The sequence below is a fragment of the Leptodactylus fuscus genome, chromosome 5 (genome assembly GCF_031893055.1).
Source record: "Leptodactylus fuscus isolate aLepFus1 chromosome 5, aLepFus1.hap2, whole genome shotgun sequence".
In the NCBI taxonomy this organism is placed as follows: Eukaryota; Metazoa; Chordata; class Amphibia; order Anura; family Leptodactylidae; genus Leptodactylus; species Leptodactylus fuscus.
The window spans coordinates 97,773,184-97,895,079 of record NC_134269.1 but is presented as its reverse complement, the minus strand read 5'-3'; the positions used below and the strand labels follow the sequence as shown (position 1 = coordinate 97,895,079).

Genomic DNA, 121,896 nt, shown 5'->3' with positions numbered 1-121,896 from the left:
TCTGCATATCAATGTTGCATTCTTGCACTTTGACCACACGAAGACGTTCAATTTTGCTAAACACTACTTCCCTACTGCTTACTCTGTCTCTCGTGATCACTGCAGGACGGAGATGGCTATCCTCTTCTCCTGGTAGAGCCCAATCTCCAATTCTTTCCATATAGTTTCCGCCATCAATGCTGTACTCCCTTATCATCTTAGGACCTAAACCAGGGAAAGACCCGCAGGACAGTGCCAACTATTGCTCCATCTTGAATGCTTGGCTTCCCTCCCTTGTTCATAAGGACCAAGTGGGCTTTGTCCCCGGTCAACACTAAAAGGACTGTGGACCTGGTAAGGGTAGTCAATCAATCTTCTGCTCTGGCCCTTTTCTTGAGTATAGACGCCGAGAAGGTTTTTGAGCACCTGGATTGGTCTTTTATATCAGGCACACTAGAGGCCTTTGGGTTCTCAGGAGCTTTCCTCACGGTGATGCAGGCTCTTTATTCCTGTTCCACAGCTGCATTCAAGCTTCCACACTCTTCCTCAGCCTCTTTCCTGATTCATAATGAGACTAGACAGGGTTGCCCTCTCATTTTTGCTCTCTGTATTAAACCCTTGGTAGCCAAGATCCGCCAAGACCCAGATGTCCGAAAGGGTAGGGTAGGGGATAGAGAATTCAAGGTTTCCCTCTGTGTGGATCATATGCTTCTGAACCTCACTGCCCCACATACTACCCTACCTAACCTCTTACGTTTGCTTGGAACCTATAACGCCTTCTTGGGCTACAAGATTAACTCTTCTAAAACCGAATCACTCTTCAATGTTCCCCATGACCTCCTGGCCCTCCTTTGCAGTAATTACAACTCCCAGTGGCGGTCCACATCTACTCGCTACCTTGGGGTTCCTTTACCTCCTATCTCATTTATCTGTGACCATTTATCTATCTGTCATTGTTCGACAAGCTTAGATTCCACCTGGACAAATGGCAGCCCCTACCTATCCCACCAGGGTGGGAATGTTTCACCTTGCATATAGGATTTAACCCCCAACATTGGAGTTTAGGTCCTTCGACTACCTCACCTCTGCCATGAATCTCCTGGCCACAGAGTGGCTCCAGTACCACGGGTGGTCCACTTTGTCCACTTACTCTATGGGTCCTTAACTGTCAAAATCCCTTCCACTTTTGAGAAGATCAGTCGCACAGGGACAGCAGAGGTCTTATCTACCCCGTCCTATCCAGCCAACTATCAACCCAACACACTGCTCTCATATACCTCAAAACTGCTTGAGCAACACATCCACTCCAAACTAGCCTCTTATCTCTCATCTAACCTGCTCTTTGACAGACTTCAGTCAGGCTTCAGACCCCATCACTCCACTGAAACTGCCCTAACAAAAGTCACTAATGATCTAACTGCCAAAGCCAAGCCTCACTCTTAACTCCTTCAACACAGACCACTCCCTCTTTTAAAAACTCTCTCATCCCTTGGTATCGCATATCTGGATCTCCTCATACCTCACAAACCGCACATTCAAAGGTCTCCCACTCGCACACCACCTCCTCAGCATGCTCTTTTTCTGTAGGTGTTCCCCAAGGCTCTGTACTAGGACCTCTCCTGTTCTCCATCAACACCCTCGGCCTGGGCCAACTCATAGACTCTCGTGGTTTTCAATACCATTGCTATGCTGATGACACACAAATATATCTCTCTGGACCAGACATTACCTGTCTGTTGGCTAGAGTTCCAGAGTGTTTAGCGGCCGTAGCCTCCTTCCACTTTCTCTCAACATGGAGAAAACGGAGTTCATAATCTTTGCCCCACCTTGTACGGCCCCTCTACTTGACCAATCTATCAAAGTTAATGGAACCATGCTTAGCCCTAACCCACGGGTCCGTTGCCTTGGGATACCCCTGGACTCTGACTTATCCTTCAAGTCACACGTTCCAACCCTCAACACCACCTGCCGCCTCCAACTCAAGAACATCCATCAAATATGCTACTTCCTGCAAAGATGCTAATCCATGCCCTTATAATCTCCTGCTTAATTACTGTAGCACCCTTCTCCATGGCCTCCCAGCAAATACTCTTGCCCCCCTCCAGTCTACCTTAAATGGGTTTTCCCACCTCGCCTGCTCACCAACTTGCAGGCTGTTTGCTCTGCTCACTTCCTGGTTTTCTCTGTAAATTGGTGGGCAGGGTCTCACTTTCTCTGCTAGCTCTCTTCATAGCAGTACGTGTTTTCAGTCAGTAATGAGGGATGGTTGTAAATAAATTAGCACAGTATCATTGGAAGATGCACAATATGAAGCTGATGTAGCAGAGCTGGATTTGATAGGTGATGAGAATCCCAAACTTACATGCTACAGGACCAAGAGTCAGCTTGCAATAAACTCAGTTTTAGGTCTGTGTACAGACTCCCTGTTTCAGCCCTTATCAGCAAAATTCAATTAGCAGACCTGATAACTGGAAGCTCTCAGCACTCAGCTCCCCCTCCGCTCCTGAGAGCAGGGAGCTACGTCACTTGTCCTGGGCAGAGAGATAAGATCATCCCCAGGTCCGTGGTTATGGAAACACAGTGTAAACAATGAAGTGAATAATCTCAGATAGCAGCCAAACAAAGCAGTTTTGCTGAAGCAATCCATTTAGGAAAAGTCTTAAATCCACATAAGCTAGCAGTATAGATAGGATCCTTGAGATGGGACAACCCCTTTAAATTGTGCTGCTTGCTTAATACACCTTTTTTCCCGTTCTTCATCAGCCACTCCCCTTTGCTAATCCCTTCACTGGCTACCACGAATAGAGGTCAAGTTACTAACACGAACATTCAAAGCCAACTACAATCTGTCCCCTTCATATATCTCTGACCTAATCTCCCGCTACCTGCCTACACGTATCCTCAGATCCTCCGAAGACCTCCTACTCCGCTCTACTCTTATCTCCTCTTCATACAACCATCTCCAAGATTTCTCCCGGGCATCCCCCATATTCTGGAAATCATTACCAAGACACATAAGACTGACCTCCTCAATCACAAGCTTCAAGAAGACCCTGAAGACTCACATATTCAGGAAGGACTATAACCTCCAATAACACTACTGTAACCACACCACCTTCTGTCTCTATCTCTCTTCCCTCATAGACTGTAAGCCCTTGCAGGCAGGGCCCTCTATCCTTCCATACATAGTTATATATCTCGGTGGGAGGAGTGGGTGGGCAAACTTATCTCCTCAGGACAGTGGCAGATTGTGTGGTCCTAGGCAACAAAGTTCTCCAAGCTTGTGACCCAACAGGAAACCCAGTACAAGTTGCTGATACAGTGTTGGCCAAAAGTATTGGCATCCCTGCAATTCTGTCAAATAATGCTCCTTTTCTTCCAGAAAATTATTGCAATCACAAATTCTTTGGTATTATTATCTTCATTTAATTTGTCTTCAATGGAAAACCACAAAAAGGATTGTGAAAAAGCCAAATTGGATATAATTCCACACCAAACATAAAAAAGGGGGTGGACAAAAGTATTGGCACCGTTTCAAAAATCATGTGATGCTTCTCTAATTTGTGTAATTAACAACACCTGTTACTTACCTGAGACACCTAACAGGTGGTGGCAATAACTAAATCACACTTGCAGCCATTTGAAATGGATTAAAGTTGACTCAACCTCTGTCCTGTGTCCTTGTGTGTACCACTTTGAGCATGGAGAAAAGACCAAAGAACTGTCTGAGGACTTGAGAAGCAAAATTGTGAGGAAGCAAGAGCAATCCTCAAGGCTACAAGTCCATCTTCAAAGACCTGTTCCTGTGTCTACCGTGCGCAGTGTCATCAAGAAGTTTAAAGACCATGGCACTGTGGCTAACCTCCCTAGATGTGGACGGAAAAGAAAAATTGACAAGAGATTTCAACGCAAGATTGTGCGGATGGTGGATAAAGAACCTCGATTAACATCCAAACAAGTTCAAGCTGCCCTGCAGTCCGAGGATACAACAGTGTCAACCCTTACTATCCGTCGGCGTCTGAATGAAAAGGGACTGTATAGTAGGATACCCAGGACAACCCCACTTCTTACCCAGAGACATAAAATACCCAGGCTGGAGTTTGCCAAAACTTACCTGAGAAAGCCAAAAACATTTTGGAAGAAGGTTCTCTGGTCAGATGAGACAAAAGTAGAGCTTTTTGGGAAAAGGCATCAACATAGAGTTTACAGGGAACAAAAAGAGGCCTTCAAAGAAAAGAACACGGTCCCTACAGTCAAACATGGCAGAGGTTCCCTGATGTTTTGGGGTTGCTTTGCTGCCACTGGCGCTGGAATGCTTGACTGTGTGCTTGGCATTATGAAGTCTGAAGACTACTAACAAATTTTGCAGCATAATGTAGGGCCCAGTGTGAGAAAGCTGGGTCTCCCTCAGAGGTCATGGGTCTTCCAGCAGGACAATGACCCAAACACACTTCAAAAAGCACTAGAAAATGGTTTGAGAGAAAGCACTGGAGACTTCTTAAGTGGGCAGCAATGAGTCCAGACCTGAATCCCATAGAACACCTGTGGAGAGATCTCAAAATGGCAGTTTGGAGAAGGCACCCTTCACATCTCAGGGACCTGGAGCAGTTTGCCAAAGAAGAATGGTCTAAAATTCCAGCAGAGCATTGTAAGAAACTCATTGATGGTTACCGGAAGCGGTTGTTCGCAGTTATTTTGTCTAAAGGTTGTGCTACCAAGTATTAGGCTGAGGGTGCCAATACTTTTGTCCGGCCTATTTTTGGAGTTTTGTGTAAATTGATCAATGATTTGACTTTTTTTTTTCTCATTCTCTTTTGTGTTTTTTCATTGCAAGCAAAATAAATGAAGATATTAATACCAGAGAGTTTGTGCTTGCAATCATTTTCTGGAAGAAAATGAGTATTATCTGACAGAATTGCAGGGGTGCCAATACTTTTGGCCAACACTGTACATTGGTACCATACTCCTGCTCTTTTGCATACTCTACAACCGGCTATCCAGTCAGGCTGATGGCGCTGTCAAAATGCAACAGGCACGTTCTATTATATCTTTTGGAAATGCCTTCTGATCCTGGGTTTCTGGGGGAGTTTAGGGCACTGACAGAAACTCTTCCTTCTGGGAGTTCCTCTAGACGCACTTATTTTCCTCTTGAACCTCCCTGTCCCCACCCCAGGCACCTGGGTGAAAAAAAATATATATATAGCTCTTTCTGTACCTTTGTACAGCAGCTAAGACCCTTATTCACAAGAACTGGAAGAGTGTGGCACCTCCCTCACTCTGAGTTGCCTGCTAGAATAAAGGTTGTTTGTAGCCTTGAGTTTTTGACTGCAAGCCTTACCAGTGTGGACACTTTCAAAGCCATTTGGACTCCCTACGACACGTATTGTAGCCTTAATGGCAATTGAATTATCTATAAATTAAGCACAATGGATCAGATTTATTATGTCTTGTACGTCACTTTTCTGGTTTACAAGGTATAAAAAGACACAATTTTTTGATGGCAAGACCATCAACCCCACCAGATTTATCTTAATATACTCCAGAAATCTGTCAAAAATGACATGGGAAATATAAGGCCCTACTCAGCTGCTGTCATGAAGACTGGTGTTAGCATCTCCAATCTTCATGGATGTTCCCCAATGTTACTGCATCATACCTTGCCTGCAATGTGTTCTTGCACCCTTAAAAAATAGTTTTAACGCAAGTAATTTCTAATCAATTATTTCCTATAATTGATAAAACATTGATGGATTTTTACACCATTTCTATCATCAACATATTTATCTGCTGGCTGCACATGTCCATGCCCAGAACGTCTAGACAAAAAAAAAAAAAAATGATAGGAGTGTTATATCAATTCCTCAAGGTACTTCTTACATCTTGGAGATGGACACCAGTACACAGCTTGTTTCAAGCCACTGCTGTGATTACTGTATTATAACTATCCGTTCACCTACGTGATGATCACATGACCGGGACACGTAATCTTCTAGAAATACAGATTCTCATTGAAAGGCAGGAAGCAGAAAAACAGTGAGGCATTGACACAAAGTATACAGTAAAAATGGATAACTTTCCCTCACAACATAATTTTTTTTTGTGCTAAATGTGGAATACCCATCTAAATAATATACTTTTATGTTTCAGTACACAATTACGTCACCACAATAGTTGTTAGTTTCATTTATTTATCTGGATATATTCCTGTTTCCATATATCTAGGCACAACCCAATGACTGTATGTTTGACACAATGTACAAGAACTGACGTATTCTACAAAAACAGGAAACTTCAGCCTGAGAATTGTATTATGTACAAAGAGCATCCATCAATTAAAATGGCCACCTCCATGGAGCAGTTTAAGCTTTTTTTCTTTTTTTACCCAGGAACATAAAGGAATGTGATGCTCTTTAACCCCTTCACTGCAAAAGCAGACAAAAAACAAGCATTTGGTAATTTTCATAAATGTTATAGTTTAACATACACAAGTAATACTGGCACTTACTGCTTGATCTGTAATGAAAGTGATCATAATACACTATAATATAATACTCATCAGTGATGAAGCCTTCTTGCATGACAGATAATTAATGGCTATCAATTATAGCTGTTACAGTAACAATAGGGAATTGCCATTTTGCATACAATCTTCCATAGAAGTCCTGGACTGAATATGTATAGGTATTTACATTGTACTATGAAATATTTCACTGGTCATACCTGGCTTAACACACAGATGTATGCAAAGCCAATGTACGATTGTGCTGTGTGTGATAAACTTTACATACTGGAACATCCATTGGGAGAGATTGCCTTAAACATATTAATAATGTAACCAATGATCATATCAGTGCACAGACACATAACTAGGAAAACTAAAACTGGAGCAGTAACAGGGCAGGTTACTTATGTGGCTCCAAAGCAACAGAATGCTGCACAAGAACATACGGTGGCTTTAAGATGATAAGGCCTGAGAGTTTTAAAAAGCATGTACTAAAGGAGTTATCCCATCATAGTCAACATCTTTCAGAATGCATCTCCTGGCTCATAAGATGTGCTGAATCCCACTTCTTCCAGCTGTTTTTGCCAGGGAAAACCACTTCAGCTAGGAATTTCTACTACAAGGTTGCTGTATATGAAATGTAGTATTACATGGCAGCCTTTCAAATGAAGGTCTTGGATCTGATCAGAAGTCCTTATATGATGTTCATATACCCTAATAAGGCATATGAACAAAGACTGATGAGATAACCCCTTCAAGGAACAAGCACATATATATTCTTTCCAACTATACAACCAAAGTGGAAACGCAGTGTAATATGTATTACAGTATATTGGATGTATACAGCTCTGTAGTTTTTTTCCAGTGTATTTTCTTCTGTGTGAAAAGAAGAGGCTTCTGATTTTTGTCCCCCAACTTCTATAGGAAGAATAATTGCTAAAAATGCAGGCAACACTATTAAATTGTGATGTACAAATACCATGTAAATAGCAGCATATTCAGGAAATAACTCCATATTTGGGACATTGCCAATGTAGAGCAAGTATGGGCGCGCATGTTATTGAGAGGCTAACAGCAAACTCCATGTAAGGGCTAGTTCACACGTGAGTAATAGGGGAGGTTTTTGACAGCGGATTTCGCGTCCAAAACCTCCCCTTATAATGGTGGTCTATGGAGACCGCCGGGCTTCTGTTCTCCGCTAGCGGCGAGCTGCTGCTAGCGGAGAAAAGAAAGGACATGTCCTTTCTTCAGGCGGAAGCCGCACTGTCTCAGTCGCGCGGCTTCCGCCCCCCGCAGCTCCCTCCTATGTCGGCTCATTCATTTGAGCCGACAGCAGAGGGTTAAGCCGCGACAGCGATGGTCGCGGCGGGCGGGTTTTGACAAGAGAGAGACGCGGCTCGCCGCGTCTCTCTCTGTGTCAAAACCCGCGCGGGCAGTTCACGTGTGAACTAGCCCTAACAAGCACACAAGGGAATTACCAAAGGAGATCCCCATTTCATTGCTGGAATTAACACTCCTGAGAGCTTTGACTTACTGTCACTGGATATGGGCATTTGGTAAACCGTGTATTAACTGTGTGTAAGTGACATTTTAGATACGCATTCAGACCAATTTAATGAGATTCAGAGCTGACAGTGCGGTACAAGTATAGAAACGCCATTTCAGGCACAGACCTAGCAAATGCTGTCCTGCAGTGTAAGGGTTAAACAATATCATCTTTCCTTATCTTCCCTTTTGCATATCTTCCAAGTCTCATGCTGGACATTCTTCTATATACAATATTATACAATAATAATAATTAAGTGGAGTACAATAACCACAGAGTTAAAATACCGTTAGCAATTTTAACACATTTTCCTCTTACTCCGGAAGGTACACACAACGAGCAGAAGGCGCCCCCAGACCAAATCAGTGGATGAAGCCAATTGTCGCCTCTTTTCACAGGTCATGTGGTTAACAGTTGTGGTCCAGAATTCCTTGTGGCTCATTTCCATATATTTGTAAAGCTGTAGATTTATATTACTCAGGAACAATGTTTTTTTATACAAGGGTCTTCTCCCTTCTCATTACAGTATATACATTGGAGTGTTAAACAATCCTATGACACTGTAGTAGTAGAATCCATAGTGGTTTTTACCTGTTCTCCTAAAGTACAGATGCATCATCACCTTCTACAGCCAGAGCTTGCGGTCTGGACAAACACCATTGTGCAAAAGTCCATTCCACAGTACAGCCCACATACCGTGAGTATGAGAAAATTGTTGTGTTTTATGTAAAAACAGGACAAAATATTTAATGTGAACTATAGATCAGATGTGAATAATGTTGAAGTTTTCGTCAAGCAATGAGTCTTGTAAATTTCCTCATTCACATGTTACTAGGAAACACAGGTCCCACCGCCAAGCTCCTCACCTTTATAAAATAATTTAAAAATGACAACTCAACCAAATGAAACCCACAAGTAAGCATTTAAAATACTAAACCGATGAAAATCCTTCCCGGGATATCAGATCAGTTTAGCAGAGCCTCATGAATGACTTGAAGTCACACAAAAACCTAACTGCAACTCACAATGCTGGGTCCATAGCTTCCCAAAATGCCAACCATAGTCTTATGCACTTGGAAAAGAACTTCTGCTTGCAGGTTGCAGCTTCTGAAAGTCCACAACCGGTTGTTCTCATCTTCGTTGGTTCCCAGTGAGCAACATGCAGTCATACTCGCAGACCAGAATTGCTATATTGATGTTACTGAGCATTACTAAACAAATAAGAACAAAAAAAGCTAAGGTGCTTTAGCTTCCAGAAAAGTCTGGACAGAAACAGCTTGTTGTGGGTTTATAGGACTTAGCTGTAGGCTGTTATGTGGTACCCCAATGTTAGAATTTGTCAGTGGCGTCCTGCATTTTTGATGATGCTATCCCTGAAGTTTCATGCATCGGACAGGCAGCTCTGGATGCGGTCAATCCACTGCTGAGCCTGCGCAGGATCTTGGGCACAGAAATTATATACTCGCCGGGTTGTCTTCAGCTGAAATGAGGGGGGGGGGGGAGGAAAGGTGAATAAAGTATAATGAAAAGAACAAAAACATATTTAATATTTTAAGCTAAAAGTAACAGCATTTACAGATTCACTTTAGAGCAACTACACAGGCCATATACACCATAATGTAGAGATTCATGAGGTATATGGGAACATTATCTAGAGCTGCTTTGTGACCTGTGGTGAGGCCAATGAGCACTGAAGGGCTTCAATCATCCCCTATCGTTAACTAAACGTCAATTATTAGGCTTAGTGGCCAGGGTAAAAAAAAACAAACCTGGAGGTTTTTAGGATAGATTTCTTTATTTTGTTTAAATATATTACATATTAATATACATTTATATATATATATATATATATATATATATATATATATATATATATATATAATGTATGTATAAAATATTAACAAGAGTTGGAAAGAAAAAAAAATAGGTAATTTTCTCCTGACACATTCCCTTTAAGAGATTAAAATGATATCACATTGACTACTATCAGATGGCTAAAGGGGACACACATCTAACTGGTTCGTAAATCCCTCATGTAACTCTATAAATGGTTCTTTAGTAAGATTCCCCCACAAGTAACGTCAAGCAGCCAATAGTTATCTAGTCACCAATTTTACTGTATCATCAAAAGTAGAAATGATAAAATTCTACATCAGAAAAATGAAGCGTCGACCTTATCAAACGTAGTTGAAAAATAATCATAGAACAGTCAACCTAAAAGAAAATGGCGTTTATAATGGACATTCACTTACTACTTGTGACGGAAAAGGAATAAGTGAAGACTTACATCAAAAAATGCTCTTTCATCCACATTCTTGGGAGCACCCATTGTTGGTGTACCAGCAGATATTGCCTCTACCTCTGCAAGATCTATTACTCCTTTACATTCAGTGTCTGTACGGCTCTCATAATATCTTAGCTAAATGAGAGAAAAATAAGGTTAGAAGTAACAACAAACCATATACATTACTCACAAATAGAGGTGAGCGAGTAATATTCAAAACGGCCGTTTCGAAAAGTATGGACCCATAGTCATGAATGGAAGTGGCTGGCAACGCCGACTTTGCCGGCCGCTTAACCCCCTGCGTGCCGGCCACGTCCATTCATTCCTATGGGTGAATGCTATTCGAAACTGGAGTTTTGAATAGTACTTGCTCATCTCTACTCACAAATACGAATAGATTTTCTGTCAAGATTCAGTCCTCAGATACCCCAGGAAATGTCTGTTTGTATACCAAGTCTACTCAGTAAGAATGGCAGATCCACACAGCTGCATATATATAGGCTAGTGGCAAGTAACCTATCCCCTTATGAGTGGAGAATAGCTGCCAGGGACATTAAAGGGGTTTCTGGGACTTTTATATGGATGGCCTCATGCTCACTCCTCTCCATAAACGTGTGAAGAGATGTGCCACCTGAATGCTGTGACCTCAAGTCAGTCTTGAGAAGGATAGAAATGTGAAAGTCATTTTAGCAGAGGGAGGGGAACAGGGAAAGAGACTGGTAAGAGCAGAGAGAGGAACATCTATGACAAGATATATTACAAAGTTTATTATAATTGCTTCAAACACAATTATCAATACCTGGTGCTTTGTCTTGTCCAACACAAACCAGCGAGGTCTCCAGGGTTTCATAAATGCACCTTTTTTACACAAAATTCCCTCATATGACCTAAAATAATATAGAAAAATATTTTTTCTTCACAGACAATCCAGACTGCTTTATGTGAAAATTTCAATTCCATCTCAAGGATCCTATCTATACTGGTAGGTTATGTAAATTGAACACTTTTCCTAAATATATTGCTTTAGATATTCTGCTTTCTTAGCCTGCAATGTGACCTTATTCCTCCCATTATTTACACTGCGTTGCTATAACCACGGACCTGAGAGATAGTGCCCGCAGGATAATCCATCCAGCTAATTGCAGATTCCTGATAAAGCCGACTCTGTCATGTCTCTATGTAAACACTCAGATAACACTGAGCCCATTCTGTACAAGCATCTGCATACTATCTGATCTGCAGAAGGATTGTGTGTCCCGTTCAGTAGGGAGAAGGGGCCAGCCTTTAATTCATTTGAAGGCTGTTACCTTTATTAATTTAGTTTATGGCAGATCAAGACACTTGGAATTCCTGCAGCTCTGCTGAAATGGAGCTAAAATTACTTTGAAACTAATAAAATTGTGTAAGGGGCCGTTCACATGTAGGAATGTGATGCTGATTCCTTCAAGATTCTGCTTCACATAGTTTTCAATGTGAGGCAGAGATCACAGCAGGATGCTGTAAAAGTGATCTTGATCTGCTGCGGCACCAGACTCCCCGCTCATTAGGCTCATTGAACACTGCATTCTGCCCCGGGTAGCCAGCGGCTGGAAAATGAAGAGGAATTCCTATTTGTTTTCCATGTACAGCTGCAGTGATTCAAGTGGACAGCCTCTCTCCCTCTCTCTGCAGTGTGACAGGATAATATGGAGAGGGAGCAGTTATATCCCCACAGGGACTGGGTTATAATCTCCCTACATCTATAACAAGGCAGACAATGATCCCAAATTCCAGTTATAGGATTAAGATGAACATAATGTCTGTAGCAAAAATAGTTGACATTTGTAGGGAAAGCCTCAACAAAGGCATTGTACACGAAGATCTAAGAGCACTGTAAGGTTTTACATTTTTTTGGTGGTGTATTTTAAGCATAATGGACATGAAGGTGGATATAGTGCTATTTTCTTCTTTCTATCAATTGACAGGATCCCTACTGATGCTGTATTCTGACATGTCCATCTCATTGAGCGATTAAATAAATAAATAAATAAATAGTAAAGCAAAGTATTTGCAGTCCTTACGCAGCATTTTATGGAGGCTGCACTATGGAATACTGTTAGGAGTAGAGTTGTCCTGTTAAATTCTTGAGATTATAACAGATTACACAATTGTATACTGTTACCGGTTCTCTCTTTCTGCAGTGTTGAACTGATTGTATAAGGTACTAGTGCTGTTTCGTGCTCCCAGTTTCCCTGCACCAGTGGGAGTGCTTGTTGTGCTTGGACCACTCTCCAAACTCAAATTTAGCGTAGATCCTACACCACTCTCCTGCAGATATATGCCCAGAGATTGCCGCTGTGAGGACACACTTGATGACATCAGCAAAGCACTGGATTTCTGGGAGATAAGAAAAAAAATTCCTTTAGGTGAATAGAATTTTATTCATACAAGTATTAAACTGAATTATAATAGCCAGAACTGTAAAATACACATAAAATCCCCCTATCCACAGAATACGTCAGAACATACATAATATACCCCTAAATATGACTCACCCTGCTCTCATGGCGGACTTCTGATCTATGGGCAGCTTTTACTTTATCCCACGTTTCCTTCCACCTTTCAGGAACAGGACGCAAATCCATCTCAAGATTTTGCAGCTCCTATTAAAACAACAGTATTTTTTTTTTGGTCTTGAGCAGTGAGATCATGGAAAATATAACACAAAAGTTGACAATGAGTAAAGATAAAATAGAACATTATGGTTAAATTATGAACGCATGAAAACCGTACCCATCCATATGCTCTGCTGTATTATCGTCCGATTGGCTTGGGAGCCAAATTCTGACTGGAAATGTCTTTGAGGGAACCTCTTTAATTCCTTCAGCAAACAGCCAAAAATCACTTTAAAGACACAGCTCCATTGTTCAAGTCTTACTTGTGTCACTGGATGTTGTAATAACTTTGAAAGACCTTAACTTACCCAAGTGATTTTGAGACTGTTTTGTGACCCATTGTATTTCATTGTGTCAACGTTAGTTGATATTTTTTTCATTTAACTTATATATAAAAAATGGGTATTTTGGGGGAAAATGTGAAATGTTCAAAATTTTAAAAACTCTGCTTTTTAGACAATCCAGATTTAGTTAAATATTGTCCATCATATCTATGCTTTATATCGGCATCAGTTTTGAAACATTCTTTACTTTTATGGGATGTTAATATGCTTACAATTCTAACAGCAATTTTCTAAAGTTTCAATAAAATTTCTAAATTCCATTTTTAGGGACCACTTCCATTCCAAAGAAGCTTTTGAAGGCCTGTATATTAGAAAATTCCCTAAAATGACCAGATTTTCAAAACAGCACTTAAGAAGTTTGTTAATCCAAAAGCTACATGTATAGAGAAATTTCAATTTCTTTAGCACTATACTTCACATATTCACAAGGAGTTAAAGGAAAATATGCATCCTAAAATTTGTTGTTCAAGTCCTCCCTGTGTGGGCACATGGCAGGGTGATGAAGGAAGGGGAGACACCGCTAAATTATACAGCCTCACTGATCCCTGTGCAGATCTGATTCTGACACTTCCCTGATCCCACAGGTCTTTACTTCCTGGTCTCTCTTGGCACACAGGAAATGCCTGTACATTGGATTATTTACCTCTAACAAGCAAGTGATGGCATCTGGCTGGAGGCGATGTGGTGCATCATAGGATGGCCACACGATCTTGCGCTTGGTCTGGGGAGCAGAACTGTCCGTTTTCTCGGGTTCTTCACGACGATTTGCCTGAACAAGTTCCCAGTCATAAGAAGGACCTTCACTCAGAGCTTCGTGGGTATAATAATCCCATACACGAAGACCCCATACAGAACTGTATGGGCGGAGCACCTACAGAGCAGTAATGGAAGAAACGTAGCCAACATTATACTCCATAATAAAATACACTTTTACTACAGTGACATTGCAAATACATTACGCCAAACTGCTTAATAACGTACCTCTCCATCCTCTGGGCAGAACATATAGTTGTAGAACATTGGATTCTTCTTGTGTATTCGCTCCATATACTCCCATACAGAGCGGCAGATCTGAGGGCTACGTCGATCTCCCTTTTCATCATACAAAACCCCTGCAATGAAAAGATGATCAATTAAATGACAAAGATAGAATAAACATGCTCAGGTGACTGCTCAGCCATTGTCTGTCCCCAAAAGTTTTTTTTTATACCATAAAATCCCTTTCTTGTATTCATTGTGGGACACAGTACCATTGGTATAGGCCCAGCATCTAGAAGGCTGGTACTAGGAAATAAAGCATTGGCTCAGTCCAAGTGGACCACACTCACAGACAGGAACTTAGTCAATTTTGTACCAACAGCAGTAGTAGAAGACAAAGCATGTCAGGATCATGCAGAAACAAACAGCTATATTTCATATCTATTTTAACTTTCAATTCTAGATTTAGTGTTCCTTTAAAGGTTTAAGGACTCACCTTTCTCAATCCTCTCATAATCCGAGTCAAGTAAGAAAGTGCGGAATCGGTTTGACACATAGTGGTACGCCACAAACTTCAGGTAATACTGGCTGAATTCAAACTCAGATGGGAACTGCAGATGGATCTGCATTTAAGAGGTAAAAAGAAAAGTTATTTTTAAATAATATCTTGGAATTTTTCCTTTTACTTCACCACACACAAGTCACTAGGTTCATTGTTTATTATCACTAGAAATATCTATAAAAAAAATTAAGGTTGTTTGTTAGAAAAAATAAGCTGTGATGCTGACAATACATACTAGAATAACATTTATTTCACATTACATAGTTTTATAACATAAAGGTAGAATTACACTGACCTGATGCACACAGTCCAGAAACTGTAAGAAAATAGGCGTGAAACCATTACTCTGACTGGCCGCTGTGTGCGTGCCACGATGGCTAAACCTATGACCAAATGAAAGCCATTCTTTTTCTATGAGTAGTCGAAATCCCTCAATGGTTCGATAATACGGGTCAGACAACAGCTGAACCAGAGACACCACCTGATTGTAAGAAAATGTTAGATTATTAAGGCACCACATATATGAATAATTTCACTTTATGTTGTTCTCAATATGATCAAATGAGTGCAAACGTGAAGATGAGACATTTTAGTACCTGCGTGGTAAGATCCCATCCATCCTCAAGACCAACTAGGACAGATGAACCGCTGTCCAGTAATTCTACAACCAGTGCAGAGACTTGGAGTAACTTGTGTAGCTAAAAATATATAAAGCATTACAATTTGTCAAAGATGAAATGAAAAATGCAATCTGTCTCTGTTGCGTAGAGTGTGTGCAAGAAAGTACAACACTAAGAAAAGAGAGTTAGATGGCTATATATTAGTTATTGGAAAATAAATTAATGATGTAAGTGCATCAGGCTTACCTGCAAGAGCCACTCAGAGTCTTCAAGGGTGCGCAGGTACGAAAGGCTAGGGTCTGTGGAGGGGGCACTTGGCACACAGGCTTTCATCAGCTTTTTGAAACTAGCTTTAACTTGTCTGACATCAAACAGTTCTATAGGGACGAGCTCCCACTGCTGAAGAGGGTCTTGCTTCACCCCCTAAAAAGTGAATTTAATCAATGTATCAGGCATATTATCATATATTTAAATGTCACTATTTGCAGTAACACTAAAACTCACTTTCAGCTGTGACTTGTCACCAATGATGTAAAGAGCAGCTCTGCGGGGCGTTAAAGCACTTTCTGAAGGACCTCCGTTCTGATGGGGTGTTAGTTCTCTTGCGGCCAGTCTAGTTCCTACATCTGTGTTCATGCCATAGGAACTAAGTCTTCCACTGCCACGCATGCTCCCCCATTTCCCTACAAAAAACATACAAGTTGATGAAGAAGACAAACATGAAAGATTTCTGTATCTTACTTTAGACAATATAGATATATATATATTTTTAGTAAACTCTACCTCTCACTACAAGATCTTAAGACTGACAAGAAATGGGAGGAAATACTAAACCCATAAGGGTAACTTAACAGCAAGTTTTTGTAATACACACAAGTAATACAAAGGAACGGTCACTGTCCTAGTTAAAAAGAGCTAAGAGTAGGACAACTTCACTTGCCTGGGCAACAATCTTAGCAGTAAGACATCTGTACTGACCTTGTTCAGCATAGCCTCGTCTCACTGCGGGGTGCTTAATACCCCGAGCTGAATGACCTAGTTTAAGAAGAGAGGGGCAACTGGATCAAACCAACTTTTTGGGCCAAAGTGTTAGGAAGGGGATATATTTAGAGGCCAGGCAGAATACGGCTACAGCAGCATACAATGCACAGGTGACACACAGTAATAAGCTCCAGTCTCTGTGAGAACCTAATGTAAAATATTATTCAAGCTCAGTGTAAGTGGCTTAGAGATAAAGCTTAGCTTAGACATATTTTGGATTATAAAAAACAAACTATACACAACATTAGAAAACAAAAAGATTTGAACATATATGAAGAACATTATATATTTTTTATCTATAGATATATGGCTTACAGCTACTGAATGCTGGGACATTGTATGAACATGGAATTGTTATGACTTTGTTAATGATGAGTGACCACATATCACACAGTTGTGAAAGCCATTCGAGATCATTACAACAAACAGAATATACACATATGCAACAGCCTCAAATCTTTTGCATAGACCTATGACTGTATACATTCATACACGCAGGAAGCCTACCTCCTCGAATGTCCTCCTTCCCTCCCATCACCTGCTTCATCAATGAACCCAACTTGGGTTGACGTTTGTCTGGAGAATCTGCGGCAGAAATACCAGCTCATATAAACGTTAAGAACGGCTCAGCAGAGAGCTTCAATCTCTTTCTCTATGGTCTTAATCAGCCATGAGAGATTGAAACCTAACAATATTGCAGCCATAGTAAAATTATAATTTGAAAATATTAGCTGAGCAACCATTGGCATAAAATAGAGATAAAATGATCAGTGTCATATATGCAAATGTTAAAAATATTGCTTGAAAAAATATTGCTGCATATATGAACAAATGGTTAAAATGGGGTGCTTACTGCAATGCGGCTTTTACCCAATATAAGACAGGCTGGTAGCATTGCAAATACTGACTAAATGTGGTTATCTTCAAGTGCATTACTATTGAGCTGTGAGAAGAAAAGGGGACAGGTAGCTAGGCAATAGTTTTGGTGATGTAAAAACTGCAACTTGTAGCTGGCATGAATGAGACACAAAACCTACCGCAGTTGTGGGACAGGGAAGAAATGCTATTAACAGAAACAAAATTGAACTGGAAACTTTGCTGTGCAGTCAACTAAGCACAAAAGATCAAACCAACATAAAACCTTGAGAGGAGGTAAAGCACAGGGGTATGTCTGGCAATACTGTACTTTATAGACAGGCGGTTCGAGAGGTCTAAACTGCACATTAAGAAAGGTAACCAAGCCCATGTCCACATGTACACACACCCATCACCCCACCAGGTACATCACACCATTCTTCAATGAGTTGCTGAGAATGGAACTGCAGTGATAACTAGCATAGGGTTGACTGTGAAATGGAAAAAGTAGGAAAGGAGTATTAAAAAGGCCTAATGAAAACAGAACAAGATGCACTGTATAGCCATAAAGGATGACATGCAAATTCCTCCCACCTAGAATATATTGCACCAATTCTCATACTCAAAGAGATAGCAAATACTCAGTTTCTGCTTATTGTCCCCCCTATAAAAAGAAGCCGCCTTACCGTATAGATGTGCTGAAGGGAACGCACTGAGGGTGTTTCTCCCACTCATTTCTGCGTATCGAGGCATTGAGTTCACTACAGCCTGGAGGTATTTTTCCTGCTCCAGTGATGTGGAATCTGTCTGTGATGGACCTGAGGACAGAGAATGTATATACACAACTCTTCTACTGAATACAGGTTGTATATCATTGTATTAGTCTCTTAAAGTGATGGCATACTGTTAGGAACTGAAATTACTTTACGGTTACTTGAATGGAGCAGTGTCGCCCTTACCCTGCACAGCTAGTGGCCAGGTGCCACAGAAAAAGACCCCACTGATTGCAAAGCATCAGACTCCCATCTATTATAAATTTATATCCTAGCAATGTCATCAATTTATGGATGTGATTTATCACCCAATATACAGGACATCAGAACTTTTTTTTTTATGATACTGTAGCACTACACATTCTATCTATCCATCCATCATATAAAATATATCATACAAAAATAGCTCACAGAGGATAAACTATCTGTCCATCAGCATTCATTGATCTGCAATGAGTTGTACAGCAAAGAAGTTTCCCTACATAAAACCTATGTTAATAGGAGGGTGACTAACCAGTGCCAGCTGTGTTAGGAGATTTAAAGAGTCCAACCACCCCTTTGCCATGAAGTCCACCTGACCGCAACAACACAGCCTTGGTACGTGGGCTGCGCCAACACACTACAGGGAATCGGTTTTGTCTATAGCAGCGAGAGATCTTCTGTAAAGTGTTGTCCTGAATGGTCTGAGGAACAATCAGTAGCCCTGGATAGCTGTGTAATATACATAAGAAGAAAATTAATATTTTGGTGGACAAAGTCAGCTATAAACACCAAACAACTAGTTCTCACCTGTTACAAACAGCATACATGCGGTTCACTGTTGAGATCCGGAAAGGTTCATTTTTAGCTCGGGTGAGACTATTACTTAGAGTACCAAGCCCCATTCTTTGGTAGTCGCGGCAACATGCTCGTTCTGCCATATTGCCTCCTGCCTGCTTGTCAGGGGCTTTTAAAGTAGAAAGGGTCAATGTGCTTCGGTCCAGATCTTCAGACACTGCAACATTACAATAACAATTAACTTTATTCATTCTAAAATAGGCCGAAATAAAAATATCAAAGCAAGTGATTGTACACTTAAAATCCACACATTCCACCTCTGGTTCGGAAAGGCTTAAAACGGCTCTGCATTTTGTGATTAAAGGTCAGGTTCAACCTACAAGCACTTTCTTTAACTGTCCAAATACATATAAAATAAAAATCAAGCAATTTTGCAAGTTTACTCCTTCATACTTCTATCAGTCTTCCCCCTACCAGTCGCTAACATACATTTTAGCAGGATAGTCAGTAGGGCACAAGATGCATCGCTTAGATGCAATAAAAGATTAAAAATTAGATTCAAATGTGTACATAGCCTTCAGGCGCAAATGATAAAAAGGAATTCAATTATTTGGATGTCTTTTGTTTAGCAAAACAATAGGGGATGAAAAAATAGGGGGGTGGGGGAGAGATCATAAAATAACATCCTGTATTTTCTGGTTTAACTACATAGTACAATGTGGCATATAGCTTATTTGCCACCTGCTGAACCTCTAAAACACTGAGGAACATTGAGAAACAGATCAGTACTTTGGTACAGAAATATCCCTTCCTTATACATTATGGAATACCCACCTGATATGTCATCACCCTGCTGTTCCAGAGAATTCTGACTCCCTCTGAGATCCCAAGATGGTGGACTATACTTCCTGCGTGTCACATATTGCCGGCCTATTGTCTTCTTAGCATTCTTCACAAGATTCTTAGAGATGGTCCTTGAAGAAATAATTGCATATGCCAAAGATAAAAACTATAAGCGAAGTAAGCAGAATTAAGTACTATCTGTGCAATTTGTATAGAGTAAGGCCAAGTTCAGTTGACATATGACTGTGTGAGCCTGGCCTTACCAATGGTTTCCATAAAAAATATCAATCAATGCATAATATAGAAAGAAATTACTATTTATACAAGCAAATAAATAAATATTCAGCTGGAGGATAAAGAAGGGTCGACCACCAAGCAGAACATACTTCAGAGAAGAAGAAAGGGACCCACACAAGAACCAGACAGCAGAAAGGAGTTTGCAATGCGATTTCAATTAAGAAATCAACATAGGAGCATAATGGAACCTACTGGTGCTGCAATTTGTCGACAAACACAACCTGTATGCAAAAGTTTTATAGGATATAAAAAAAAAATAAATAAAACCCAAATACTTAAAAACACCACAAGGCTTTGTCATTTCGAAATCAATTGTTTTATACAGGTTTGATGGTATTGGCTGTCATTATCACAGTGACTAGGGGTTGTAGTAATCTCATACACAACATGGTCACAACATGTGATTCTGAGTGCAAACTACAAAGGTCAATACTTTACATTAGAATAGAGGAGAAAGAGTTGGATGACTGTATGTAATCTACATATATATTATATTATATAATTATATATATAATGAAACTACCGTAATTTACCTACGTGTGTGTGTGTGTGTGTGTGTGTGTGTGTGTGTGTGTGTGTATGCGCTTAGCTTGCAGAACTTTTGTAGTGACAGTGACCATAATGCTCTGGTGTCCCATTGAATTTCAGTCTCCACTATCAATAAGTATTCTAAAAGTGTTCTTGCTAGTTACCATCTTAACCAAATTGATCACAGAAAAATAATGGTTACTGAAAACTGTAAAATAGTATATACAGAAACAAACTGATAATTTATCATGTGCTTTAGTAATCTAGTTGGCAACCCGACTGTCCCCGAACATCTGCTGTCAGGTGAAGTGATGAACAGACATGTTGAAAATCCTCTTAAAGGAATCACTACTAGGGTTGAGCAATCTTTTTAGGTGGGATCAAGTTCGGTACTATTTCCCACAATGCTTTGCTTAGCCTTCACATTGAGTATACGCTCCGCTCATTCTAAGCGGAGTGTATACTCAGTGTGAAGGCTCCGCTGCGGTTCCATAGGAATGAATGGAAGCAGCAGGCACACAGCCTTAACCCCCTGCGCGCCGGCTGCCTCCATTCATTCTAATGGGACACTAAACTAACATCTCTAGTACTGTGTTTCCCCGAAAGTAGGACACCCCAGAAAGTAAGGCATGGGGGGGGGGGTTTCTGATGAATTGCCTAATACAAGGCACCCCCTGAAAATAAGGCATGCCTGTCAGTGGTGGGCGGGGCTTAGCGGGGATTCGGGGCTTAGCGATCCCCACTTCACTGACACAGCAGCCGTGCTCTGTGCTCCGTGTGCACAACAAAGCCGGCTGCTGCCTTTGCTGTCCGTGCTGCTGTAGGATGAGCTCTCCCAGCTCATCCCAGAGGCAGCAGCCGGCATACAGAAGAGGCAGCAGCCGGCTTTCCTCTGCACATGGAGCACAGAGCACGGCTGCTGTGTCAGTGAAGTGGGGATCGCTAAGCCCCGCCCACGAAAGCTCCACTAAGCCCCGCCCACCACTGCCGGGACGAACAGCAGCACCAGCGCTGCTAGGAAGATGGGATAGGTAAGTATGATACCTTCTCCCCCTCCCCTACACTACACTACCTACAACCGGCAGTCATGCTGACGCTCCACTAAGGAAGTGCCGGCATGACTGCCTGTTGTAATAAGACATCCCCCGAAAATAAGACAGGCTATATTTAGGGCGACAATTTAGGATAAGACACTGTCTTATTTTCGGGGAAACACGGTAGCTACTTACCTCCAGAGATGGCTGCTCTGGTGTTCTTCTTCGCCGCTCCAGGTGATGTCTCCCTTCCCAGTACCCGCCCACACTCTCCTAACCCGCCCACACTCTCCTAACCTGGGAGGCAGCGAGGCGAGAAGAGCAGCGTGGAGCGGCAGTGAGGCGAAGAAGAAGGAGAAGCAGCGGAGCAGCCATCTCTGGAGGTAAGTGGACACCAGGGGGGACTAAGTAGCCAGAGGATTAAAAAAAAATCCTCTGTCTACTTAGTGATTCACTACACAGTGTGGATTCTAACAATTAAAGCGTTCAATTGTTAGATTCCATGCTGTATAGTGAATAGGATTGCTGTTAAAATCCAATCTTCGATTAATAAAAAAAAATCCCATTGACTTGCATTGGGATCGGAATTGGGATCGAGATCGGGTTCGAATGAAAAATGATTGGAAATCGGATTTTAAAATCGATTCTGAAAAGTCAAGATCGGCTCAACCCTAATCACTACTAATCTATTATCGATTTGTCTTCCTCTCCCTGTGCCATAAACATGGAACTTGGATGACCTTAAAGTACATATTTATAGGGGAGACAGCCAAATAATATTGACACCTTTGGATAATACCTACAATTTATGAGGAATATTGTTTTCCTAAGTTTCAAAACCATTTTCTGAAATTCCGACATCTCACAGCAGAATCACTGCAAAGCCTTCGGAAAATTCTATGTATTACAATAGCTCAAAAGATTACTGATAACATGGGTATACTTTTCACACTATTAAATACTGTATACTGCGTTTTTGGTGGCACTGTAAAATTAGGTAGCAGGAAGGTAAGCAGCAGCTGAACACCCAGAAAGTATGGCCTTTCACCATGAAACCATGACCAGTTGGGCATAAATGTTGGGTCTTACGTTTCTGAATGGAAGCTGCCAAGAGATAAACTCAGTGTCGGGTGGCCTTCGAACACGTCACTGACATTGAAGGGGCTACAGAGAAAGATAGGGATCACTAGACATATGGGGGCTAATACATTAAGAGGATTACACTGCAATATTAAAAACAGCATATATATATCGAATTATGGCACTGGGAAAGCTATATAAAATACAAAGAGCAGAAATGATTCCACCAAGAACAAAGGGGACACAGCAAAAGCATGTAAGTATTAGCAAAAACTACCACTACTACACGACTGAGTTAAAATATATATGTATATTAAAAAATAGATGTGGTGATGGCGATGTGTTACAGCAGTGTCAGTACATTGGGGTAGTTTCTCTAATCCTGCAATTGTTAACTGTTACCCAAGTACTTGATGCTACTGTCAGTTGCAACTTAAAAAGTTACCGTATTTTCCGGCGTATAAGACGACCCCCAATTTTTTCAGTTAAAATATAGAGTTTGGGATATACTCGCCGTATAAGACTACCTCTTGTGTGGGGTACCTCTTCTTAATGCACCCTTATCCCTTAGCATACTCTTTAATGCATAATAAACCAGAAAAGAAGAACCAATAGGATGGCACTGCTGGGTCTGTAAAATATGATTCCTGGTGGAAATGCATTTGAGGCTTGAGAAATGCGCACATAGTTGCGTGAAACGGCTGTTGCCTTCTTGCCATTTTGATGCTGTCTCTCCCTCCCTTCAAGAATTGTTTTTAAGATGTGATACTTAAATAAAGAAGTCTTTTTATGAAGATAAGCTGTTATGTGGGTGAGTGCCCTTCCAATTTTTCTACTTTTTCTACATACTCTTTAATGCGTTTTTATTTGCTTTCCAGTCCTGAACCATCTTTTCACACTATCGCCGCTGTTACATATAGTTACATAGTAGATGAGGTTGGATAAAGACATTAGTCCATCAAGTCCAACCTATAACCCTCTGTCCTAAACCCCAAAGAAACTGAACAGGCGACGGCTTGCTGGCGGTCTGCTTTGAATGGGTTGTAAAGCAAATCGCTGGTGTCTGTATGCGGCCTCTCTGCCTGGAAACCGTTTTTTGTTGTTTTTTTTTTTTTTTGCACGGACAATCTGGCGGGGCCAGATTTACTGTAGTTATACCCTTTTGAGGAATGTCTATTGCTTAGATCTCCTTTTATTTAAATGGGATGCGAAACAGTGAAAAAAACGGCGGTTTGACACTTTTGAATTTGACGTTCACCATACAGGAAAAATATTTTATAAGTAGAGCGGGCATTTTCAGACACAGGGATGCCTAATGTGTATGTGCATCACAGTATTTTTCTACACTTATATGTATTCTAGGAGGTGATTTAGAACTTTTTTTAAAATTATTTTTTATATATATATATTTTTTTTTAACTTTTTTTTTTTTTTTTAAACCCCACTAGGGGGCTTGAACCTGCAATCATTTGCAGTGTATTGCCTTCTATGGGAGATTCTATACATTACTATTGCGGATGGTCATAGAATAGCCGCAATAGTAATATAGCTATAACAGGCCTGGGAGCCTTCATTAGCTTCGGGCTTCTGCGTATAGCGGAGACCTGGTTGCTATGGTAACTGCTCTGCAGCAGAGCGGTCACCATTAGCTTTACATACCCGGCGGATGCTGTGTAGGCTGCATCGCTGCAGGAAGCCAGCGGCGGCAAGAGCATTGAGATCCCACTCCTCCGCCCCACCATGTACCCGGCGTATAAGACGACCCCCACCTTTTCAGAAAAGTTTTGGGGGTTAAAAAGTCATCTTATACACTGGACAATACGGTAGTTATATATTCTTGATAATGGGACTTATATAAAGTGCGTAACCACTCTATATTCTTATCACTTGTTCAAAAGAAGCACAGCAAGTTAATACAACAATGTAGCTGTCATGGCCTTGGCTTTGTTACTTGTACCACTGAATGAATACAACTTTTTGAGGATGTAACCAGGAACAGCATATTACAAAAACATCTCAAAATGCATTCCTACATGAGATCCTAATCATTATTTTTATTCACTAAACTACAAACAAAACCTCTTCATGAAGATCTAGACTTGGAGTAAATATAAAAGAAGTCTAGGTCTTGGTATAGCTTTTCAAGAAGTAAATTTACTCACTTGATGGAGGGATTCTTGTCCTTGGTTCTAGGCTGAGTAGTGTGCTGCAGAGAGAGACCAACACTAAATGGAAAAGTCCCAAGAACATCTTGTGGATACCTCAGCTTGTGTAACTGCTTTCGGAAACCTTCAGAAATCTCAGATGGGACTTCCTCATCAAACGCCACGCGCAAGAGCTGAAACCAAAATATGCCAGCGAATGTAGTAATATCCATAACCATAATATAAAGATTTGCAGTAATCTTTGGTTAAAGAGGACCTTTTGCCTCCTGGGGCACATGTGGTGTAATACACCGCTAGAAGGCCAGAAGTGTGCTGAAGTCTCCTGAGTGAGAAGCTATCATTGCCGGTACCGTAGCTCTTCAGTGACAGGGGGTGTTTCCTCACAGTAGCGTCTATTGCGCTGTACTGTGAGAAAGGGCGTTCCTTATCTCCCGGTAATGACGCTGAGCAGTGAGGAACGCCCCCTCCCCCACCCAGTACTCGTCTATGGACAAATATTATCAGGAGTAGGGGAGGCGTTTCTCACCGCTCAGCGTCATCACTGGGCGATATGGAACGCCCCCTCTCACAGTACAGCGCAATAGACGCTACTGTGAGGAAAGGCGTTACTGACTGAATGCCCTTCTGACACTGAAGAGCTACATTACCGGCACCGATAGCTCTTAGGTGGGGGCACAGAACGGGAAAGCCGATAGTGCGATGATATCAGCGCACTGTCAGCTTTCTAGCGGTGTATACCACTGCATGTGCCAGAGGATGTGAAAGGTACTCTTTAAGGCTCAAGATTATTTCCCAATATTGTGGATAATGAATATTTACCTGGAAAGTACATGAACGCAGCTGAAGTCCTTCTTGAACATATTGGTCTAAATGAGCTGGGACACTGATTTTCTTTTCCTTTGTCAGAGACGCAATGGGGAAGGACCGCACTACAGTTTGCTCAGCCACTACATTAAATTAAAAGAAAAAAAAAAAAAAAGATACATTTCACATAGTACACATATGTATTAGTTTATCTACTCAAGATAAAAGTGTTTATATGGTTATACTGAGAATTAAAGAAATCTGTCATATTGAACATGTGATCCAATCTGTAGGCAGTAAATTACAGAGCAGGAAGTTAATCGTTGTTAGAGATGAGCGAACAGTGAAATATTCGAGATTCGTTTCGAGTAGCCCCCCAATATTCGACTATTCAAACGAATATCGAACCCCATTATAGTCTATGGGGAAAAATGCTTCGATTCAGGGGAAGCCACACTTTGATTAAGGAGAGTCAACAAGTCCACTATGACACCCCAGGAAATTATGCCAACACCCTGGAATGCAACTGGGACAGCAGGGGAAGTATGCCTGGGGGCATCTAACATGCCCAAGTACCTGTATTACGCCACTATCTCATCGGGATCCCTGTCAGCTTGCGATATGCGGGAGCTGACTTTTTCCCATAGGAATGCATTGACCAGCGTTGATTGGCCGAATGCCATACAGAGTACAGCATTCAGCCAATCAACGCTGGTTCTGCCGGAGGAGGTGGAGTCAAAGATCGGTCCACAGCAGTCTCCATTCTGGCCCGATCTCAGATGCAGCAGTGTTGAGCGCACCGGAGATGTAGCAGAGCTGGCCGTGCGCTGAGCTCTGCTACACGAGAGATACATCTCTGGATGTAGCAGAGCTCAGCGCACACTCAGCTCTGCTACATCTCTGGATGTAGCAGACCTCAGCACACACTCAGCTCTGCTACATCTATGGATGTAGCAAAGCTCAGCTCACACTCAGCTCTGCTACATCTCTGGATGTAGTAGACCACAGTGCACAACTCAGCCCTGCTACATCTCTGGATGTAGTAGAGCTCAGCCCACACTCAGCTCTGCTACATCTCTGGATGTAGTAGAGCTCAGCGCACACTCAGCTCTGCTACATCTCTGGTGTAGCAGAGCTCAGAGCACACTCAGCTCTGCTACATCTCTGGTGTAGCAGAGCTGTGCGCTCAACACTGCTACATCTGAGATCGGATCAGAATGGAGACTGCTGTGGACCGATCTTAGACTCCGCCTACTCCGGCAGAACCAGTGTTGATTGGCCGAATGCTGTACTCTGTATGGCATTCGGCCAATCAACGCTGGTCAATGCATTCCTATGGGAAAAAGTCAGATCCCGCATATCGTAAGCTGACAGGGATCCCGACGAGATAGAGCCCCAAAGAGCTGTTTGAGTAACATTCCCACCTAAATAAAGGTGATCTCTAGCTAACCCTGCCAGTACATCTATCCCTGTCTCACAGTCACATAGTTGACAGTCTCATATGACCCGGATATTAAATCCTCTATTCGTATAAATTGGAGGTCACCTGATTTAGTCAGCCAATTACTTTTTCCGATTTTTTTTCGATGCCTCCGTTGTCGTAGTTCCTGTCCCACCTCCCCTGCGCAGTTATTGGTGCAAAAAAAGTGCAAGGGAAGGTGGGAGGGGATACAAATTTTTAGTGCATTTGCCTCATGATATTCGATTGTAATCGAACACCTTGAACGGCCTGATATTCGATCGAATACCTATTCGATCGAACGCCGCTCACTCATCTCTAATCGTTGTAGAAAAATATTCAGTATAGCCTGTCATTTATCCATAAACTGAATATACTGGGCTGGAAAGTCCAGCAGGTGAAATTGATAATATTGTATCATTGAATGTTTAAGCACAAATAAATGTCACTCACTACACAAAACCAAGCCTTGGTATTCTAAGTCCAAAATGACTTGCGTTTTAGATCAATAAATGTTAAACTGAATCTATTCCAGATTATGGGGATAATGTCCATCCTTAAGGAGAGACCACCTGTCTTCCTATTTACATCTTGGGAGACAGATTTACATATTCTTCCCATGATCCCTTACAGTGGAGCGACTATGGCTGTATAAGTCTCCACACACCTAACAGGTGGTCTCTCCTTAAGAATGGACATTATCCCCATAATCTGGTCTCTCAGCCTCTCACTTCTACCAAGTCAGTTCTCTCTACGCTGCGCTGACGAGGTCCAACCAGACCGAAACGGCCGTCCGTAGCTGAGAAACTGTCTTGGTAAAAAAAAACACATTATGCAGTAAAGGCTTCTGGGAAAGTTGGGCTTGATGTTCAGGGTGCTTCCTATAGAGGGCAGCATAACAGAGGCACTGTCTCCCTATTTACATCTTGGGAGATAGATTTGCATATTCTTCCCATTAATCTATTTCCTCAAACAGCACCTTCTGTTCTATACCGTGATATCTATACCTGAGCACAGGAAAAGGAAATATAAAATATCAAGTTCACTTAAAGAGTAAGTCCATCTTACCAAATATTTATAAAGCAACTTTGCAACTATTTTGTGATCTAAAAGTCACCTAATGTTTGTCTGATACTGCCGTAATAAAAATGTTACATCAGACACATTTCATCTAGATATCTGATAAGTGCTTGCACTGATTATACAAAGAATGGGCAAAATCATCACCATCATAAAGAAACTGTGAAAAAACATAAGCTAAATCTATTTAATAAAAAAAAGTCTACAGTGTCTACCTGTGTGTATTTAATAAAATAAATAAAATAATAATAATGATAATAATTAAAAGAAAATAAACTTAGCTTACCTAATGGATCCACTGGAGTACCTTTGAAGATGCAACGATAAGTGGTGAGGAACAATGCCCCTTCAGCAGGCAGTAGGGGTGGACCTCCAAGACTACCACCTGAAGCTTCCTCCCTTCCATCTGGTAGAAGATATACTCGAAGTCCTTCCATGACCAAATCCTCACCTATTAACAATGTTGGTCGCAACAATTTTGGCTTTAAAAGATAAACAAGAACAAAGGTAAGCACAACTTAAAATGCATATGGAATAAAAGACACAAGTGATTAAAGTACCAAAATTTTAGCAAGAAAGATTGATCAGGGCCAGTTCACATGGCGGAAACCTTTTCCACCGTGTGAGTTCTCTGTGAGGCTAGCCACATTAGGCCCGAATGAATGGGCCTAATCAGGAGTGAGTCTTGAACCGCGAATGCCACGGCTGAGTTAGCCGCAGAATCTGTAGGAAGACGGCATGTTGCTTCATTTTTCCCGCTAGCTGAAAAAAAATGCTAGTGAGCAAAAAAACAAACAAACAAGGAAGCAACTCCCATTGGAATGAATGGGAGCCTTTTTTGCAGGCGGATTCCGCCTCAAAATCTGCCTGCAAAAAGCTCAGTGTGAACAGACCCTAATAAGTAACATAATATTTATGTAAACAGTAAAACACAGATATCATGCATAGCAAACTGATCAATCCACACACTAACCTTCTGGATAGGAGGCAGTCTCTTACTTTCTCTGTGAACAGCATCCAAAGTCTCTATATGCATCTGAACAATGTCTGCATATGAAAAGTAAAGGGAATACACAATCATATCATGTGGTCCATATCTAGTGACTAGCTACAGCCTAAAGTATTACAGTAACTTGTATTATTAGCAATGTCACATAATGTTATATAGAAAATATATAGAAAATATTGGAAATAAATGTTTGGCTGAACCTATCTATTGGCCTATTCATTACACTGGTTGCCTCTAAGTTTTCCCTACCACCCACGTATGTTATAGAGCTGCTCAAGGTGGCACTTTTGTAGCACAGGACTTACGTAATACATCCTTAATACAAATGCCGATATCTGATTGGCATTAGTATTTTTAAATTTCCCTGTATGTGGATGCATTGGCTGTCTTTTGTTGCGGAACCAGGAGCATACCATTTTGAGGAATGTCTATTGTTTTGATCACTTTTCATTCAAATTTTTATTACAGGCAAAAAGTGCAAAAAAAAAAAAAAAGGCAGAAAAAAACTTGCTCCACAAATAAATAGCCTGGTAATAGCTCTGTCAGCAAAACAAGTTTTAGGCAGTAAAAAACTTAAAAAGGCATCAGAATACAGGCCTAGGAAAATCGATCCCAGGAAAATAGTTTTTCAAAAAATGATGATTTATTTAAGAGGTAAAACGTAATAAAATCAATATAAATATGGTATCGCCGTAATCGTAATGACTCGCCAGACAAAGTTGCCATGTCATTTTTTTAACGCAGAGGGAATGACATAAAAACAAAACGCAAAAATTATGATAAAATTTTGAGTTCCGGGACAACACGGTGGCTCAGTGGTTAGCACTGTAGCCTTGCAGCGATGGAGTTCTGGGTTTGAATCCTGCCAGGAACAACATCTGCAAGGAGTTTGTATCTTCTTCCTGTGTTTGCATGGATTTCCTCCCATTCTACAAAAGACATACTGATAGGGGGGAAAAAAAAAATCAAAAAAAGGACTTTGTGATCCCTACATTCAAAAAAAAAAAAAAATTTAAAAAAATTGTGAGTTCCTTCACATGGTACCCCTAAACACAATAAAAGCTAATGAAAACATTACACGTACCCCCAAAATTGTACTAGATGAAATTACAACTCGACACACAAAGAATAAGCCCTCACATAGCTATGTTGACAGAAGAATAAAAACGTTATGAATTTTGTAAGGCGAGGAAGAAAAAAAAGAAAAAAGTTGCCAAACATTAATATACAAACTACCCTGCATCCTTAAAACTTTCTTCCTTTACATGTATAGGGCTCCCTGAAACATGTACCAATGCAGAGCCTGAGTACTACATAGTGGTACTGTTATGTAAAACATTTATGGAATATCCCATACATACATCATAAATGCTTAAGATGGGAAGACCTTTTCATCTCACCCTAAACTTTCAGAATTTTATTCCAACACTTTCTGCTCGTCTCAACCAGATAGAGTAGCCATAAGAAACTTATAAAATAATGATTTAAAAAATAAATAAATAAATAAAAAGCTTGGATACTGAACCTGGAATCATTGTATGCAGGCCCTTGAGATGGTCGGATGTAACCCCACTCTCGGTACACACTTTGTCCACGAAACGAGTGATAAATCGGACAACACAATGAGCTACATCTGAACCTTCAGAATCTTCAAATCCACTTTCCGTATCTGCGCTTTCTGCAACGCTGCCAGCCATGCTGAATTATTTTAAGGGGAAAATAAATGTATAAGCTGAATGACCAATGCAAGATTAGGACATATAAAAAGAAAGGCAGCAGAAGGCAGAGAGGTCCTTTCAAATAACCTGTTGGTGATGAAGCTGTTAGTTACACTTTCTGTGTCTCCTAATCCAGCTCCCCCTCGCAGAAGGCGATTTTTAGAGGTGTCCAGTGGCAGAAGAAGATAGCTCATGCGATTGGCATAATGGATAGCCTGGCTAAACACAGTGCTCTCCTCTTTTTGGATAAGTTCTAACTGTTTTTCACGTGGAAGTGTAGGCCATAATCGACACTGCTCAGCTGCCAACTCTAGGGCCGTTCTCTCTTCTTCTTCAACTTCATCCTGATACAAAACAACATTTCAGAGCATTATTATTTATGCATATTTCAAAGTCCAGTCAGTACACTGATTTAACAGCATATCTCTAGTGTCAGAAAATGAAACGATGAATTATGACATATTCAAAAAAACCTAAAATGTATCTTCTATCAATTTAGTCCATGCCATCAGCGCCTAACCCTAACATGTATACATCACTGCAACAAAAAGCTATTTATTATACTAGTGCAAATATCTAACAGTGAAATGCTTACTCTATGACTACTGATATTTTGTTAACATTGTGAAAATACAGCCATTTAAAATTATATATTACATGAACACCACCAAAATATGTCAATATATTTCACATCTCCAAAAATAAAATTTATAAGATTAGCCAAAAATAATAGCACAACAACGTGTGACTGCTGACCTTTGAAGTGCCACTTACATACGTTATGTATCCATATAGCAAGTCAAAAAATGATATATACAATTTTAATAACTCTAGACTCCATAAAACCATGTTTATGCCACAACTATCTTTGACCTTCCCCATACATCCCCATCACTGAGTCAAATAGCTATTTCTTTGTAACCAGAATCCCAAGAAGAAAAAATAAAAGAAACTTTAGTGTAGTCACCAAGTTAGACGCTGCCTCTTCAGAACTTGCATATAAAGCCCTAATGTGGTTTTGCACATCTCCATAGAACATGGCTTCCCAAAACTGCATGTTGGTCCAAACCAGATGCTCTTGTACACAGCTGTACGCAAACTGTGTGATGCCAGGACTTAATTTCTGGGAAGACAATTTTTTTTTATAAGTAATAAGATATAATAATAAAATACAAAAGTAATAAAGAGCCATACCATCATAAAATGCAATAGTCAAAATATTACCCTGCAGAATGCTGTAACCAAAGGTAAAAGGGCCGCAGCTATAGAGTGTTCATCCAGAGGTGTACAATCCTGAGAAAGAAGGGGAAAGAGACAGGCCTATTAATTCTTCAACTCTAAAGCCTTTAGGCCTTTTCTTGAAGGAATTAACGTTCCCTTAAATTGCTATAATAATTAACAGAAGGTCAAGTATAGTCGGAGTTACAAATATCAGCAAAATATTGTATTATACATTGATTTTATACAAACAAAATATTCTATAGTCAGCCCCCACACAGATGGTAGAAAAGTTTGTTTGTAGATTTCTACAACACTAAACTAGCAGAACTTCTGGTCTACTAGAATTATACATAATGAAATATATAACAATTTATACTTGTAATCTCCGTAGAGCCCTCAACAGACCAACTGGAGCAGCTTCACATAGTTTTAATAATGTCTTATGTTTTTAGAGCTTTTACTTCTGCTTCAAAACCCTGGAAAAAGTACAGCATTGGATGATTCTAGGTTTGCAATTTAGGTTAGGATTACTCCAGACACATACCATTAAAAAACAAAAAAAATGCCAGTAACCCACCTGTAGGCAGCAGTTCATGAGACGAACAACAAAGTCAAACTGGTGGTGATCCAGCACAGCCCGATTCTGCTGCACATGCAGGTTGAGCTCCTGCGTTAGACATTGCCGCGCTGCTCTCCCTTTCAGTGCACGAAGAACAGCAGGCTGAAGCTGCAGTGGAGAAGTAGGAATATTTATTTTTCAAGTGAATGTTTTTTGCTTTTTTTTTTTGCTTTTTATAAAAGGATGAACTCCTTGTCATATAATCTCATCATTATGCCTTTCAAAACTACTTGCACCAAACAGCATCAATATATCATTGCTATACAACTACTTTTAGACCTCACCAACTCACTTCAACTACCTGCCATCAAGCTCAGTGACACAACAAATAATACAATACCGGGGGGAAATTACAATGTTGTCATCAAAACAAGATTTTTTGGAATCTTGCCTTTAAATTATTTTTCGATGAGTTCACTGAGGGACACAGGAGACCACAGAGCATCTAAAAGCTCTTCACAGGGTGACAGTGTGTGTGAAGGTTGTAATGAGTGAACAGGAGGCCAGTTGCCATTGAAAGAGGATAGCCAAGGCATGTAACTGACTGTCAAAGGAGTGAAGTCTATTTCTTCATAGTTCGTCATGTGTCATCTTCTGATTGCTCATATAATACACTGTACTCCTAATGCACTGGCTGTCTGCATCACCTCCAGCAAAACCTAACGAATATTTAACAATGTGTACACCCGGTTGTCGTGACAAGGTATCAGTGCAAATGATGCAGATGATTGCAGAGAAGGCTTGCGCCTGTTGTGATCACTATAACATAACTGTAAAATCGTGGCGCACTAATTTACTGAGCACCACAACATACAGTTAACATTTACTTTTTAGATTGAACCTTGTATTAACTGTGAAGTTAAAGAACTACATTTGCAATAAAGAGAAAAACGATAATAAATCCAGATAATTATTAGCACTTTTCTTATACAGTCAGCTAAAAATGTGACCATTACCTTCTTTGCCTCCAGCATTTTGTTCTCAAATATATAGGAAATACAGTTTCTTACAACTTCTAGCCGCCTGTTGCTGTTTGCCAGAGCGCTGCCATTCCGCTCTACAATTGCCGCTAAAAAAAAAAAAAATAAAAAAAAAAAATAAAATACTGGTTACAAATAGAAAAGCTCGTAATTCAGACAGTATTATCTTATTTACAAGGTTGTTTTAAGATATCAGTGGGTCTAGTGCAAAGGTTTCATAAGTGGGTTCATCTCCCTCTCATCACCACCACTTAAGACATTCCTCCCAAATATCAAAAGAATATACATGTGGAGGTGTGCAGAGTGTGCCACAGCAAATTCTTTTCTGTTAAGATGCGCCCATAACCTGTCCATTTCTATAATGACCTTTTATGGCCTAACACAGTAGGTGTACCCTTTTTACTATTTTTTCCCCCAAGTTCAAAGTGCCCCGGGAGCTTCGGGGTAAAAAACTCAAAATAGTTGCTACAGGAGCGAGAAGAAGGAGGAGAAGGTAAAGGATGGATAGATAGAGAATAGCGAGAGGAAGAAGGAAGATTTCTAGGAGAAATAGGGTACACTCTCAATCCTACTACATCCATAGGACCTGCAAGAGATGCCTCACCGAGGAGGGTACATTGTTCTACATTTTCTGGAACTGCTCTTTACTTTGGCCTTTTTGGGCAGAGGTTAAAGCACTAACTCAGCGGTTCTCAACCTGTGGGTCGCGACCCCGGCGGGGGTCGAACGACCAAAACACAGGGGTCGCCTAAAGCCATCGGAAAATACATATTTCCGATGGCTTTAGCAGCTGAGAAGCCACACTACTGTCCGCAGCAGGGTAGATCCTAGTGGGCTGAAGGACCTGTGATGATGTCATGACCATGTGATCTGACTCTGTGGGCGGAGCTATTCAGTACAGTGGCGAGTTACACAGGAAGGGCCAGCTGCAGTGAATGGAGGCAGGAAGGTAAGATGGAGAGTGTGTGTGTGTGAGCATGATAGGGGGATTCAGGCTGTGTGTAAGTATGATAGAGGTGTTAAGGCTGTGTGTGAGCAAGATGGAGGGGGGGGGGGTGTTCAGGCTGTGTGCAAGCATAATAGTGGGGTTCAGGCTGTGTATGAGCATGTTAGTGGGGTTCAGGCTGTGTATGAGCATGATAGTGGGGTTCAGGCTGTGTGCGAGCATGATAGTGGGGTTCAGGCTGTGTGCAAGCATAATAGTGGGATTCAGGCTGTGTGTGAGCATGATAGTGGGGTTCAGGCTGTGTATGAGCATGTTAGTGGGGTTCAGGCTGTGTATGAGCATGTTAGTGGGGTTCAGTCTGTGTGTTAGCATGATAGTGGGGTTCAGGCTGTGTGTGAGCATGATAGTGGGATTCAGGCTGTGTATGAGCATGTTAGTGGGGTTCAGGCTGTGTATGAGCATGATAGTGGGGTTCAGGCTGTGTGTGAGCATGATAGTGGGGTTCAGGCTGTGTGCAAGCATAATAGTGGGATTCAGGCTGTGTGTGAGCATGATAGTGGGGTTCAGGCTGTGTATGAGAATGATAGTGGGGTTCAGGCTGCGTATGAGCATGATAGTGGGGTTCAGGCTGTGTATGAGCATGATAGTGGGGTTCAGGCTGTGTATGAGCATGATAGTGGGGTTCAGGCTGTGTGCAAGCATAATAGTGGGGTTCAGGCTGTGTGTGAGCATGATAGTGGGGTTCAGACTGTGTGAGAGAATGACAGTGGGGTTCAGGCTGTGTGTGAGCAAGATGGGGGTCGTTTCAGGAATACATAATGGGGGGTGTTTCAGAATACATAATGCATATCAGGTATTTACATTCCGAATCATAACTGTAGCAAAATTAAAGCCTATTCACACGGGCACAGAGGGGGCAGATTATGGCTCGAAATCCACGTCATAATCCGCCCCCTCACAATGGAGGTCTATTTAGACCGCCAGGCTTGTTTTTTGCGTGAGCGGGCTGCCCTTCAGGTGGATTCCGCAGCTCGGCGAGCTGTGGCGTCCGCCTGGCGGCAGCAACCTCCGAAGTTCCCCGCGTCACTCTCAGTGCCTAAATTCGCTATAAATCCGCTATACCGCCCCCTGTGTGAACTAGCCTTTACAGTTATGAAGTAGCCACCAAAATTATTTTTTGGTTTGGGGTCACCGCAACATGAGGAACTGTATTGCGGGGTCACGGCATTAGAAAGGTTGAGAACCACTGCACTAACTGATGAGCATTTTGTCCAGGGTGTCCGACTTGATCCTTCTGTTTATTTGCTTAACTTGCCTCCTCTACACCTTGGCAGAAAGACCTCCAAGCCGTTCTTGTACCTCTGCACTGCTGCTAAATCACTTCTTGGAAAAGTGTGCATCCTCCTACTGGCCTAGCCCTTGTGGCTCATCTAAAGGACATACACAGCCCAGGATTCCTCACAGCTACCCTTAACAATTCTAGGGATGCCTTCCAGTCTACCTGGAATTCGTGGGATAAGTATGGCATTCTTCATAGTCTCTGACTCTTCCCTCCCTTGTCCCTTCTTTCCTCTTTATGTCTTTATATGTTTTCTCGGTTATCTGTCTGGAGTTTCTAATTAGTGTTTTATTGTTTATTATGTTATACTTTTTGTTTGTATAGAACATATTTTTGGAAGTTTTTTTTTTTTAAAACTGGACACAAAGTCCTGCATGTCCGACTTTGTGTCTGGTTAAAAAGAAAAAACAGTTTTGCCACAGAGACCACAAAACGCTCACAGGCAGACATTTTGCAAACCCATTCAAATGAATCATCATGGGATTGAAGCAGAGAAGAGAGAAATATTAAAGTCAAGATAGCATCTGAGCAGGAGCAGATGAGAAGCTGGACTGCATTGATGAGTGCAGGATACATGAATGAAACTTGCAAGTGACAGTCACATGTGACAGACACATGATAGGTACAGAGATAGAAGAAAAAAAATTGCAGATCAAAAAATGGAACAAACATTTGTAAAATAGAACTCTAAATGAAAAACTGCTAGGACTGAATAAGAGAAATACAAACCAATGGGAGGCCCAGGTGGCACCATGCACTTCTTCTCCGACCTAACAGCAGGGGGTGCATTCTGCATCTTAGCAGCAGCTTGATCCAAGATCCACTGGATGCTGCTTTCATCCAACAGAGGGAAGGCCTTATTCTGAGGTCGCAAGTAACTGCCTTCTGTTGGACGCTGAACTTTATGCATACTAACAGCAGGGTAAGGATTCTCCTAGAAGGATGTATCAATAGTTATAAAATGAATATACACCAAATGCAAACACTGGGACACGTTAACTAATAAACTTTATTATCACCTCTCAAAAATCAGTCTTTACTGAAACAATATTCAAATAGCTTTAAACAAGCATATAATATGGTTGTCACTTGCTCATGAAACAAAGTACATTACACGTGAACTCTTCGAGGGAAATTTGTGGAGCTCCTTATGCCAGTTTTCTACTGTTTTATGCAACACTTGCCACTTTTCAGAAAAATGTTTGGGGCTTAGTGGGAAGAGGCAGGAAATCTGAAGCTGGCAAATTCAATTCAGTTTACACCAGAACCTAGCATATAGCAAATAGAAATACTCCTTTACAATTATGGCGAGTAAGCAGCACAGAGCTCAGCATGTAAGCAGCGGTGGGAGCTGTCTGGGAAAACATCTGATCTGCAGGGCCCCAACAGTCAGACCCCCATCAGCAATTTAAAAAAAAAAGGTGTGTAACCCCTTCAGTTCATAAATGACTCACTGCTGAGGTTTATTGCTCTTCACAATATTATACCAATAATCAAATATCACGGATTAATGACATTTAGTCAATGTTTATTCTCTTGAATGGATAGGTTTTTGGTGCTCCTGCAAAAGACTAGATATAGTGGACACATGGCGGTGGGTGATGCACTGTATCACTGAACTATCAGACGTCCCACAGGTGAAGGTTCAGGGGACTGAAATGTCTGGGATCTGCAGATGTCTGGCTGTACATTAACCCATTAATACACTACCATGTAATATTCAAGGTGTCCTGTTGAGAAGTTATATTAATAAGCCTTATTTGTACTGAATAACTCTCATGTTTGGGGTGCCGCAGTAGAATATATTTATTATTGGAGTGAGTTGATCTAGTACACCGGGCACCCATCCCCTTCTTGGAGAGAGAACACCATCAGAAAGAGGATTGCATATCTTTTTTAATTTTTGATTTTCCTGTAAAAGACTATGCTGGATATGTAATTTTATTGTTCATGAAAAAATAAAATGAATACTGCCCTTTATTACCCCACAAAACGTACATTTCTGTAGAGCTTCTCAGCTAGTTCTTGTACATGCTTTGTTAGGTTTTTGAGACTTCCCTCCTCATACTGTAATTTCTGCACATCATAAGCAACCAGCTGCAGAGAATACATGAAACAAGCAAGTCAGAAGAAAAGTGATGAAGTAAAAATGTTACAATTAACTGGATACAAAAATGTTCTTCCTATGTCATTTAGAGAGTACCTCATCAAATAAATCCAGAGATCTGTATGGTGGACCTCTCTCAGTCACAAATCCTGCAAAAGCCATACCCTCCAAAACCTTGGTTAGAAAATCATCTTCCACTAATCCACGTTGACCCAAAAATGAAGCCTGAAAAATAAGATACATTCAAGTAAAATGCCATTCACAAAACAATGACCATGTGTTCCTTATTTGTTAAGCCTAAAATGTGAGAAAACCAACCTTATGAAACCGTATGACAGGCTCTGGATGAACTCTGATCAGCTGAAGACAACAGCGATACCCTTGCAAGACCTGAGCAAAAAGGCGAAGGAACACAGCACGTACTTCCATATCCTGTAATGAAGCAAAACAAAATAAAAAAATAAAAAAAAAACACAATACATTTTAATATACCTCAAGGAAATACAGGTAGAGTATGCAAATCAGCACAGAGGAGTGGAGATCTCTCAAGGACTGTAAAAGGAGAAATCAGTACAGGAATACATGACACGTCCCAAATGAAGCGTTACGTGAAACGTGTGTTGGGGATCTGTGGGTGATCAGATGAGCCAACATTGGGGTCTTTACTGTAGTCTTTCAATGGATTGATTTGTTTTCTGTTTTATACCATTCGGCACTGTATATCCTGTACAATTTACTCAGCATTGTGCTTCTTATTTACCGTATATTATGGACTTTACACTATGTAGGTGTCTGGTTATAATTACATACGAGTTATGATGTCTTTCCAGTTGTATTGTGAGATTTTCGGCCCTTGCTCCCTACCTGGTTACTGTTGTGGTATTTTCCCCTTATGTATTTCCCTAGTCTACTGCTAAACCTTGTTTTATGTATTGATATAATTAATAAATATGAAATTATTTTATATTTCTGAGTGCAGTTTTTTGTATCGTTGTTATATTTATGCATGATCCACACATCATATGCAGTTATTGGCCCTGTGTGTTGTTTGGACATTTCAGGAAGACAATAGCCATGTTTTGTTACTCTTGGATATCCCTTTAAGTACCTAGGTTCTTTACCTGTGATGTGTACCCCATTGAGTACACGTTATGTCTCTAGCTATAATGTGCTGTCCCTCATGTAATGTATTTAGTATTTTTAGCATGGTATAAGATGTAGGCATAGGCTATTTTGATTTTTTTGAGCATGGAATAGTTCGCTTTTTTACCTGCATTCGGACAGTTGAAGTTGTGATAGAAGATGGAGGGAATGCCAAATCAGCAATCTGTAATGCAGGGTCTAGAACCTGAAAAAGGGGTTAATAATCAGTCACAATATAATTGGCAAAGGTTCAACTAAAAATTATGTTCAGATCAATAACTGACTTGTGCAGATAAGTGAAGTAAAGAGGAGATTGCAAAAGAAACAATTACAAACTCCACCATGTCTCCTGTAGTAAAATAAATGGTCAGTCAGCTCATGCTGAATATTTTCAGTGATCAGCAAATATCATAATAGACCTGGATGAAATATTTTTCTGTTTTGAACTAGTCAATTTGCAGTGATAGAATTATTTTTAATTACAGAAATCTCAGAATAAAAAGCAATACATTTTACCAAATGCTTAGTACGTAAAGTAAATTTAAAGTCTTTCTTTAAAAATTGGCTCAGAACAGAAGGTATTATCATATTAAATCTTAGCATTCAAATAGCACCAAGTACAACATAAATATAGAAGATTACAGCCCATTAGGATCATCTCTCCCTCCTTACTGCCTACCAAAAATACTGCAGGAAGGTGATAAAGGAGAAGTTGTATTTATTTAGTTTGGACACTAAAGATGTGAAAGTATTTACCCCCTGATTCTCTAAAGGCTTCTTTCTGACCCAAGTTAAATGTCTATGGAATCTGGATGATTGTGAATGTCAGGTTCTTTATATTATAGATATATACAGGTAGACATTGGTATGTGTGTTATCTAGTACCCCTGCACTTGTTTAATTTTCATTTTTAGTAAGAACTGTGCATCACAGGATCTGCTTTAGTTAGCTTTTTAACCACAAACATTCATTTTTATATATATTTACCGTATTTTTCGGACTATAAGACGCACTGGACTATAAGACGCACCTAGGTTTTAGAGGAGGAAAATAGGGAAAAAAAATTTTGAAGCAAAAACTGGTAAAATATTTAATATATGGGAGTTGTAGTTTTGCAACAGCTGCAAGGCCACATTGACAGGTGACCCTGCAGCTGTACGGGGATGCATAGAGTGTTTTTTTTTGCGGGGCCAGAAGTACTTTTTAGTTATACCATTTTGGGGAATATCTATTTCTTAGATCACCTTTTATTGAAAAAAAAACCCGGTGGTTTATGATTTTCTACTTTTATATATATATTCTAGGGAGAGGAGGTGATTTAGAACTTTTATTTATTTCATATTTTTAAAGCTTTTTTTTTTTTTTTTACTATTTTATTTCCCCAAACCCCCCCCCGGGGCTTGAACCTGCGGTCACTTGATCGCAAGTCCCATAGACGGCAATACAACTGTATTGCCGTCTATGGGACATTCTGTCTATTAGTATTACGGCTGGTCATAGAGACCAGCCGCAATACTAATACAGCAGTGACAGGCCTGGGAGCCTCATTAGGCTCCCGGCTGTCACCCGAACAGGTCGGCTCCTGCGATATCGCCGCGCAGGAGCCGGCCTGCAACTTTACAGGTACGGGGCCGGTGGGGACCGGCCCCGGGGGAGAAGGGGCCGCTGATACTGACCCGGCATCCGCTGTACTAGAGAGGCGGATGCCGGGGAGGGATAGACGCCGGGGCCTGAGACATCGCTGCCCTGCTCTGCATGAAGCCAGCGGGGGGGGGACGGAGGAGCGGAATAGCATCGCCCCTGCTGCTGGCTTCATGCAGGGCAGGGCAGCGATGTCTCAAGCCCCGGCACCTGTAATGGCGTCTATCACTTGCCGGCTTCCGCCTCTCTATTAGAGCGGGTGCCAGGCGCCACATTTCGGCCTATAAGACGCACCCTTCTTTTCCCCCCAAATTTGCGTCTTATAGTCCGAAAAATACGGTAATCTATCTATCTATCTATCTATCTATCTATCTATCTATCTATCTATCTATCTCTATGGGGAAAGATAATATGAATTGTATTTAGTTTATGAGATAACTAAGGGTCTGCTGTAAAGCCTTTCTAGTTGCAATTAATCAAGCAGCACAATATATATTTTTATGCTTTCAGGTCCTATATCACAGTCTATGTATCGTCATAGCAAGCTGCCACATTCAGTTGACTTAGCATTTTTAACACTGAGATACATAATTTGAATTTAGACTGCATTTTTTTTTTTTTAAATGTAGATTGTGAGCCCCACATAGGGTTCACAATGTACATTTTTCCCTATCAGTATGTCTTTGGAATATGGGATGGAAATCCATGCAAACACGGGGAGAACACACAAACTCCTTGCAGATGGTTTTCTGCCCTTGGTGGGATTTGAACACCAGGACTCCAGCGCTGCAAGGCTGCAGTGCTAACCACTGAGCCACCGTGTGGCCCCTAGACTGCATTTTAATGTGCCCAAGTCTCCAATGTAAGGCATAAGAAGTATACATAAGAAAAACAATTAATTGAGAAACATAAATCAGATGATCATGGTAAAGTGCCATCAGTTGCATTGAGAGATTCTCACCGATGACAAGGCCTCTTGTGTGCGATGGATCAAGGGCTCCGGTAAAAGAGGAATCTGGACACATTCTGGGATAGTTACAGTGCCTCCATCTAAATCTGCAATTATTACATCAAGCTGAGGAGACAGCAAAAAAGGGGGAAAAAAATAACATAGTTATATTATTTAAGCCATGAACGTAGGTTCCTAAGGAGGCATGACTAGTGGGGCTACTACTACTTCTATTAGAAGAGGCTCTGCAGAGTGACCAGTGACCATAATGACATTGATAAAATATGGGGGGGGAACCCTTCTGCAACATCCACTTCTATTTACTGACAAGGCCATCTATGGAATGTGCAAGGTTCTTAAAGTATAAAGAGGCAGTTTTCTACTTACAATGACACCCAAAAACTGTGCAAATTAGTAAAAATAGTGCCCTCAAATTAGTTAAGAATCACATAAAAGGAGTGTAATTTTTCATTTGTGAAACCTCTACAAAGTGGACTGTTCCGTTATAGCAAAATTGTGATTAGTGCAGACAGCAGTGTTTATCATAAAGGTAAAATGAAAGACTTATAAAATCTTCATACCAGATCCTGGGTCTCTGCCCGAAAGAGAGCATTTACACCAATGATGAATGGTGTTGGTGTGCTAAGAACCTCAAGAAGTTGAGCGGGAAGAATGGGCACATATGTGAAACTGGGGGAGAAAAAAAAAACAAAAAAAAAAAGAATTTTTTGGAGCCAAACCAGTAAAATTAAATCACAATCATAAAGTAATTGTTATGGAGTAAATGTTATGTCCCTTATCTTCTATAAGGGAACATTGCAAAACCATTTAGGTCTAGTGAAAGGAAAATTGACAAAGAAACTCAAAGTTTTAGAGTAATACTCCATGTGAGGACAGAAGACTTATGTGATGCACCACTTAGTAGAGATAAGCGAGTACTATTCCAAACGGCGGATTCATCCATTCATGGCTGCATCCATTCATTCTTATGGGTGCGTGCTATTTGAAACGGCAGGTTTCGAATAGCACGCACCCAAAGCAATGAATGGAGCCAGCTGGCACGCAGACGGGGCAGACGTCCTGCCACTTAAACCCTGCGTCCATTCATTCCTATGTGTGCGTGCTATTCGAAACTGCCGTTTCGAATAGTACTCGCTCATCTCTACCACTTAGATCACACTCAGTACCTGCTCGGTGTTTATTTCATAAACAGTTTATTTCATAAATCTGTTCATATTTCATGAACAGATCATTACTAGAAGATATGTTTTAAAAGTAGCATTAGACATCAATATTACCAGATATTTCAGACTAACATCAAAAATTCCCTAAATTTCTTTAGAGGATAGAAACATTTGCAATTACAATAAATTTTACCTGTATCTGAGAGGAAACATTATAGCCAAGAGAGCCCTGCAGGCTTCGGTCAAGCGTTGGTAACTCCGAGAAAGAAACAAGATCTTGTGCTCAGTAAGAGCTGCACAGAACAGGCACAATACATTGCTGATACCTTTTAAAAACAAAGGATTAAAAGTAAAAGTTTAGAAATAAACACAGATGATAACCCATATTTAAAGTAAAAGCCTGACATATAGTTACTTACCAAGTTGTCGAAATAACAGGGCTACACTACAGTTGCTGATTGGAAGAGAGTCACATATTGGGGTTTGGATCACTTGGCGGTCCCCTGCTCCCAGAGATATGGTTCTCTACAGAAACCAAAAGGAGAAAAATTTAAATATTAAAAAGTAGTTTTGTTCTCTGTAAAATGGCGGAATATCAAGTAAATAATGAAAGTGAAAATTCTGTTAGAGCAATAGGGTGCAGATTGCAATGAAGGACAAAATGACTAAGTAAGGCTGAATAAGTTGTGACAAAAGGGTAGCTAAGGGAATGAAGAGCAGGGGTGTACTCTAAAAGTTTAGGCAACCAAGTAGCCATACTGTGTTTGCAGAATGCGCTTATCTCCTTACATGCCAAATCGGCCTTTTGCAGGCTAAAAATTAAACTTGGACATGTTGGAATAATCATGTAAGGGGTTAATCCCCACATGGGGGGTTTATCCACCAATTTTTCAGCCATTTTCATAAGGACATTTTCATAAGGATCAACACATTTCATTAAAAAGCCAAATCACAAGAAATAATAATACAAGGCACAGAATCCAGATCAATAGTCTCAATAGCATATAGAAATTGAACTTGAAGCATTGCTTCAGTGAAGCTTGACAAAAGTCCAGCACTGCAAACACATGGTGGCTAGGCACATGCCAGTTTACTTTAGCAAGATTCTAAAAAGTGCAGCCGAGAAAAGAAAAGTTTTCAACCCTTCAAATACCATGGGTCATATAAGAGCCCCAATACTTTACAAATGTTCTTCAATTACAGTAGCAGAAATAAATATGGGGACAACTGGATTTTTGACATTTAATACCATACTAGTTCTAAAATCCATTATCAATAATTTATGGTAATGAAATTGTTATTTCTGAAAATGCTAATGATGATAATTTCACAACTGATAAAAATAAATCCATGCTAGGAAACAGCAACTACAGAAGTGTATCCATAAGGATCACATGAAAAGGTTACTGATTTCCGAAATTGTAGGGATTTACTTTCAAGTACCTGGCAATCAAAGCTGGAGGATAAAGAACTTGCAGAAACAAACAAGATACACACTATGGTTGACCTGGGCACAGAGATACTGGGACTTGGTTCTGTCAAGTAATTAAAACATGGCAAGCTTTGTTTTTCTTTAATTCATAAAAAGCTCAACGAAACAAGTCACCTCCAGCCCAGTTATAACATGTTAGATAAAATAACCACAGAATCGTTTGAGGCTATACAAAATCATGTGAATGACGTAAAAAAGGGCTGTCTCAAAAGAGACAACTCAACTTAAAATGCAGCCGCCAAGAATATCAGTCGATCACTGGAGTCCTGCTCCTGGCACCCTAGCATTGATATTATTAGCGTAAGCTAGAACCAGCACCTTCAGGTTGAAATGTTATATTACATGGCAGCCTATCAGATTAATGGCCATCTATACTGTATGCACACATGAACAACTGTGGCTCTCTACTTTGGCTGATAGAGGGGGATCCCAAAATGGTATATTGACCTTGATGAGACAACATGTTTAAAGGTTTCCTTCAAATACAGATAATAACCCATTATTCCAGATCTCCACTTTTGGTAATAAAGTATACTGTTTTGGTTTACTTCCTTGGAATATATATGTTTAGTTTTTAATTTTTTTAAAATACACACAGAAAGGAACTTGCAATCCCCATGGAGATATTGGGAAAGTATAAGCAGGCTGTGTGCAGCGTGTCAGCAATTATAATGAAGTGCATACCATACCATCCTGCTCCGCGTCAGACTGGGAGAAAAAAAATTAACATGGAGTCAAAGCAAAGCACAAGCCTGGAGACCCAAGTTATATAGTGAATACATGACAGGTGCAAACAAGCAGAAAGCCTCTGGTATGATCTAGTCTGTCCACTATTTCAACTATTTTTTCTCACAAACGAAGAATTCTGCTCAGCTTCAAAGAGAACAATATTCATAACTAAATGACATCGGTAACACTGACCTGGGAGCCCCCAGTGACAGGGACAGTACAAGTTAGTAGGTTTCCTACGACATTCTCCAGGGATACACTGAGGCCATCAGTGTGAATGGTGTAGATCAGACCTAGAGAGTCCTATATGGAGAAATGATACAAGTACAAAACATTAGAAGATTTCAGGAGTCACATTCCAAGTACTATCAATAATTATCACCAGCATAATTATACATAATAATAATAATAATAATAATAATAATAATAAAATTTTAATTGTATAGTGCCAACATATTCCACAGCGCTGTACAATCTGTACAATACATAACAGAAAACACTCACCCTAAAGACTTCTGGATGATCCAGACGTGAAACAAGTACCAGAGTCTTTGGAGCATAAAGCTGTGCTGCAGATGGCAAGGGGGCATCTTCTTCAGTTTCGCCATCTCTTTTGTCAATAAGATTCTAGAAATTAAATTTACATGCTTGCAGATGAACATATATGGGTTATAGCATTCATGGACTACTAGGTTCTAATCCTAAAATAAAGTTGTTTACAAAAAAATTAACTAGTTCACTGCCATGAGCAACCATTTTGAAATTTGAAATCGTTGTGGGGTTTCTGACCAAAGTGCTTCCATTCATGTCTTATCCATGGACAAGAAACAAAGAGACTGTCATTGCTTAGATGGTTAGAACAAATCTTTAAACCTCTACAAAAGTTTGATTATTATATTTGCAAAAATGTTTATCTTTTGTCTACAAATGTAAATATAGTTATGCTCATGGAAAAAACCCTTCATTATAGATGCTCCGTCACTGACATTATGGACTTTAAAACATAATCTATGACAGTGTTTCCAACCAGAGGCTCAAGAGCCACAAGTAGTTGCCCATTTGCTGGCAGCTGCTGCTGTGCACTAATAATATCAAGGAGTCTTAAGTAAATCAGGGTCTGGAACAACGTGTGAAGCAAAGAGTCACTAGTAGTTGACACCAGACAAAAAAAAAAAAAAGACCACCTCTAGACTAGTATTTAGAAATTGGTAAGAACACTAATAAATGTGCCAAGTAGTAACCAGGTGCAATAACCATATCGCATGCACCTCCGAGATTCAGGTGGTCCTGCTCTCACTAAAAGCAGTCCTTGTTCTCTAATGAATAGGACAGGTCAGATCAATGGACTATATCGTTTTATGTGCACCGATATAAGAAAGGTATAGTGAATAGAATTTTAAATACATGTATATTATAATAGAATAGGATTTCATATTTTATAAATAAAAGGCACTAAAGCATTATCCCTGAACTAAAACAAAATTACTACATGACACATTTATAAAGCTATTGTGTTAAGAGGCTATTTTCACTACAGAGACAGACAGATAGAAAAGAAGAACACAGTGCGGTATTGTAACAGCCACTTTTTCATCTTGTTTCATGCCTTGACATATAAGGTATCAGTAGCAAAGCAAAGACAACAATGAATTACCTGTGGACACTCCTCCCAAAAGGTGAAGCAACTACAGTAGTGACGCTCTGAGTTGATGTCTGTTAGAACAGCAATGAAGAATGTCGGGGGATTTTTTTCTGTACACAACTGCCATCCGCTGGGCTGACAGAACTAAACGAGTGCAAACAAGGAAACAAAATTAAAAAAAGATTTCTGAACATTTAAAGAGGTATTCCAGTTTACAACATTTTCCTCCTATCTACTGAAAAGGTAATGAATCAATAGAAAGGTGGAAGTCTGACTGCTGTGATCCCCCTTGGCCATGAGAATGAGATGAGGGACCCCAGTCTCCAATATTCCCTTAGATGCATGACTATATACCTAGAATGACTGAGTAGAGTCAATGTTGAGCATACACAATCCACTGAGATTCCCACCTAACTAGTATTTATCACCCACCCACATAGATGAAAATGCTGTAGACCAGGGGGCCACACAGTGGCTCAGTGGTTAGCACCTGGGTCCTGGTGTTCAAATCCCGCCAAGGGAAAAAAAAAAACATCTTTAAGGAGTTTGTATGTTCTCCCCGTGTTTGCATGGATTTCCATCCCATATTCCAAAAAGACATACTGATGGGGGGGGGGATGTACATTGTGAGCTCTACGTCGGGCTCACAATCTACATTTAAATAAAGAGAAAAAAAAAGAAAAAAGAAAAAGAAGATGCTGTAGACCCGAATAAGGGAATCTATTTACCTTCCCCAAGCAGACTCTACTGTCAGCACTATATTACTGAGCACATCACAGTGATCAATAAAATACCTTTGTTATGTAGATCACTTTTGTAGATTTTGAGATAAATAACTTAATACTTCAAAGCTGTTTTTCTCCAAATCTATAAAAGTGACATACATAAAGTTATCATTTAAATATATTCATTATTAGTAAGAATCAACCTATTTGAGTTATGTAACATACCAGTCCCATTCATTATTTTATTCTGGTCCCTCAAATGCACGTGCTCAAGGTACTTAGTGTCCTATAAATTCTTAACATCTCTATATACAACCTGCTCTTTCCACCACCAGCATATAACACCACTGTTATGAAGAGCTCTCACCACACCCTTCTGGTTGAAATGCAAAAGAAAGCAACAAACATGGAGCTCTTTCAACATGACCAGCATTATTAACAGAGAAGATGCAGGCCGCGGGCAGAGCAGGATATAAATGTAGCTTCAGCTAACAGCGAAAGAGCAGTACATGATGTCAAAGGGGTGTTTTGGCAACTTCTCCTGTGTCCTCCAGTAACACGCAGCCATTTTGTCATTAGCCAAGGACTGAAAAATGTATAGAGCATCTTGGAGACCACAGTTATGGAATTTAAAGGATCTGTTATGTTAAAATGACTAATTTAGAAAAGTTGGTAAGAGCTTCACTTTAAGAACCTTCAAGGAAGTAGTTCCTGAAATGAAAAATCCACAACACAGAAGACACAATTAACCCCTTTCAGAAGAGTCCCATAAGAGTATGATGTTTGTCAGGTCTTTAGATATGGTGCTCGCCACCATAGCTGCCATGTCTCCAAAGTTATATACATCCCCTGTTGATCATGAGCATTTAATCCTTCAGATGACAATCACGAGATCTGAAAGATTACTTTCACTTTTCTTCCAATGCACTGAACAGGTCCCAAGAGGCAAGACTGACATTTAGTTGCTATGGCAGTCAGGAGTCTTCTAAATGTTTCCAGGCCTGCTATAACAATATTACTATTGAGCACTAAAATGCAGTGATTTTACTGTACACTAAAATACTGTAATATGGCAGTCTATGGCATAAGCAAAATTAAATATCTTTGGTTTAGAAGACATAAAAAGAGCTTTCACAAACTACCAAGACCGTAATTCTAGTCTCTCTACTTGACCCATCTATCAAAGTTAATGGAACCACGCTTACCCCTGTCCCACTGGTCTGTTGCTTTGGGATAACCCTGGACTCTGACCTATCCTTCAAGTTGCACGTTCAAACCATCAACACCTCATGCCGCCTCCAACTCAAGAACATCCATCCAGTCCACCTTAAACTGTGCTGCTTGCTTAATACACCTCTCCTGCCGATTCTTCATCAGACGCTCCCCTCTGTCAATCCCTTCACTGGCTGCCCGTTGCCCAGAGAATAGAGTTCAAGTTACTAAAACTGACATACAAAGCCATCCATAACCTGTCCCCTCCATATATCTCTGACCTAATCTCCCGCTACCTGCCCACAAGTAACCTCAGATCCTCCAAAGACCTCCTACTTCGCTATTATCCATTCTTCACACAACAGTCTCCAAGATTTCTCCCATACATCCCCAATACTCTGGAATTCCTTACCAAGACACCCAAGACTGACCTCCACAATCACAGCCTTCAAGAAGGCCCTGAAGACTCAACTATTAAGGAAGGCCTTCAACCTCCAATAACGCTACTGTCACCACACCATCTGAACAGTCTCTCCCCTCGCCTTCTGTAAGCCCTTGTGGGCAGGGCCCTCTACCCCACTGTGCCAGTCGGTCATTGTTAGTGTTATATCTGTTTGTATATTTTGTGTACTGTCTGTAAACCCCCAAATGTAAAGCACCATGGAATTAAAGGGATTCTATCATACAAACTCTCTATCATACAAAGGCTTACAATACTGTGTAAGCAGCTATTTTCTCGTGGCCTGTGGGCATGCGCAGTCTGCTCTGCCCAAGGCCTAGAAGTCTGAAACCTGCGCCGGAAGAAGAGGACGTTGTTGACGAAGATGGAAGCGGCGCTGCTATTCGGGACGCCCCCAGTGCTGTTTGAGCGCTGGGGCCCGCCCCCAGTGCTGCGAGAGAGCTCATTTACATACCGACAAAACCGACGGGATTTCAGGCCAACGGTGGTGCGGAGAAGACAACGAAAGGTAGGAGAAGAATAGCTAAGGCTATTAAGGCTATTCCGACATGTTACTCAGAAAAAAAAGTGTTTGTTTTATAGGATCCCTTTAATGGTGCTATATAAATAATAATAATAATAATAATAATAATGATGGTAGCAAGAAAAAAACTAAGGTATCACCCTATGAAAAACAGTCTGGATTGTAATTTTTAATTTTTTTTTTTTGTTATAGCTAGAACTACAATCTTTATAGAATACCAAATTCTCAGCTTTCATACAGCACCAGAATCAATTTCGCAGATCTCCTAAACTGCAGATGTAGCTATTTGAAGTTACCCGCAACACCTTTTTGCAACTATTATATCTGTACACATTAGCAATATGCAGTGAATACGGGATCTCTTTCCCAACGCTTAAAGTGTTGCTAGAGACAACTTTACAGCCTGTTTTCTACTAAAAGGATCGGTAAAAGGAAAGTATAGGTTAATAAAGTATATTACATTTTAAATGGTGCCATTAGGAAGTACAATTTATCTTGTACAAGCCCTCATATAACTGTAATAAAAATAATTAAAAAGTTATGGCTGAAGGAGGAGGAGTAAAAAACAAATTGTAAAATTAAAACTGGCTGCAGCAGGTAGAGGTTTAACATCAAAGAATCTATAACAATACTTACAAGTTCAATGCCTTGGGGAAAGGGGTTATCTTCCCAATCTTTTTCAGGGAAACGTTGCAGAATTTTGCCCTGTCCTATGCTGCTGCCTATAGAGAGAAAGAAACAACTTGAAATATCTGCATAATACATCATTCTATTATCTCACATAGACAGTTTTAGCCAAATTATTGTTCTTTGAGAAAAAGAAAACTCTAAAATAATACTAATGAACTTAATAATAATAGGATTCAGAGAAGAAAAAAACAAGATGTAGCCAAATAGGAAAAACGGAAACCCAAGCAGAGGTGTGAACCTACAGTAGTATGTACAGTGTGCGGCTTTACACAGAACAGTGCCAACACAATAGGGAACAATACAACATACGCAGGTTGTGCACATGTATTGCGACCACCAGCATTCACCTGAAATTTGCGGTGTAAGTCAGGCTATGGCAAGTCTGCCAGATAAAAGCACCCTTTATAACCAATGGCACCCAACACCATCACTGCCATCTAAACAAAGATCCAAATGAACAAATACTTATGCGAAACAATACTAAGCACATTGCACACAAGCTGATAGAGACAGTTCTTCCTGTGATGATTCATTACAAGTACCTGAGGTGTCAAAAACCACTACCGCTTTTGCAGATTCTGCACTGAAAATGCTTTATGATACAGACACAATAAGTTTGCTGAAGAATGTTAATTAACCAAACTATACAGAAATCAAGATGTATATACATCACTTCCTGTCTGTCTGTATAGATAAAGCAAAGTGTGAGCAATGTTTTACAACATATAAAGGGGGTCAACAATAAAGAAATGACCCAGAAGACCAGAATCAGGGCGTCTTGCTTGTTTCTTATATATAGACTATTTCTGTTTTACAATAGCTTAGTGGGATAGATTGTACAATAGATAGCTTTAGTAAGTCCGCAGTTTTATTATGAATAACTCAGTTGATAGCTACCTTGTATTCTCACTAGTCACTGTCCTGCTCCACCATTTTGTTCTATTTTTTTCAGCTAGCGGGAAAAAGAAGCGACATGCCCTAACTTTCTGTGGGTTCCGCGGCTGAGTCAGCCAAGGTGTCCGTGGCTCAATACACACTCCTACTTAGGCCCATTAATTCAGGCCTAATCAGGAGGTGGGATACCGCGACGCACTGCATCAGCATGCTATTGTGGCTATCCGCTATGTGAGCATAGCTTACTGCTTCTCTCTGACCATGGCCAGTTATGAGGCAACCTGGGTCAGACTATGGAAAAATAGAGCAGCTGGAGTCAGATGACCTGTTCACTTCACAGCCCTGCTGGAAAACCCCTTTAATGGCAGTAAATAGATCCAATTTCGATTAGCAAAACTGTGTGCAAGTGAAATATTTTGTCATCACTAAGACAACCAGATACATGTAATACAGATATAAAAAGTATTTGTTTCACAATATAACAAATAATAACCATACTTGATCTCTGAAATGTTACTTTGCAGTGTCAGTGACTTTAGAGGTTAAAAATCCCATTGAGTGGTCTGTCTGTATCATACAAAACGTTTGGCAGCATTATAAAATGCTATAGTATGCAAGGAGTAATCTGTATCCAATAGTGCTCCAAGCAGAGAGTTGTGCCAGAACTGTCACCAGTAAGAGGTGGCTGTCCTAGGCAGAGCCTGTTATTCTGGATCTCATTATCTCATCCTGAAACAGATTAAACTCCATGATTCATCATCACACGAGGCCTGAGCAGCTACCGTATATACACTGCAACCACGTCTAAGCATGCATACAGGCCTAGAGATTGTTTCACTTTGTCAAGTCTGCTCTTCAGCACATTGGGGCAATTTACTATTCCTTCTACATCAGAACACTGGCGCAGATGGGGACAGCTGTAGCGTATCTTTGGCACGAGCGGCACTTCCCTCTTTTGGTGCCCCACTTTCCCCATTTCTGACTGTTGTAGGTTTCTATTCTGGCATACAGGAGTGTACCTGAATTATTAGGAGGCCAGAGCCTCTTTATAATTCAGGTAAAGTCAGAGTCAGTTGGGGACATCATTAAGACAGAACATCATCATATTGATGTAAGTAGTGAACTTGGCGTTAGATAGAAAACCCGCTATTAGCTCGGTCTCTGAACCTTTTCTCCACAGATGTCTATCAGCACATGCAGTCAGTGAGAAGACAGTGGTTACAGATTCTGGAGAGATTGTACAGTGTAAGAAGAGTTCAGAAAGGAGGGGGGGGCACGTGACAAGTGAAGAAAATTTTTTTTCTTTTCTCTTTAGTAAGATATATTGCAAAGACAAAAGGTCACTTATAAAAACACAAGCAGAGACTTTCCACTCACTGTTTCACACTCCATAAAGATCCACACAGTACAGGGCATACCAATATGTAGTAAATAATGCGCCAATCACATAACCAGCTAGGAGAACCAAAGCTGAATAAGATGCACAATACGCCCACTGAGTGTATACATCATTCACTACACATTAGTATGCCTTGTAAAACAGGGCTAAAAAATAATAGAGGTCACCAGAGTGGAGGTTCTAAAGGAGTTATCTGACTTCCAAAAATTATATGCAAATACATCCACGGCAGTGCTAGATATTCACTGTTTCATTATGGAACAAAATTACAATTAAGACCTGATCAATTCCCTTTAAAGAGGACCTTTCATGTCCTCATGCAGATGCTGTTTTATATACCGCTATGTGGCCCGGGGCTGGAGAGATCGGTGCTGTTAGTTTCAGTACAGTAGCAATTGTTGTAGAAGACTGCTGCAGGCACCTTTATTTAATAACTTATCCGTTATCTCTAGAATTCACATTTTTTTTTACAGTCAGTACAGAAATTTATCATGAGCCATACATTTTAATAAACATCATGGTAATAGCTCAAATAACTGTGAATATCGTTTTTTTCCAAATTGAGACAAAAATCCCATCCTTTCTACATTATTCACAACATTTGGCTTGGTGCCTTTAGAATTTGTTGCCAGTATAAAAGAGTGGGTAGTGAGCAGAGTGATCCTGTACCGAAGTCTTCGCATAAGCTTCCTGCGTATGTTCTAAGAATGAAGAGACGAGTGAACAAGTGTCTGCAGCTGAAGCTGACAATCATCATGAGCAGCAAACACTACACAGGAAGAGGGATTGGGCCCCCAGAAGTTCCTGTCTATCCCCCACCCTGCATTCTGTCCTGCTCAGCAATGAAGCTCATACCAGCACTGAGGCAGGAAATCAGTAAAAGGAAAGAAGAGTAAAAAGGACTCCATGCAGCCGACATGTTGTTTATTCAGTACCACAGACTGCAAGTCCCACTCTCCTCTCAGAACGCCTTGTATCTCACAGCTGCTCAATTATGAGTGACAAATATATATGGCACTAGAAATCTGGTGTCCACAACTACTTATTATCTAAATATAGAAAAGTGCTTACACTGGGACATGTACATGGTGCTTGTCAAAGGTTCATTACTAAGGCTATGACATCAGAACATCAGGACAGGGCGTGTACACCAGTCCCAATATACGGCAGGTGTCAGGTGCACCAAAATTATTAAGGTGGTGGTCAGTGTACACTGATATGGAGATGGCATAGGTGTCCTGCTGTGAAGGCATAGCCACATTGATTTTATTTCATATTTATCTAGATTATAAAAGAAGTGTCTCAAAAGTGAAACACAGAAATAGAACGCCAAACATACTATCATTAAAATGGATCAATAGCATCAGACAGGCATCCTTACACTTCACACGGGGGGGGGGGCGGATTTTGGCACCGAGAATGACGCGGGGAGCCAAGTCACTCTCGGTGCCAAAATCCACCTGCCACGACTGTCATGGTTTGCCCCTCCGGAGTCGGCTCAAACGAATGGGCCGACTCCAGAGGTTGCTGCTGCCAGGCGGACACCGCAGCTCGATGAGCTGCGGAATTCGCCTGAAGAAAGGGCAGTTCATTTCTTTTTTTCTACTAGCGGCAACATGCCACTAGCGGAAAAAAGAATGCTAGCAGTCTCCATAGACCACCATTGTGAGGGGCGGATTATGACGCGGATTACGCGCCATAATCCGCCCCCTCTGTGCCCATGTGAACAGGCCTTATGTATAAAGAGTCAGAGAGTACTAGCAGTAGCACAGCTCCATACACTCTAGCGGCTGCAAGCTCAGCCTCATTCATTTATATGGGACGGAGATTGAGATATCTGGCATAAAAGATGATAAATCTAGTGGGAGCCCATGCCCCCTTTTAAGAGAAGTGGTGAAGACGATGTCAGATAATTGGCGTACAAGGAATAATAAATCTGCCAGTCTGATTTTAACTGATTTTAAGATGTGGATTTTATTTATTTTTTTTCCCTCCACAGACCAACAGATACCTGCTCTAGTTTGGTCAATTTTGCCAACCACAGGTGCCTTTGAATTCTATTGGTCCATGAACATCATGAATATGCATTAGTGTGCTGTCTGGTTTTCATAGACACTTAAAAAAAAGTTGATCTACATTGTTGTGAAAAGACAGAACAACGACGAACAGCACAAAACCCAAATCATAGTAGGATTGTGTGCTGTCCATAATGAACACCAACATCACATATGTATAAAAACAGATGAATAAGCCAATTCACACAACCCATGCACATGGTTGTATAATGTTAATGGAGCTATTAAAACCTTTCATTTATCACTAAACTCAAATCTATGATAAATTTGCAAAACAGGTGCTCCACGGGTGCAAGACGACCTTGAAAACCGTCCCTTTTTTTCACCAGTATTTTGCATATCATTCATATTAATAGAGGCTTTAGAAATATATATTAGGTAATTTCTCCTTTGATAACATATAATTCAGCAGCTGCTTTTACAAACTGCGAATAGAATCAATAAAACTTCAGCCCATAGACTCAATCAGAGATATACACAACCTTCCTAAAAACAAGGTAAGAAACGTTCCCTTCCATTAGAATTTATTGTAACAGAATAAAATCAGTGTATAAACAGTGGCCCGTCCCCTTAGCAGGCATTTAAAGAGGACCTTTCATCAGATCGGGCACAGGCAGTTTTCTATACTGCTGGAAAGCTGACAGAGCCTATCGTGCTGTACTGTGGAGCGGGGAGGAACACCCCCTCCCTCTCCTGATAATACTCGTCTATGGACGAGCACTGTGAGCAGAGGAAGGGGGCGTTCCTCCTCGCTCCACAGCACAGCACGGTAGGCGCTGCTGGGCTAAGGGCGTCCCTGGCTAATTGTCAGAAACGCCCTTCTGACACTAAAGCGCTACGGTCCCGGTTCCGTAGCGCTTTACACCGGGCACAGATCAGGAAAGCCGACAGTGCGCTGAATTCAGCGCACTGTCAGCTTTCCAGCAGTATATAAAACTGCATGTGCCCGATCTGATGAAAGGTCCTCTTTAAAGGGATTCTACCATTAAAAACCTTTTTTGTAGATAAGACGTCGGAATAGCCTTTAGAAAGGCTATTAGTCTCTTACCTTTAGATGTGATCTCTGCCGCGCCGTTCCTTAGAAATACCGGTTTTTACCAGTATGTAAATTAGTTCTCTGGCAGCGATGGGGGCAGGCCCCAGCGCTGAAAATGCGATGAGGGCTTCCCCACTGCTGCTTGGGAACAGGATCCTGCGACGCCTCTATCTTCTGCTGGATCCTTCCCTTCTTTCTTCGTCGGCGTCACCTCCGATGCCTGCGCAGTTGGCTCTGCCAGTGAGACACTAGTAGAGCTGATTGCGCATACCGGCCGGCCGCCATAGTTCCGAGGCTGCAATTGTGCGCATGTGCAGTCGGCTCTACTAGCGTCTCACTGGCAGAGCCAACTGCGCAAGCGTCGGAGGTGACGCCGCCGAAGAAAGAAGGGGTGGATCCAGCAGAAAATGGAGGCATCGCAGGATCCTGTTCTCAAGCAGCAGTGGGAACGCCCTCATCGCATTTTCAGCATGGGGGCCCGCCCCCATCGCTGCCAGAGAACTAATTTACATACCGGTAAAAACCGGTATTTCTAAGGAATGGTGCGGCAGAGATCACATCTAAAGGTAAGAGACGAATAGCCTTTCTAAAGGCTATTCCGAAGTCTTATCCACAGAAAAAAGGTTTTTAATGGTAGAATCCCTTTAATATCTCACCGACCACTGTTAGAGAAATCTCATGCTGCCCATACACCATCATTTGAATAAATATGATATGGCATTACGTTTCACCCTAGTTAGAGCCTAAAGCACCTCAATATACCAAGAAACACTCATTTTTATGTAGATTAGCATATTATAAATTCATTCAGTATGGAGGACAGCCCCAAGAAAACTGGGAGTGTTGCCAAGTATGCATGCTGGTCTCTTTCAGGTCATAGCTGAATGCTGTGCTGGCCATACTAACACGACAAACAAGTAGCACAGTCATAAGCTGCTTGGAGTTTTACCTATGCGGACTCACACTTAAAGTTATATACTAAATGTTTATTAATCTAACACACTGATGAATCAGTTATGTGTAGTTCAGTCTAGGAATGTGTTAATGCATTTTATGTAACCGAAGATTGAAGTCTTAGGTAACATAAAATGCATTAAAAAATTACTAGGAGTGAGCCACAATTGTTATGACATAGCTATATTAACCCAGGACTTGATAAAACTCCTTCACCACCGTGGCAAGAAAATTTGCGTTGCCCTACTTGCGTATGACAGCAGTGTGTACAAACTTCACTGATCCTTGAGCACCCAGAGCTGTCAAATAATGAAAGTGTTGCTCCTCTTTCAATCTGTCATCAGGCCCAGAAAGTTTCATGGAGCCCCCAATAGCTTGCTGTTTGCATGGTGCTTCTGGTCAAGTGAACACAAGCATGTGAGAAAATATGAAGTACAACAGAAATCAACACACTCTCCAAAAGACGTCCCGTTTGCCCCCATATCCAGGCAATGCATGTGCATATTTAACATATTTGAAGACATGATAAGAGTAAGAGGTCGCTCACAGGACAGAAAATGAATAAGAATTGATCATTTTCTGACCACATTTTCTGGTTACTGGCTCCCCGCAGCGCCTGCCATTGTAGAACATCGGCATTCGGCCTCTTCACCGAATACCAAACATAGCGCCGTACATTTCACAGGAACTGTGCCTGGTATTGCAACTTGGCTCCATTGGCTTGAATAGAATTGAGCTGCTGTTGTACCCTCTGACCAATGAACATGAGGTCAGTGGCACAAGTAAGAGGCTGTTAGGCCTCTACAAACATGACATCTTTGGGGGTTAAAGGTATCAGATCCCCCATTTATCAAACACCGAGGATCTAACTTTAATGCATTAAAAAAAATTGTGCATATAACAGATGATTTACAAATACTCATCAATTAACATCATGATGGGCGTTTTTAACTTGTTAAAAAAAAAAAAAACTGCTAAAATTTGGGACCCTATATGAGTTGACACCTGAACAATTATTTGTGACAGAAGTTAAGTGAGATATTCTTAAATCAATCAAGCCAAAAAAACAGCTCAACCTTGAGGTATTATTGGTTAAACATTTCTCATATACATTTAAAACGTATTCATAAAAAATACTAAGACACTTTACAAATATATTGCATTACCTAACTGTAAGCCGATGGCTGGTCAGGTAATGGAGGGGGTGTACATCTCACCCAGACTACTAAGCTGGGTAAGATGAGAAAACTCCAGAAAGAACGTTTCTTAGCAGATGACTATTGTCTGCTGAGGGTTATTTCAAAGTTCCGGTTACTGGGCTGGATTTTTAGGAATGGCAGGTAGGTTGGTAGTGGGACCTGTCATTCCACCCCCCTCCAGTCCACACTTTGGTGATGTTCCGGCAGCAACTCAGCTGTAGAGAGTCTGCTCATCAAGGGAGGCTTAAGAAGCCAGCTCCAGCAGCAGACTGGAGGCAGAGCTTGGCTGGAGAGCTGACAGAGAGGTCATATTTTTGGAGCTGTGTCCTGAATGCTTCTACTGGCTTTTGAGTTCTGTTATTCTAGGTGAGGCAACCTGTTCTATGTTTATTTGGAGCCTAGCCGGGCTGGTAATTTATTTTTGTATTGTTTCCTTTTGTTGCTGCACTATATTTTTGAGTGAAAATAAACTCTACCTTTGTTTTTGGACTAAAGAATCTGGACTTTTGTGTCTATGTCACCCCACCTAGCAACCCCAGACCCTGACACTAACAAATACTGAGTTTGAGGTATACCTCAGAAGTGATAGAAGCAGCATATACAGGCAAAGGGCCTGTTGTATTAGAATTCCAGAACATATATTCTTTAGCCAAGTGTTGCTCAACTTCAGTGGGGTTGACTTATTCAGACTGCTCTAAAAGGGGTTATGCGACAAAAAATAAAGCTTACTAGTGATGGCTGGTTAAGCCATCATCTTACAACAACTTCTTCATAAAATAATGTACTTATCTACTGATACAGAAAGAACTAAAGATGGAACAATAAGAAATAAATATTTGGTTCTCTGCATGGGTATTTCATTTTGTCATTTAAACCTGTGTTCAATTGAGGGAATTAGCCTTAAGCCAAGGCAGCTAACCTTACACCTAACCTCCATAAAGTAATCCGCATGACAGGGATAAGTCTCTGCCTTGGCTGTCATTCTCTTACCTGAATTTTACTCTCTCTAACTCCATCAAATATTTTAATTCCAGCTGATGGTGTGATGAGGATGTAAAAAATGTATAACACAAATAACTGATGCTTATTTACAATTTTTAGCATCTTTTGGTAGCACAAAAACTATTTAAAAACACCACCAGCAATTTAACACAGATGTGAACATAGCCTTAACTATGTATCCCTAGGTGTTAATCTTTTAGCGTAAATAGGTGGAAATGCCATTTAAAGAGGACCTTTCACCACTCCAAGCCTGTGCAGCTTTCTGCACCATGTTATAGGCGCTGCTGCACAGACTCTGGTGCACTTTGAATTATCTCCCTAGCCCTCCTAGTTTTGGAGCTCTGAGCCCTGTTAATTCTGGCACCCTGTATGTTAATTAAGCCTTTACAGTCAGAAGGGCGTTTCTGACTATAGAGACAAGAGCTATGTCAGTCTGACACTGTCCAATTAGCATTGGACAGTGTCTGAGTTGCTTCCAGCTGCTTGTTCTCGTGAGATCAGGAAGTCCTCTCTTCACAGGGCTGCACAGAAGACCCGGAGAAGCGATCCAGGCCGTGTATTGAAGTGGATGAAAGAACTTCATTGACATTGCTACAGGTAAGTAAAGAAACCCCTAAGCAATGAGCATAAGTGCCCAGTACACCCTGTGGACCTAGGTCTAGCCCCTATAGCCCCAGGGCAATGAGCATTAACCCCTATAGCCCCTAGGCAATTGCCTAGGGGCTATAGGGGTTAATGCTCGTTGTATAGGGGCTAGACCTAGGTCCACAGGGTGTACTGGGCATTTATGCTCATTGCTTAGGGGTTTCATTACTTACCTGTAGCAATGTCAGTGTCTCCTTCATCCACTTCAATACACGGCCTGGATCGCTTCTCCGGGTCTTCTGTGCAGCCCTGTGAAGCGACGACTGCCTGATCTCAGGAGAACACGCAGCTGGAAGCAGCTCAGACACTGTCCAATGCTAATTGGACAGTGTCAGACTGACGTAGCTCTTGCCTTTATAGTCAGAAACGCCCTTCTGACTGTAAAGGCTTAATTAACATACAGGGCGCCAGAATTAACGGGGCTCACAGCTCCAAAACGAGGGGGGCTACAGACATAATTCAAAGTGCACCAGAGTCTGTGCAGTAGCGCCTATAACATGTGGCAGAAAGCTGCACAGGCTTGGAGTGGTGAATGGTACTCTTTAACTTCAAAATAGCCTGAAAGGTAAAAGCCAGAAGAGAGTGCATGGGGTAACTATATGTGGTCCCTCTGCCACAGAAAACATCAGTACTAGAAATGACATCTGGTCGATATAGCTTGTTATACAGTTTGCACTGGGGCTTAGAAACGTCAAGGCCTGTGCAAAGTGTAGGTGGTACCAGGTTCACACTAGCATTATTCTAGGTTTGATGACCTACTGGAAATCCAGGTTTTTCATATGTACAATGGGTGTCAAAAAAAAAAAAAAAAAAATCCCCTATCATACCCATCTGAAAGTGCCAAAAACTGGGACTTTATAAAGTGACATTCAATGGGTGACAATGTCTTAAAGAAGTGTTATATACGTGCATATCTAGTGATAATCATTATTGCTATTATCTTACCGTGTAATTATCATTAGAGAGGCGGCCTGTGTATTTTACTCTATGAAGGTCAGGTATGGACAAGAAAGGGACAGGGTCAAATGTAAACTTTATTGATGACTAAGTGTTTGGTGCTTCCATGAGCAGCTAGTCCTGTCGGTGCGTACAGTACATGTGCAAGATTTTATCGCGCCGATGGGGCTGGCTGCTCATGGAAGAAGTTAAGAAGAGTAGCAGGAGGGATCTTCAAGCAAGAAGGGGGCGGTAAACAAACATCCAGGTTGATGACGCGGTGGTGCTCAGAGCACAGGGTGCTCCCTGAAGACTAGTTAGCATACAAATAAAAGCATTTTTTCTGGAAAATGGATGCAAGGACCAGAAAAGGAGAGGTATGTCTAGAATAGCCATGCTAAAGGTCACATTAAGATTGGCTTATTTAAAAATGCAGAACGGCAATGATGGACTCCCTTTAAGTTTGTGATTGTAAGGTGACAAAATGTGCAAAAGTTCCAGGGTTAAGAATACTTTTGTAAGCCACTGTAGATATAGTACAAGCTTCCAGCTGCTCATGTGATGCTCTGCTGATGCGTCCTGGGATTGATAGCAGAGTAAGAGAAATACAAAAACCAAAATCTGATAAAGGGCAGAGAAGAAGCTGAACTGTAGGGATATGAATCCAGTACAAATGAAATAAATCAGGAGATTAACAGCCTATCAAGTTATGTGTGCAGTGATAGACAAAAAGAAACAAACCTAAACAAAAGAGCAACAAGTGTCTAGCATATTCTGTACTCTCTCAATGACCCAACAATCTTGTAACTAAGGCTAAGACAATTAAAACATGTATGTATCCAAACATATAATAAAAGTTCTATACTGAGACGTAACTATTACACAATTTAATCCACTGGCACTGGAATTCAAAAAAGTACTCTCAAAGCGAGAAGTGTTTCTCAAAGACACTGTAGTTTTGTTACAGCGGCAGACGCTTCCAGGAAAGGAGACACACAATAGCAGGATTTGTTCTTAGTTTTCTCAAGAATACCTGTCAGAAAGAACTATGTAATCCTTCCCTGACTTGATACTGTTGATACTATTAGCTGGAGCTACTTGTTGTATATAATACACTGAAAATCTATACCGTCACTGTCTCTTTAGCCATAGGCTACAACTATGTTGTAGCCATGTATGCCCCACATGTTTGAAGGACCAATTTTTTTTCCTTTTCTTTGAAGTTGCTTCTTTTGGTGCTAATTTTATCAAATGTTCAAGAATATCAAATATCTAGTACTTTAGAAGCATAGCATAATACTTTCGCTTCAACATATTATATAAGAAATATTACCACTAAATACATTTATGTATAAATACACCGATTTACATTTATTTGAGCATCTGCAGCGGAGCTATTAAAGTGCCGAGCATTATTTGCTGGGCTACATGGGGACATTTTGCAGCCCTAGAAATTGAGAGACAGCTGCAGTTCACAAGATTTTATGAAAATGAATATGTTGCTTTGGACTGGATCTGCAGCATTATAGCCAGCAATCAGGCTTCAGACCTTGTTACTCCACTGAAACTGCCCTAACAAAAGTCACTAATGACCTTCTAACCGCCAAAGCCAAGCGCCATTACTCTGTCCTCCTCCTCTGCCTTTGACACAGTTGACCACTCCCTCTTATTAGAAACGCTCTCATCCCTTGGCATATCAGACCTGGCCCCTTCCTGGATCTCCTCATACCTCACCGACTGCACATTCATCGTCTCCCACTCGCACACCACCTCCTCACCACGCCCTCTCTCTGTAGGTGTCCCACAAGGCTCCGTCCTAGGACCCCTCCTGTTCTCCATCTGCACCCTTGGCTTGGGCCAACTCATAGAATCTCGTGGTTTCCAGTACCATTGCTATGCCGATGACACCCAAATATACATCTCTGGACCAGACATTACCTCCCTGCTGGCCAGAGTTCCAGACTGTAACAGCTGTAGACTCCTTCCTCTCCTCCCACTTTCTCAAACTCAATATGGAGAAAACGGAGTTCATCATCTTCCCCCCACCCCGTATAGCTCCTCCATTTGACCCATCTATCAAAGTTAATGGAACCACAATTACCCCTGTCCCACGGGCCCGATGCCATGGGGTAACCCTGGACTCCGACCTATCCTTCAAGTCACACGTTCAAACCCTCAACACTCCCTGCCGCCTCCAACTCAAGAACATCCATCGAATCCGCCCTTTCCTCACCCTTGAAACTATTAAGACACTCGTCCAGGCCCTCATAATCTCCCGCCTAGATTACTGCAACACCCAGTCCACTTTAAACTGCGCTGCTCACTTAATTCACCTCTCCCCTCCGCCAGTCCCTCCACTAGCCCAACGAATTGAGTTCAAGCTACTAACGTTAACATACAAAGCGATCTACAACCTGTCCCCTCCATATATCTGTGAACTAATACCCCGCTACCTGCCCACATGTAACCTCAGATCCTCCAATGACCTCCTACTCCGCTCTACTCTCATCCGCTCCTCACACAACCGTCTCCAAGATTTCTCCCGTGCATCCCCCATACTCTGGAACTCCTTACCAAGACACATAAGACTGACCCCCACAATCACAGGATTCAAGAAGGCCCTGATGACTCACCTATTCAGGAAGGCCTACAACCTATAATAACACTATCACCACACTACCATCTGAACTGTCTCCCCCATCTCCTTCTGTTTCTATCCCCCTTCCCTCTTACGCTAGGTTCACACTAGCGTTCGGGTCTCCGTTCTGTGGTTTCCGTCTTCTGCATGCAAGAACACGGAAACCACAGACCGGGTCCGGCCGTGAGCGTTTTATGTTCTCCGTCGCGAAACCGTTTTTTTAAAATTGGACAGAGTACTGCTTGTCCGACTCTGTGTCCCGTTTAAAAAAAAACGGTTTCGTGGCGGAGAGCATAAAACGCTCACCGCCGCTCACGGCCGGACATCTTTCAAATCCATTCAAATGAATAGGTATGAAAGAGTCTGCAGGTTTCCGTATCCTGCCTCTGTTTTTTGCAGGAAACAGAAACCGGCAGAACGGAGACCGGGCACAGATGTGAACGAGCCCTTACATTGTAATCCCTCGCGGGCAGAGCTGTCTATACCACTGTACCAGTCGGTCATTGTTAGTATTATATCTACCTGTATATTTTGTGTGCTGTATGTAAACCCCCAAATGTAAAGCACCATGGAATTAATGGTGCTATATAAATATACAATAATAATAATAATAATAATAATAATAATAACCAATCACTGTCACTTACAGAGGACCTTTCACCACTTCCGCTAAATGCAGTTCTTAGCATCTGTTAATAGGTGCTCCTTCACGGATTCTGGCACCGTTTTCCTCTAGCCCCCCAAATTCTGGACCAATCAATCCTGTTAGTTTTGGTGCTTGATATTGTATTTCGATTCTATGTTGTCAGGAGGCCGGTGTCAGGCAGCATCAGGAAAGGGGGGATCTAACATTGGCTGCCTCTGAGTTCTGAATCACACCCCCTGCCTGACACCAGCCTTCTGACATCACTGGGCTTAAAGAGGACATGAAAGCTTTTACAGTATGCGCCTGGGGGCCAGAGATATTGGTACAATTAGTTTCATCACAGATATCCCTCCACTGTCAGAAGTGCCAGCCTTACAGCCTAGCATCATCACTAGAAGAGTACTGTCGGAAGGACGCTGAGCAGTAAGGCAGTAAGGCTCGTCCTTCTGACTGTGAAGGAATATCAGTGACAAAACTAATGGTGCTAATATCTCTGGCAACCGGGCTCATACCAGCAAAGCTGACAGTGCGCTAAATTTAGCATACTGTCAGTTTTCTAGAAGTATATATTACCAAACATCTCCAGGGAAATTAAAGGTTCTCTACTTATAGCACAGTCAGTCACCAAAACTAACTGCACTTGTTGCTCAAGAACAAAAGAGGAGAGTCCAGGAGTTGGCAGATGTTTTAGTCCAGGTCTGGGAGGAGATCGCTCAAGAGACCATCCACAACCTCATTTGTAGGGAGGTCATACAGGCACATGGAGGCCACAAACACTACTGAGCCTCATGTTGATGTGGTTTAAGGACATTACGTCAAAGTTGGATCAGCCTGCAGTATGTTTTTCCACTTTAATTTTGGGGGTAACTCCAAATCCAGGCTTCCATTGGTTAATAAATGTGATTTCCATTGATGATTTTTGTGTGATTTTGTTGTCATCACATTCAACTTTGTACAGAACAAAGTATTCAATGAGAATATTTCAACATTAAATTTTTATTAAAGATTTTTCCAAGGGTTAAACAAAAGGGAAGGGGAGGGAGGAAAGGGAGGAAAAGTCGGGGAAACAATGGGAAGGAAAAAGGGAAAAAGTATATAGGGGAACTGGGAAAAGGAACAGGGAGAGGGGGAGGCGGACTCTGACGCAGCAGAGTTACAATGAACAATGCAATATAGTTAATCAGGTAACTGAAGAAGTGAGGGTAACAAAAGCCATAACAAATTGTAATAGCAAAACAGAAAAAGCAGTGATCTTCAATATTAGAGCACTAGGTAAAACTATACGAGAACCAGAAAAGCAGATAGCAGGAAAAAAATGTATAAAGTTGGGAGGCTCACAAGGGTAAGGAGGGAAAAAGGGAACGAAAATCTGAGGAGTAATAGAACATGTTCCACAGTAGCCAAGTCTGGCGGTGAAGACGGTCATCAGGGCGAAGCATCGCCAGCATATCCTCCATGGTACGGATATGGAGGAACTCCTTTAGCCAGGAAAGGAGTGTGGGGGGGGGGGACTGGGACTTCCACAGCCTCGGGATGACTGAACGAGCAGCTACCAACATAAACCCCAATAACTTGCAAATGGGTTTTCGAAATTTTCGAGGGAAAAGGGAAAGAAGAAGAGGGGCAGGATCATCGTCTAAAACAACACCCGTCACTTGACGAATAACCCCTCGCACGCCATCCCAATAAGGGCGAAGAAGGGGACACCCCCACCAGATGTGAGCCATCGTGCCACGGTCGTTGAGACATCTCCAACACCTATCTGAGGTGGTCGGAAAGATGGTGTGGAGCAGAGTCAAAACCCTGTACCACCTAGAGAGGATCTTATAGTTGGTCTCCTGAGCCTTACAGGAGATAGAGAATTTATGATACATCTCGATGGCCGATGACCACACACCCGGCGAGAATGCCACCCCCAGCTCCCTCTCCCACCCCCTGACAAAGGGTGGTAAGCCATCCTCCGGACTCTCCAACAGGGAGTTGTATAGCAGAGAGACCGTGTGTTCTGGCCGAGAAGCAGAGAGACAGAGGCGCTCCAAGGGCAGAAGTGGCCTATGAACATCTTGTGAACGTTTCAAGGAGAAGTAAAAATGGGACAGTTGGGAGCAGTGCCAATGGGCAGCCATTGAATCCGGTCTGGAGGCTAAAGCCAACAAGTCTGAGCGGGGGAGGAGAGCGGAGGCAGAAGTAACATGCGTGAGCCGAAGGAGAGGGTGGGTAGGGGGGCGACCCAAAAAAGAAGAACTAAACGCAGCTGGAAAGTCGGGGTTGCCCGAGACCGGAGTCAGAGGGCCATCATTCCGGAAAAGCAACCGCATACCACTATAAATTCGACACACCCCCATAGTTTGACTCGCAACAAACGGAAGCAGATATGGTTTGCAATCTGTCCAATATTTCTTATGGAGCCAAGGGAGCGCCGTGAGCGGTATAGGGCTCAGAGACTCCTCCAAGGCAGCCCAGAGCTTAGAGCAAGATGAGTGATGCCAATCAAGAATATGCGAGGCGACCGCTGCGAGGTAATACTTCGAGCAGTCAGGCACTGCCAGGCCTCCCTTCTTCTTAGACCGGGATAAAGTACTCCGAGCAATGCGAGGGGGTTTAGAAGACCAGATAAACTTACAAAAAGCCTGTTTGACCGTCGCGAAAAAAGACGCCGGAAGTATACAGGGGACCGTTTGAAAGAGATACAATAGACGGGGGAGAACGTTCATTTTCAGTATGTTGATGCGCGCCAACCAGGAGAGGCCCTTAGCGTCCCAACGATCAAGATCAGTTCGCAGCATGCGTAGAAGGGGAAGAAAGTTCAGTGAGTAGGTGTCTGGGAGGAAACTAGGAAGCTGAACTCCCAAATATCGTATCGACTTGTGAGACCATTGGAAGGGGAAAGAGGCGCGCAGAGAGCTGAGATCCGCCGCAGGCAAGGAAACTTTAAGCGCAGAGCTTTTAGAGAGATTTATTTTATAATTGCTATAAGAACTGTAAAGTTCAATCTCTTTGAGAATAGAAGGAAGAGACGTAAGGGGCTGTGTGACAAAGAGGAGGACATCATCAGCGAATGCGGAAACCTTTAAGTGTAAGCCTCCTGCCCTCAGGCCATTAATGTCAGGGTTCTTCCTAAGCGCCACCAAAAGATGTTCCATGACCAGGGCATATAATAAGGGGGACAGGGGGCAGCCCTGACGCGTCCCATTATGGATAACAAAAGGAGAGGAGAGAGAGCCATTAACTCTAACCCGAGCCACGGGGAAATTATAAAGAGCTCGAATACGGGTGAGCATAGATGGGCCAAGTCCTAGTTGAAGAAGCATGGCCTCTAAGAATCTCCAGTCCACCCTGTCGAAGGCCTTCTCCGCATCCAGGGATAAAAGTAACATAGGCGTACTTGAACGCTGAGCATGACGGATGGCGGAGAAGGCCCTCAAGGTATTATCACGAGCCTCCCTACAGGGGACAAAACCTACTTGATCTGGGTGAATAAGATCCCCCATGTGCAGGCTGAGTCGGTTGGCTATCAGTTTGGCATATAATTTTGCATCGGTATTAAGAAGGGAGATGGGTCTATAGCTGGAACAGAGGGTATGATCCTTACCCTCCTTAGGTAAAACGGTAATGTGCGCTTGGAGAAAGGAGGAGGGGAAGGGCGTATCAGAAGAGACTGAGTTGAAAGCGCGCAAAAGGGGCAGGAGCAGCTCAGCTGTAAGAGCCTTATAAAACCGAGCCGTGTAGCCGTCAGGGCCGGGGCTCTTACCTCCCGGGAGAGCCGAGATACCCGCCTCCAATTCCTGTGCCGTAAACGGGGCCTCAAGCAGAGCCGCGTCATCACGTGACAAGGACGGCAAAGCAGTTGCCGCCACATATTGCGCTAAAGTAGGAGTGGAAGGCGAAGAAGAAGAGCCGGGAGGAGGGAGATGATAGAGGGAGCTATAATAGTCCGAGAAAGCAGAGGCAATGTCAGATGTAATATGCCTAATGGCGCCCGACGGTTTCTTAACGGCCAAAACGTGGGAGGCAGCACGGCGATCACGTACAGCTCTCGCAAGAAGGCGCCCCGCCTTGTTTCCCCACTCATAAAAAGAACGCTGTCCCAATTGACGCAATCTCTGCTGCCTGTGCTCGAGCAAAGCTTTTATTTCCTGACGCGTGGTCGTTAGAGCGGCCAACGTCGACTGCTGAAGAGATCGCTTGTGCTGGGTCTCCAAGGATGCCAAATCAGACAAGAGCGAGCGAAGTCTAAGACCTGCCTCCCTCTTCAGGCGAGCCCCGTGTTTCATCAGGACCCCACGAAGCACACACTTCAGGGCCTCCCATTGGATGGGGGGAGAGGTGATATCGTGCGCATGATCCTGAAGAAAGTGAGAGGTGGAGAGTTTCAGATCAGCTAAGCATTGAACATCAAGAAGCAGAGATTCGTTCAGTCTCCAGGTATTAGAACGAGGGCACGAGGACGGGGGGCGAAAAGAGCAAGAAACAGGAGCATGGTCAGAGAGGAAAGTCAAGTCGATTGCGGAAGCAGTCACCAACGAGAGGAGATCATGAGAGAGGAAAACATAATCAATCCTACTATACGAGTTATGCGGGGGAGAGAAAAAGGAATAGTCCCTGTCCAGAGGATGGAAGATGCGCCAGACGTCACACAAAAGCATAGAATTCAAAAATCTTCTAACCCTATTAATAGCTCCGTACGAAAGCTGGGACCTGCCCGAGGAAGTATCCAATAAGGGGTTGAGGGCAAGATTAAAGTCCCCACACACAATCAAATGACCCTTAGCGAAATCTTGGAGGGCTGCTAGCGTAGACAAGAGAAAAGGGACCTGATCAGTATTAGGGGCATATATATTAGCAATAGTGTACATCACCCCAGAAATTTCACAGATCAAAAATAAGTACCTGGCATTTACATCAGACAAAGAATCTAAGACTTTGATCGGTAAATTCTTATGAAAGAAGACAGGTACACCCTTGACCTTACCTTGTTGGCTACTACTGTGGAACCAAAGCGGAAAGTACCGATTCTTGATCACCGGAACACGTTCAGATAAAAAATGTGTCTCCTGGAGGCACAGAATCTGCACTTTGCGCTTATGGGCATCATACAGAATTTGCGAGCGTTTCTCCGGAACATTAAGACCTTTAACATTAAAGGACGACACAGAGATGTCCGCCATCCTAAAGGGAAGAGGGGGGGAAGAACGAGAGACAGACCAACAGAGTAAAGCAACTAGAAAAGGTCAAGAAGAACAACAACTAAAACAAGAGGGGAGGGAGATGAACAAAAAGAAAAGGAAGAGGGCTTTGGGGTTGCCCTCAAAGGGAACTAAATGGGCCGGAGCACAGGTCTCCAACAGGCCCCGCTCTGCAGGGACCAAACTATGTGGGGACGAAGAGGACAAGACGCAAGCCAAGGAGTGGTAGAAAGAAAGCAAGCAAATGGAGAAGAGAGATATAGACGAAGGAAAGACAAGAATCAGAAAAGAAAAGAGAAAAAGAAAAAAACAGAACAATCCAGAGCAGAAGTACTCCGGCTCCGACACATGAAATCTGCAACAGAGCTTATACGACAATAAACACGGTGCAATAACATTACTAGAGACCTGAAAAAACAAGAACATGGGCAAAAACAGTCACATCAGAATCGCAACATAACTGCAGGACAACTAAGGAACAGAAATGCAAAAGCGTCCTGTCAGAGAGGAGGAAGACCGCAAGCATAGGTCACGGAGGCAACAATCGTCCGCGTTGAGAGGTCTGGGAGCGGGGTGGATCCAATGGGCGATGGTCAGCCGCGTCCCATTGCAAGCGAGGAGGACCAGTGTGATTAGGATCAGCCAAAAGTGAAGACCAGTCCGGCAACTGTAGAGGCGGAAGATGCAGGACACGAAGGAAGGTCGACAGATCAGCCGGGTGAGCCAGAGAAAGGATACGGTCCCGATGGCGAACCTGGAGAGCGAACGGGAAGCCCCAGCGGTACGGTATCTTACGTTCCTGTAGGATGGATAGAAGAGGCTTCAAGGCAGAGCGTTGACGAAGGGTAAATCTAGAAAGATCCGGGAAAATAGACAAATCGTGGCCTTCAAAGGGCACAGTGCGGCTGTTGCGGACCTTCTGCATAATCTCCTCCTTGACAGCATAGAAGTGGATCCTGCATATCACATCTCGGGGTTTAGAGTCATCAGAGCTGCGAGGGCGTAGCGCCCGATGGGCACGGTCCATTTCAATGTGAGAGTCAAGCGGGCGCCCAAGAAGAGAATTAAATAATCCAGTGAGCGTAGCGGCCAGGTCAGCAGGCTGAACAGACTCAGGGAGGCTGCGTATACGTATATTATTGCGGCGATTACGATTTTCAATGTCATCCATATGGGAGATTAAGTTGCGCAATTGGGAAGAATGAGTATCAGAGTCCTGTTGCAGACTATCAATAGAAGAGGCAGTTGTAGATTTAAAGTCCTCTAGGGCCTGTACCCGCTACTGCAGGTCCGAAATGTCAGATTTCACAACACGCAGATCATGGCGCCAAGCACGCTTAAGGTCAGAAGCAAGACTGTCCATGTCCCTCCTACTTAGGGCTAGAAGAGCCTGCAGCTCAGGGTGTTTCTGTAAAGTAAGAGCGGCTTCATCAGGGGGGGGGAGATGTGAGACAAAAGAGGGGGCATCCGCCCGCAAGGCCGCAGTGGTAGGAGTAGGGCGGGAGGGCCTCTTACATGTTTCAGGGGGCCAAAAATCTTCATCAGAGGAGGCATCCTCAGAGGGTGACTGAGGGCTCTGTTGAGCAGGATGTGGGGTGTGGAGGAAGGATTTTTTGTGCGGGGGGCTAGCACCCCAGTCCGCAGTGTCCAGAGGGCCAGCATGTGGGGGGGTAACCTGCCTCAATTGAGGGGGGGTATGCAGGAGAGACCCAGGGGTGCCTGCAGCCACCTCACCCTGAGCGGGTAATGGAGACATTGCTAGGGATGCAGCTCCCTGCTGGGAGACAGTTGGGGAAATGGCCACGTCCAGGGCTGCACTCCCCTTAGATGAAGAGGCATGATGCTGCTGTACCTGAAGGAGTCCCGACGTGACAGCCGAGGGATCAGGGCGTGCAGGAGCCGACAGCCGTGGGTCCGGAGCGAGGAGGGAGCCGCCGCCATGTTCCAGGCCTTGGCGCGCAGGGAGGGAGGAGGAGGAAGAAGATGGCGGCCCGCCAGCACTACAGGCCGCAGAGTCCAGGGTCCCACGCCGCTCGCCGCGGGGGGCGAAGAAGTCCGGGATGGAGCTCTCCGTATGCACGGAGGTAAGTGGAGTCTCCCGATGCCTCTGGGAGCGAGTTTTGCCCATTTTTGCTCAAGTTACACCGCGAAGTGTCGGAGCCTGAAGCGGAGCTCGGATCACAGGCGTCCGCTCGCGTGCACGCCTAGCCACGCCCCAATGAGAATATTTCATTCATTCAGATCTATGATGTGTTATTTGAGTGTTCTCTTTATTTTTTTGAGCAGTATATATTATATACAGTGCTTCCTGTAATTTATATTTGCATCCTGGTATTGATTAGGAGTTTTTTGCGTTATGTATGATACCTGGTAATCTTCACCGTCTTATGATCACTTAGTCGTTTAGTTAGGTACTACTGGTATTTATGACTCTCCAAGTCTTACCCCATTTCTAATTACACTATATTTTTGTATTTTGTCTCTTTGTCCATGTATGTTTTTTATTAGATGCTAATAAATGTGTATGAATTTTACATCTGTGTGGGATTTTTTTTCTTACTGTTCACATGGAATGCATAAAGGCCTGTACCGCACTACATGAAGGCAGTACGCATGAGCCCTAAGGCTTTATTATACAAATTCCAGCTTTACTTTACTTCAAAGATGATTTCTAACCTTTTCCTCCATTGACAAAAAAGTGTAACCCAACTATTTTATATACAGATGACATGTTTCACATTACATTTATTAAACTGAGGAGAGGCGCACAGTAAATAGCTTAAACTAGTCAGCCTAATACCAACGTAATTGACTTCTAAGTGCTGGTAACTGCCTATAGTTAAAAGATATATAATTATACAGCAACTTAATGTACTTCATTATATAACTCTTCTCATTCATCTTTTACATTAGACATACCTGAAATACCACAAGGCTGGGATGAGTTTCTAAATATACTGTGCCTCATACTGCAAATAAAAAGTGTCATCTGCTAATTGGTTTTATTTCAGAACTTCTCTGAAAAATGAAAACTTGGATCTGACAGGTTACTGTAAGTTTCCAATTTTTGTATGCATGCTGTTCATACGGAAGGCTGAAAATGCTTATGCACACTTCATACATGTCTGAATTTTCCGGGACTTTGAAATCGATGGCCTACTTTAGGGGATGTATTGTAGATCAGATCCATTCACTTGATCTGCAGCATAAGGCACATCACTACAAAATGTAGAGCCTAGTAAATGGTGAAGTGGATGAAACACTTGCCAAAGCACTGGAAAGTCCATAAATAAACTAAAGTTGATGAAAATGGCCGATTTCAAGCATAAAATGTTCACTGGGTGAAAATGAATAATAAAAGATAGTTTTCACCAGCCAGTGAAACATCACCGTAGTCTGGAAATAAGTCAGCCATGTTTGAAAATTTTAGCTTATCTTCCTTAAAACAATCTTCTCAAAAAGATCACTCATCCTTCATCCCGCATCACTCAACTTGTATATAATCTGAATGTCCAAGAACAGTAAAAGTGAGTATGGCCAGATGTGACAAAATATCCATTTAATTTGTGCCTAGTTTTTTTTCCTCATTGACACACTAAAGATGCATGAAACTTTTATTAAAGTAGCCAGTGACTAAATATATTCCTATGGATGACAGTTGCTAACCATGCTACAAAACATCTGTATGTACCCCCATCCTAATTATATACAAGGAACACAGCAATACCGAAATTGGTGCTATGTTGGGATTCAACTCCCTAAGGCAAAAGTATTACAAAACAAAAGATAGCTGGCCTCAGGTTGTGCTCATCTACCTTACCATGTATAAACATTGACTACAATTATTTACCACACAAACCGACAGTTTTCAACATTCACCAAGTCTTACAAAAACAAATCTGCCCGATTAGAATGTATACACATCCTGTGTTGTTATTCCCATCAGGCGTCTGCTCGCCATAAGAGTTTGTAGTATCGCACAGACTATTGTTTGTAATGCTACCTACAGAGTAATACACACACCACATCAAAAGTACAGAAACTTTGTAGCATAATTGCAAATAGCATGGGGGGGGGGGGAAAGAACAATAAAAGAAAGAAAATGAAAAAGAAAGAAAAGAAAAAAACACAATCTCCTCTCTTTTATAGTATTACTGCACATCATATTACAATTAAAACTGAGAACTATAGAGAGAGATCTCCTATATTTGTTCCAATGAATGACGGCCTATCCATCTCACCATCCTGTGTCCAGCTTATAAGACAACTGGTTGGAGCAGGAGACTCCCTCCTCTGCCCTGTCTGCAGTTGGATAAAAAATACTGTTCAGCGCCGTTAGCTCAGTCAACTTTAGCAAGGGAGCAGATCATCAGGAGAGTAACCCCATTTGTTCTTTGCAGGGTTTCTACAAGACATTTAATTTCAGGAATATGCAGAAAATGCTGCAGACTGTCAAACAGTAAGGGTGACTATATATCCTGTTTATTTTTTATAATGCATTTGAAGGTTCATTGTTCTGTTCAACCTGTAAGTTATTATATTTAACCTAGTTTTATCATGTTCCATACAACCATAGCCCCTAAAAGCTCTCCTGGATTTGGCCCACAGCTTCCACCTATATGTACTGCTTGCTGATGAAATGTAGGTTGAAATAATAGTCACAAGAATACAGCCCCACCATATCATTAAATACAATTTGGGGAAAAAAATTTGAATTCACTTTCAAAACCTAAAAGCTTGTGAAAATACATGCTCAATATATTGACCATCACTTCATTCTACACCATGGCTGTTTTCAGCATATTCACTACTTGAGGACCATAACCAGTTATACCTTACAGTGTGAGTAAGCTGAATTTCTAGTGAGCCGACATGAGTAAAACATGTATATTTTGATCATATGCAAACTATCTTAAACGTGTGGGTGGAGGCTGAAGAGCATTTCCTCCATTCCTTTGTGGTTATTTTAACATTGAAGAGTTAATATTGAAGCTTACAGAAACACAGCAATTTCCTTTCCAATGCTAACAGATTAAGGACTGTAAGCAGTTCTACCCATCTCCAACAGAAACAAAAGGGGTTATCTGCAAATATCCTATTATATAGCTCCAGATCCATGTTAAAGGTATTTACCGTATATACTCGAGTATAAGCCAAGTTTTTCAGCACAGTTTTTGTGCTGAAAAAACCTGCCTCGGCTTATACGGCAAGACACCTGTGGGAGGCCGCTGGAGTAGCGCTACTGCTGATAGGTGTGTGGTGAGGCAGCGTTGTCTCCAGGGCCACCGCAAGATGTTTCCAGAGCATCTTCTCTGCCTTGGAAACATCTTGGGGAGGCCATGGAGATAGCGTTGCTTCACCACCCACCTATCAGCAGCAGTGCTGCTCCAGCGGCCGCCCACAGTCAGCAGCAGGCCTACGCTCCAGTCTCCGCGCCCCCCCCCCCACCCCCACCTACAGCCGGGTGACGTGGCCACGTAAGCTCAGGCCCACACCCAGCGTGTGTCGATGACGTCTTACTGCGTCTCAGTGCAGGCGGCGCCATTACACCCCCTACGCTAAGACACAGCGTACCGCCGGGAGAAGAGGAAGTGGCGGCGGCAGGGGGAGGTTGGTAAGTATAAGAACTTTATGTTTGTTTGTTTCTTTTATAATAGGCCACTACCTGCTGGAGTATCCCCAGCAGGTAGCGGGCTATTTACCAACCTCCTCGGGTCTACTCACTGCCGCCCCCCACTTCACCTTATACTATAGGCCGCAGAGGCCGGCAGTGAGTAGGCCCGAGCCCAGGCCGCGATCCCACTGCCGCTATTACTATACTTGGGGGTCAGACCCGAGTATAATAATCGGAGCCCCAGTGAAGGTGAGGGATCCGATGTTACTCCTAGTAGGCTTCAGGTCTATATGGTAAAATCCCAGACGTCACGTAGCCTTTTACTGCTATCACAGGATTGGGCCTGTATGGCAACAGGCTGTTACTGCTAGCACAGGCTTTGGGCCTGCATGATAATGCCCCAGACGTCTGGGATATCATATAGGCCCGAAGCCTGTGCTAGCAGTACCATATAGGCCCAAAGCCTGTGCTAGTAGTAATAGACTGTTACTGCTAGCACAGGCTTTTAGCCTGTATGGTACTGCTAGCATTTCCCCCCCTTGGCCTATACTCGAGTCACTAAGTTTTCCCAGTTTTTTGTGGTAAAATTGAAGGGGGGGGGGTGTTTGGCTTATACTCAAATATATACAGTAGATTTCATTCTGATGCTTATTAAGAATAAATATGTAATGAATCAAGAAGTGGCTCTGATTAAGGCCTCAGATTCTGTAAAAACAAAAAAGAAGAACACACCAACATTCACATCTGAACTGGAGTCTCTGCCACAGTATACTGCAAGTCTGACTTTTTTTGAAAGGATACTTGACTGTAGTCTATGGGATTTATTGGGCTTCGTTTGTATCCACTGTTTTTCTTGTTCTCTGATGGACTAGAACAAGGGACACCTCAATTCTAATGTGAACTTAGCAGAACATTACAAAAAAAAAAAAAAAATTAGAGGGAGAGAAGGAGCAAGAAAAACCGGGAAGAGTGGTAGAAAAATAAAAAGGTAGTGACAGGGACAGAGAGCACTAGACATAGTTACATTACTTGCTACCAAATCTTCTTGACAAGAACCAGCTGTAACCATACTATATGTATACACTCTTGTTCCACACAAACACACAAAAAATAGTCTGCAGCAAACTCTAAGAAATACAACAAAACAAAAAATACCGAACTTCACAAACATACAGAGCCAATACCTTTAAAAATCAGGTTTATTGTTATGAGATTGAAACAAACCTTATTCTGGGCATATTTCTGCTCCAAAAAGGAATCTCTGCTACTGTAAATAAATCAGTATAACTAAGACATTACTGTATACACACCAGAAAAAGTATTCATGCTATGTATACATCCTCCCTTCATTGGTCTATGTCACAGAAATTCCTGACCTTGCTGTGAGATAGGAAGAAGAGGCATCCTCCATTCAAGGCTTCAGCAGGAAATTCATGAATGTAAAAATAGGTTCAAATTAAACTGAGGCCCTTCATCTAAAATCTATAGCCACACTGGGGCCCTGTAAATTTTGCAATTATTTTTAGAAGAAAACAAAAGCAATTCATTGGAGACAGTTTGAAATAGGCAGGTCTGGCAGGTCAAACATGGGAAGGAGCATGTATATTCATATGCAACATGACTGTGTAATGAAGGCCATATACCGTATGTATATATATATATATATATATATATACACATATACATATATATACATACACATACACACACAACGTGGCTGTCTAATGAAGGGCATGTGTGTGTGTGTATATATATGTGTGTGTATATATATATATATATATATATATATATATATATATATACACACACACATATATATATATGCAACATAACTGTGTAATGAAGGCCATGTATATGTGTTTGTATATGTATGTATATATATATATATATATATATATATGCAACGTGACTGTGTAATGAAGGTTATACATATCTAAAGAAATTGGCAGTTTATACAGTCCCAGCTTAGTAGATGAGAGTTTCAGAAATTTTACAAACAGAAACTGACCTGTTTTGTGGGTTTTTATATGTATAGCGTGAAATCTATATTAAATCTACAACTTGCGGTTTTTATCATGGAACTCCTGACAATAGCATGTAGCCTTAGGCCAAATTCACACATTATACTATGGATTTTTGACCTGCAGATTTTATCATGAGGTTCTGAATCTGAAATCTACAGCATGTTTATCATCTTGCAGATTGGTACAGGTTTTTGGTTTGTTTTTTTATTATCTTTCCATTACCCCAAAAGAGATTTAAATACACAATTTCATATGCAACTAATCCAAAACATGTGAAGTGTATTCTGACAGGAAACCTGCACCGCAGTGTTTGGTCTCAGTAGTGATGTCTGGAAAGGACCTGGTGATATCACTCACATGTCAATGGGCCAGCGATGGCAGATACCAGGGTGATGGGGACTGGAGTGTATAATTTTATGTTTCACCTTGCCTGGCCTCTGTGATTTGTACAATTCCTGGAAACTCCTTTAACACCTTAACCAAGGACATGCATGGGGTGGTATGGAGAGTGCTCAGGAGCTGAGCTCTCTCCATACATGTGAATGCTGGCTGTATAATACAGCCAGCAAATGCCGCTAACAGTTGCAATCGGTGCCGACACCGATCACAGCTGTTAACACTTTAGATGCCACGATTAAACGCGACCGTGGCATCTAAAGTGTGCAGGCACCATAGACGCCGTCATCTTTGCCCAGATGCCATGTCACCTGGGAGTCTGTTGCCATTACAAAGGTAGCGTGTAATAGAAATGAATGGATTTTGCTATTCACTAGTATTGTAGTGAATAGAATGAGCAATCAGACCCACTAAGTAAAAGAAGAAGAAAAAAAAAAGTTTTTAAAAGTATTAAAATGACCCCTTCCCTAGATTGCATATAAAAACAAAAGTAAACAAAGACTTTAGGGATCCCTGTGCTCAAATCCTAAACTATTTAACCAGTAAAATATTAATCCAATACGGTGAACAGCGTAGCAGAGAAAAAAAAAAATCTAAATAGCCAAATGGCAGTTTGAGGAATTTTGAACAACACCTTGAAATATTCTATTCTGATCTGGGAAAACAGTCCAGAATAGGACATGCTCTACCTCTTTTTGTCTCTTTCTTCACATTGACCAGGTGTCCATGTGAAAATGGGTTAAATACACTTGGGTTCATGTGCAATCCAAGTCTAGGACTGCACAATGACTATCATACACATACGACACGTGCATTTCTGAATAGAGACTACAGGTATGTCACTTTCTTCCGTCTGTAGGCCTTCCACTGAACCACAGGATTACATCACCTTTTAACCCTTTCCTTGCAGCTCTAAAACCTGCCTCTCTCCTTATCCAGCTCTAACCTCTGTATGTTCCTTTCTATCTTGCCTGAGAGACCAGGAGAGCACTGATGTAACAGTCCCTACAATGGCACACAGCCTTGTCTTTACCATCTGTGTGCAGAATCTCCAGTGTATTTCTATAATGCAGCTTGACACTGCTCCATTCTCCTTCAAGCAGGAGGCAGAGGAAGCGGTGCGAGTTTGGAAACAGCAGTACTATGGAACTAATCTACCATTTACTACATATTATATATTATTTATTGATATACTGCACGTTTAAATTAATGCCAGCTATTTGATTTTTATTGTACAGGTTTTTCACCATAAATACAGGGGAATCGGTACATCAGGAGCAGACAACAGAAGCCCCTAACACTGAATGTTTGGCCACTGTCCAATTAAGTCTATAGAAACCCAAGTAATCTCACAATATGGATAAATACTGACCAATATGTTTTCTAAAACATTTTCTTTTTATATACTTTGTCACAGCCATATAATATTTTTCTTTAGAAAAAATAATAAAATAAATAAAACAGACTTGTGTTAAATCAGCTACCATAAGAAAAGACAGGTCCCTGAAAAGCACATCATTAGATACTGAGTACAAAACCTCTGAAAGAACTTCTCCAACCCTGGGTAAAGCTACCTGCATGTTAACTCATTTTGACAGGCTGACAGCACAACTGCAATGAGTGTGAATGCCGCAGCTGCTGTATTCTCACAACATTTCCACCAATAAAAAAAAGTGACTGGATAATAACACTGCCATAGTCAGACGCTATTTCAAGCTTAACTCTGACAGGGAGAGACAAAATCCCCTGCCAGTCTCCTAGTGGTACTTTGTATTAACCCATCATTAAGAATAATATAAAATATTCAGCAATGGATGATTCATTCCTTGTGCTAGTAGTCAGAAGCAGAAGTACGGGTGGAACACATCAATACACAACCACAGCCCTACAATTGTTCAGTGAGTGGCAAGCACAAGGATGTGGTGATGCAGATGTGTCAATTAGGTGGCAACAACTCTGTATTTAAGAAACACAGGACAACTGCTCTGTGCACTAAGCATGCAAATATCTCAATGGCCAGGTCTAAAGATTATAAAATGGTGCTTGGCAGCTTATCACAATCTAACCAATGTGGTTGCATTGTCAAATATGCAACAATGCCTGCCAGTAGAAAAGAGAAAAATTCCAAGGAGTAAAAAAAATTGTATCGTATAGGGACAAAAGACACCTGTACTTACTCAGTTACATCATACTTACACACCTAAGGACTCACCCGATTTATAAATAGAGATAAAACCAGGCCTGTGTGCCTCCATCTACACAGCACAGTGTTCTAAAGTAAAATGAAGCATAACTGTATCCATCACAACATACAGCGTGCCTTGGGCTCCATGCACACAGCCATAGTCATTTTCTGCATACCATGAATAATTATGGATTTGTAGTTATGGATAGTGTGCACAGGTTTGTATACAGCAGTGTTTTTCATGGGTCCATGTGAGGGCCATGATCCTGGGTTGCAAAGTACAGAACAGGTTTTATTCTTGTCCAGTTTCATATATTCAATTGTATGAGTCTGTAAAAAAACAAACCTCACACGGTTGCCACCTGAGTGCTGTCCATTCCATTTCTCATGGACCTCACATGTGTGCATGAAGCCTGAACCTGTGACAGCAGAGGTCGGGAGCAGAAGATAGGTGCTAGTTAGGGGCTGCAAAAAAAAAAAAGGCCAAGGACACATGAATGGTGCCAAGTGGAGTATCCTTGGGGGGCAGAAGGTATATGACTAGTGCTATGTGCTTGTCTACAAATATATATACATATATACGATTCAGAGGCAGAGAAGGGGGCTGGCTGGAATCGTTTGCCGCCCTCTTGTAGTTACTGCTACATGAGCATGTTCACACACCACTGTTTGCAAGAAAACCTCTGCCTTGATACTTCTAGAAGAAGGGGAGAATAGCTGGCATAGGCAAGTCATGCAATTTAGAAAACAATAGTATATTACTAGGTTGCTTTATTTCATATTTTCATACCAGCACGCATGTTCTCCCCTCTTGAATTGGCTCCTCCACTATCAAGACAGACGTTTTTGCCAATATGCAAATGAGTTCTTTGAAGCAACAAGCATGTTTTCACTTACCTCTCCAAAGAAACAACAACGCCAATTCACAAGGATAAAATACTATTTGATTCAGGTGCCCCTAATCTATGTATCTGCAGGGGTAATATGCTTACTTCTGATGACAGGGTCACTTTAAATGCGTTTGTTTTGTTCTTTTAAATAAAATTGTGTTTTCATCATCTATCTACTTGAATGGTAGCTCACTGCAGCATCTTGCATGTCATGTGGCCGGGTGCTACTGAGCACAGAAAACCAAAATGTGTAGAGAAGCCAGTACTATACCAGCATTGCAAGTACTGTAGCTGTTATTGGTGGATCTTAGTATGGGCTGTGCACAAGAGGGTATTAATCTAAATGGGCAATGGGTGGTGGGTTTAATCGACTTATGAACACTGCAGCCTTTCTCATAAGAAGAAAAGACTGCAAAGATTAATGCAGCTAGTACGGACTGCAGTCTCCAGAAAAAGTAGATAAGTATACATCACAACAAAATACACATATGAATGTTACCCATGTCTGAAATCAGGTCAAACTACAATTTTTCCAGAAAAGTAAAAATACTCCTCCTTACATTTTTAAGGGGAATTTTCAGGCTGGGGCCCCACATTGCGGAAACAGATTTTTGTTGTTGTTGTAGATTTTGCTGCGTTTTTTTTTTTTTTTAGCCAAATCCAAGAATGACTTCGATTAGGCTATAAAAAAAAAAAAAAAAAAAAAAGGTATGTGAATGGCATACTGCACCAGAATCAGCGCCAAAATACTCCGTGTGAATGGACCCTTAGGGGGCGTTCACACTTGCACCGCCGTCTGGCCTTAGTGCTCCCATCGAATAGTCAATTCAAAAACCCATTTGTTTCGATGGGTTTTTAAAGCAAACTGCCGGTGTCCATATGAAGCCTGCCCACCGTGAAACCATTTTTTTTGCATGGACACAAAATCCTGTGTCCAAGAATTTTTTTTTTCAAAAACATGATGCACATATATTTTTTTTTACCATAAAAAATTTCCTTCAGTAACCACCAGCCAGTACAGTATTACACATATAAAATACTATGTTACCATATTGTACCTCCTTATGCCTCTAATTTGATATAGAGCTTTTCTGTGTCGGATCCATATGGACCTGCCACGTTCCACAGAATATAATATTATGGAGCTGTTCCCATAAAAGCCTTATGCTTAATTAAAAATGTATTTCATCCTTAGGAACACCATTCTGCCATTATCTACAACGACTGCAGCTAAAACTATTCAAGTTACATTAAATTACAGTAAAAAAAAATATAGAGGTAGCAAGTCATTTCTACTCATAAAGTAGCAGAGGGGAAGTGAAAGATCAATGGTATGGCAAATGGTTTCTTAATAGCTAAAGATCCTGTGGGTTTACAGGTCTAATGATGTGCCCAAACTCTCACCAGACATATTGCTCAGAATACCATCTGCTTCATTACCACGCAAACATCCTCAATTTGTTCATTTTCATCAAACAAAATGTATAATTCCAGTCTCTGGTAAAATAAAGCCTACTCAGAAATCATATCCTTACACCTAATGAAGAGAAAACAAAGTCCATTTTACACAGGCTTATTTCCTAGACTGAACAGGCCAGTCGTATACAATGATGCTAGGAGTAACTTCCTCCCTGGGAGAGGACTGTCCCATACAGAAACATGATTATAGTACGGGGTTCTAGGGGAGGAGCAGCCCATATTATAGAAGATTATGATGCTTGGTATCCGGGTCCCAGGTGAGTGTTCACCAGGCCAAACCACTATTTTTCCCCAATCCAACTCCTTCATAAATGGCTGACAGCCATGGTCAGACAATGGGAGTAAAGCTCCTACAATTCTTTAAAAAAAAAAAAAAAAAAAAAGTGATTGGATTCCTATGAAAGTAAATATGTAGAATGTCAAAACTTGTATAATTAATGTAATGAAAATAATTATTTTACTTTGAACCCAGAGTAGTATTTTTCCTGAATTTATCCCTATAGATACAGGGTTATAACTACAACTACCACTGTTGATATGTAGATATTGTAGAGATGAGCGAACACTGTTCGGATCAGCCGATCCGAACAGCACACTCCCATAGAAATAAATGGAAGCACCTGTGACGCTGACTTTGCCGGCGGCCGGCCGGCGTCACAGGTGCTTCCATTCATTTCTATGGGAGCGTGCTGTTCGGATCATCTATTAGAGATGAGCGAGTACTATTCGAAACGGTAGTTTCGAATAGCACACTCCCATAGGAATGAATTGGAGTGGCTGGCGCGCAGGGGGTTAAGCGGCAGGACGCCGGCCCTGGCTGCGTCCATTCATTCCTATGGGAATTTCGAATAGTACTCGCTCATCTCTAGTAGATATTAATAGATCTATTTAGTTTATTTGTTTCATAGGTAATGTTTTATTATAGTCCCCATTGTTCCATATGGGATATATCCCCTATTTGGTTGATCACATGAAAATGTGGCAGCTTAGCTACTTTCTCCATCTAAGGCTGGGTTCACACTACCTTTGTTAATGTCCATTGCAGTCTACCATCATAGGATGAAAGCAATGGGCATTAAACTGTTGAAGAGAATGGTCATAGACTGATTCTGTGTCCGTTCCCATTGACACTAATGTAAACGACATGTTAGAGGCTATCGTCTGTCACTTTGTTTACTTTTTAACGGAAGATAAAGTTGTCGGCATTGCAGTGAAAATGTAGCATTACATGATACCAATACTGAAATAAGAGACTATGTGATACATGGTCAGGCGGAGCCTACCTGCATGGGACCTGCTCCTCACACACCATATCTCCACTCTGGCTAAGTAAGGGAAGTCACAACTAGGGATCTCCCTCTAGGATATCAAAGTGCAATAATTGGACACTGCATGAGTCAACCCCTTTAAGGTACAACACTTGAATATTCCTTTGGCGAAACTAACTGTTATGCCTGACATTGTCACCTATTTATTTAAATGGAGGCCACGTAACCGCTCTCCCATCGAGGGTGCTAGATCAATAATATAATCGGCTGAATGCCATAACTACTTAGATTTTTTGCGAATTCACATGTAGTGGCTTTTGACTCACCATTTGACAAAGACTTTAATCTGATCTAAAGAGGCAGGATCAGACATTAAAGTTGGAGATACACATGGAGTATTTGTAGCTGTTTTGCTGCTGATTTTTCTTTGATTCTTTGAACCAAAGGCAAGAATGGATCTGAAAGAAATGGGAAATATAAAGAGACCACGTCTCCTTCCTGTTCAATCAACTGCTGGCTTTGGTTATAAAACCATAGAAATATTTCCACCAAAAAAAACAGCAAAAACTGCATGTAGATATTCAAACCAAGATATGCCTCCAATATTACAGACCTTTAGCAGTTCAACAACTTGTATGTCTCCCAGCCGATAGCCACCCTCGGTGCTCCAGCTGTTGTGTAACTACAAGTCCCAGACTGTCTACTTGAAGCTACCCATAGAGCATGCTGGGAGTTGTAGTTTCATAGCAGCTGGAGTGCTGAAGGTTGTTGATGCTTGGTATAACAAACTACACAGGGTGACAAATATTACCTACAATGACATGTGGTAGCAAACCATATAGAAATAGCAGCCATAGTCAGGCATTTTACTGATTTTAGCATTCTAAAATGTACAAGATTTATTAAAGTTTAACTAAACTTTCCAACAACTTTTGATATTCTGGCAGTATTTGTGTCATTGAATACATTTTGTAATATACTTTATTAACAAATTCTGCATCCTTTCTGTGAAATCCTACATTTTTGTACTCTTTCCCTTCGTGTATTGAAGCTGTTTCTGCCTCTCACTGAATATTACTGTGTATAGGAGTATAGCTGTATAACATGTAGAGCAAATGGGGGGGGGGGTCACGTCAAATAGATATATCTCGAACATTATAAAACATACAAAATGCTTTTATTAAATTGTCTCCTTTCATGTGATACTAGGGTTGCAGTGCTATCTAAATTAATTCCAGAGATATCACTGGTTGAAAACACAGTCAGGCCCGGTTCACATCTGTGTTCGGTACTCCGTTCGGGGATTCTGCTTGGGGACCCCCTTAACGGAATACTGAACGCATTAAAAAGCAGTTAGCTAAGAAATCACACGGACACCATATTGTATAGTACTCCATAGAGCTTGAAGTACTTTTCTCTCCGCATGACTCATGCGCACACCGTGCGGAAAACACATGGACACCATTATAGTCTATGGGGTCCATGTGGTTTCTTAGCTAACTGCTTATTAATGCGTTCGGTATTCCATTTGGGGGGGTCCCCAAGTTGGACTCCCGGAAGGGAATAACGAACGGAGATGTGAACCAGGCATCAGGACTAAGATATTTATATGCAGCTTTATAATATGCATGATCTGAAAATCCCAATCTTGACTGTGTTTTTAACCAGTGATATCTGAAATAATTTAGACAGCACTGAAACCTTAGTGAGACATGAAAGAAGAGAATCACCTCTTTCACACAAAAAAGCATATTTGTATATTTTATAATGTCCAAGATATGACTGTTTGAAGTGCCTTCGCCTCATTTTCTCTAGATCTTACACAGCCCCGTACTCCTCTACACAGTAACATTCAGTGGGAAGCAGAAACAGCCTCAATACAGAAGCAAAGGAAAGAGTGAAAAAATACAAGATTTCACAGAAATGATACAAAATTTGTTAATGACAAATTTTACACAAATTCTGACTGTCAGAAAGTGTAGATATGCTTTAAAAGGCGTGTCTTATTATATTTTGAGACCAGTATATAAAATGCTAATATTAAAGTGTTACATAACACTTCATTATATAATGTAATGATCAATGACTATTTACATAAAACCTGAAATACACCCTAACACTGGGTACGAACACGCTGCCGAATTTCTATCAGAGAATTCTGTAACGTGCTCCTCTGCAAGACACCACAGCAAAAAAAAAAAACTCTGGACTGCTTACCCTCTGGAAGACGGAGGGTAGTTTGAACATTAATGCTCCACAACTTTTTTCATATTTTCCTTCCCTGCCTTCCAAAATTCATAACTTTTAAATTAGTCTGTCAACATTGCTAAGTGAGTTTTGCGCGCACTTTTTTTTTTGCATTATTTTGGGGTATATATGTTTTGATTAGCTTTTATTAATGTTTTTAGGGCATGTGAAAAAAAAAAGCCCACAATTTTATTATTTTTTGCATTTTGTTCCTATGGCATTCACGTTAGGTTCACACCTGATCCTGGGCTCACGTTCTTCGGATCCACTTGGTTTATACACACATAGTGATACTTAACATTTATTTTATTTGCATTATGTCTTTGTTAAATTAAAAGGTGGGTATATTTGTACTTTTTTTCCCCCCTCTCTCACAAGAGAACTTGAACCTAGGATTTGCTGATCCCCAGTGCAATGTGAACTGCAGTACACTGTATTACACTACATCACACATAGGGTAAGCGCAATAGGGAAACGCAGTCAAGAGGCACTTGCTCAGCCTCTTGGCTGCCATGCAACCCCTCACACCTAACAATCTCATTGCGGGAGATCCGAGGGGCAGGGGGAGACCTTGAAGTTGCCCTAATTGTTAATGATCATGGCATCTGTGGGGCTAAGCCACCGGGGTCTGAGTATTTTCTGAGAATTGTAATACAGAGCCGAAACTTGGAAGTACTGCCGCAGCTACAGCTCCTCCTGTGCCAATGCTATTTAGGTACCTCAACCACAGTTGACTGAGACATCTAAAGGATTGACAGCCGCGATCAGTGGAGGCACTGTACCCACCACCATGTATGGAGAGGGCTCAGCTGTTGAGCCCTCTCCATATGACCTTAGCAACACCATGACGTACAGGTATGTCGCGTTGCTACAGGGTTAAAAGTGTTGCTAGGTGTCTCCATGCTAGCTAATTGACAGTTCCCTCTCTGTTGCTAGGATAGATTCACCCCCATGGATGCAAGACTGATTGGAGCAAGTGGAATGGGGAGGGGTCTTCTCTCTTCACATAGTGAATGCAGATGGGAGGGACCGGTTCTCATTACAGACTCCTGACAGGATGTCTAACTGCTGAAACTGAACATTCTACAGCATCTCACAGCTTACAATATAAGAAAAGCCTTCTATGAACTTTAATCTACTTCTGGCTACTTGCGTGGTTACATATGTGTCATGTCTGCATATGTGGGTGACATATACAGATGTGTCATGCCTGCTTGGTAGATTCTACAAAATATCTACTCAGTATTTGCAATTTAGTGTTCCTGTATATCCTATGTTATCACTTGGACTTTTCTCAGATATTTGCTTTTGTACAGTTACTACTGGCAGAATTACATGGAAACAAACCAAACTAGTTATAATGTAGAGGGGGAGGGGCAGACCCCTCCTTATTATACACACCCACAACCTCATTGTAAAATGCAATATGCGTTACAGACAAAATGGGGCCATCAGCAGCAGAAACACTGGTAGGACATCAAGTGTAAAAGCTTACAGCCATAGAACAGGCTGCCACCATGACACTGAATATATTTCAATTTTTCATGAAAACTCAGGTAACCTTTAAAGGAGTTATCCGGGAATTATTCTGTATGGCGTAGCCTAAGGACAGGCTGGAAGTGCTTGTGCAGTGGGAGGATGCAAACAGACAACTCCTGCACACGTTGGCTGTTTGGGACTACATCTGATCCCTGTTTCATACAGTGCACAGAACCAGGAACAGATGACTCTGTACACTGTGTAGTGGTCAGGCAGCTTATTGCATCTCAATGAGACATTTTTTTGGGAAGTCGCCTCATCAAACAACAATTGTAGCTTTTAAACTTTGCACTGCAATAACTGACAGGCTACAACAGGGGTAGGGAACCTTTGGCTCTCCAGCTGCTGTGAAACTACAACTCCCAGCATGCTCCATTCACTTCCATGGGAGTTCCCAGAACAGCAGAGCCAGTATGCATGCTGGGAGTTGTAGTTTTGCAACAGCTGGAGAGCCGTACGTTCCCTACCCCTGGGCTACAAGGTCACTTTATGTTGGGGGGTTAGTCGGAGTATGTAGATGAGATCTATATAAGTTTCATGCACATTGCAGTAGCTATTTCTTTGTGATCACGCTCCATCTGTACCCTACTACTTAAATATTATAGGAGTTTTCCCACAAACAACCATATATAGATTTGTAGACAATTAAAACTAAAGCATTGTTGCAGTTGTAAAGATTTTCTCTCATCATCTTAGTGGTGACAGTAAGTTTTGATAAGCTGCTAAAAGCTACAAATGCAGGAATATTCTACAGCTTGGGAATTAGCCTGTATACAATAATAATTACATAAATGAATATATCTTTTTATGCATATAATGTGCTGGTATAACCTGTCTGCTGTAAAGAAAATTTACTTCAGCAGGGTTCTTGTCACTGCAAGTTATACTTTTCTTCAACACTTAGGGTAAGCCCCTTGCAGATGATCATATGAATGGTCTGTGTGCTATTCAGGTTTTTTACAGATAGCACACTGACCCATTCATTTCTATGGGCCCGTACACATGACCGTGAATTACACAATCTCGTGTGCAGACCAACAGACAGTCTGGGGCTCAACATATAGAACTGGTCTTATTCCTGTTCGATTTTGCAGCTCAGCTTACGTGGGTTCTCTTCATTGATTGTAAGGGGTCGCAGAAGCATGGCCAGTGCGTGGTTGACACCTGTGTGTCCCACGTACCGTTCATTAACGGCAACCGGTTATCACACGGTCATAGGCAACCAGCTTTATTCATACCTAAGTGCTCTGGAACAACAGCTACCTCCAATGAGCTCCTAATGCACATCCAACCATGGCTCTGCTGAGTGCAAGTTTATTTCAATGGAGAGAAGCTGCTGCCAGACAATTCTGACAGCTGCTTATCTCATGGTTCAACAAAACAATCAGGCATGTATAAGGACTATACCCATTCCTGCCATTGTGGGATTGAAATTTACCAGGTGACATTTTTTCCCCTCTTCCACATTGCCTACTTTTGTCCTTTTACATTCCTGACCAAACTCTTGACCATTCCTGAGAAATCAGCACATTAAACTGAAATGTACAACTACCATCAGTACCAGCCCCCTCCCCGGCATGATCATGCTTTCAAGAGCTACCCAGTTGGTAAAAAAAATAAAAGAATACATCTTTAAACAACTGACAGAAACCCAATGCAAAATGACTGAAGATTTCTTATGATCACTGACTGATAAGAAGGCTCATACTTCAAGGTGGACTCAGATCAGAGTCTCATTTGTACAGAAGAGAAGACTTTAGTGCAGCGGTGATTGGAAAGCTGTGTGGAGTGTTCTATAATACATTTATTTCTCATTAGGATACCCAGGGCTGAGGGATCAGGTTACAGGCAATAGAGGATATCAGGGTGGGGAACGTAAACAAGTACAAATCCATCCTGAGCATGGCCACAGCTTCCAGGACACCTGTACATAAGGAAGGAGCTGACAGGTGCCATACAGGTCTACATGACACTGCTCTCATGCAGTTAGTGGCTAGGAAACATATGGCACCTTTGTCGTATAAATATACCCCTGGAGGACTATATATAGCAGCACACACTGGCCATACATTACATGGCAGTGACTGGGCACCGTGTATTGTCACAGCTCGGCTGCATTAACCCTCACAGCAGCGGGCACACTTTCACTTTCAGTCCCCACTCTCCTCAGCAGCCCCTGCACACCCCCTGCAGCTTTCATCCTCCCCCATCACCGAGGTACCTCACTCAAGCCCGGGTGTGCACACATTCCCAGTCACTTATGAGCCCCTGTTCCCCTCCCAGTCCCGCCCATTCTCACCTCTTTTGTTAAGGTCATATCCCACCAGCAGGAAATAATCTGCCAATCTCGCCATGTCCCCGTTCCCCGGGCCGCTCTCTCAACCCCGAACTCCTCCCGCTGCCGCCGCCGCCGCCGCCATCTTTCCTGCCACCCCGGCCCGGTATTGCGCATGCACGAATCCAGCACGAACGGGTGGGGTCTGCAGGAACACGTCATGGGGCGGGGCGGAGCAGAGGTCAGGGGGAGGGCATATCACGTGACGTCTCCAGTGAAAGCTTCTGCAATTCGTCGTCAAGTCTGCGGAAGTGGGCGTGGCCACCGAGATGTAGGCGGCTCGACGACGAGTGAGGGGCGTCATCTGCAGTTTTGGGCGCTGTCATGTGGAAGCTGGGGCTTGGGTGACAGAGAGGAGAGTGTTATTGGGAGGAGCTAAGATGTGACATCACAGATGATACATGTTCTGTCAAATGTCAGAGGCCGCTGCACTGGAAAGATTTTGGGAAGTAGCTGGACAGTGTGATAGTGATGTGTGCTGGATGCTGAGTGTTCTATGTCATGTACATCCCAGGACTCCAGTGTAACTGCCTAGATCCAGTGCATTCCTTTACTGGGAGTATACACAGCACTGACCAGTACACTGACCAGTACATAGGATAAAGGATCCACATGTCATTAGGAAGGTTTTCTCATCTGTACTACTGAGGAAGAACAGAAAACATCTAACGTGTATGAAAGTGGTGCAGCTCTCCCCTTTATTCTCATCATGGGTGTCCTAGGAGTGAAGGCACCCACAATCATATGTTAACAACTTTTTTTTTTTTTTTTGGGGGGGGGGGCAGTTTGTGCTCAGGGTAACATTACATACCTCTCAACTTTCAAAGAACAGAAAGAGGGACATCAGCTTAATACCTACGTCATCTCCCACCAGTTTTTTTGTTTGTTTTTTTAAACTGTAATTTTTATTTACATTTTTTTCATAACAAAATGTAATTTAAACAGACAAAAGTAGAAATGGTACATTTCAAACAGGAACAGAGATTATGGAGGGTCGACAAACGACCCAACAAGACATTAAAAGAAAAAAGAACCAAGACAAGGGAGGGACCAGGTTCAGAAGCCGCGTAGAGCACAGTGCGTATCCCAGAGGGACCAGATGGAGTTGAAGGCATCCAGGATGTTATTAATACTAGCCGTCCAAAACTCCAGACTCCACATCTTTCATACGGGCCATGAGCTCAAGGCCAGAAGGAGGGTTCACTTTCCTCGCGCTTACAGCAATTCGGGGTCGGAGTGCACGGAGAGCATAGCAATGAAGCAGGATCTGTCTGCGGACCACTCCTGCTTCATTCTCTATTGAAGTCAACTCATCTGCGTCCTCCAGACGCAGATGAGTTAAATCCGGGACATACCTCTTGCCAACCTGGACTGCTGGACACGACCCACAATCCTGGACTGTCCTGCAGATTGGGAGGTATGACATTAGTCTAAACAGAGGTGGTGAAGCCTAAACAGCAGTATAGATCATATCTGAACTAGGCACCAACTACTAGCTGTCATAGATTTCACAGGCTGCCCAAGATGTACCATAGTTACGAAGGGGTGTTAATAATTGTGGTGTATCTGTTATCGATGGACAGCAGATTAACATACCACATGATGTTTAATGTGACTTTTTAAAGTTGTAGGAAAATATGCGTTGGTGCACATGATTTAGTATAAATTACTGTACATTTCTTGCTGCAATCTTCATAAATCATGACAAAACTAAGATGTGTATATACACCATTAGGATACCCATAGAAAACAGTGACCTGCACAATAGCTCAATTTAATATATAAGAATATGCTGCAAATATTTTATATGTGGATATGGCATCCACAGTCATGGATGAGAGGAACTGGGAACATTTTTGTTTTTGTCAGATCCTAGAATAGAAAAATATAATGAGCAAAAGATTTTACAAAAAAATTCTAAACAAGTAGAAGGTAGAACTTAAAGGGGTATTCCCATGTCGCATTCTCACCAGTCTTCGATGCTGTAAATTCTTCTTTCTTCCAGCTTTGTTGCGTCATTGGTGGGCGGGGTTACATATGCAAAGCCAGTGGCGAGAAGACGCCGCTTCTATGCCGCTGGCCCTGCGTGTGCACTCCTGATGCAGCTAGGCATCGGACGTACAGCCTTCATAATGCAACTTAGACCCGGCATCCGCTGTAATAGAGAGGCGGATGCCGGGGAGTGTTAGACGCCCTCCCTCCTCCGCCCCCCTCCCCTCCGGAATAGCAGCATCGCTCCTGCCGCTGCTGGCTTCATGCAGGGCAGGAGCGTAGCGATGTTGCAGGCACCTGTGCTGGCGTCTAACCCTCCCCAGCATCCGCCTCTCTATTACAGCGGATGCCGGGTCTGTATTGGCAGCCCCTTCCCCCCCCCCCCCCCAAAGTGTAAACTCCAGGCTCGCTTCCGTGCACTTAGCCCCTCTTCCCTCCCCCTGAGAGCAGCAGATACATCACTTGACTTTTGACCAGATAAGTCAAGGGATGCGTCAACAATGAAGTGAATAAAGTAAGATAGTGGACAAACAAAGCAGTTTTGCTGAAGCAATGTATTTAGGAAAAGTCTTACATTCACATTAACAAGCAGTATAGATAGGGTCCTTGTGATGGGACAACCCCTTTAAGATGTTAGACGTAACCAGTTATTGCATGTGTGCTTTGCATCTGTAGGATGCTGATACAGTTGAAATAAATGGTAGAGGAGGAAGTTGCTGGCCTTCTGCTCTACCATTCTTAACTTGGAACTACAGACAAACTCAGGCCTGCCACCTACAAAGAGCAATAACTACAACACACCTACGCTGCAGTACAGACTGACAAGATTACATCAGTGTGCCAGGACACAGATGTGTTGTGATCATGGTGCCTTGTAGGCTGCAGTCCTGAAACAGCTTGAAGCCTATAGAATAGAAGAAGAAAAAGTGATAATTGCTGCGGCTCCAGCTTCTTGCATCAGGGGGTCAGAGGTAGGTGAATGTAAAGCTTATTATTTTTTTCAAAACTTTGTGAGATATTATTATATTAGTTTCATTAATACAGGGATCAATAATTATTTAAGGGGGCCTTATTAATATAAGAGGAACATCAAGTGGCAGTAACAATTTAAAGCGGCATCTATTATATAAGGGGGTATTATGAGGTATTATTAAAGGGGTTGTCTGACATACAAAAAAAATGTATTCACACAGCAGGGGAGGTGTAAAAGATAACACTGCATTTATACTTAACTGCATCCTCCTGTCCATTCTTACACTAATCCGTCATTCTCCTCTGCTGCTCTGTTTGTATGCAGAGTGGTTGCAGTGGTGATATCACAGCAATAGGATCTCTGCAGCCAATTGGCGTCACCACTGCAGCTACTCTGTATACCAGGGGTCTCAAACTCGCGGCCCCCCGAACAATTTTGTGCGGCCCGCACAAGCCTAGGGACGCCGGATCCAAGTTGAATCCGGACGTTTCACCATTTTGCCCACAGGCAGTTTTATATACTGCCGGAAAGCTGACAGTGCGCTGAGTTCAGCACACTGTCAGCTTTCCCGATGTGAGCCCAGTGTGAAGAGCTTACGGTCCGGTACCGTAGCTCTTCTATGGTCAGAAGAGCGTCTCTGACACTCAGTCAGAGAAGTCCTTCTTCACAGCACAGCCAATCGCGCTGTGCTGAGAGAGCCGGGAGGAACGCCCCCTCCCTCTGCTCGCAGTACTCGTCCATAGACGAGCATTATCAGGGAGGGAGGGGGCGTTCCTCCCGGCTCTCACAGCACAGCGCGATTGGCTGTGCTGTGAAGAAGGACGTCTCTGACTGAGTGTCAGAGACGCTCCTCTGACCATAGAAGAGCTACGGTACCGGACCGTAAGCTCTTCACACTGGGCTCACATCGGGAAAGCCGACAGTGCGCTGAACTCAGCGCACTGTCAGCTTTCCGGCAGTATATAGAACTGCCTGTGGGCAAAATGGTGGAAGGTCCTCTTTAAACATTGAGGTGGAATGAAGGGGCTCATGACACTGGGGGCAGACGAAGGGAGGGGGGAGAACGGCATGACACTGGGGCAGAAATGGAGGGACATGAATCTGGGGGCAGAGATGGGGGGACATGAAACTGGGGGCAGAAATGGAGGGACATGAATCTGGGGGCAGAGATGGGGGGGACATGAAACTGGGGGCAGAAATGGAGGGACATGAATCTGGGGGCAGAGATGGGGGGACATGAATCTGGGGAAGAGATGGGGGGGACATGAATCTGGGGGCAGAGATGGGGGGACATGAATCTGGGGGCAGAGATGGGGGGACATGAATCTGGGGGCAGAGATGGGGGGACATGAATCTGGGGGCAGAGATGGGGGGACATGAATCTGGGGGCAGAGATGGGGGGACATGAATCTGGGGGCAGAGATGGGGGGACATGAATCTGGGGCAGAGATGGGGGGACATGAATCTGAGGGCAGAGATGGGGGGACATGAATCTGGGGGCAGATGAAGGGTGTATATGTAACTGGGGGAAAGATGGAGGGGGGACATATAGTTTACGGGTGACTGTAGGAGGATTATACAGTGTGGGGGCACATGAAAAATGAATGGGCGGAGTCAACATAAAAGTGGGTGGAGCTAAATTTGCCGCAGTTTGGCCCGCCGACTGGCTGGGATCTTGCTCTGCGGCCCACATGCTGAGTTGAGTTTGAGACCCCTGCTGTATACTTACAAAGTAGTAGAGGAGATCGCCAGCTCAATGGAGAGAAAGATGCAGGTAAGTATAAATACAATTTTACTTTTTACACCTCCCTTGCTGCCTTTTCCCCACAATTCCCAGAACAATGTGAAGTCAAATCCCAAAGTCACATTATGCATAAGGTTTTTTACAACACCCACTTCATAATAAACAGAACCTACTATAGTCTCTATTTTGACATTAGACACAGGGTAGTCCTTGGTATCGCCATGGATGCTAAGTACACTCATACATTTCTTTGGAACAAAGTCCCCAGCTATCAAGCTAGCATGCACCAGAGTGACCAGGCTACCAGAATCCAGCAACGCCTGGACAGGACAACCATTCACCACAATGTTACAGACCTGCGGCTCAGTCTCTAGTCCCGGTGCCGCAGCACAGGCAGGAACTGCAAATAATGATTGATGCTTACTAGCGTCACAGTCCATTAGCTCAGATGTCAATGGGCACTGGGCCCGCTCATGTCATTTCCAACATTGTACCAGTCCTGGTTTTTCCAGCAGAGAGTCCCTTTTTGGGCTGGTGGACTGCCTGGAAGACACATCTAGAGCTTTTTTCCCTCCACTCTCAAACATCGGAACAGTCTTACCAGGAGGTGCCCTCCAGCGGGTGTTCGTGGGAGATGGTCACTCTGTTGGGTCATCACGGCGTTCCGCCTCAGTTGCCAGGTATCTCTCCAGAAGGCTGACGAGCTGGTTGGCATCTTTGGGGTCTCCATGTCCAACCCAGCACTGCAACACAAGAGGAAGAGCGCTGGTGAACCTGTCTAGGACCACCTTCTCCACCTTCTTTGCAGGGGTAAGGTGTCTGTTTCCAGCCACTTTTTCACCAGGTGAATCAGGTCGTAACTCCAGGTATGCACCCGCTGGGCATGGACAGCAGTGGTTACCCCCAGCCGAGCAAGAATTTACACCTTTAATTTGTCATAGTCCTGGACATCTTGCTGGCAGAGGTCATAATAGGCCTTCTGGGGTTCACCGGTCAAATAGGGTGCAATGACGTCTGCCCAGTCAGCAGTTGGCAGTTTCTCCCGTTCGGCCACTCTCTCAAACACAATCAGGAAGGCCTCCAAGTCATCATCAGAGGTCATCTTTTGCAAAGCTCTTTGCACAGCCTGCTTCTCATTTCTGTGCTCCACAGGTCTTTGCGGGCTAGTGACAACAGTCTCTTTAAGGAGCGCAATTTGCTCCATCAGCAAACAATTTGTTTGTTGTTGCTGCACATTGGACTGTACAAGATGCTTCAGTATCTCCTCCATAGTCTGGATATGTATAGCGGCGGCAGCCTTCACCCAGGACATAAAAACCACCTTAGTAGTCTGGGTGAGATGTACACCCCCTCCATTACCTGACCAGCCATCGGCTTACAATAAATTAAAAAAATCTGGGCAAACCCTTTAAATTTATAATACCTACACTATCGCTCAAAAGTTTGGAGTCACCTAGACAATTTTGTGTTTTCCATGAAAACAAACACTTTTATTTATCAAATAAGTTACAAAATGAATTGAAAATATAGTCAAGACATTGACAAGGTTAGAAACAATGATTTTTATTTGAAATAATAATTTTCTCCTTCAAACTTTACTTTCATCACAGAATGCTCAATTTGCAGCAATTCCAGCCTTGCAGACCTTTGGCATTCTAGCTGTTAACTTGCTGAGGTAATCTGGAGCAATTTCACCCCATGCTTCCAGAAGACCCTCCCACAAGTTGGATTTTCTTGATGGGCACTTTTTGTGTACCATACGGTCAAGCTGCTCCCACAACAGCTCAATGAGGTTGAGATCTGGTGACTACGCTGGCCACTCCATTACAGATAGAATACCAGCTGCCTGCTTCTTCTCTAAATAGTTCTTTTATAATTTGGAGGTGGCTTTGGGTCATTGTCTTGTTGTAGGATGAAATTGGCTCCAATCAAGCGCTGCCCATAGGGTATGGCATGGCGTTGCAAAATGGAGTGATAGCCTTCCTTATTCAAAATCCCTTTTACCTTGTAGAAATCTCCCACTTTACCAGCACCAAAGGAACCGAAGACCATCACATCACCTCCACCATGCTTGACAGATGGCGTCAGGCACTCTTCCAGCATCTTTTCAGTTGTTCTGCGCCTCACAAATGTTCTTCTGTGTGATCCAAACACCTCAAACTTTGATTCGTCTGTCCGTAATACTTTTTTTCAGTCTTCATCTGTCCAATGTCTGTGTTCTTTTGCCCATATTAATCTTTCCTTTTATTAGCAAGTCTTAGATATGGCTTTTTCTTTGACACTCTGCCCTGAAGGCCAGCATCCCGGAGTCCCCTCTTCACTGTAGACGTTGACTCTGGCGTTTCTAAGAACAAGAATAAACTGTTGAGTTTTACATGAAAGTTCTCTTTTTCTGGCCATTTTGAGAGTTTAATCGAACCAACAAATGTAATGCTCCAGATTCTCTACCAGCTCAAAGGAGGGTCAGTTTTATTGCTTCTCTAACCAGCAAAACTCTTTTCGGCTGTGCTAAAATACTTACACAAGGGTCTTCAAGGGTTTTCTAAACATCAATTAGCCTTCTTACACAGTTAGCAAACACAATGTACCATTAGAACACTGGAGTGATGGTTGCTGGAAATGAGCATCTATACACCTATGTATAGATATTGCATTAAAAACCAGACGTTTGCAGCTAGAATAGTCATTTACCACATTAACAATGTATAGAGTGTATTTGTAATTTATTTATTGTTATCTTCATTGAAAAAAACTGTGCTTTTCTTTCAAAAATAAGCACATTTCTAAGTGACCGTAAACTTTTGAACAGTAGTTGTTATTATTATATTAAGGAGCAGTATTTAAACACAGGGTCATACTATTAGAGAGTACTTGGAGGGGGAATTGTGCAGTATTAGTTTAACATGGAAAATTATTATTAAGGGACTATAGTAAAGCGAGCCCCATAGGACAGGTCATTAGTAGCTTTTCAGACTTGTAGTTGGTATTGGGTCAGAGCTAGGGATCATCAGCTGACAGCCATGTTTTGTGAAAAATGTAATGGAAAGTGGATCATGGAGCGATTGTGACACCTATTCGGTTTTGCTTTGCGCCATTCCAAAACGTGGTTCCTATGTAGCCTCTCCGGTTTTTTACCCTATTACTCCCATATAAGGATCTGTACTTTGATATGGGGAAACTACCAAATCGCTACCTCTTGGAGTAGTCTCAGTATAGGTAGCTATGACTAGAGACATGCCGCTGTGAACATCGGTAGCTCAGGCAAAGAGTAGTTAAGTACAGGCTGAAAGTCTTTGGCAGGCAACAGGAGAACAAGGTCATAAACAAGCCGAAAGATCAGGATGGCCAGCTCAGGTTCACAGTTTGAGTACAGGCAAAGGTCATACACAGGAAGACAGGAGAACAGGGTGTAAATTAATTAAAAAATAATCAAAGAATAGGCCATGGCCAGTAACCAAGAATCCAGCAGAAATGTAATAACCAAAGTACGCTCACAAAATCTAGCAGAGAGAGCCAATAGTGCTCAGTCACTGTGAGGAGGGCTGATTACTATTGGCAGAAGACAGCTCACAGATGTACTTGGTGATCCTACAAGTTGCAGGAAGGAGTGAGATGCTCACCATATGCAGTGGTCCAGCTGCATCAGTAGGAGCATACAGCAGAAGGGTGAGACAGGAGCCCCACAATGTGAACCAGAGGTAAATTGTTTTGGCCAAGAGAAATAAATACAAAGAGGCACACAGATGTCTTGAAAAGATTACTTTAGGCAACTTGGCAGCAGAGCATTAAAGAGCACATAGACCACCCCCCGAAACAAGAAAATAAGCGGACTACATGGCGAAATTCAAAGTAGCCAAAAATCTGCATTTTTATCATCAATTATCTTCAATCCTTGATCTTAGTTTGTTTGCATTTCTATAGGCCTAGTTTAACACTTGTTCTTTACTGCAAAATTCCATTTGATATGAGGATAGAACAGAAGAATACAGGTTGTATTTCACTTACCCTTGTATGAAATTGTATAATTAAAAAAAGTTTTTAAGGCTACGATTACACCTGCTTCAGAGTCTCCCTTTGGAAGCTCTGCCATAGTGTTCACCTAACTTGCCGGATGAAAAAGACCTGCATGCATGTATGCTGTTACAGCAGGGGTATTGCTGAAGTAATGATTCTTGTTCATATTGTATCATTCATTCTTGGTTGTTTGACTTTCATACAGTGTTTTTACATATATTGTGCAATGCTGGTGCATAGACATTGATATTGTGTGCAGGGCTCTTTAAGTAGTTTTCTCCCATAATTCTCTGTTTCTGTTGCTCCTCCCTTCTTGTTGCATCATCTTCCTGTCAGTGTTATTCAGTCTGTAACCACTGAGCAACCATCTTGTATAGCTCAGAAAGGAATTGTGTTTTGACCGTATGGCATATCATCTCTCAAGGTAAAGACAAATAAACTACCTGAAGCAACTCTATTGCATCTCTCCACATGCAACCTGGGAACGCAGGGAATGAAATGTCAGCGCGTTCTGCTATCTGCCATTAGCTTACATACGGGAATTACAATCTCACATCTTCAGAGATTTCTCTAACATGCATCTGTGGCAGAATAGCATGACTTTTTCATCTGACACTTAAAGTTAAAAAACAACGAACACCAAGCACACAGATATGAACTTAGCCTTAGTTGAGTTGTTTTTTCAATATTTTCAATATTTTGTGAAGGTTTGCAATGGTACAAAGAGAAAAATGGGTGGATTGAGAATAACAAAACATTTTCACTGCACTATTTTTGGAAAGTATATAACATGTCAGATTAAATAGCAGGTATGATTGTGGTTGAAGGCTAAACTCATTACTCTTGTCAGATATCCCCCAAGAACATTGGAGGCGCTGTAAGTAGTGTGGGAAGGTGACAGGCATAGTGCTGCAGTCCCGGTATATCTACCCCAGATTTCTGATGTATGTGTGGTCCAGTTCGGGTCTTGAATAGGCCTCAGCCCCAGGTTTAGGTCCCAGGCTCATTTCTGTGCCATAAAAGGCTGCAGAACCTGCACTTCAGAGCAGATCCTGAGAGTGAGAAGAGGTGCCTGGGTCTGTCCTGACGCTGTAAAACTTAACTGTGTTATTGTTCAGTTAGTGCTCAGACAAGCAGGGTTTTGTTTCCCATTCATACATTTTGCCTGAAGTTAAGGCTGTATTATATTTTGCTTATTTTGTGCCCAAAGAAAAGGTTTATTTATTTAGCATTTTTTTCCTAAATAAACCTGTTTGCTACAGATTTTGTTTGACTGTCTCTCACTGGTTGGGTCCGCACCATTGCTGCTAGCAAGCTAACTTCACCACAGTGCTCAGAAGAAAAGAGTAGGAAGGGTACAAAAAAGTGAAGAGTTATCCTGTTCTGAACATGTGCATAATTATATATTAGCTTTACAGATAGCTCATCTTGGTTTTATCAAATGGCCTTTTTATCCACATGAAGTATAGATAGATTACTATTTATTGTAATTGTCCTAACAAAGTCCATTGTATATACTGTAGTGCGTCCGGATCTTACTGTCGACTTACCATTGGGCACCAGAACATGCAAAACACTACAGTAATTTTGTAAATGGATTAGACAATTCTGTAGGAAAAGAATACACACTACCACCTACATATCTCAAAATTTCACAGATGTCAGTAATCTGTTGTTTGCACAAAATAATATTAACAGTAGGAAGTTAAATATTGGCTATGCTAGACAAACTTGTGGTTTTGACCTAGCAATTATCTAACGTCTATTGGATATTCTTAAGGAAACCATTAATATTTGATCAGTGGGGTCTCTTGAACTCCAAAAATTGGCAATAGGATTTCACAACAATCTTGGTGCAAAGCCCACATTTAATATCAAGGGGAGAAAGCCCTTATTAACACATTTATTTATTTTTTTGTCAAAGATGAGGAAGTATAGCAATTCAGCAATGTTTTGGGGGTATCACCACAATGGCAGTACATGATGCATGGCAACACGTGTATAACTCACAAGCTAGTATACAGAAAATATAATTGGATTAGCCTTGCCCCTCAGTTGCAACTTTTCTCTTTTTTCTTTTTTCAATTTCAGTTTTAGAAAAGTGTTTGTTAGACACAGTAGTTTTCTGGGATCCGACCCAGGACAACTTTAATCTGCCAATATCCTTCAGTAAACCTAGGGTGTGTTACTATTCACATAACATTTCTTAAGGACACATTGTATTATATACTATGTTATTTATTCTAATGATTAACAGGCCTCGCAATAAAGGCATCCATAAAATTCTGTCTCTCTGTATCATTGCCATCCAACTGCTTGTTACTTCTTGTAAAATTCCCAAAGTTAGTACGTTAGTAAGAATTAGGGGACAGATGAAACAGAGAATGTCTGTAGAATGTCTATGCCGAGTTTTTAATCTGCAACCATGTAGCCAAATTAAATAATATGTGACTTTTTACATTTGTACCCCAGTCACTTTACTTTTGAAAAAAGTAGGTGAGGAAGTGGACATGGTTTGTTTGTCTAGTTGTCTGTACTTCAAATTGACTATAATGGGAAACATCAGTTATCGGTTCTTTTAAACTGAAACCACTGAAGGACAAAGTTGAACTTCCAGCTCTTTTTTGGACAGCGATTTTCGATTGCCACTGCAACATAGTGTAAAACCAGCCTAATAGAGACATCAAATTTATCACCATACAACACTTCATACATTTAGTACAAATTATACAAATGCAGATTAAAAAAAATAAATAAATAAACCCCCTCGTGATAAAAAAAAAAAAAATACAAGTTTCAGGAGAGAATTAAGACTGTCCACTTCAGCCAAGGTTCAGGGTTTGACTGATCTATTTTTAACTGATCTGTTTCTCACTCATGCAGACTGAGGCCTTCCATTTGATCCTGTCAGTTTTTTGCCTAAAGGAAAACTGTAGAAAATGGTATGAAGAATACAAACAGAAGGCTTTCAGGATGCATCAGGCAAAAACAAATCAGTTTAACAGAAACGATTAGAGATGAGCGAGTACTATTCGAAATGGCCCTTTCAAATAGCACGCACCCATAGGAATGAATGAAAGCGGCCAGCACGCAGACTTTGTCGGCGGCTGGTCGCTTAACCCCCTGCATGCCGGCTGCGTCCATTCATTCCTATGAGTGCGTGCTATTCGAAACGGGAGTATCGAATAGTACTCGCTAATCTCTAGAAACGATCAGTTGAAAATGGATCATGAAGCTTGCCAGAAATGTGAACAGAACCTTAAAGAGGACCTTTCATGTCCTCAGGCACATGCGATTTTATATATCGCTAGAATGCCGACAGTGCGCTGAATTACCGTTATTTGCCCCAGGGCAAGAGATATCGGTGCAGTTACTGATAGCTCTTCACTGTGAGAAGGGCGTTTCTGACAGTCTAGCTGCCCAGGCATGACACTAAGTGGTGAGGAATGCCTTCCCCCCGCCCTGACAGTACAGTCCATAGACTAGTACTTGGGGGGAGGGGCATTCCTCACAGCCTAGCGTCATGGTTGGGTGTTAAGGAACACCCCCTCTGACAGTACAGAGCTATGGACAGTACTGTCAGGAGGGGTGTTCCTCACAGCCCAGCTAGACTGTATGGAACACCCTTCTGACAGTGAAGCGCTATCGGTAACTGCACCAATATCTCTTGTCCTGGGGCACATAATGGGAAAGCCAACAGTGCGTTGAATTCAGCGCACTGTTGGCTTTGTAGTGGTATATAAAATCGCATGTCCCTAAGGACACAAAAGGTCCTCTTTAAACGTGTCACCAGAGTGAAACATATTATACATTATACATATTATTAAACATGTGTGCCAACAGTCCAAGATACATTGGCAATTCAAAGATAATATTAAACAATAGACATCTAGCTCATCAATCCAACAAAGAATCAGGAAAGTTACTTGCCAACATTAAAACTTTTCAGGCATTTTCAGGGAGGAAGGAGCGAGCAGCCCTAGACACCTCCTATTTTGCTCCATCTATTTTGCAGTATTCATCCCATAAGGATTTATACATATTGAGCTGAAGAACTATAAGGTGTATTGTTGTGCCCTCTTTGTTGCTATAGCTCTACCATATAGATATCTAGATCAAATAAGCTGGCTAGTATACTATGCAGTACTATACAGTGATATTTTGTAACCTTAGAGCCCCTCTCTAATTTATAGAGCTTTACAGATGTTGACGTGTTTTGTCTGCATTTCTCATAGACACTGGTTTGGGATATGACCTTATACCCTTGTACCACAATGTACAAAGCTATAATTGACCTTCCAAATTTTTTTTTCAGCAGTAAAGCAAAACAAAAATGATATAATTTGGATATCACTAGAATCAAACTGAGCTGCGGGATAGCACTAGCATGTTATTTTCACACTGCACAGAAGTCATCACAACAAAAGCCAAAAAACAAGGTTGAATTGCATTTTTATAGGGTTTTATTCAGTTCCTTTAAATGGAACATTCAATGATACTACAACTTGCCAGGCAAATGAAAACAAGCATTCATATGTTAACGGAGAAAAGTTTTATGGGTTTTGGAAGGTGGATATTAAAAGTGAAAAAGAAAAAAAAGAAGACCCAGAAAAACACAAAACAAACAAGGTGGTTTTTTTTTTGTTGTTTTTTTTCCAATAAAGGCTTTGTGTAACCTTTTGGTTAGGGCCATATTACCAGGAAAATTGAGCAGTGTGTTTCCATGACAGCAAAAAAACATAGAACCACATTGCGGAAATGGAGCTGAAAAAAAAAAGTGATTTATAGTACCAGCAAAGTGAAACAACAACTACCTGGCAATTCTGCAGGATGATTTGTCGGTGTTGTTCGAAGACGTGCCTTTGAACATGAGGACGAGGATGTGGCTCCAGTAGGATAGAGCACCTTCCCATTTTGGCCGCATTGTCTGTGAGCACATCAACAACTGATGGCCGAATTGGTGGATCAGACGCGGTGGATATGTGCTGTGGCCCCCTTGCTCAACAGATTTGACCCCACTTGATTTTTTCTTGTGGGGACATGTCAATTCTGTTGTGTATGCAACACCTGTTCCAACCCGCGAAAAGCTTGTGAATACAGATTGCATTCGTTACGGGGAGAGCCATGGCAGGAGTCTGTGAACAGGAGCGTCAATCCATATCCCGGCTTGCATCGAGGCAAGAGGCCAGCACTTTGAGCAATTCTTGTAAATAAGTAACAGTGATTAAATTAATTTCCCATTAAAGCACTTTCTTTTCTTCGTTTCTCCTTTCACATGGTGCAGCGAGGGATAGGAAACTGACATTTCGGTCTACCCGCAGCGCCACAATAGTGAATTTCCGGTCACATGTCCATTAATAAAAAACGCTTCATATACTGGCTAAAATCCACCCTTTCATTTTGTATACTTACTTTCCAGACACCCTGTAAAAGAAGCGCTAATACTTCTCCCTTCTACTCAATCCACATATGTAAAAATGCTCACTACTAACGGTGCTCCACCATTCAGTCTTCGACTTGGTAGCAATTGCTACCACTGCACTACTTATAGCTACATCCCTGCCCATGGCCCACCTCAGCATATGGTTTCCCAGTGGCCCAACATATTATAATACTCCCCAGTGATCCCCAGACACCTAATAATGCTCCCCAGCAGTCCCTATGCAAATAGTAATGCTCCCCGGCAATTTCCAGGCAAGTAGTAATAGTCTCCTAAAGGCTTCCCACTCTGCCATTCTTTCCAACTACTGTATATCTGCATTCTGAGGATGCAGATGTAGTTGAAAAAGGATTTGCAGTAATTTTCCCTTGTCACGACATCCCAGTTGTGAATCACTGGCCTAGTCTAACATTATCCACTCATTAGCTGGCTATAAAGGTCTTGACACATTTTTCTTGCATTACTGGCACATGGTGTTGCAATTTAGGGCATGTACCTTTCTAGATACACCGCACACCTTTTTTGTACAGGTTGGAAAAGCGTCTAAAATGTGCACTTGGTGCACATCATGTTAGTTTTTATGGTGCTAATTATGTAAGACTTTTGCTTGATAAATCTCCCTCATTTTCTCACATTGACAGTTCTGCACCATAATCCTGGTATCCAAAAAGTAATTTATTATTGGTTTGTGCCAAAACTTTTAAAGGTTTTTAGAAAAGTGGGTGTCATTTTGTCAGGTAGTATAATGCACCATATTCATTACTGTTTTAGGCCTGGTTCACATCTGCGTTCGGTATTGCGTTCGGGGAGTCCACTTGCGGACGCACCGAATGGAATACTGAGTGCATTGACAAGCGGTCAGCTAATGAAAGCACACGGACCCCATAGATTATAATGGAGTCCGTGTGTTTTCCGCACGGTGTCCACACGAGTCATGCGGAGAGCAAAGTAGTTCATCAGTGGCGTAACTACCACCATAGCAGCAGAGGCAGCTACCACAGGGCCCGGGACATTATGCTTAAACGGGTTTTATTAAAGATTTTTCAATAAAATACAAAACGAGCAAAAAGAAATAAGTCGAGCAACAATGAAGGAGCACATAAGCCAGCGAGCTGGGAAGCCAAAAAGACCCCCCTCCGCATAAACCAAATACAGCCCAACAAGAAAAAGAAAAGGGAATAAGAAGTGGACATGAAACAATCAAACAAACAAAAGACAAAGACGAAGAAACCACAAATAAGACGCAGGAAACTAGGATAAAAGGGAGAAGAAAACAGACGGCCATGTTACACTCATGCGAAGGCAGTAGAGAAGGCAGACGATTCCTGGAACATAACCCAGGGACGCCATCGAAGTTCAAACTTGGAATAAGCGGGAGAGTCTTCCGCCACCAAGGTCTCCATCCGCTGAATAAGAAGGAACTCCTGAAGGAACTCGAGCAGCGAGGGAGGGGTAGGGCTGCGCCAGTGTCTTGGAATAACAGCCCTGGCGGCCGTGAGAAAGTGCCCCAGGAGATCCTTCTTAATCTCTGACAGCTTGCCAGGGATGACCGACAGGAGAGCCAGCTGAGGAGAAACAGCCACCGAGCGCCCACTGACCCTGGAATACAAAGAAAACACAGCGTCCCAGAAGGGGCGCAGAACGTCACAGTCCCACCAAATGTGCAGCATAGTACCCCTAGTGGAGCCACAGCGCCAACATAAGTCCGAAACAGCAGGAAAAATCCTATGAAGAAGCACTGGACACCTATACCACCGGGACAGAATCTTATAATTTCTCTCCTGAGCGCTACACGGGAGGGCCATCTTGTGAGAAAGCAAAAAGGACCGGTCCCAATCCGCAGATGACAGACTCACAGGAAGGTCGGCATTCCAGGCGGCGACGTAGGGGGGGAGTTCCGCAGTGAGGTCTGAAAGGAGAACATCATACAAAAGTGAAAGAGCACGAGGAGGAGGAGTCCGTCGCCCAAAATAGGATTCCAAGGCTAAGGACGGAGAAGAGAGGCGAGAGGTGAGCGAGAACTGCTTCAGAAAGGACTGAAGTTGGGCGTACTCCAACCACGAGAGACGCAGGGCAGGGTGAGAGCTACAGAGCTGGGCAAAAGGAAGGAGCGGAGAATCACCCGCCACCTCCTGAAGACGAGTACAATCCGCCCTGTCCCAACAGAGGAACCAGTCAACGGAACAGCCAGGGGGGAACATCGGGTTGTCGAAGAGAGGAGTCAAAGGGCCCGGGACACGGGCCAAGCGGCCAGAAGAACAAACCAGATCCCACACTTTCAGGAAATGCGAAGGGAGAACATAAAGGCCAGGGGATTTGGGACGGAAGTGCGGTGGAATCCATGGCCAAGAGGATAGTGAGGACGATATCAGATCAAATTCGATGGAAACCCACTGCTTATCATGGCGACTGAATTGCCAATCAAACAGACGAAACAAAACCGAGGCACGATAGTAAAGGCGCACATCCGGAAGGCCAACGCCTCCCCTGTACTTACGCCGGACAAGCGTACTGAACCCAAGTCTGCTCCGAGAGGAGCCCCACACAAACCTCCCAAACAAGGACTGTACCCGAGCTAAAAAAAGCGCGTGGAAGAGGGATGGGAAGGGCCTGGAATAAATACAGGAATCGGGGGAGGACATCCATCTTAAGGGCATGAATTCGGCTAAACCAAGAGGGGAGACGAACACCATAAGAGCGTAGATCAGCAGCAATGGTATCCAAAAGTGGGAGGTAATTAAGTTGGAACAGAGAGGCAGGATCAGGGGAAATGCGGATCCCCAAGTACTTGAAGGAGGAAGGTTGCCACCTAAAAGGAAAAGACTGCGCCAAGAAATCAGCCTCGGAGGGGGGAAGCGAGACATTAAGGGCCTCACTCTTAGACAAATTGACCTTAAAATTGCTAAAGGCACAAAAACGGGAAAATTCGCGTAAGACAGCCGGGAACGATACCCGCGGTTCGGAGACATACAGCAGCAGGTCGTCCGCATATAGCGCCGCCTTAACCATACGGGAACCTAACTGTATACCGTGGACATCAGGGCAACGGCGCAGTGCCACCGCCAGATGCTCCATCACCAAAGCAAAGAGCAACGGCGAGAGGGGGCAACCTTGGCGGGTACCGTTACGGACCGGAAAGGAATCCAAAATCACTCCGTTCGCCCGAACACGCGCCGACGCATTCCCATAAAGAGCCAAGATCTTGCCCAAAAATCCTGAGCCAACACCAATCTGTGCAAGGGTCTCCCGAAGAAAACCCCAATGGATGCGATCGAACGCCTTTTCGGCATCAATTGAAAGCAAACAAAGAGGAACCTTAGTGGAGCGGGCTACAGAGATGGCTAGAACAGTTTTGCAAACATTATCACGCGCTTCCCGACCCGGGATAAAGCCGACCTGATCACTATGAACCAAAGCGGGCATGAAGGGAGAAAGGCGATTTGCCAACAATTTCGCATACAATTTCATATCAATATTAATTAAGGAAATAGGCCGGTAACTCCCCGGACACACAGGATCCTTACCAGGCTTAGGAATCACAGTGATCAGAGCAGACAAAGATTGCGCAGCGAATGGAGACGAATCCCCCACGCTATTAAACACCCGCGCCAGATCCGGGGATAGGAGAGAGCTGAAACACTTATAAAAACGAGCGGAGAACCCGTCTGGTCCCGGCGCTTTACCCGTAGGTGTAGACTGAATTACCGCAGCGACTTTCTCTGACGAGAATGGCGTCTCGAGGGCTTCCGCATCAGAACAAGAAAGGGAGGGAAGAGCAGTGTCCGAGACATACTGCCGGATCTTGTCTCTGAGCACCGACGGATCCAAATCCGCGTAATGACCGCGAATATCGTACAAGTTTGAATAAAACGAGCGGAACTCCGCGGCAATATCAGTGGGATTATGAACAAGACCACCCGACCCCGTACGCAGACGCGGAACGTACACAGGGGAGTCTCGCGGATGGAGACGACGAGCCAACGAACGGCCACATTTATCAGCAAACTCATAATAATGTTTTTTAACGCGGTCCCTGAAGCGCAAATATTTCCCGTCCAAGAGGGCGCGAAGCTCCTCCCTAGCATTAAGAAGTTCCGTGAAGGTGGAGCGAGAGCCAGTCTGTTTGTGGGACATCTCCAAATCGTGGATCCGGTCCAAAAGGGCAGTAACCCCAATGGCACGCTCCCTCTTAAGACGAGCGCCATGCTGGATAAGAACCCCCCTCATCATGCATTTCAGAGCCTCCCATTGCATAGGGAGGGAAGTAGGATCAAGAGTGTGATCAAGCCAAAAATTCCGGATGGTCTCCCCGACAGCCTCCTTACAGGAGGAGTCCTTCAACAGGCCCTCGTTCAAGCGCCAGTTAAAAGGGCGACGCGACAAACCAGGAATGTCCAAGGACAAATGGACAGGGGCATGGTCCGACCAAAGACCCGAGTCGATACGGACTACCGGGGACCAAGACAGGGCATGGTGGCTGGTCAAAAAAAAGTCAATGCGACTATGCGAGTTATGAGCCGGGGAGAAATAAGTATAATCCCGACCCTGAGGCTGTAGAATACGCCAGACATCAACCAATTGGGAATTATGAAGGGCCGACAACACGCGGCGTAATTGCGAGGGAGCGTGGAAGGGACGCGGGGGGGAGGAGTCAACCTGAGGGTCCAGGACGAAGTTAAAATCACCACCCAAAACCACAACTCCCTCACTGAAGTCTGCCAATCTGCGGATAAGGGACCTACAGTACGCCAACTGACCCTGATTCGGGAGGTAGCAACCGGCCACGGTGAGAACCGTACCTCCCGTGCGCAATTTCAAGAAGAGGAACCTACCCTCGGGGTCGATACAGGTGTCCAGAACCTCATGCTGCAAGGAACGGTGGATAGCAATCGAGACTCCCTTGGACTTAGCAACTGGGTTGACGCTGTGGAACCACTTAGGGAAGTGGCGGCTGCGGATATCCGGGATGTGGTCCTTCTTAAAATGGGTTTCCTGTAAAATAAGGACATGCGAGCGCTGTTTATGCAACTGATACAAGATCTGGTTACGCTTTTGAGGGACATTCAGGCCCCTAGCATTGAGGGTGCAAAAGTTAACAGAGGACATGGCCAAGGGAAAAGAAAAGAGAGAAGTAAGGGACGAGACAAGCGGAAGACAAACAGGGGACAATCAAGGAGGACAAACGAGAGAAGAAAAAGTAGAAGAAAAACGAACTGAAGAGAGACACAAAAGAAAGGAAAACAAGAAAAACAAGACCAACTAAGTGGGGTGGAGGGAAGGACTCCACACAAACAGGTGGGGAGACGGCAAAGAAAAGAGTTGCCAAAGACCACGCAAACAGAAAGCGTGGAGACCCCGGTGGGAAACGGGCTTTTCCAAACAAAGAAGCCGGCACCCTGCCCCAGGCCCCCAGGCGAAAACACCGAAACCATGAATAATCTAACACAATATAAAACGCTGACCAACCAATTAGAACATCAGGGGTCCGCACGACGCCACCTAGGGCGTCTCTGCAAAAACAAAAACAGAGGAAATGGAGAGAGCGGACCAAACAAAAGAACTATTCTGTGGAGAGGGTGGGAACCCTGCAAATAAACACAAGCAAAACACATCCCAGAACCCTCCCCCAAATGTCCCAAAAACAGTCCACTTTGAACAAACAGGCACGACACCAGCAACTATAGCAATCAGGTGGAAGCGCCAGAAGCAGCCAGAGAGAGATCCGCCCCCTCCGGGGAGCGGGTTTTACGACGCCTCCTAGAGCGCCTCTGAGGACGAGCAGGAGGAGCCGACAGGAGATCACCAGGGAACGGAGGCCAAGACAGGGCAGGGACCGACGGAAGACCCAAGGCAGAGGTAAAATTGTAAAGTTCATCCGGATGGGACACGGAGACAACACGACCGCCATGACGGACCTGCAGACGGAAAGGGAAGCCCCACGTATATGGTACTTGGTGCTGGTTGAGAACTTCCAAGAGAGGCTTCAGTGCCCTCCGTTTAGCAAGGGTGAGGCGAGACAAGTCCGGAAGTAGCTGTATCTCAGTGTCCCGAAACAGAACCTTCGGGGCTTCCCGCACTTTGCACATAATCGCCTCCTTCAGCTAGTAGCGGTGAACCCTGCAAATGACATCTCGAGGCCTATTGTCATCAGGAGGGCGCGCACCCAGAGAGCGGTGCGCGCGGTCAAGTTCAATGGGTGAATCCAAGGGGGCCCCCAGAATGGAATTGAAAATGGTGCGCAAGGTAGCATCCAAATGTTGCGACTCAACGGATTCAGGAAGGCCCCGCACTCTAATGTTATTACGTCGGTTGCGATTCTCCAGGTCATCCAACATATCGGCCAGAAACCGCAGCTGTTGAGTGTGAGAAGCAATAGTCGCCTCATGGGAAAAAAGCTGAGAGTCGTGGGAAGCAGAGGCCGCCTCAAGGGAATCCACCTTGGTTTCGAGTTGTTGTACAGAGGAACGGACAGCGGAGAGTTCCAATTTGTAAGACTGCTCAAGCCACACCACATAGTCCTCCATATCAGACTTGGTGGGGACTGCCGCCAAGTGGGCGCTAAGGCGGCGCAACTCCACAAGAGTATCAGCAATGGAGGCAGGGGAAGCACCAGAGCCAGCAGAGTCATTAGCAATACAAAAATGAGGCCCACAATCCACAGGAGCTGAAGGCAATCCAGGAGGGACCGGCAGGGAAGCAGACACAGCTGGACGGCCCTGGAGAGGCCGGGAGGGAGCAACAGGGAGGGAGCCAGAACCCCTGGGAGCAGCAGACAAGGGGGATAGGCCACAGTCCTCAGGCTTGTCACAGTCCGGGGCCAAATGAGTCAGGGGCACTGCCCTAGAAACCAGGGACACATCAGTAGAGCCCGGAGGGGATTCAGAGGCCGACTGTGAGGGAGAGGACACAGCAGGGAGCCAGGCAGACCTGTCTTCACCCCAAGCAAGGGCTGTGGGGGCGTCAGTCATGGGAGCCAGAGCGGGAGACAACATAGGGGCGGCAGGAGAGGGCGGCAGGGACGGCCAGGAGCTATCCGGACCAAGTGCCGGCAGGAGGGAGGGCAGAGGAGAGTCCCGGCCTACCTGACCAGCGTCGCTCACACCAGGAGAAAAGAGAGCAGGGCTGCAGGGAAGATGCGCTGAAGGACGGGAATCACCGGGCAGCAGGGCATCCAGGTCATCACAGGAGGCAGGAGAGCGGTCACCCGTATCATCAGTGGCAGCGGAGGAGCGAGTCGGCGATGCGGCGGGCCGGCCGCGTGGAGCAGCTGCAGTCACAGGCGCCATCTTAGATCCGGCCGGGGAGGAGACCTCTTCACAGAGCGGCACCCGGAGGAAGCGGGCGATAGATGAAGGTCCCGGAGGTCCAGGAGGGGTAGAAGAGGACCGCTGGGAAGGCTTTCGGTTCTTCCCCATCTCCAGGTAAGTGGAATTTGTGCCGGTCAGCAGTAAAACAGCGTTCCACCGAGGGCCAGAGACGGAGCAGAGGCAACAAGCGTCCTCACTCCTCCATGGCCAAGCCACGCCCCCGGGCCCGGGACATTAGGGGTCCGGTGACAGCTACCCCTGCTATCCCCGCTCTTATCATAGACAAATTGTTGTAACTGCGATAAGATCGGGGGAAAGCTTGTAGGACCTGTAGCTAAAGGACCTTGTGTGACGTCAGCCGTCTCATGACTAGGTGGGCGTGTCTTTATAGCCCGTGCAGTCCTGCAAGAGATGAAGAGAAGGAGAGATGTGCTGCTAGGTACTGAAGGGGAGGGGGTATGTGAGATGCAGAATGGAGAGAGTGTGTGTGTGTCTGTGTCTGTGTATGTATGTGTGGTCTGTGTTCATGAAGTACTTTTCTCTCCACATGTTCCGTGCGCAGATGTGAATCAAGGCAGATGTGAACCACGCCTCACTACTGTTTTGTGTTGCAAAAAATGCTGAAAAGTAAACCAACTTTGAGCTGGCGTAAAGTAGAAAGTGTCACATTGTCTAGCGAGACACACCACATCTATCATATAACGTGTAACTATGATAAATTTGGTGTATCTTCTGACAGCCTGACTGAAGTTTATCCTGTCTTGTGGTAAACTGGTTCCAAACATTGTGTTGTTAGATATATAAGATATTAATTTCAGTTCTCTACATCCACTGTGTCAGTGGTTGCCTTACAGCATTGAAGTAAACTACAGCAATATGAATACAAATGTACTTAGCGCCACCTAGTGGTGGTGAGCAGCATCCTCCAGACCTGCCTGCTGTGCTGAGAATCTGAGGCTTACAGGAGATTTACTCTTTTTCAGTAGACATCTGCGAGCTGTGTTTGCAAGTTCAGGTTTTTAGATCAATTTGTGAAGCCAAAGCCAGAAGTAGAATGAAGAAAGGAGAATTAGTAACTAGCCTCTATGTTTTCACTCCCTTTATGATCCACACCTCGTTTTGGCTTCCTAAAGTTTCTGAAAACTTGACCATGTAAAAACACCTTGAGGCTAAGGCCCCACGGGGCATAATCGCAGCGCTAAAGCACTGTGGAAAGAACCGCGGTATGAATGCATTGCGGTTCATTCCGCAGCGCTTTTAAGAGAAAGTTCACCGAGTTTTCCTCTGCGGACTTTCTCTTAACATTATATGTACGGGAAAGCCGCCGGAGTTTCCGTAGATATAATTGACATGCTGCGATTTACAAAGCCGCAACGGATTTGCAAATCGCAGCGTGTCCACGCTGCAAACTTTTCCATAAAGTGAGGATAGGTTTCGCATGAATCCCCTCCCCTTTGCTTGCACTGTAAAACACAGCGATTTTTCCTGCAGCGTTTCCGCTGCGGGCAAATCGTGGCGTTTACGTCTTGTGGGGCCCCGGCCTAAGGTTAAGGCCCCATGGGACGACCCACAGCTATAAAGCGCTGTGGGAAAAACCGTGGCAGGAACGCATCACTGCGCTTTAAACAGAAAGTTTGCAGAGTTTTCCATTGTAGACTATCTCACAATTATATCTACGGGATTCCGCCAGTTTCCATAGATATAATTGACATTCTGCAATTTGCAAAACCTCAAGCACCATTTTCCTACGTGTGAATGAACCCTGAGGCTAAGGCTCCACATTGCGGTATCGCAGCTTTTTTTGTTGCAGATTTTGTTGCGTTTTTTTGAGCCAAAGAAAGAAGTGGATTGAGTATAAGGTAGAAGTATCAGAGCTTGCTATACACTCACCGGCCACTTTATTAGGTACACCATGCTAGTAACGGGTTGGACCCCCTTTTGCCTTCAGAACTGCCTCAATTCTTCGTGGCATAGATTCAACAAGGTGCTGGAAGCATTCCTCAGAGATTTTGGTCCATATTGACATGATGGCATCACACAGTTGCCGCAGATTTGTCAGCTGCACATCCATGATGCGAATCTCCCGTTCCACCACATCCCAAAGATGCTCTATTGGATTGAGATCTGGTGACTGTGGAGGCCATTGGAGTACAGTGAACTCATTGTCATGTTCAAGAAACCAGTCTGAGATGATTCCAGCTTTATGACATGGCGCATTATCCTGCTGAAAGTAGCCATCAGATGTTGGGTACATTGTGGTCATAAAGGGATGGACATGGTCAGCAACAATACTCAGGTAGGCTTTGGCGTTGCAACGATGCTCAATTGGTACCAAGGGGCCCAAAGAGTGCCAAGAAAATATTCCCCACACCATGACACCACCACCACCAGCCTGAACCGTTGATACAAGGCAGGATGGATCCATGCTTTCATGTTGTTGACGCCAAATTCTGACCCTACCATCCGAATGTTGCAGCAGAAATCGAGACTCATCAGACCAGGCAACGTTTTTCCAATCTTCAATTGTCCAATTTCGATGAGCTTGTGCAAATTGTAGCCTCAGTTTCCTGTTCTTAGCTGAAAGGAGTGGCACCCGGTGTGGTCTTCTGCTGCTGTAGCCCATCTGCCTCAAAGTTCGACATACTGTGCGTTCAGAGATGCTCTTCTGGCTACCTTGGTTGTAACGGGTGGCTATTTGAGTCACTGTTGCCTTTCTATCAGCTCAAACCAGTCTGGCCATTCTCCTCTGACCTCTGGCATCAACAACGCATTTCCGCCCACAGAACTGCCGCTCACTGGATGTTTTTTCTTTTTCGGACCATTCTCTGTAAACCCTAGAGATGGTTGTGCGTGAAAATCCCAGTAGATCAGCAGTTTCTGAAATACTCAGACCAGCCCTTCTGGCACCAACAACCATGCCACGTTCAAAGGCACTCAAATCACCTTTCTTCCCCATACTGATGCTCGGTTTGCACTGCAGGAGATTGTCTTGACCATGTCTACATGCCTAAATGCACTGAGTTGCCGCCATGTGATTGGCTGATTAGAAATTAAGTGTTAACGAGCAGTTGGACAGGTGTACCTAATAAAGTGGCCGGTGAGTGTATATTTCCCATTCCTTTTGTAGCCATTCTTGGCTTTGGCTAAAAAGAAAAACGCAACAAATTCTGCAACAAAAAAAGATTGATTTCCACAATGTAGGGCCTTAGGATACGTTCACACTGAGTTTTTTGGTCAGAATTTTGACGCGGAATCCACGTCAAAATCCTGCTCAAAAAACCACTTCCCATTCACTTCAATGGGAGCAGGGCATTTCCTTTTTCCGCAAGCGTTTTTTTCCTGCTCGCGGAAAAAAGAAGCAACATGCCCTTTCTTCAAACGGATTCTGCGGCTGATTCAGCCGCGGACATTCGCCTCGTGTTACCCCCTCCCGACTAGGCCCATTCATTTGGGCCTGATCCAGTGCGGAAAAAAATCAGAAGGAATTCCAACTAAGATTTGTGTTCATTGGAACTGATACAGAAAATATAGGGGGAAATTGTATAACTTTTTCTTTATAGGAACAGTAACATTTATTTGCTGAAACTGAACAACCCATTGTCTCTGGAGCCAGACTGACTGCAGGTCTGATCTATTACATAGGCACTCCTCTTTTGACCTGTTCTATCTGGCAGTCACGGGTTTCTGCTGGCAGCTCCATTTGTGTACTGACACCTTGAACCTGCGGCACCTCGCAGCTATAGGACGGTATTCTCTCCTCCAGCTTTCTGTGCTCCCATGGTTCTGGGCTGTACTGGTTCTCAGCGTCTGGGGACTGGGGGTCTGTTCCGACTGCTGACCAAATGAGGCTGTGTTTCCTTGCAGCTCTGCACACTCAGCTGTTCCCTGAGCCGGCATTTATCGCGGATGGACTAACTTGACTGGAACTGACATGAAGTGACTGAACTCTGTGTGACGGGAATCTCATCCTTCTATCTAATCCCTAACTCCGCATCAGTCAGTGACTACGCAACCATAAACCCTGCATCCCCACAAAGCATTGCTGTCTACTAAGTCCACTTCCATGGGTGACATGGCACCTATGTCCAGTGTCCTCAGGTATGTCAGGCCAGTCTGGTGGCTGAACTACTCCTCATACAATTGCCCTGCAGCCAGACTCTGAAATTTACTGTACATGACAGAACAAAACAATTGCAAAACATCTCAAAGCCACCTCATCACTTTAGTGCAGACGCTATTTAACTCTTTGCAATAGCAAAACATGCCAGTTTGCTGATGTAGATGTATGATGATGGGAAGAGGGGCCAAGTTAGAGAATAGAGACACAGACAAACTTAGGTTTCCACAGATCTTGGACTGGTGGTGGTCAGAGATCCCATTTACTTCCATGGGAATACTGGTGATAGCTGAAGTACAGCACTCAGCTATCTACAGTGCTCTTATTGAAGTGAATGAGAGCACTGACTGCCACCGGTACTTCCCTCCTTCAGCCAGGCTGCACTCAGGTTGAATGAGGAGGTGGAGAGAGATTCTGCGCTATTCCGTTTGTGGGACAGCTGTTTTAACTAGTCTCAGGGAGAGTAGCTTCATCTAGTAATGCAGTCTTTATATTAAATAATACCCTGAGAGGCTCACGGTTAGGCCGGATGCAGACGATCGTGCTGCAACCGGCCTGCCATGAATTAAAAGCACGAGTGACACACCAGAGACACGGGGATGTTCCCCATATGCCGCCTGTGCAATGGCCATGCTTCCGCGGCTCCTTTCATTAAATGAATAGGAGCCATTGAAGCACGGCTCGCAAAATAGGACAGGAATAGGACTGGTTCTATATTTTGCAGTCCAGACTGTCGGCTTGCACACGGGACTATGAAATTCACGGTCGTGTGTACAGGTGCTTAGAAAAGAATGGGTCAGTGTGCTATCTGTGAAATACATGGATGGCACACTGACCCACTCCACGGTTGTCTAGAAGGGGCCTTAGGTAAAGTATATGACAGTGAGGGACATGTCAATCATGCTGTACAGGGTGTGATTTACTACAATAACTGCATGACTAGATGAAACTGCTTCTAACCCCCCATGACTAGTTAAGGTGAATTTGCATATGGCAAGCTAAGGTTTCCTTAAAGCATCAACAATTCTTTATGTACGTGTAGGTGTTATTCAATTGTGTTTTAGTATTTAGCAATTACCTTGCGTAAGCAAGAAAACCTAAAAAGGTTCAAATTACAAATCCAAGTCTTTCAATACTTTCTGACAAATATGTCCATCTCATAATGGCAAAGGTGTCTAGATTACAGTGTGCGATCTTCAAGGATAAAGAATTCTTATACCGATCCCCTCCCTCACATGAGCATGTAAAATGTAAAGAGAATTCAACAATAAGACCTTGTACTTTCTTTTCAGTTCAGAAATAGATCACATAATTCACAGGGTGTAATAAACTATTTGTTGTCATATTTTAAAATAAAAACCTAGTTGTACATTTTTATTGTATTCAGGTCTTTTATTGAAAACATACTCAACTCTTGAATAAGTTAAAAAGATCAATATTAGTGGAGTTACTCTCCTTGACAACAAAGATGATGCACCAATATGGAATTGTTGGAATTAAGGTTTATATGTGTGAATGTAATGATGATATCTGTAAGAGATTACAAATGTTACAACAAAAGGACAAGTTATTGGGGAAAACTACAACTGAAAGGAAGCTGCACTACCGTATTGGGCTGCCTCTAGCCTGGATAGAAGATGAAATATGCAGGGACACAGGTTCTGTATGGTATCCTGCAGCATATTTGCCCACAGATGTGGCAGCTGGGCTTGTAGACCTGGACACTCTTAGGGTGCATTCACACTACGTATACGGCAGCTTATTCTGAACGTAAAACACGTTCAGAATAAGCGGCGTATAAAGCAGTTCCATTCATTTCTATGGGAGCCGACATACGAGCGCTCCCCATAGAAATGAATGGGCTGCTTCTTTCACTACGAGCAGTCCCATTGAAGTGAATGGCAAGTGCCGGCGTGTACGGCTAGCTCTGCTCATTCCGAGCCATACACGCCAGCACTTTTCATTCACTTCAATGGGACTACTCGTAGTGAAAGAAGCAGCCCATTCATTTCTATGGGGAGCGCTCGTATGTCGGCTCCCATAGAAATGAATGGAACTGCTTTATACGCCGCTTATTCTGAACATGTTTTACGTTCAGAATAAGTTCACACGGCAGAATTTGCATTCCACATGTGAACATTACGTGCAGCTAGCCATGACGGGATGCCGATACAGTGCATCAGCAATCCGGCGCTGCATTCCGCTCCAGATGATGCCCAAATGAATGGGCCTAGTTGGGAGCAAGTCTCGCGCCGCGGACACTGCGGCTGATTCAGCCAGGGAATCCGCAACAAGAAGGGTCATGTTGCTTCTTTTTTCTGCTACTAGGTAGCGGAAAAAAGAAGCGAGCAGATCCCACTGAAGTCAATATGTCGGTTTTGGCAGAGGATTTTGAGGATTCCACGTCAAAATCCATTGCCAAAAAACTCAGCGTGAACTCAGCATTAAGCTGGGGTCACATGGGGGTTTTTGGTACGGATTTTTTCTCGATGACACGTAGGAATAGCCTTAAGAAAGGCTATTTTTCTCCTACTTTTAGATGTCTTCTCCGCACCGCCATTCGGTAGAAATCCCAGTTTTCGTCTGTATGCAAATGAGTTTCTTAAGGCTATTCCTATGTGTGATCGAGAAAAAATGTGATTTTAATGACAGAATCCCTTTAACTTAACATTCATAGGCAATTGACATACTGCAGAGAGCTAGCTGGTAAGCTTGTACAGTTTAGTGAGGGCGTCATAATCCTAGACCCGTCAATGGATTCAAACCCATCCCGCCCTCCCTCTTTCAGTCGCAACTGTAGCAACTTAAGACTAAACTCATCTAGTGCATGTGTGGCATATTCTGCACTCCAGGAACCGCAACTACATATATCACTCCCCTGCTCACGACTCATATAGCCACATTGATTATTTCCTCAACAGTCCTCTCTCCTGGTCCTCCGTGGCTCAGATCGGCCATCTAGTCTGACTATGCACCCATGTTCCTGTCCCTTGAGGTGCTTGGACTTATGCACCGTCTCTTCACCTGGTGTTTGAATGACAATATGCTTAAACATGCTACTTCCAAGGCTGACATAAGTTGGTGTGACATAAATTGGTCTGCATCATGCTCAGGCCCAGACCCCATTCTTTCTGCAATGGGAGGCATTAAAGTGCGCAATCTGTGGCGTTTTAATTAAGCATGGCAAAGGCCTTAAAAAGGAGAGGTCGATGTGGGTAGCCTTGTAACTACCTGCGATTCAGTCCCTCAAGACAATGCACACACAAATGTGCTCCCAATCTGCCCTAACTGAGCTCCCAATCCCAACGCAAGGGAGGAACTTCGAGCTTATCTGGATGACATGTACTTATACACTCGGGATCGTGCTCGGAAACATTACTATGAGTTTTAAGGGGTAACAATTATATAAAAGGGGGTTATTATAAGGGGGAAACATATATACGGGGGCTATTATTTATAATGGAGGAATTATTTTATATAAGGAGCACTATTATAAGGTGGGACCGTTAAATGTATGGGGGCTACTATAGGAGAGGAACTATCATAAGGCTGGCTGATATAAGGGGGAGACTGTTATATATAAGCGGCTATTATTTATAAGGGAGGCACTGTTATATACAGTATAAGAAGGTGTCTGTTATACGGGGAACTGTTTTTCATAAGGGGGAGACTATTATATATATAAGGGGGCTATTATAGGAAAGGAACTATTACCGTATTTTTCGGACTATAAGACACACTTTTCTTTCCCCAAAATTTCGGAGGAAACTGAGGGTGCGTCCTATGTGTTGCCGCGCTTCTGCCACCACTGCACTGCAGTGGCAGGGGCGTGGCAATACTGCAGGCCCTGTGTCGGCGGCTAGCGCACTCCCCGGCTTCCGCCGTTCTGTTATAGCGGATGCCGGGTCCGGAGCGAATGCATCAAAGTCCCCCCCCCATCAAATACCGAAGCTTATGCCTGCAATCAGAGATTGCAGGCACGAGCTCCAACAACTCCGCTGTAAAAATTACAGTGGAGATGCCCATCAGAGACGTCCTCTCCCCCCCCCCAAAAAAAAGTTTAAAGATAGCCTTGGGGCCGGTCCCCACTGGCCCCATACCTTTAAAGTTGCAGGCCAGCTCATGCGCGGCGAGCTTGCAGGAGCCAACCTGTTCTGGTGACAGCCGGGAGCCTAATGAAGGCTCCCAGGCCTGTCATCACTATGTTACTATTGCGGCTGGTCTATGACCCTCCACAATAGTAATGTATAGAATCTCCCATAGACGGCAATACACTTGTACTGCCGTCTATGGGACTTGCAATCAAATGATTGCAGGTTCAAGCCCCCTAGGGGGCGCTAATAAAATAGTAAAAAAAAAAAAAAAAAACCTTTAAAAAAATATAATAAAAAATAAAATAAATAAAAGTTCACCTTCTTTCCCTAGAATACATCTAAAAGTATAACATTAGGTATCCCTGTATCCGAAAATGCCCGGTCTGCTAACATTTTTCCTGTACAGTGAACGTAAAAATCAAAAGTGCTAAACCACCGGGTTTTTCTCACCGTTTTGCCTCTAATTTAAAGAAAAGGTGATCTAAGCAATAGACATTTCTCAAAATGGTATAACTAAAAAGTACATCTGGCCCCACAAAAAAAAACGCCCTATACATCCCCATACAGCTGCAGGTTCACCTGTCAATGTGGCATTGCAGCCGTTGCAAAACTACAACTCCCATACATTAAATATTTTACCATTTTTTGCTTGAAATTTTTTCCCCCCTATTTTTCTCCTCTAAAACCTAGGTGCATCGTAGGGCCTGTTCACACGTGAACAAAGGGGCAGATTTTGACAGCGGATTTCGCTTCAAAATCCGCCCCTTTACAATGGTGGTCTTTGCAGACCACCGGGCTTCTTTTTTCCACTAGTCGGGCTGCTGCTAGTGGAGAAAAGAAGCGACATGTCCTTTCTTCAGGCGGAAGCCGCGGCGCGCTGGACCGCGGCTTCCGCCTAGGGGCAGCACCCTCCTGTGTCGGCTCATTCATTTGAGCCGACATAGGAGGGGAAAGCCGCGACCGCGATGGTCGTGGCAGGCGGGTTTTGACCAGAGAGAGACGCGGCTCGCCTCGTCTCTCTCTGTGTCAAAACCTGCGCGGGCGCCCCACATGTGCACTAGCCCTTATAGTCCAAAAAATACGGTATTTATTTCACTTATATGCCATCATTTTACCATAATTAATTTGTCATTATACTATTTGAAATAAAATTTCATTATTATTCTTCGTTATATATCGATCATGTCTATGTTTGAACCGTACAAATTGTACAGTGCTGCGGAATATGTTGGCGCTTTATAAATAAAATGTATTATTATTATTATATTCTAATTGACTGGCCTTCTTTTAAGTCGTATCAAGAACCTGTATTGATAAAACTTGGCAAAACACATAGTGCACCCACACAGTATAATGTCTCAAAGTGGCCCCTTCTCACAGTATAATGCCCCATAGTGGCCCCTCCACACACTACAAGGTCTCATAGCTGCCCCTCCACAGAGTATAATGTCTCATAGTGGCCCCTCCACATAGTTTAATGTCCCACAATGGCCGTCCACACAATATCATGTCCTATTGTGGTCCATATGGATTTCTTTACAAATTCTCAAAAATTCTGGGACCCCAGAGTATAATGATCAGAGACTCAGGGGAGGGGATTAAACATAATAAACATAATAAAATTAGAATTGTCCCACAGACAATGGAACAGTCAGCAATTATGCATGCCTGCTAATCATGTTGATATACTATTGTAATGTAGATATATGTTTGATTCAAAATATTAAAACAATATTCGATATGTAGCTAAAATGTCATAAGTAGTACAATATTGTTTAGCTGCAGAATATGATCAATTGTATTGTTGCACAACCTTGTGCAACATATTTCTGATACTCGTGTCTGACTATATTCATCACCAACAGATGGCGCCCACATAACTCCAACTAATTTTCCAAGATGCTGATGTTCATAGCATGCTCTGTATATATACAATATAGTATTCTTTAAAAGCTTTACATATGTTTTACATATAAAAAAATGTTTGCACCAAGTGTTTTTTTTTTCTATTTTACTTGTTTTTCAGTGTATATAATACATACAATATTTAGAAGAGGGATATGATGTATTCAGAATGAAGGGGTTTGTCTCATAAAGACAACTTTTGAACATATGCCCTATTAATGTATATGGACATAATGAGAGGGGGTTGCCTATATCCATTCTGTAAGCCAAAGCCAGAATGAGCCGTATCAACTGTTTGTACTTAAAATGGATCACATTCTTGCACAACGTACAGACGTAAAGCGGATCTAACATTGCCAATTGTGCAACATATACGAGCATCCTTTGACACTTTCAAACATGTAAAGGTGTCATAAATGTAAAAGAACAAATACTTGTCATAAATGGTTTCTTGTGCAACATATTTCTGATACTTGTGTCTGACTATGTTCATAGTCAGACACACATGCAATACTGTATCTCCACAGTCATGTTGTGTCTAGGGTAAATCCACACAACAAAAATGCTGCTGAATGTCTGCAGGGACATTCCGCAATGTTTTCCACTGCAAATTCTCTGCTTAAAAAAACAACCAAAATCAGATATTTTTCCATAGCTCAGATTTCTCTGTAATTCCCCTACAGCTTTCAGCCTTTGCATTGCAAAGCCTGAAATACATGAGTAAAACATGCTGCAGGGGGCTGAGGCAAGACGGTGTAGAAATGCAGATTTTTTTGTTTTTTTGTGAAAATGCAGATGGAAAATCTTTTTTTTTTACAGTCCCAGCAAAATGAATAAGATGATATTTAATTTCATCCACACATTGTTGGAACATAATGCTGCAGAAAACACATTAAAAACTGCAACATGTTAATTTTTCCTGCAAATTTTTTCCCCACAGCATTTTTGATCTGCTTTTCACAACATGTGGCCTTATCCTAAGACTGGTGATAGGAGCAGTGCTGGAACCTCTGCAGCGGCGATGCTGGGGTTGCCGGTCTTCTCCTAATGCGTGCCGAGGGTTCCGGTAAAGGGCTATTGTTGGTGATATTGGAAACTATTTATTTTCACTTCTGCTTGCGTTCATCGCTGGCTATTCGGTCTGTACTGCATGTTAGCTCTGTGTTCCATGTATCTTTTGCCTGACCTC

General features: G+C 42.8%; 1 protein-coding gene across 6 annotated transcripts; it reads right to left on the bottom strand.

The window, feature by feature from the left end:
- Window positions 1-6,147: 6,147 nt before the first annotated feature.
- On the bottom strand, window positions 6,148-89,245 carry SBF1 (SET binding factor 1). 6 transcript variants are annotated; one of them, XM_075273798.1, is made up of 43 exons: window positions 89,086-89,245; window positions 50,481-50,566; window positions 46,937-47,068; window positions 45,787-45,909; window positions 45,475-45,585; window positions 45,238-45,261; window positions 43,481-43,586; window positions 43,255-43,387; window positions 42,459-42,567; window positions 41,890-42,003; window positions 39,415-39,492; window positions 38,463-38,576; window positions 38,241-38,369; window positions 38,036-38,134; window positions 36,767-36,971; window positions 33,729-33,841; window positions 32,731-32,880; window positions 32,157-32,225; window positions 31,900-32,055; window positions 31,020-31,276; window positions 30,740-30,912; window positions 29,179-29,252; window positions 28,492-28,687; window positions 25,682-25,809; window positions 24,860-25,035; window positions 19,750-19,889; window positions 18,928-19,132; window positions 18,653-18,849; window positions 18,052-18,183; window positions 17,018-17,095; window positions 16,448-16,504; window positions 15,974-16,152; window positions 15,716-15,892; window positions 15,446-15,547; window positions 15,145-15,330; window positions 14,784-14,910; window positions 14,291-14,421; window positions 13,953-14,180; window positions 12,846-12,953; window positions 12,473-12,687; window positions 11,111-11,198; window positions 10,315-10,446; window positions 6,148-9,507 (listed from the first exon to the last, which is right to left on the bottom strand). In XM_075273798.1, the coding sequence occupies exons 1-43, from the start codon at window positions 89,138-89,140 to the stop codon at window positions 9,409-9,411; spliced, it is 5,691 nt and encodes a 1,896-aa protein (XP_075129899.1). In that variant the 5' UTR covers window positions 89,141-89,245; the 3' UTR covers window positions 6,148-9,408. The 6 variants fall into 6 exon arrangements, with proteins under 6 accessions (XP_075129899.1, XP_075129901.1, XP_075129900.1 ...); XM_075273800.1 differs by lacking the exon at window positions 16,448-16,504; XM_075273799.1 differs by lacking the exon at window positions 45,238-45,261.
- Between the last annotated feature and the right edge of the window lie 32,651 nt (window positions 89,246-121,896).

Excerpts from the sequence above, each read along its gene's own strand:
- SBF1 (XM_075273798.1), bottom strand. The coding sequence starts at position 89,140 with ATGGCGAGATTGGCAGATTATTTCCTGCTGGTGGGATATGACCTTAAC. Across the intron at positions 12,954-13,952 it reads CCATCACTTGCTTGTTAGAG|GAGCTGCAAAATCTTGAGAT; the intron begins GTAAATAATCCA and ends TTGTTTTAATAG. Across the intron at positions 11,199-12,472 it reads ACTGCAGAAAGAGAGAACCG|GTCATATGAGGGAATTTTGT; the intron begins GTAACAGTATAC and ends ATATTATTTTAG.